Here is a 142,450-nt window from a genome sequence, read left to right as displayed (position 1 = left end):
TAGGCATCTACAGTAAATAGCAATGTGGTTACTGTAAGTGCATATTTTATAAATATATATATATTGCACCCACATTTTCTTTTCCCCTTTAAGAATTTAGCCCTAAAATCCCAGGTTACCAGGCAGGATTTTTATTTCTAGGGCCTTATATAAATGACTTTCATATACTGCTTGGAATATATGTATCTCACAACGATTAAACTATCATTCACTTTATTACACATTGTCTTTAATTTAGTCACACCATGTTCTGCAAGACAATCGTTATGGAAATTGCTTATGAAGAATGGTCCACTAGGCAAATGAAATGACTGTTTCCTGGTGAAAATTATGCTGTCTGCACTGAATTGCTAGGGGTTTTTACAATCACTCATTGCAGAACTCCATAAAGAACCTTCCATCGCTCCTCCTCCTGGCTTTCACTGGTGTAAATCCAATCTAAAACCTGGTAAACGAAGAAGAATCTTCATGAAAGAATTTAACATTTGCTCCTTGGGAAAGTGTAAAGAGTGACCATCAAATAGGACTTTGCAGAGAAAATATTTACCTGCAACAGCATTGATGTCTCAGTAACAGTGAAGAGCATTCTCCAATGAATAGTCAATGTTTGGCTTAAACTCAAGTGGCCCAACAGCTAATTCAAGTTGGCAGGTTTTGTTGACCCGCAGACCTAATTATTTACACTCTCCAGGTATTGTGACCTTTAAGGAGTACATTTCAGATTGAAGTAAACGGATATATGCCAATTTACACCAGCTGTGGAACTAGTCCTTAGTTTTACACCCTGTTCTTAAACATTCTGACTCAAAACCAAAGTACAAGGATTCATGGAATTTAAGTAATTTCTGGATGTGCTTCTGGATCCATTTCCAAGATAGCTTGGCCCCTTCCCTAGCCTTCTTTTCCATGATTATGAGCTTCAGAAGATGTCTTCAACATAATAGTTTATGCCTTCAGAAAGGCAGTCATTGCTGTTTCAGTAATTCCTATCTACATAAAACATTGTTTGTCGAGGCCTAGTCCTCTCCTGGTTAATACCAGTGAAAACCAGGAGGAATGTCACTCACCTGGCTACAAAAAAATTGAGAATCTTTGCTAAAGACCTCACCTAAGGAAGGAAGAGGAGAGAGTAAGGAATATAGCAGCACAGAGCAAGTAAACTGTAAAGCCAGAAATAGCACTTATGTTTTCCAACATTCTCTTAGTACCCTGTCCACTGGACTACACAGGAGTAATTAGGAGGCTGAATTAAGCTGTAAACTAAATCCATGGGAACTCAGCATAAGAAGAGCTAGCCAGAATGTCAGGAACAAAACTTTGTTGTTGGAATTTGAAGGGCTCTTTTGCCAAGTTCACAGAGCTCTTCTGGAGTCCTTTGAGTGTAGAGCACTTAACTGTGAAGCTGGCTCCAACCTCTAGATCCTAACAGACAATTCATTTTTATCCCTTGAGCAATAGTACACCTACAGTGAAAAACTCTGGAGAAATACATGGGTATTAGTGCAAAGAACTGCAGCTGTCCAACACATACCAACTGCAAGTATTAGAGAGTACTGCATTGGTGAACTTGTTGCAGAAAGTCATCAAATTCTGGTTATGAGAATTTGATCCATTTTCTTACAAGTAATCACAGTAGGGCAGATGAGAGCATTCCATATCTACTTATTTTAAAAAATGGAACCAAATTTCTAGAGTCCCACTCTTAATTTTGCCTATGTATTGGTATGATAAGCATATCTAGATACACCTGAGGACGTCAGTTTGAACTATGCAGTTTTAGCCCATAGAAGAGGGCAGACCACAGAGTGATCTACAGTCAGTGGAAAGATTTCAGGGGTTCTTGATTCAGTGTGTGACATGGGTGTTTTGAAAAAAGCAATGGCTAGCACTAACTGCAACTGTCGTATTATTTTTCCGTAGAAAAATACCAGTTTATCAAAACAGATTTTGAATTTTAATTCAACTTTCTGTATTTGGGAAGAAATTTTGGATCAAAATCAGAGAAAGAGGAGGAGTGAAAGAAACTGTTCCTTCCACCCATTTCAAAATAGTCATTAAGGTGGTAGTTAGGACAGTTACTTGGAACGTGAGATAACTGGCTTCTAATCCCTCTGATTCAGAGATTTAAAGCTTATCCAGCAGCTTTACACTAATTATTACTCTGGAATTGTTACTTTTTTGTTTTCGTCTCTGATTTTTGTACATGAAAATTCAGAGGGCCTTATTTCTGCAAGAAATACTGGAGTGGGTGCTAATATTTAACAGTTCTTAGCAAGTACAGTTCTTATTTTCTAGCCTGGATTTCTCTCTGAAGCTTTCCACATAGCTGTCAAGAATAGTTTCTGCACTCTTCCATCCCATTGTCAGCTTTGAGTATGCATAGGGCCAGGGAACCCTAAGTGTATGTGCCAAGATTTCTTAGCAAACACAAAAGTAACTTAGTTACACTACACAGGAAAGACTAGAAAATATAAAAACATTCTTTTTATTTCAAAGTCATATTTTTATCTGTTGGCTTTAAACTTACAACCATGTGTATGAGGAATTGGGTGTGCCAATCCCCTTAACAATAATGGGAGCAGAGGGCTTAATTCTCCACATACCATGCTGAAAATGTGCCCCCTTAAGAATACTGCATGTGTAATTGATTTGGGCTATTTGTTTGAACTTGCCAAATGGATTTCTTGAATATTTGTAGCTAGTTTTGAAAGCACTCCCATCCTCAACCAGACACACACATTATTAAAGGATTTGATTTGACATTTAACAATTTTGTATATTAATATTCCCCTCTTTTTCCTAAATCGACATAATCCTCCTAAATCCTAGCATCAACAGTCATTACACCAAAAGAACAAGATGTTGCTGGTGTCGCTGCGTTCCAATATTGAATTTTGTATGAGCTTGGCTGATTTGGACAGATTTATATTCTGCTATTTCCTGAACTGTGAGCAGCACCTTGCAGGTTCAGCTCTTTGAAAACAGTCACATAAACAATCTCACTTCATTACTTTGAAGGAAATAGATTCAGTGGCATCTGCTAGAGTGGTGATATTCTGTGACACAGAAAGATATCTTTTGCTCTCAATCCTGGTTAAATAAGACTCAACCCTGGGTACCAAGAGACTGGTACGTGATAGAGATCTGATCTCAGATATAGTAAGGATTGACATCATTTTGCGCTACTCTGGATTTCAGCTGTTTCAGGTGAGAATGACAGCAAGAAGCTTAGTTTCAACTGATGTAATGATTGATAGTTCTTCCCATAGCCAGTGTGAGTTGCAAACCAGAGTTCAATGTTTTTTCCCCAGCTTTTCCTAGGACTTTTTTTATGATAGGTCTTCATTCTGTCTCACAACACTAAGTGCTTTTCATGTCATCTCATTCTATGATCACAAGCCATACACTATGTTTTGCCATCCTGCCTGAGTATTGCATCACTCAACAGATAATTCCATTTCAAGGAACTGAGCTACTCAGAAAATTTACCCTGCATCTTCAGATCTGGATGTGATGGAGTAAAGAGGATTCACTCATCAAGTGACTTCCTTATTCCAGTAGGTAGAGTGAAGAATGAATGTTGGCTCTAATTTTAGAGTCGCTAGCCAAAACGGCAAGGTCAGCATAGCAGGAAGATGTTGTAATTTGCTGCTGGTGTAAACCAGCAGTAAGTTTCTACCCCAAAGGACCAAGAGGAAGTAATGAAAGAATAGTGACTCAGAGTTGTGTCTCAGAGTCACGGATGCCCTCGGGATTATCTTCAAGACAGCAAGATTAACACTCAACCCCTTGTTCAAGGCTGTGCCTAAAGGTACAATATATCCTACATGATGAAGATTGATCTACGCATTCAGAGTCATAGATGTATTGAGTAAGGTGAATGCTAATCCCAAAATCCAAATGTTGAATATAAGTAGTACAACTCAGTCAACCTTTAGCAGAGGAATCTTTTGAGAAATGAGAATACTGAAACTTTCTGTGGAAGATGCTTACTTTTTTTTTTTTTAAACTCGTCAGACACACTTATATTTATTTATGAGTGAATGAAGAACTATGTTTAGCACCATCCATTTATCAGCAGTGTTTTGTTCCAGTGTATCTAGCCTTACGTTGACATTGTAGTGTTTTCCAGGCCTGATTGCATCTCTCCAGGCTGTATCTACAGCAAATGGCAAAGAACAGCTGGCATTCTAGAGGAAGGCCTGTCTTCCCATCCCCTCCCTTGGTCATACTGCTCCTAACTGAATACACCACACTGAGCACCTCAGGGAGCTCCTTCTGACCCCTTTTGCATTTAGGTGTTCAGACTTGAGACATCTGGGACCTTCTAAAGTTTGTTCATCATATAAACCAGCAGTAACTACCAGTATGCATATACCTCTTCTTTTTTTTTCTTTTTTTTTTTAATACTCCATACCACTCTTCACATTTCTGTTATGATTCATGGAAAGATCTTGGGTCTATGATTCACATATTTTAAAAATCACCAGTGTTATGACCTTTATTTCCTAATGTTCTGACAGAAGTTGTGGTCTCGGTTGTGTTTTGTAGTTTCTTCCTATTAAAATGTCTTTAGAGAAGTTGTGGTTGAGGTTATTATGTAAAAAAGGACTCTCACAGTTAAGATGACTAAGAGTGTAGCTTGTTTACTGGACTCAGCAGGGCCGAGAAGGGCTGCATTAGCAGCCCAGGCGTTAGCTTTTCTAAGGCTACTTAGGACGAGCGATCCAAATCTCAGTAGCATCTCCTTACCCTTTTCTGCTTCCAAACCAAATGAATTAAATATCAGAGAGAAATGGGGTGAGAGCTTAAAGTCTTCTCTAACCAACCAAGAACATGTTATACTTTTAAAAAAAGAGAGAGATTTTCTAATCAAAATACTGTGTTCTTGCTGATAGTTTTGGGAACTAGCTGTTAGTGTTGGAGCCTTGCGGAACCCTAAAAGAGTGAAAGTGGCAATCTGGCCATTAAACTTTATCCCTGTGGTAACACAGCTGAACTTGCCTGTGGTATAGGGGGTGAAATGGTGCAGCTGGCAGTGCTCACCTCCATCCTTCTCCACCTTCATGGCACAGTTACCTAATCCATTTTCTGCCCTCAGCAGCTACAGCTCAGCATACAAGTCACATTAGCAACTTCAGGAGTAAGCCAGATAATGGCTGCAGTGTTGTGCTTATGTAGGTCCCTGCCCCTACTTCTATCAGCTGCCACTGGCTCAGTCGCTGCTAGGGGGAAAAAGGATTTCCCCTGAAAGCTAGTTCTCCTGAGGCCAAAACATTTTTGTGACATTGCTGGTATGTGAAAGAGTGATACACAGCAAATAGTATTTGTACATTACTGAAGAGACCATTTGGGGGTTCCTGTACTATAAATGCTGAAGAGACAGTACTTCTTGGGAGGTGACAGTGATACTGTCATATTCCATTCCACCCTCTCCAGGTTAAGATGCAGTATTGCAGCCTTGAAGGAAATTATTTCCCCTCTACAACTATAAACTTTTCATCTGGGCTTGTATGTGTGACTTACAAAAAGCTTGAATTAGGCAGGAAAAGAGAGAACTCAGAACGGACGGACCCCATAGAAGAAAAGAATCTCTCTCTTGTATTTATTTGAGCTGAGTTTAATTACTCTGTTAACAGCCTGTCTTTGGCAGCAGCACTAAAGACCTGTCCCAGCTCCTGGGGAGAACAGGAACTCACCCCCCCAAGCCCACCTAATCTCATGCATTTGCTGTGCAGGCCTGCAGCACTGCGTCCAGCCTGGACCTGGCTCCTGGAGCAGGAGCTGTGCACAGACAGCGGGGTCCAGCCCTCACACATCTGCCTCCTTTCTGCCTGCAGGACCGCTCCAGCTGCCCCACCACCCAATGCAACACACAGCCTCACCAAAGGAAGGACAGACTCCTTGCATGAACTGCTGTAAGAGAGGCTGCCAGGGTCAGGCCCACCGTGTGAAAAGGGAGTGAGTAGAGCAGCATTATTGATGGTTTTGGTTTTGATCGATGTGGTTATTTTAAGATTTTCATGTCCCTAAAAAGAGTACATAGCCCTTTATTATATGTCAACAGTCTGCAGCTTAGCTCTGTTAGCTCCACTGAGTTCTGTGCACTTTCCATAAATATGAATCATATAGTGCACTTAAAAAAAAAAAAGGAGGGCTGATTTATGCTTATTTATTCTGTACAACTACAAACATCTGTGCAGAAAATAAATATGGACACTGCAGGAAAAAACACTTCACCCTTTTTCCTTGCCCCCCCCCCCTTTTAAACCTTACAAAGGCAGGCCATGTGGTCAACATCTGGAATGTATGTGGGAATTATTCAAATGAGCCTTAGCGGTAGTTGCCCTGTGCCAGGCTCCTGAAGTGGCAAGGAGTGACAGCCCACCACGACTGTGTACATGCTATGCTCTTGCGTACCACATCCACATTCCAGTCGTCTTCTTGTTGCTGGGTTTGCCACTGGTGGCCTACAGGCCCGGTGGAATGTAACTCCACCTATTTCATATCAAGTATATTTTGCATGTCTATGGTGACATCTGTTCCAGGATCTCAGTGCTTGACAGTACCCCATCCTTGGGAGGGAGGGAATGGATATTGTTGCTGGTTTTAGTTTGGGAGGATAATGTTGAGCCACCTGAGCAAAATGCCATTTGCAAGGCAAAGGGAGAACAATCACATCCACTCTTATAAACTCCAGAGCCCCCTGTAGAGCCTGGGGCAAAACACCCAGTTCCTGGCAGAGTTGAAACCCTTGCTGGAGCTCTCACTGTGTTACTTCCAGTAAAGCAAATCAATGCTGTTTGAAAATTGAATTTGGTGGATCAGCACCAGGAAAGAACATGGCCACTACAGAGACCCAAGTCCAGATCATTCCTGCAGGTCTCCGGGCAGTGCCTGAGAGGCCCTGGCACCGAAGATGAATTGCCATCAAATAAAGTCTGCAGCCTTTATGCTTGGGCTGGTGGCTTCTTCTCAGACTCTGCTCACCTCAAGTGCACATCACAGGCTCCAGTTTGCCTTCCACCCGTGCAGCCAAGTTTGTTACACCCCACCATGCTCTAGCTGTCTTTACTGAACTTGAATAAAGGCGGTAGAAAAATGTTTCTTGGGTAAAACATATTTATTTGCTGCTTTCCAGCCTTTTAGCTGAAGTCCTTCATCAAGAGACTTCATCTTATGCAGGCAGGGGCTGCATTTAGTATCAGATGGGTTTGGGTTTGGGGTTTTTTCCCATGACTATCAGCTAAGAGTCTGTGTCCATACTTATGGCAGACTTTGGCAAAATCTTTCTCTCCGTCTTCTTTGCTACTACGAGAAGAGTCGCAGCCAACGCATTGGAAATAAACAGACTTTCTCTCCTGACCTGATGAACCTTGTTCCTTTTCTTCCCAAGTAGCCAGGCATCTTCTAATTAGAAGCTGGATGGTGAATGCCTTACTCACATCAGCGGCTCATTACATCAGTCATCCCACTTACGTTCGCACTAGGCTAATACTCTCCCTTTAACTTCAACGGGAATAAGCGCGTTGTGAGTAACTCACCGTCCTGAGCTAAAGCTTGGCAAGCCAGCCCTAAATACGGAGCAGTTTGTGCTGTGAGATAAATAGTGACCGAAGGGACTGCGGTTTCATCAGCTGAGCTTACTGGGTTGGCGAGAGATGCTTTAAGACCCATCCCCGCCGCTTTCAGCCTTCCAGGCAGCGGAGGCAGCGGCGCGCAGCCACATCCACAGCTGGGGGGGGGGGGGGTAAACCCCCAAAAAACCCCAAACCAACCCAAAACCCACCCCTCGCAGAGTGAGGTTTTTCAGCAGCTCTCTTGGCTCCTCTCCTCGGAGCAGTTTGAAACTTTTTGACAGCTTAGCAGCTCAGCGGCGCGATTTTCGCACAGCCCGAGCGGGAGGCGGGTGAGCGGCCGGCGGCGGCGGCAGCGGGTCGGGCCGGGCACCGCGGCTGCCCGAGCCGAGCCGAGCCGAGCCGAAGGCGTTCGTCACCGCCCGGCGCCCCGCCGGGCCGGGGCGGGGCGGGGCGGGGCGGGGCCGGGGCGGGGCGGGGCGTGTCCCCGCCGCCGTCGCCCGCGCCGGCGGTGCCCTCTAGCGGCGGCGGGTCCGCGCGGGCCGCCCGGTCGAGGACGGGGCTCGGCCTCGAGCAACAGGCACACAAAAAAAAAGGAGCCAAAGCTTTCCGTGGTGCAAAGCGGCGTTACGCCGTTGGCTTTATTGCTAATTGACTCCAGCTGAGGATCTGGCCCTGCTTGTTCAAACAAATTAAAAACGATGCAAATCAGCCACAAGTACTTGATGATTTCACTGTGCTAAGGGGAATACAACTATTTGGCACCGGGTGTGCTGTCAATGGGAGGATTGCTAAGTATTTTGCAAGCGCAGCACTTTCGAAGTGCAAAATGGCTCACTTATGTTAGGGCTGATCAAAAATATTTTGTCAAAACTGTTTTCCAGTGGAAAATCGAATTTCCAAAAAAAGCCCCATTTTTTCACAATGGAGATCTGCTTTTGCAGAAGAAATATATTTCCCTCGAGAGCAATTCAGCCAAAATTTTAAACTTCTGTTTGCAGGCTCTTAGTTTCTGTTGAAATTATTCATATTTTGGTTTTTTAAATAAAAAGTTTTCATTTCTGCAGCAGAGAAGTCATTTTCCATACAGGTCTATGAATTAACTCTCATAAAACCCCAGCCAGCAACACAAGCATAGTTTTCTTTTTATGGATGAGAAGCTGAGAAGCAAAGAGGTTAAGTGATTTGGCTCCGATCCCTACAGGCACCATTAAAAGCTCCTGGCTCCCAGTTCTGTGCTCAGAATGTTAGATCGCATGACATATCTTTGTGAGGCAGTTAAATACTTTCAGGCTCCCTTGGATTTCAACAGGAGAATCAGTCAGTCTACCAAGAACAAAAAGAATGATAGAGGAGTCCTGCCTCAACTCACACAGTGAGTCCTCAGCAGAATTAGAGCTAGGACTTTTGACTCTTAGTTCTTTGCGTTACACATCACTCAACATGGCTCGCTATGCAGAAAGCTCGCACTTTCTTCTGGCCCATCTGGGCAAATCTCATGTCTTAAGACGGAGTAGCGGTGGCTGTTCCATGGACAGTGGTATTTGCCCTTGATTTGAAATGTAGTTGATACCCAGAACTGAAAATTGGAACCGTTGAGTCTTACCAAGTGGTTAATAGTACAATATTATAGTCAGCCGCAAAATGGTGACGGTCAGCCACAGGGAAGAAATCAGAAGACTAAGCAGGCTGACGAGGTGACTGAGGGTGTCAGTCATTTCTTGCTTAGAGCCCATGAGCTGAAGCTCCTAATCTGTATTTCCAGTTTTGGTAATGTCTGAAAATGGTTAAATCATAACATTTCCTTACACCTCAGTTTTCATATATGCTGATAAAGTGCTTCCAAACCTTGTGAGAGAGCAAGGTCTTACTGAAAGGGATGGTATTTAGCTGGGCAGAAACTTAGGTCGACCACTTTTTTGTGTATTCTCCCAAATCACAAGAGGCGAGATTACCTCCCACCTGCGCTCTAAACTTGCACATGTAACTCCAGAGGCTGACATCTAAAGACAGGTTCCCGCTGTAGTTAGGCATCATAATCTGAAATGACCTGGGGTTTAGTGATTTTCATTAACATATGTCTCTTCTCAGATGTTTTGAAAACTGAATCACTTTGTATACTGACTGAGTATCTCACTGTGAGCAGCCAAGATGGAAAATGTTACTTAGAATCTTTTGTACACTGGAAAACACATTTGTTCCTGGGTGGTACAGATCGTTTCACTCAAGCAGCTGTGTGTGTTCATATTTTTACATGGAGGCTTTTTTGTCTTCATTCACAATTTCTTTCTTTTAGGACTCGTTATCTCTTCCCTTGACATTTTTCTTTTTTGCTGGACCAGGATCTTGATGAACCAGGTTGAGGAACTAGACTATATTGTATTACAGTTGAATTACCGGGTTATAATACTACTGTATCTTCTCCTTTTGCCAATCAAGTAATTTGTAAACTGTCTAAAGTACAGTGATTTTTCTAGAAATAGCTGGTGTAGTGATCTCACTAATAAATTCAACTTGCATGATTATCACGTTCAGGAGAATTCACGGTTTGGCAGGAGCTGTGCAGGAAGCACTGCATCCAGTTCAGAGGCTGCTGACCAGAGCATAGTTTTTATCACAGAAGCCAGTATAAAGAAACCATTTTTTTTCTCCTTTTCCACTTCAACAAAAGACTGCTTTAAAAATAGAGTTCAAAAAATGTTAGTGATTCATTTTTAATTCAGAATAAATGGTTTAAGGAGTCCTTACATCCTAAATATCAGTACTTTTTTTATGAGCAACTTGCGGGTTTTTTTGCTGTTCCTTAGCTGGTTGTGGAGTTGATAAATATCCCCAAATATTCTAAATTTTAGGGGAAAAACAGAAAACATACTTTTTCCCCCACACAAAATGTCTAATCCTATTTTTCTTTGAGCTCTAACTTCTGGTTTTCCCCCAGCAAAAAATGACAAATGTTCTTTGTGTCAGGGCCTTACAGGCACTAACAGGCCTTAATTGCCCCAACCAGCCTCACCTGGGCCCTCGCCACACTCCCCTGCCCCTGGGTCCAGGAGCTCTATTTAAGCTCAGCTCTGAGCTCCATGCCCTTCTCTGATCTGTGCTGTTGAAGTGCCTGTCTGCAGCTTCATTGTGGCTCTGTCTGGCTGTGGCTCCTGGTGATCTGGCCTGGCCTTGCCTTGCAGGACTGTTTTCCCTGCTTGGTCTTGGATTTGCCTTATTGCCATGGACTTGCCTGGCAATCACAGGACAACGTCTGAGCCTGGTTACCCTCACCAGAGCTGCTCCTGACTTGACTTCTCAGCTTGACCACCTTACCAGGGACTCCCTTGATGTGGACACTTGGCTGAAGCTGGCTGCCAGCCCAGGGCCTGCCCTGCTCACCTTGCTCAGGTACTGTGGGACAGGGCAGTGGCTGGTAAGATCACAGCCCTGCCAGCCTTGTTATCACATCCAGCCCTACATCCCTCAGGGAGCAGCGAGCCCAGTTATTTCAAACACGTGGAAGCTAGACAAGTGTTCATCTGGCTGCTTTACTGTACGCTTCCTTTTCCTTGATAGTGAGGAGAGAGAAAGAGTAGGCTACTGATGCTAGTCTTGTTCTTTTCCCCCACTGTCTGAAATATAGGCATTATGAATGCTCAAAATTGAGTCTATATAAATAGGAGATTTAATGAAACACAGAGGGAAATTACTTATGCAGTAGCCTGATAGGAAAGATGGAAATGGAAACTCACTTCTTGAACCAGTGATCCCCTACCCACTGAACCAAGTTTAAAACTTTTTTAATGCATATTCACCTCATTTGAAAAGGGAACTGTTAGTGATCCAAACAGGTTTTGTGCCATTCCTCTACTCTGTTAATGGGTAGCTAGATAAATTGGCTGCTTCTACTTCCTGGTATTCCTACTGTTTTGAATCACAGACTTCATGTTGGTGCCACCTACTTTGTCCCTTGTGTGAGAGGCTTGTGTGATTTATTGCACTGAAATTACTTTTGTTATCAAGTCAATTCAAATTTGGTAATTTCCAGTTAGAATTTATCTACTTTCCAACTCAGCAGGCAGGTGAACATCTTGGTCTGGATACACCTGTAGATGAACTTGGGACTGGTATCTAACCATCCACTTAGTGATGTTTAGGCAGTGCAATATGTATCATATACGTTGTGCAATAATTCCTGGAAAAGTCCATGTTGTTGCTTTCATTAAGTCTTAAAAATTAACATCCTCAGCTAAGAAACATAGGTTTTCTGCCTCAAACTAAGGAAATACAGGCACTTGGAGTCACAGCAGTATGAAGTGATGAGTTGGTAGCTGCTAGGGGAAAGTAATATGTTGTGTAGTGGGGTCCACCACTGAAATACTCTGCAAACATCAGCCCTCATAATCCCTCTTTCAAAGACACACAGAGGCAGAATTAGTTTAAAATAGACTATGCTGTGACTAGTCCGAAAGCCTGTATTAAGTCACTGCCAGATGCAATATGAACCCAGGCTTTATCAGTCTTGTTACTGTGCACCCAGTTCCCCCTCTCTGGTATGGTGGCTTTGTCCTGTGCTTCTTGTCTTGGCCAGGTGCTGCCAGCTTTAGCTGGTAACCTTCATACTGGGAGGGGCTGGGAAAAAGGCCAGATATTGGTGAGACCTAAATTGTGAACTGGTGACCTAGATTGTTTCCATTCTTTGACATATGATTTCTTCAGCCTCTGAAGAAATGAGCCTTGCCATCTCACACCAGCCCAAGAAGAAGGAAAACAGTATTCAGTGTGTTTGAAGGAGAGGACAATGAGGAGCACTGCCCCAAAACCTTGTTTCAAAAGTTTTGCAGGGGTTGGAGCTCTAGAGTCAAGAAAAAGCAATTCATCTAGATTTTCAATTGCCTTTTTTTAGCATGCTTTATCATAATTTATTATTGCTGAGGTCTAAAAAGGAGTTGTCTAAGTGGCCAGAACTCATTCTGGTGAAAACTGCTAAAATTCCCTGTAACTTGAGTAGTGTCACATTGATCGGCATGGTCTTTCTGGAATTCGGTGGACCTCCACTTGCATCAAAAGTAATTTTGGTCCAAGATGCACTCTGATTTGTGTTTAAGGTGCCTGCCAATATGGTGATGAGCAGCTTTACAAATAACTCTGTATTGTTATCTTTATGTCTTAGTAGTATTGTTATTTTTATGGTACTGTAACGTTGATTATGGCTGTTTTATGGTGTAATTTGATTAGCGTGTTACCCTAATGTCACATAGAAAAGGGGAGGGCATTCCTGTCATACTTCTGAACACTACCCCTTCTGTTTTCATCTGAGGAACCCAAAGCCCTTTGGCGATCATTAATTGTCCCACACCATATAAGTAAACTCAAGCACAGAGAATTTAAATGATTCCCCCAAGCCCACACAACAAGTCAGTGGCAAAGCTGAGAATTAGACCTCAAGAGTCCTGACTCCCTGATGTCTGTGTTAACCACTAGAAAACATTCCCATCACAGTAACAGCAGGTATAATAGAAATGAAGATTGCTACTTTGGAGGTTTTTTTAGTTCAGTTGTAATGAGAACACTCAATGTTTTATAAACCCTTTAGGTTTCCTGTTTAGAACTTGATCAAACCATAAACTGCTTGTTTAAATACCTCCAAAAACAAAATGTACTAGAAAGCTGAGGACTAAGGAGACAATATCCAACAGCAAACTTATGTTTATTGCTCATTTGCTTTCCTCGCTGGGATGATGCCGTGTACTTAGATTAAATATGCAGAGCCAAATTTATCCCCAGGGTGTAATTTTTTTGGACTCTGAATGACACCAGGGTGAATTTGGCACATTTACACTCAAAATTAATATGGGTTTTACAAATATTTGGAATGGTGTCAAAATGTTGTGGGTTAAATTCTGTTCTCAGTTCCACCAGTGCTAACCCAGGTTAACACCGTTCTGATCTCACACTGGATTTACAGCAATGTAATTCCACTGGCCCAGCGTTCAGCTGGTGTGAATTAGTTTATCTGCAGTGGAATGCAGGCAGCTCAGCTGCTTTACACCAGCTAAGAATCTGACCCATATTTAAATAGAATTACTCCTAAAATACACAATAGCAAATGCAATGTGAATTAGGTCCACTGTGCCCCTAATTTGCACTGGGGAAACACAGCTGAAGCTGGTTCTGCAGCTATGCTGTGCAACAACACAAACTAGTGTCACAAACCTGAACCTGACCCCCATTCGGTCTTCTGATGCTTTATAAGTTTTAAAATAACACTGCAGTGTTACACATGCTGTGTGTGCGTAAATCATCCCAAACTGCTGCAAATCATCGTCTGTTCTCTTGTTTCAAAGCAGAGATTGGGAAGTGCTTGGTGATATTTGGGCTCAGTTCAGATATTCCAAAGCTTGGATGGATGGATTGTTTTGATTCTTTCTTTGAACTCCTTTCCCACCCCTGCTAAAAGAAACAGACAGATCCACTCAGCTAAGCGACAGACAAGTTGGAGACAATGCGCCACTGCCCTCCCCGGTACCACCCCCCACATGCCAAATTTGCAGACATCTGCTAGCTGGAGCACAACTCTGCGGTAGTAAAGAAGTGCTGGTATTCATGTGATGTACTGCCTTTAGCATTCACAAATGACTGAAATTAACCTCTGTTCTATGGGCCTTAACTTGGTTTACGACTGGGGGTCTTTTGTTTTATACTACTATACAGAGGTGCCTTTGCCATGCTAAAGATTTAACTAAATTATAATGAATGATCCTCACCAGCACTGTGCCCCTAATTAGAACAAGTCGCACAGACATATTGTCTCCTTGATTTCCTCTGTTACATTTCTCTCACTCTCTTTCTCTGCCTGAGACACATGGGTCCCATTAAACATTTTAGCATTTAATGTGGTTCCCTTAAATGACTTCTCAAGTTTTCAAGTTCCATTTAGAATTGTATGTTACTCTCCTGACTGTGGTTTTGATTTTGTTACATTTCATGCATTTAGTCAAAGCAATTGCTCTTCTCCCCCCTCTAGTGGGGAGTAGCTTGGGTCTGTGGAAGCTTGAGTGTGAAAATATAGTGTAGCATCTACCTATACGTTTTGTAGACATTCACACAAATCTCTCTCTATATAAAATAAGGAGATGGGAAAATAGCTTCTAATGATTGGTGTTCGCAAGCATGGTTGTTGTGTGATGTTTTTTCAGTGCAGTGCAGTACACTTGATAATGAAAACAAAGCATATGTTAGCTTATTACATTTCTGTCAAGATCTCTTTGTAAGTGTTTCTGTAATACACAGAGCTTCTTATTAATCTTTAGATATTTCCAACCTAAATAGAAATGATTGACAAAAAGCTTTTATAACATGCGGTTATATGTACGATGTATATTATCCCCATTCTGTATCCCTGTTATACAGATGGAGTGCTGAAGGACAGAGATTTTGTTGTTGATCGCATTGTCTGTAATGCACTTCCTCAGTAACCGCTACAATGAGAATATCAAATTGTTCTTTCCAAGAGTATCAAGTCAAGTTCAAGGTCCGGACCCTAATCCTCCAGGTATTTTGTGGCCTGGGCCCAAGGTGTCTCATAAAGCTTGTCTGTGCTTGTCTTAAAGCTTGTGTATACTACTGTAGTTATCTCGTTTCAGATCTATGCCTGGATAATTATTCTGGAATAAGAATGCCCTATTTCCCCCACTCTTTCCCCATCTAGCTTATGCTCCTCTGGAAATGGTATATACCTATTTAAAGGAAAAGGGCATCCTTATTCCAGAATAAGCATGTCTTTCCAAATAGTGTCATAACAGTAAAGAATATTATAATAATAACTTAGCAATATAATTATAAAAGGTAAGTTTTATTTAAGAGAAAAGGCCTTTCCATAGTCATAAAGGAAATCTGTTACAAAAGTCAGCAGTAAGCTGGGATTTCCTGGCTCCTAGTTACGTAAGTGGCATCATATTGAGGACCCGTATCTTTAAAGCTGCTGACTTTCACAGTACCAGACTGACACTGGTTGCTGTTAGGATTGCGAATCCAGAAGCTTATTTCTTCCTGTTAAAGGCATTAATACCCTGGTTCTGATACCACTGTCACAGTATTTTAATGGTGGATTTTGACATGCTGTAACAAAAAAATAAGACATAATTTCAATGACAAGGTCTTGCTGCTTAGATCCTTCAGATGTGAAATCAGCTAAGATTTAATTATGGCGACTTACCAACATTACTTGTTCTTTAGATAATTCTTAAAAGTTTCCGTGATGTATTGGCTTCCAGGTTTAAGCCACAAGAAGCTTGAAATTTATCTCTGGAGCTGAGATTTAGGTTTCATTAAGAGTTAAGCCTTCGTCTGGAGTGCTGATGTGTTCTGCAATGGGTAACTCGGCTTGTTAGTAACATTAGCAGATTTGTGAGTCCTCAAACGCGTCCATGGATAATTGTGTTTCAACCTTGTGTTCTTTGTTATAATCCGCTGTCTGATAATGGGTGACAGGGTAGATAAGAGAAGGAAATGTGCCAGTAAGATTTCATTCAGTCTTGTACATTCTACCCACAGCTGCTGTTTCCTCTAAGGTGATGGCTGACTTGGCATCTTTTGCTTTAAAACAGAGAAAGCCACGATTGATGGCAGGCTGTTAAATGCGTTTCTTACCAGTCACTCATGGAGACTTTAAGATTACTGTAAAGAGATATCACAGGTCTAGGAGCTGCTTTCTGGAATCATTCTTCTTGCAGTAGTGCAAATGGACAGCTTTTGTTTCTATCACAGCAATGATCACTGTTTAAATTAAATAGAGCTCTTTGAAATTTTTTTGACAGAGCAGTTTTCTGTTGATAAATGCAGTTTTACTAAAATTGAAATGTTTCTCCAGGGAGGGTATCAATTTTGGCAAAATTTTCCATGGGAAAGTTAAAAAGTACCTTGGCTTTGTTGAGAGGAATGTTGTGAAGTTAAAGTATTTTGTTTTGTCTTCATAACTTTAATGTTTATTTTTATACAAAGGTTGCAAAGATAGATATTTAATAACATACAGTTGCATGAGTATATGTCATTGTTTCTACACGATCGTAATAAAATGTTTAGCTAATTCTAAATCTTGGAAAGTCTTAGAAATCTTGATTTGTGGGTGAGAATCTGACATTTCAATTTAGAATGAAAACAAAATTTAAATATTGACACTTCCTATTAGAAATTCTGGTTTCTGACTAGTTCCTGTATTAAATACAGACATTATTAATTTCTCTTGTTGATCTTTTAGTTCTTCATAGCTCTGCAGACTTCTGAAAAAACTTCTATTGCATGAGAGCTGTTCCCTGGAAAAGATTATTTTAATAATATATTTGCCTTTCTAAACTGTAGTGTAGCATTTCTTCACCTTTCACAGAAAGGTAGCCCTGTTTTCTATTGGACAATTCTCACAATACTAATCTTTTCACATATTTACTACCTTACTATGAGTGCTTCTACTGTCTTTGCAGTATATTATAATCACAACACTGCTGTTGGGGTAGAGGTACATTTTATTTTATGAATTAAAAAAAAGGTGGCAGAGAAACTAAGATAAAGACCCATGCTGCTTTGGCTCCAAGTGACTTGCTCTATAATAGTCCTCCTGTATGATCTTGGGTGAGGAATTAACAGTCTTAATTTCCCTGACCACTTTGTGGCAAGCTTCTAGCAGCAGCTATGTGCCTCTCATAGACAACAGGCCATGCTGAAAAATCCTGACTCATGTAATTGAAGGGGTTAAAAATCAAGGGAGCAAACCACCAACAAAATGCCATGCCTTTGATTTAATAAAGAGATAATCCTCTTTCTATTAGCTACGATAATAATGACTCACCAGTAGTAAATGAAGGAATATACACAGAATGACATCATGTGAACAGCACAGTGTCTGTGGGACTTAAAATGAAGAGGATTATTCCAATATATCAGTTCTGAGCCTAAAACTGGCAAGGATGGATCTGGAGTAAAATTTAACATGAGAAATGTTTATTGAAGCACTAACATGAGAAAGGAATTATATAACTGAAGTTATGAAAAAACAATAAGCTCCTATTTCAAAAGCTTTAATTTTGGTAGAATAATATACACCCAGATTGACATAAGGCTGTAATTCTATTGAGTCATTCCAATGACATCATAAACCACAAGAGGGGATGTGCTGTGGTTTATCGATGTCTGCAAACCACACCCCATCCCCCGGATGGAATTACAGCCTCCATCTTACACTGGAGACTGGAATCTTCATCTGGTTCTTAATGCAGAGGGAATTGCCCTGAAATCAGCAGAGTTAGTCTGGACTGACACTGGTGTAAGGAAGAGGAGTTAAAGCACTGATGGCTCACAGTTCTGAATTTCCAGGCCTTCTACTTCTTGATAGCCCATCAAAATGCTTTATCACAAGAGCTTCCAACTCCTCTATATGGATCAGAAATTATTTAAAACAAATTATGAACTGTAGCAAATTAGCATTTTGGTTGTAGGGTCTTAATCTGATTTTTGCAGACAAGGCACTTGCTTTAAGTTGATTTTGTGGGTCTGGATTGTCCCTGATCTCCATAAAGATCACCTTGCTCCCATGAAGTGGGAGCTGGGGAATGGCTGCAAGTAGCCACTTTGTCTAACTTTAGGACTAAAATGGTAGTTTTACTGTACCGTGAACAGAGACAGGTTCCTATAGAGAATGATTCAGAGCAAAAGTCAAGTAAAATGCAGATGAGATGTTCAAGATGTACAGTTGCATACTGGGAATGGGTGATACAACCAACTCTGGTTTCTCTGCAGCTCTGGTGGCCCCATCTGGAGGTACAGCTGTGTAGGATGCACACCTGAATATGGTCCCTCAAAATACTTTTGAAAAAAAATCTCGCAGCCCACCTATTACTCTGTCAGAAAGTGCAGATAGTATCACTTGTGTATTTTGTAGCTAAATGGGCTAGATACCAGTAAAGTTTTACTCATACTAGGCTTGGATTTAATGTTTTACTGTAACAAGTAAGGAAATGCAATTTGGATCTAACAGGCCAAAGCCTGCTTCTATTTACTATTCTTATATTTAGATACTAAATCCTGAATATCTATTTTTGGTAAACTGGATTCCAGTATCAAGCAGAAGAATAACTTGAAGGTCAATGAGATTCACAGTGGTGCCACTAAGGATGGATTCAGTGAGTCTTGCTTGTGCTGATGTCAACACCAGTGCTGGGGGGGGCGGGCAGAATCTGCCCTGCTCCATTACCCAGAGGGTGCTGACAGAGTATCTTTTATGAGGAGTTTGAAATATTCTGGAATCTGCTTCCTATCCTAGTCCAAAGGAGCTGAGATTTGGTGACTTTCCAGGCATGTTGCAAAAGACAGCCATCTGCCAGATATCTGGAGAAAGAGAATATGCCTCTCTTCATCTGCCCTCTCAAGGGGGTCAATGAAATGCTGGGGAGCTGATGTCTGGTTATTTTGTCTATGCTGAGACACCTGGGCAGACAACTTCATTAGCTGAAAGCTAGATAGAAAATATGCATATATTTTCTATAAACTTGCTTAGGGAAACTAGGCAATAGGGAATTCTACCTACAGTTTGGGGGTAGGAACAATTCCTTACACTTTGGAAAGAAGGAGTTGTTAAAGGGCTGTCACAGTTTCTGAAAGTCCTCAGCAGGTCTATATTTTCCCTGTGTTTCTCTTGTCCTCCCCACCCACCTCTCCTCATTGAATGACAAATGTAGAAATATTTTGTTATCATTCAGTGAGCCCATTTCTTGTTTTGGATGTTGGTCTTTGATAACGTAAGTTTTTAAATGTCTGATTAAATTTACCCCACTCTACTGCCGTAGATTGCGTTAGAAAGGCAAGTACTAGATGAAGCCACATCGGTAAAAAGGTGGATAAATAAATGAACTGGGAAGAAGACATTTTGACACAGAGCTCCAAAACTTCTAAGTAGGGTCATTTTTCTAATTATAGGATGGCGAGGCCGAAGACTCCAAGTGCCCAGGCAAAGGATGAAAAAAAGTATCCAACTGAATAAATAAATCTCTCAAAGAAAAAGATAGTTGTCTGCCAAGAAACTTAATATGAAATGTTAAGAGTGCAGTTCTGAAAAAGATTTAATTGGAGATATACTCCTAAGAATATGTAAATAGTCTTTCAGTTTCTTAACTAAAAGGAGAAACAGATGCCAGCTCTAAGATCTGAGATCAAATATGAAAAGTACTGAGGCCTCTAAATGTCACTTTAAACATATATAATTAGATTCTTATCTTGCTAAAAGGTTGGCCAGTACTTTTTCCAGTGGAAGGTATAAACTCTTTAGATATATTTCACAGCAAATGGTTCAATTGTCTACTTTAAATGCAGTAAAATTCAAACATCTAGATTTTAAAATGTAAGTTACAATTTTAGGTGGCCTTAAGACAAAACGGTGATATGTCAGTTTTGACTAGCCAGTGTTTTGGTGCTTGTTTGTTTGGACCTACTGATTAGGGATCCAGTATCTATTTAGTGTTTGGGTACCCCAATAGTAAAAATTTCAGTGATGGCATGTGGACTTGACTACACTGTCAGTTATAGTTAGATCAGTGAATTTGAGTAAAATAAGTAAATCCAATTTTATTCATTTAAGGCCCCACTAGTCAACAGAATCTTAGTCCTTACACATGAAGGACTAAACTTCTGTGGGGTTGGAGGTCAGTCGTTGAATTGCATGTATTTCTGCCCTCCCTGACTTTGGTAGGGACTATCAAGGAAAACACTGAATCACAGAGTAGAAATTAATGTTAACAGAAGGAATGGCTTAGTCACTGCCTGACATTGCAATTTTTCATTTACATGAGGACATTAGATAATTCAACAAAAATTAGTATATTCCACGATGCCTTCATGATCAGCCAACAGACTAAGACTTAGGAGTTTATTTTGTTTGTCTGGGGCAACAGCTCTGACTCCAGTTCTACTGAAAGCCAAGACATAAAATGATTGTGACATTTCTGATCCAGTAGGAATTTGTAAGTAGCAGAAAATTCAAGCAACTTTCACTCCACAAGTCACAGGTTCAGGTAGGAGGCTCAGTCTTGGGCTGATTTTGTTCAGTTTTGATTACTGCAATAAATCTGAAATTAAACTGAGCTTTCCAACACAGAGTTTCCAATGATGCCAGGCTAGATTTATGGTTCTGGGAACAAACCATACAGTTTTGCAGAGATTGTGGTGTTGCCATAGAATCATAGACCTAAAGAGTCTAGTCCAGTCCCTCTGCCTGCTCTGAAACAGAATGAACTCTACCTAAATCCTTTCTGTCAGATGCTTGTCCGGCCTGTTTTAGAGACAGTAATGGTGATTCTCCCTAGATGTTCATAGAAAAACACTTAGAAAATGAAAATAACATAGGCCAGCTCCTTTGTTGGTGCGCCCAGAGGTACCTCAATGGCAGTCAGTGTTACGTGGCTGTGGCCCATGCATGATGAAACCAGATCTTAGTAGCATTAAATGTTTCCATTTTGCTGTTCAAAAACATTTCAGTGTAACAGTTTGTACAAAATGATGGGGGAAAAATTGGTTGAAATGAGTCCATTTCCCTTATCGGGGGGGGGGGGGGGGGGGGATCTTGGTTTAAAGCTTAGAAAAATCAGTACTTTCTAGTTTTTCCAAAGAAATGTCCTACTGTTATGAAATTGTGGCAAAATGTAAAATTCCCCAAAAGCTGAAGTTTTCTAAGCATTCCCAGCAGAAGGTCAGTGCAGTGCTAGAAAGAGAATTTTGTACCGTTTCCCTCCTTACCCCTGTTCTGTTAGATATGCTTCTCACCCATGCCTCAAAGCTGCTCTAGAAAGACAAGGAAAGAAATGGCAAGTTGAATGTCATTGTAAAGCCAACAGGAAACCTTTCCATTGCCTTCTGTACACACTGGAGCATACCTGAACAGAAAATCAGAGAAGGATAAGGGGTGTCTAATTCTACTGGGTTCTTCTGTGAGGACTTCTGTTACCCCAAATACAAACTGCAGCCTTACCAGAAAGCACTCCTTCCACTTCACTGTCGTCTATACTAAACTTCTGTAAATCCACACCAACGTGCTGCTCCACTGCTGTACTGTCCTTTTTGGAATCGACAACAAGTGTTTAGCCTGGCCAGGAGAATATCTGTGAGGGATTTTTCTTTTTGTGGGGACAGTAGCACTGACCCTTTTGCGGGCTGCGAGGGGGCCAACGCAGATGGATTGGCACCTCTGCAAAAGCCGAAAGCATCACCTTTGCTGTCTGCCTCGGCGCTCGGATCTCCCACACGGTCCTGGAATGTGCCTCTTGTCTGCTACCCGGCTGGCTGGGGAAGTTTTGAAAAGGTTTAATTTAGCTCTCATTTGAGTTCCTTTGCGCTGCCAAAAAATCTGAACTTTGGTTCCAAGCAGAGCTTAGGAATCCTGGTTCCCAGGAGAAAAGAGGAGGGGAGGACAGGGGAGAAAAAGTTGGGCATTTTAAAGGAGAGAGAAAGAGATGATACCAGATAATATTTTTTTCCTTTTTAAAGGGGCAGTTGTTTTGTGTTATCTGCTTCATGCTGTAGCACGGGAGATGAGTGACCAGCTCCAAAATTTGGGGTAACAGCGACACTCCGTGGCCAGCTGTAACCACCCACACGGGGCTTTCCTGGGGCCCTGGTGGTTTCATAGTAGGTGACAATTCTCTGGCTTATACCTATTTGATGTGTATATAGATGTGTAGGGCCAGCCTGTGCTCTGAGGAGCACCAGCGTGGTCCTGTGTGTTGCTCACAACAGACTCTGCTTCATGGCATCCCCAAGGCAAGAAAGAGAGCTCCCGCTGTGCCTGAAGTTGGGGACGGAGATTTCCCAAGTTATTACAGAGTGCCAGAGTATCTCTGTTATGCTACAGTTTTGCACCTCAGAGCACAGGGGAAGTGGACAGCAGGCCAGCTAGCCTGGCTGCATGTGATGTGAGGGATCACGGAGCTGGCACAGGTGAGATGCCCAAGGCTCAGGTAGGCAGCGAGAGCCTGAGGAGGCGGCCAGGAGCATGAGTCTCATGCACTGTGCCACAACATCTGTGACCACGTTTATATATGTGCAGCTGTGAACAGTATCTGGCCTACAGAACTGTATAGGTGCAGAGCAGAATCAAATTTATTGCTTCATGGACAAACCAGGGACCACTGTCTTGCCTGGTGTAAATCACTGTCACTCAGCTGAAATCAATATAGTGTTGATAAGTCTTGTCATGTTATTTGAAGTCTAGCAATTTTTGGTGCGTTGCTTAGAGCCCCAAGTCCTGTCTCATGTGAATGCACAAGAATCTCAGCTTTCACTTTGAAAAATCCTTATACTTGCAGGAAAACGCTTGATAATGTGACCCAAGCACCCCATAAGGACTTAAATATCTGCAGGCAAATGGAAAAAAAAAAAAGGGCGGGTGGGGGGAAGCCAATATGAGTTTTCTACTACACTTTCAAACTTCCAAAATAGCATCATTATTCTGGAGATCCTGGTAGCTACTCTGCTAGTTGGATTGAAATTAAATTAAACAATTTTCAGTGTCTTAGGATTTGATCTAAATATCCCTAATACAATAGCATAGGTATGGAAATAAATAATTCTTGTAAGAGAAGGGCATGTATTAAAAGCTGCAGATGCCATTTTCTACTGATCTTCCCTTTTTAGACTGTTTTCCCCCTTTTCAGTGACATTAGTATATCCCTACCTATGTAAAACACAGCAGCTTTGATCTTCTCACTGGCTCAGAGAGACAGTCGATGTTTGTGAATTTATAGCTATTAATAGTTTTTGATGCCATCCCAATAATTAGATAAACAAGACACTTCATGTGTGCATGTAAGGAGCAATTGCACAAAGTAGCAGTCACAGGGGCTGCATTTCCAGGAAGATATTTCTTTCCTATCTGGTTATGGCATCTACGATAGGCAGTTTAACAACCAGCTGTCAGGGAGAAAACTCTGAGACTCCTCAGAAGATCAGCAATGGGACATTTCCAATGATCTTGTTGACCTCGGATGTCAAACATAATCGGGTTAACACACCAAGCAGTGAGCTGTGTAGAGCTGTCAGCTTATTCCAAAACTAACACCCAAAAGGCACAATTCTGCAGCCTGCTCACCAGTCAGTGGGACTCCTGATACAGGAGAGGGCTGCAGGAATGGCCCCTAGGAACTATAAACAGGAGGATTTCTCCAAAAAGAGTTCCATATGAAAATATTACTGGTCATTAGTTTACTAATAGCTTCAGGGTAAGTTATGATGGAAAGAGCAAAAATAAAAGCATTCCTGTCTAGAGAGAAGAGGTTTCACTGTGAAAGTTAGTCATGCACTGTGGCAAGGGACACCAATGGTCAAAGGCTGTCAAGTTTTCAAGCTGACTACAGTGTAGGATGTAAAGATGGCACTAGTGCTTACGCTGGAGATATCAAAAGATCTTAGGGAGTTGGGGACCTAAATGCCAGGCACATCTGAATGGTAGTTAAGTAGAAAATACAAAAATCCCAACTTGCCCTGTAGAGGTGTTGAATATCATAAAGTCCTCTACCACCATGAAATGTAGATTGCAAAGGTCCAATTCACAGATGACTATTGGAACTATAATTCAAACTTTTGTACTATAAATTTAAAATTTTGTATAGTATAGTTTATTCTTTAGCTGAGAATTGTATCCCCTGCTACTGACCATTTCCAGATGTGAGAAATTTTACCTGTTTTTGAAAGTGGTATAAGCTCAGACTAGGTAAAAGCCTGACATACACTGTGGGAAGGTGACCTGCCACAATAACCTGCTGCTGGATGAAAAAGAGAGCAGAGCAAGAATCTGGGAAGGGAGGGGAAGGGGGAGGGTGGAGTGGAATAACCAGCTAGGGAAACATGCTGGCCATTTCAGCTTAAAAGTGAACTACCCTCATAACTGAAAGATCTTTAGTCAATTCCGAAAGCAGAAAACCTCAGCCTGAATCTGTTCTTATTACAACAACATAAATAATAACTTTGGAGACTTGTAGTGAAATAAGGCTGAGGTAATTAAGAGGAGAATTGGACCCTCTTGATGGTTAATAAAGAGCCCCAAAGTTTCAAAGGAGCAGGCAACAATACTTTCTGTTTCCATGTCATTCTTCATTTGAACTTCTTGAATGCTTCACGAATAGTAATTAAGCTTCAGAATAACTATTTTACAGATTACCAGAATAAGGTGTAAGGAGATTAAACAAATTGTCTAGATTGACAGAGCGAGTGAAAGCAGAAGGAAAAGTGTGGATATGTCCTGCTTTCCTTTGCAATGCACTGATCAAAGTGCTGCCCAACAATGTGAAAATCCATTATTTATGGAAGCAGCATCCCATATGATTGGGAGAACAGTGCTATTTCTGTGTATACCCTATGCATAAAGCTAGTTATAAATTTAATCTTCCAGGATTATATTAAGATTGGCAAATAGTCCATAAGAGGTCTGAAATAGTTGTATTGGTAAACTAAGCTATTGCACATCACCAGCAGTTCTCAACAGCATACAATGCCTCCATATATATGTTTTATAAAGAGGAGACTAGGAAAAGAGTTTTCTAAGAAGGGGGGTTCAAAGGTATCACAGTTATAGTTCTATATAGCCCAGATGCTGCATAAATACCACTCACATTTCATGCTTCGTTAACTTCTTTTGTAGATTAAGCCATGTTTGCACAGAGTGCTTTAAACCTATCCACGCTGATCCCATTGTATTCGCAGCACGCCTTGCAACTGAGGACTGGTTGATCCCACTCCATTAGCAGTCCTGTGAGCCATAGGATATGAGCTGGCCACAGGGTATATGCCTGTGAGTATGGGCGAGGCACAGAGGTGTGACTTCTCTGATGCCTTACTTGTGATAGATCCATTTCTGCAAAGTCATTGTAAATCACCATCATTCTGATCTGGCTTGATTTCCCATTTCATTCACTCTGCCCTGAACATACTGACTTCAAGTGCTGTCACACCTGATTAAAGCTAGTTGGGTAGAAAAAGAATTGGGTTCAAGTGTAGCTAAACATCTTAAATTCATGCTGTGGGCCAGATCTTGAGCTGATGTATTTCAGCAAGGATGTTATTCTATATCTGCTGAAGACATAGCTTCTGGTTTTTGATTAGCCAGAAAATAGCTTCTAAAAAGCCTGGGAATATAATATGGTGGGAATTATTCACAGACTGTTTTTCCATTAGAACTGGCTGCCAGCCTGCTTACGAGGCTGTCTGACATCAGGTATATCTTTCTTAGGAAGTCTCCATTATCTGATACTGGTATTATTTTTGTGCCAATGACTGAATTAAACTATTCTGTTCTTATTTCAAAATGAAACCATTCTAATGTAAAAGCCATGGACGGATAATATCCTTTAATTCAACTGGCTGGAGATACTTCCTTTTGTTTTAACCAAATCAACATAAAAATTGAAACAAAATTTTGATTGTCAAGAAACTGTAGTCCAAAACAGCTCACAAGTTACATGACAGAGATCTGATCAGACAGCCGTCTGAGACAGTGGAAGTAAATACTGATCTCCCTCACACTGATCTAAACTTAGAGTTACATGATAAAAGTCATAGGAACCACTTCGATCAGCTCCAGGCTGAGATTGTAATCACCAGCTATCTAACAGCAGCATTTGGCTACAGTTGCAAATTAAATCTTACATCTCTGTAAGAAAGCACCCTGTCCAACTTCAGCAGTGACTTTAGGAGCAAGGAGTGTTTGGGGATTTTTTTTTTTTGTCACTGACTAGAGTTGAGGAGAGACTGATGAGGTGTTATGCTGAGACACCTCAAAGGAACTGATTTTTGGAAATCTCAAACTATCAGGCTGTTCTGAGGGCTGGCTCAAGTTAGGCAACCCAGAACAGGCATGCAAAATCACTAGTCCCTTTAAAAAACATCAGTCTTTGTCTGTCTAGCAGACATATTGGGAAATCAGGGTAATGTAGAAATATTAGCTGTGAAAAGCCTTGAAAGTTCTACAAATCTAAAAAAGGTACTTATTAGTGCTGTAAAAATCTGTATGTGTAGTGCAGGATTTCTTCTTCCACTGAGCAGTAGAACATGCTGTACTGTAGCTATCATCCCTGTGAAACTGCTAATGATGCTGTATTTATGAATAGTCATGAGAAAAAGCTAACTGTCTTTGCAGTTTTGGTACTCAGCCAGCCTGCCCACTTGCCCTTATTCTAATAGGACTGATGCTGACTGTGATGTGTTGCTTTTGAGGATGAATTAAGGCAGAGAAGGAAATATTTCTAATAATGACGCAAACTGAAAATGGCTTGGTTCAGTTTAGAACTGTGCTCTAGGTTGTTTGGGAACCGGCCCAAGTCGCTTTGAGCCACTCACACAGATCAGTTTACACACATTGCTCTCAGTGTTATCTCCTAACAGGACTAATTAACATCAGTGAGATAATTTATTAAATATTTTACTTCACTTTACAGTTAGAGACCATGTGAATAGCAGTTCTCCTGGAAACATGTTAAGAATGACTGCAACACGTTAATATGACCACATTGTACTTTCAGCTTGATTCTAGGAACATGAGAAAAGGTATTGGTAATCCACCACTGGAAACTGAATACAGTGTGATACAGTTATTCAGGAGTTGGATTTTTTTCATTTCTGTCTCTCTTACTTCCTCCCACTAGTCCTACCCATGACTCTCATCCTGAGATTCTGATGAGGACTGTAAAAATTTGTGTGTTGGCTTTGAGAGGCAAAATGATTCTACCCATCTATGATGATAGTAACATTTACTAAAAACTAATGAAATGGGTGGCATTATGATGTCAGGAGGATCAGAGCCAAAGGTGGTTTTCTGAACGGAGTCTCTGCATGAATCTCCCCAAACTGCCCAGCAGTCAAGGAGATTATATTCTCAACTGTTAAAGCTGTTTACACATACCAACCAGCACTGACTGCCTCTTTGTGGCAAGTTGTTTACATGAATTTATTTTGGGAAAATTCCATTAGACGGGACCAAGATTTCTTCATAAATCATTGAATTTAGCTTGTGTACTGATAAAATCTGGTTAGTCATTTATTCTTCTGAGCAGCGCTTAGTTATGAGTGTTCATTATTTGTAAGGAGCAACTAACATGGGTAATATAAAAATAATGGATTGCCTATGGCTGTTTTCAGTGGTGGGTATTTTACTCTGCTGGGAAAGATGTATTAGAAAATGACCCTCCTTACCAATTCATCTAATAAAACAAAGGACTCATTAACTGGAGTCACAGACCTAATGTATGCTCTGAATTTTGCTAATTTAGCCAGCAAAAATCTCCCAGTGAGGCACTGAAACCGCTTTGAAAACGGTCCTGCAGATCTGTTTGCTGTAGTCTGTATTGCTGTGTCCTCTGTAGCAGCAGGGATCTGGGTTGAGGTATTACTGTTGCTGCAATGCTCAGTTCTTTCTTAATCGAAGGAGAATCAATGCTGTTGGACTAGACTGCAGTGTCCTAATTTCATGCACTAGCAGAGAGTGAGTTTTCACAAAATACCATTTACCAAATCATGGGAGGGATACATAGAGTTTGAGAGGACACAAAATTCATTCCTTACTTTTGAACAGAAACTTACTCTTACTTTGAACTAGCATATGTGCTTGCTCTGCAATTTCAGGTGAACATACAAAATGTCTGAAAAAAATCTAATACTCTAAAAATTCTTTAATTTATAAAGCATCTTTCTGCTGATTTGTGACTTCTTTACTAGCATGTGCTGCAATGCATTCATAGAGCAATATATCATCACTATAAAAAGATGCATTTAAAAAAGGCCCAAAAAGCAAAGCTAGGATCTAGACATCAGTTTTAATACAAACTTCTGGCATTTTCAGACCTGGGATTTTGGTTGCTTCATTTCAGGCAAATGGACCAGGGTCAGATTCTTTGTCAGTACAACTGGAATAACTTTTTTTATAATTAACTGTCTGCATCAGTTTACACTAACATGGAATTTGACACCTTGCCATCAAATGGAAGGTAGCTTTTCATCCTCTAAATTCACACAGACATATTAATCCAACACTGAGGTTTGGCATAATCTCTAATTTTATATAGCACATTTCTTCTCCAAGTGCCTCACAAATATCACTCAAACGCAGCCATGTCTGGTAGGGAAGTTAGAAACATTCCACAATGCTCACCAAAGAAGGCAACTTAACGCCTCCTTTTATTAAAAATAACATTAATTCAGAGAACCACAGTTTCAATTGTGTTGGAAATATTCAGTCACTCAGACTAAACGGCATGAAGCTCAGTTAATGAGGTGTTTAGCTGCTCTTTCCAGAATCTGTACCTCTACTTCAGGCAGTCTCTGTGTCTCTTGGATGATTCTAATCTTTACCTTGAATTAATAATTTGCACATAAGAGGTCTTCTTCAGAACATTGCTTATTGTAATGTCCAGTTCCCATAAAGACAAACTGATTATGCCTTGTGCAAATAAGGCTGTACCCGCTGAATTTAAATGAGAGCAAACAGTTGGCAGTAAATGCTCAAGGGCAAGCAATATTTTGTTATGGAAGAAATATTTCTGATATTTGACATATTTGGTGATGTTTAATTTCTTGTTCCACAAGGTCGTATCTTCACCTTCACCAGGAAACCTAATATGCAAGTTATTGTGTCTGCTTGTATGTCTCAGTCCTAAAAGCAGGTCCTCTGGATAAGATCTCTCTCTGTGTGCAAATAACTCAGATAAAGATTCAGGCTGTCCTCTCAAGATAGGGGAAGAAACACAAAATCCTGCCTTCTAGACAACAGGAAAAGGCTAGGATGACACAGGTTGTTCATAAATTAGTCTATATTTTAATTCAGTCAAATAGAGAGGATTTAAAGGTTGGTAAAACAGACTGGCAGAACTGGAGTCTGGATGTTCGTTGCCTGTGCAGGCAAGGGAGAAATGCAGGAAGAACAACCGTAGTGCTCTCCTAAGTTTCTTCCTTACACATTATGCTGCAGGTGCTGATTTCAGGGCTGCTGTTCACCTCTGCAGAGGCAGTGGCAGCAGTGGCTATTAGTAAGTGGAAAGCAAGTTCCACATGTGCAGGTCCAGGTGGATGCATTCCCCTTGCTGGACTGCAAGCTGTCACACTGCAGCTGATGTTCAGAAGGACTTCCCTACATGAGCAACAGCTTTATTTTCCAGCTTGGGTTCCTGAAGGGCGCTCTCAGCAGCCTTTCTCTGAGAAATGTACAGAATCAGCCTACCTCTCAGCCAGCTCAGCCCTAAACTCTGCTTGTTTGGCCCAACCAACTTTAGGAGCTCACCAGCCACATCTAAGTATTCAAGCCTCCCTGGAAGAACAGATGTTGCTGAGGCCAAGAACTTGGGTGCGAATTGGACCCCAGAAGAGTACACTTCCCACTTTCACTTAGCACAACGTGGGAAGTTCTTGAGTAGCAACAAGTTTCAGGCCAAGCAGTTACTTAATATTTTTCTCTCCCTTTATTGATTGTTTGCTTTTAAAAAAAGATTGGCAAATCCAGTGATCATGAAAGCCCTGGATGCATCCAGATGTAGTGTGGGCAGGATTTGCGTGAGTGCCTCCACAGAGCTCTGCCAATGCACTTTTGTCCTGGCCAATTCCTTCTGTTCCAAACCTTGGCCTCTCCAATGCAGACACTACCAAGTCAGGAAGAACTGAGACATATTATTAGGTGGTTTTGAGCTGTGGATACTTGCCTACAGAAAATGCTATGCTTGCTTTCTTCCCTGACCAGACACAGCACTTATGCTAGGCTTCCAGAGGCAGAAGGTGGAGCAAAACTAAATGTGACTAATATGGAAAGGAAATGGTGAAGAAGGGCCATATTCACACCACTCACCAAAATACGCCCTGTGGTGAGGGCCCTGCCGTGGAAGTTCCAGGAGATGTTGTGCTTTCTAGAGCCTTAGCCAATGATGTGGCTCCAGTCTGTCTTGGGGATAGGATTCCCCTTGCTGGTTGAATGTGGAGACCTCTATCTTTATTTAGGTTGCTGTGCTATGCCTATCTCCATGGTGTCCAAACCCACCCCTGGCTAAGGGTAGAACCTGCAAGTCCTCCTGCTTCCAAAAAACAAGGAGGACCTTTGTGGCCTCCCTAGCACAGAGCTGGTAGGTCAAGGAGATCCTGACTGTTCTTCCCCCTGACAATTCACATGCACACATGCTGGGGCTTGCTATATCCAGGTGCTAGGCAAGATTCGAGAGGCGGCATATCTAGTAACCAGGGCACTGAACCAGAGATCCTGAGAACTCTGTTTTTGCCTGGCTCTGCCAGATTTTCTGTGTGACTTTGGGAAAACTACTTGGCATGTCTGTTTCTCTTCACCTTCTTTGCATTTTACATGATCCTTAGGGTAGGGCACTATCATATAATTGCATGTACTAGAGCAGGCTACAGTGTTATAAATGATGAGGCATTAAAGATTATGTTCTTCAAGCTGGAAAATCTTCCACTGAAATGAGTAATTGAAGAAACTGGGAGGGCTTTGATGTTTCACCCAATAGGTAGCAACTTTTAACTGAGGAAAATTACAAGATTAGGGAAAACTTTAGCTTCCTAAAGAACAACCAAAGTAAAGATAAGTAATTAGAGGAAAGCTATGTATCAGGCAAAATACAGAACTCACAGAAAACAGTTTCCCTTACGGCTAAAGGCATGGGCTATAAAATAGAATTTTTTTTTTCCCTTCACAAATCATTTAAACATAAGTAAGAAATCAGTAGCTCCCTCTTCAGAAGCACCCCAAGGAATAAAAATGCAGTGAATCATGGGTATTTTATTACTAGTCCGTGTGTCTATCTGATGGCAAGCATCAATGGCTTCCCTTACACACGGTGCCCAGGGGGATAGAAGAATGCAGGGAATAGCTTACTAGTTTCTGTGTCTGTCTAGTGGCAGAAATCCATGTTTTCTTATAGAAGACACCGTGGTAATGCGCGGGCAGCGTTTCAGTGTGTGTGCCTGGCTTTCTGGTGGCAAATCATAAAGTGGGATTGAAATGTTGCCACTCATGAAGTGCCTGCACTGCCAGCGGGGCACGATTCTTGGGCTCAGCCCCTTGCAGTGAAGGCAGAAACTTTGCACGCAGGTTTGTAAGGGTAGCCAAGGACAAGCATTAGGAGACAGTGAATGCTGGGGGGGAATATCCAGAGTTTAATAATAGAAACAGGTACTGATATAGGAGTTTATTCTGCCATGTGGAGGGGCAACACAGGTAGAAAGAATCTTCTCAGGTAGTGGTTGATGCTCTGGTTAGGATGGAAGTGCAATAAGGCATCAAATGCTTATGTTGGTATGTCTCACTGGTTTCAAAGCAAGCTGCTTCTATGTGAATCTTGGCAACAGTGCAAACCAGGAGGGTCCCAATACTTGACTCCCCCCTGTAGTCTGAGCTTCACAAACAAGAATAGGAGGGTTGCGGAGGGCCAAAGCCAGCCAGTCCTAGAGGAAGAAATTTTTTATCCATATTGCTGAATGATCTCTTTTATAGGGCTGATATCTAAAAGTGTTTTTATTTTGTCTGCGTACTCTTTAGAGAGGGACTGTCTACCAGGCCATGAGCATCCTCCAGTGATCTCTCCATGGAGCCCATAATGTCCGTCTGAGCTTTAATACTTCTTACAGAAGTCAGCAATGTTACCTTTACATTGGAGACCACAGGGAAGAGTAAAGATACATAGGGTAACTTTAAATAAGCTGGTGGGGACAGAGAGCAGTCTAGCTGAGCTCAGAACAGGATAATTTATCCTTCCACAAAGCTGGATAAATTGGCCTAATTAATTTGTACTAACTCTGCCTTTCTTCTGCTAGACTCATGTTACTATGTGAGCTAGGTAGTTTTTAAATGGCTCTCATGTCTCTGCTTTATATCGTAACATGACACACAGACATACGCCAAGTCTTGATTTAAAGACTGTAAGTAACAGGAATCTTGTTCATCCCTAGATAAGATACCACAGTGATTAACTGCCCTCATTGTTAAAATTGTACATGTTATTTATTAGTATAGAAACAGTCTCTAATGTTGACATTCTGATCTTAAAGGGAAAGGGTTTCTAAAGACCATGGCTGGTGCTCTTAAACCTCTTGGTTGCTTCTAAGGATTGCTTTTTTCTGATAATAACAGTGCTCCAAGATCTAGGCAAGAATAGCTGTTTGCTCCTTAGTTTGGTTCATGCTTCTGTTCCTTATAGCAAAAAGTATTTTAAGAAAAAAGCCATATAAAATTTTGTTCCTCTAGTGATTTATTTTATTTTCACGGTTTCTGGAGACATGATGTACTCCCATCCTCTCAGAGTGGTTATTAACGTTTGGCCTGGCTGTTTCTTGTGGAAAATCATAAAAATATTTGGTAAGCAAGAGAGAGATGCTAAGTGCTTTGGTGGTCTGATCAGGGAGGGTATTTAGAAAGACTGCGTGTTTTGTTTTGAATGAAATGACTAGCTGTATCCTTTATTGATGGCAGAGACACATCAAATTACAGCAGAGTTTTGTATTTTTCTTTTAAATCATTCTTTTCATTTAGAATGTTTGAATGTTTTGCGTGAAACTCCTAACTGGTATGTTTTCAGTTTAAACTACTCCTGGTGTTTTGGTGAAGGTAAATAAGCATCCTGACAAGGCAAGCCTTGGAGCAGGCCAGTAGCCAAGGCCAGCTGAAATTTAATAAGACAGTTAGAGGGTGAATAATTTCCAGTGCCACAGATCAGGAGACATGGATAGTGGGTCTGAGTCAAAGGAATGGAAATCGACCTCAGCAGGCTTTGGATCAGGTGAGCAAGAGAAGAACTGGCCAGCTGAGAGAGGACAGCTTCCCAGAGGAAACTTGTTAATGCTTCAGAAGTTATTGCTTGGGGGAGAGAAAGCTGTAATCAAACCTTATTAGCACCAGAAATATTCTTTTCCCAATGTCATAATAAACATTGAGCTTATAGGGAATTAGAGGTACCACTGCAGTGAACACATGCTTCCTTAATTCAGTTTTAACAAGAAAAACAAATTTTGCTAGATTTTTCAGTGCTTTTGATCTATGCTATTTTGAAAGAAAAACAGTTCAGAACTCTTTCATAAATATATTGCAATCAATAAATGTGAAACAGCAAACTTGAGCTATCACTGAAATTATACTAGTATAAGACAACTGAAGCTTAAAACATTCAGTTGCTCAATATCAGATTAACACCTACAAATTAAAAACAGGAATCATAACAGATTATGCGAAAAGATAAATAATTTCATTAAAATTGCAGATGAACTATACAAATCCTAATCAAGCATTGAAGAAAATGGCCAAAAATAACATTGCTATAAACACTGTGGGACATGGCTACTTTCATAGCATGTGGATAGTAATTTTATAAATAGTGCTAAATCACTTGTGGACCAGACATGGTATTGCTATTACCAGTTGTTGGTATTGGTGTCATTATTGCAGTGACCTAAAATAACATTATGCTGCTTCTTGAACACCCTGTAGAAGTCCTTGGACCTCAACACATCCTAATTTATTCTGCTGCTATGATTTCTGCAGAGTTATTGTCTACATTGTAATCAAGTGGCTAAAGAGCTTCATTCTTCCCTTGGACCTTTCATTGCAGGCTCACAGCTGATTCAGGGAAGCATTGGCCCACAATTTCATGGCACTTTCTGCAAAGTGGTGTGCAGGGAATTGCTTAGGGAAGCTGAAATTCCAAGTTGGATGATCAGACCTTCATGTATCTGCCAGTTCTAGCCCAGAAAGAATATGGATTAGGGAAAGGAGAAAACTTGCAACATGCAGTCAATATTTTGTCCATATTCTGTATCACTCAATATTCCATATCAACCCTTTTTCACTACAGCCCACACTTTCTATCTCTAACTAATGTATATGCATACACATATGTGTTTTGATTTGCCACTTCATTTAACTCCTCTGTGCTAAGAAAAATACTAATATTTATTTCAGAACACTGTAAAGCTTTTTTCTGCAATGTCTGCTTTCTGATTCCAGGAGAACACTATCATGTGAAAGAACCTATTCAAAATCCATTGCATTCCCGTCCTTTTAATTTATGCAGTCAGATTTATACTCTAACTTCACATATCAGTTCTTGTCGGCTCTTGAGTTCATTTGCTTTCATAGCAGACGGAGCTGCTAAAGTGGCTGCATACATACCAGCCTTCTTACACTGGAATGATATTGTCCCTAGGTGGGTTTCCTTATAATTGCCACAGATCCTCCCAGAAATTCTGGCAGAGCACGAAGGACATCACAAGTTCAGCAAATGTGAGACCATCAGATGATAAAAGCCTGTTTGTGCTGCTCTTAACTCAGTAGGAGTAATAGCTGATTCTTCACATGCCCAAAATGAAATTAAGGGGGCTACTCAAAGAGGTTGTGGTTACACGGTCACTTTAATCTGGCATAAATCTGGCTGCTGCTGAAAGGGTTGTTCCACTCCTCTCCCCCCCTCTCCCTCTGCACCTAGTCACTTTTTTCACGCACTCTTGTCTGGCACCAGTGTTTATATGGCTGTGCAATGAGTTGGACCACAGAACCGATCCAGCTGAATATCAACTCAATTAGTATGCTTCTCTTTTTTTTTTTAATTACTTTCTTAGGGTAGTACAGCCATATGAATGCTTGTGCTGGCGTAAGAGAGCACAGAAATGAGTGTCTGGGGGAAGAGGGAATGGAAGAACCACTTTTTCAGTAGCAACCCAAAGGGCCGTTGAATGAAGGCCTGATTAGACTAGCAGCATCCAACCCACACAAATGAAACTATCTAGGCTAGGCTGTGAACTTCTCACGTTCCTTGGTAACTCCTCTGATCCTTTCTCATAAGTGCCTTTCCATTTCTCAGTAGCCACTGAACACTTACGGTTTTCAGGCACTCTGTCCTGGGAATCCTCTGCCCATCTCTTCAGCAGTAAACACAGTTATCTGTGTTGCTTTCTTTTTCAGTTTGTAATTTCTACAATCCCCCAGCAGTCCTACTCCTAGCATGTCAAACTAATTCAAATTTCTTGTTTGTTCTCATTTTTTTTCCTTTTTACCACAATGTGCATGCCATCCTAAACTTTTCCAGAGACCAGTCAACCAAAGAAAAACAAGGTATTTTTCCAAATTATCTAAACAATGAGCATTTCAGTTCTGAGACGCAGCCCAAAGATCGTTTCCCAATTCAGTGAAATATTGTCCTAGTTCTGTTGGGCTTAGGGGCAACACGCAGTATACAGTTGAGTTATCCCAACAGCAAAGCAGCGCTTCAGTTGTGGCTCCTGGGTTTCCTCCTTTCCAAAAGAAGCAATCCGTGTTAGCATTGTGCTTGGCTCCGACTGTGTTCCCCTCCTTGCCGCCTGGCTGCCTTGGTGTGCGAGGGGTGCCAAACCAAAATTCCTTAGCTCCCCTTCCCAGCCCACCCGTTCCCCACCCGTCTGTGTGGGAATGGGGAGGGCCACTGCTGGGATCTGCCACACCAGCAGCCAAGGTAAGAGAAGAAAGGGAAAACTCCCACTCCCGAACTCTACCACAAGAGCAAAATTCTCATACCCACTACTCAGACTGGGCAGGTTCAAACCTATGGCAATAATAACTTTTGTAGCATCTGTGACTTCTTTAATGTGATGTAACAACCCCTTGTGCGGCACGTTTGCACAAGACTTGAGAGCAGAATGTGCTGACAAAGGGAAGTATCGAACCCAGTAACAGAACAAGAAAAATGCAGGATCGTCCTGGAAAGACACAAATCTTCCAGGTCAGTGTTTTGCATTTTTTCATGCTTGTTTCAGGTTTATCACAGAGTTGATGATAATTATTGCTGGTTAGATGCACCTTCTGAATCCAGTTGTCTGGTGCAAAACAGCTTAACAAACTCCACAGATTTCATCCCCTACCGTTGTTTTGATCATAACAGACGAGAGTCTGTGACGCTTGCTAGCAGTTAATATCTCTGTATTCCACAAAGCAGCCCATTCAGTAAGGATAGCAGAATTTGGGTGTAACTGTTACACAGATTTGTTATATTTTTTTCCCCTGCCACAGTGGAGGCCTATACACATTGATATCCATGAAGTCAGTGATCTGTCCAGGTTTATAACAAATGAGAGTCTGGCCATTCAACTTAAAATCCCCTGTTGGAGAGAAAAATTATCCTGAAGTGAGGGGATTTTTTTGAGATGGAAACTCCAAAATCAGCTTGCTAGGACTTGCCATGAGGAGTACTATCATTCTACTAAAATCTGGTCTGATGGGAAATACTTGCACTATTAGGATAACACTTAAGGTCACAGTAAGGCTTATAGCTTTACTATAACCATGGTCTGAGATAAATCATACACATAACTTAACAAAAGATTCTACGAAATAAACTGGAGGTTCCTGCAGAGAATTATCTTCATGGTTTTAATCAAAACATGCAAGAAAGACACTTAGCTGCTTTTTTTATTTTACAAAATTTTTGGAAAAAATGTGCTCTTTCTTGCTTTTTTTTATTTTTTGGTAGCTTGAAATGATTTCTTATTCTCTGAACTGCTCTGGTCTGTTATATTCCTTCCCTGCTCTTGGAGCTAATTTCTATTTCTTTGTCTCAAAAAATGATTGTATTTGTATCATCTCCAGACAGGTCACAGAAGGTACACTGAGTGCACACTGGATATGTTACACATCTGGTTTATATCCTCCTCCACTGAGCCACTTCATATCCCAGAATGCAGTATTTCTGTGTTGTTGCCATATATCAAAACACAAAGACGCACAGACAGTGGAGATAAGTGAACACAGCTACATGAGACACAATTAGAAATTCGGTTATTTAAAATAACTTTTCTTTTAAGCACAGTTCCTTATTTTTGAAGTAGAAGCAATATCGAACTGAAGAACAATGCAACACAACATAAACTTCTCCACTAGGCAGAAAAAGGCCAACAAACTCAGTATTCTGGGTTTCCTTTGCTACAGCCTTTTGGCATTTATATATAATCCTGTGAGACTCATTTTAGGGACAGAAAAAAGAAATTTCTATTTAGACAGAATTTGTGACAGTCTCTCATTTTTCATGATATGGACTAAACCAGAGATTGCTATACTAGCTGTTTTCTGTAGGTCACTTCTCAGGGGCCCATGGACTTCAGGGGCTTCAACAGAGGGGATAATGTATGTCCTGTAGGTGACCAAAGGACAAACACAATGAGAAGGCAGACCCTCGGTGCCTTCAGACGCATCCACTGCCTCTTCTCTGCCAATTCATCTGCTTTCCTCTTAAAGACAGGACGACTCTTTCTTGGTCAGCACAGGACAATAGCTCTGGAGGCAGCGTGGAAGGACTGTGCCAACAATAATCCCTGAGGCACCACCACTGTGGGCCAAGAGATCCTCAGAGCATGGGAGAAAGAAGTACTTTATGCTGCCTTGGGCTTCTCTGAGTCTGGCACAGTCTCACTGCAAAAGCATTTTTTCCCATAAGCAGGTTTGTTTTGGCCTGTTATCAGCAACAGAAACTTTCTTTGGGTTCATCTGTAAGTTTGAACTAATCTTTACTCAGATCTGCTTGGTATTTTAGACTAGCGCAGTGACAAAAGCCAGGCAGGGTTACCGCCATCACTTGATGCCATGGCCTGGCATGGTTCTGAGGCAAGCAGGTAATGCCAGTGGATTGCCTGACTGACTGACGGATGGATGGATGGGCTGCCTGACTGACAGCCAAGCAGACGGTTGTGCTAGGCAGCCCCAGAGCAAGCAGGTTCACGAGTGACTGGAGTGTGCAGTCCCCTGGCACTGCAGCCACCCTGTGAAATGGCAATGTCAGGAGGGAATCGGGCATCCCAAAGATCAGCTCTTGTAATTGAAATCTCTGCTTCTATAAGAACTTGGGTTTGAAAAATAAGGTCCTCTGTGTGTCAGACCTGGGCCCAGGAAAGGTGTGACAGCAATGGGAGCTGGCTCGGGCAGCGCAGGGGTGAAACGTGCTGGGAAGAGGGGCAGCACCGATTGCCCATTGTTTCCATCCTTCCATCCCCCCAAACGTACAGGCACACCTGCACCTACACACACCCAGTTTCACTCTGATTTGTCCCTGGATTGAATTAAGCTGAAGGATCACAGAGCAAAGCTGGGACGCTGTTTCCACACAGAGCGTAGACAGGGACTCTGCTCTCAGAAACCAGCTCAGTGTTTGTCCCTGCTGGCCTCACCTGATTCAATCAAAATGCAGCCAAAGGTCTTCTGTTTCCAGCCCTAGCTCCCTCCCATCACATCCCCCTCAGCTTTCTTCCCACATGGGCTCCTTCCAACTTTGCCCCATATTCTCCAAAATGCCAGAAAGTGTAATTCCTTTTTTTTCCCCTGGAATTGGCATTAAAGCTGGAAGCAAAGACATTTCTGTCTGGTCAGAGGGGGGGAATATCTGTTCCAAATGCTTTTGAAATAGGCACATCAAACTTTATGACACTCCTTTTAGAATAGTGGATTCTATTTTCCTTATATAAACTTTGGCGGACCAATTTTCCATGCCCGCATACATGCAGACTGCCTTATTCCTGGGTTTGGGGAGGCTGGGTCTCCGTTAACTGAGCAGTGCACACAGTTTCTTAATGTAAGCTTGCATTTCTGGAAGCATTACATCTTCGATTTTAGCTTAAGGTCCTATCAAAAGTGCGGGCTCTTAATAATACAGTTATAGAGCTTTTTAGTTAAAATGCAAACTCTTAGTGCTAATTTAAGCAAAATTAAGATACTTTATTTATGGGTTTGCTCAGACCATGTGGTTCATTATTCCACCCTAAAAATTTTAGGACAGTTGAGGTGATGTATTTATAGTTCCTAAGTACCCCAGCCTAATAACAATCAATTTGAGCAATGGCATGCATTGTTCATGTGATAGCAAAGGAGGTCAGAAGGCGAGGTTTGTAGGTAGTAAAATGTGGTCATGAGGCAAATGAAGTGAACAATGTCTGAATGCTAATGTTATGGTAAATGCTGATCTCCATGATTTTCAGTAACCACTACCATTGCCTGCAACATCTAATCAACCCTGTCACCACATGGGTGAACACAGCCATTGCAGTCCAAAGTTAGTAAGTTTGTCTACATAATATATAGCAACATTATATGGGGAGATGTTTGTACACTGCTCGCCATAACAGGACTTGAGTTTTAACAAGCAACATGAAGCACTTCTGTAACTGAATTCTAAAAATAAAAGGAAATGATCAAAAAATGCGTAAGCTAATAAATACCTAGCACCTTTTGTAGTCGTCCTCTGCTGATAATGCTCTGTAACCATCTCTTACAGGATAGAGATAGTAGAAAAGCAAAGCTGAAAATAAATGAGACACATGTGTGGGCTTAAACTGGAGCAACAGTTAAGGAAGAAGTGACCTTGCTGTCATTTCATATATTTTCTTGTCTTGTTTAATTTAAGGAGTCATGTTCTAAAAAAGCACGTTTTGGTATTTCTGTTGTCCCTGTGCTTCTCTCTCTGTGCCAGTGATTTACTGTGTGTAGCCCAAAGCTGTAAACCATTTCTCCCGCTGCTCAGACGAGTCATTCTGGGCACATGTGTGTCCTGCTGCTGGCAGCCTGGAGCCAGAGGTGCTGTTCACTTCAGACCTGCTCTTGAGAGAGTGTGGTTTCAACGGCGAAGCTGTTGATGCATGCAGAGCAGGATTAAAAGCTTGGGAATAAAGTAACTAGGTGGCTTGATCATTTGTCATCCCTGGTAAATAGGAAATAAATGAGGAACTGAAATGATGGAAGTAGCCTCCTCCTGCCCCTTGGCAGCCATGAATTTCAGACTGTGCAGGATGATTCCTTTTCAAAGCAGAACTGAAGATGTGTCACCAGTCTGAGTGTGTAAATAATGCTGCAGCCCTTAGTAAGCCCAGTCAGTATATCATCCATGCTAGAACCGTGCCTTCTCAGGGTGGATCCTAGCCAAAGTTAAAGCAATGCCCTTTGTTCAGTGCACTGTTTGAAATCTACTGTCAGACTATTTTGTTTGAGGGAAACCCCTCTTTCTTTCTTGGGTGGGATGAAACACTGTGAGTACCTTCAGGGTGAGTCACCTCTAGGTGCAGCTGGAATGATTAGTACACAGGATCGCCTGTAGCAGAGCTAAATGAGACAACCACAATATACACCCTTAGACACATTAGTAGTATTGGGTAAGACAGCTTTAACCTCCCTGGGCAGTTTAACCACAGCTGCAGAAGTTATTGAGTGGAGGAGGCTGTGCAGCTGATAAAAGCACCCTAAACTGCACGGAAGTATCCCCAGTTTGCTAAAGCTGGTGTGGAAGAGAGAACGGAGATAGTCCAATTCACACTTGCAGCTTGGGGTTGAGAAAAGGAAGATGTTTCTGACTCCAGAGGTCATATAACCTATTGCATCTATGAGTGATTCTTTAACAAGGTTGGACTGGAAGGCTGTAACTGATACAATTGCGCATAATGAGTTCTGTAGGCATGCACCAAAAAATAAATAAATTGGCTTACTATCAGCTGGAGGGATTTTGGTCTTTGACTCTATTTTTGTGATTGTTCACTTTGCTGAAAGTCATTGCATTGAAGTGTCTCTTAAGAAATGCTTTTAGCCCCAAAGCCATATTAATATTTAAAATGTTTTTCTCAAGCAGTGCAACAGCTGTGCAATGTGAAATAGAAGACATTTTTCTCTCTTCCCCTGAGCACCTCTAAAGCATCCAGTGGTAAACAGAGAAGTGAAAAAGAAAAGTTTTGTTTCTGCTATGGCTCTTATATAGAATACCAAATATTAACACTGGACACACACACCCCAAACCTCCTCCAGTGCTATAGATCTGATGTTAGCAAAACTCTATGTATCACTGAAATGCCCTCAAATATTGAGGACTTAAAAATAAATTACTCTGGGCAGAAAATGTTCTTGAAAGCCTTAATTTCTACAGCTGGAATGCTGAAATGCAATTCAGATCCATCCACTGCTGAAACATAAGCTTAATTTCTATAATTTATAGTACATTAACAGTAAATACATACATTTATAAAAATAAACATAGACACAAATCTACTACATTTATTTGTTTTGCTTTTGCTTTGATTGTGGTTTTCACAATTGGGAAATGAATAAATGTACGTGTATGGTTGGCAGGGCTGAATGAAAGCAAGCTATGGCCTACCATGGTGTCCCACGCTGCCTCTTGCCCTCAGACTTTAACCTGGCCCTCCTTAGAATTGCCAATAAATGTCAGAATTGGAAAGAACAAGGTACATCACATGTCTTGGAACTGCTCCCTCCCTGAAGACGCAGGCAGAATCTGCTGTACGCAATTCATATTTCAAGATTTTTTTTGTATCTATGGGGGCTAGAACTATGTTTTCTAAATGAAAGATGAGATTCTGGTTTCCTCATGTGACTCTAGGAGATGACCAGTAGCAGTTCGACCTTGATCCATCCCAGACAGTATTCTTAATATCGGCCTGTTGGCCTCTTCTGTGTTAGCAAGAAAATTACTATATTTAGGAGTTACCAAAATTGCATTTGGTAACAACAGAAAAAAGAAATGTTTGAGTACCATGTACCATAGAGACTTTACTCCTGTGGAAGGTTGGAATTCACTGGATGACTTCCATGGGCAAGATTTACTCATGTATTATAGAATGAGGCCCTGAATATTTATTTTTCAATTATAGTTTTAAATTATTTATTTTTCAGGCTCAAGGCTTCTCATTATTTTGAATCATGGTATTTGACTGTTGCGCAGTCTGAGAGTTTCCTTGACAGTAGCCTATCTGAAATGTGATTCATGCAATAATATAGTATAGCTGTAGTGTAAAATAATAACAGTAGATAATATAGAACAGCACAGTGAGAACAGTATAGAATAACCTAATATAGGCTAGAAACAAATCCAATCTACAGCTGCACAGTATTGCTGTGGACAATTCCTCATACATATAGTTGTTGGCCACAGGTTGAACAATTCCCTACAGGCCACAGGTCTAGCGGGTGTGTAAACAAAAGAGTATGTCTCCTGATACTCTTTGTTTGCTGTGCAGAAATCTGTCCTTACTTAACCCTAAATACCTGTCAGTTTCTTCCAGGAAGAACTTGCTTTGTGAACATAACATTTCAAAAGTTTGTTGTTTTTTTGTTGTTTTTTTTTTTAAGTCATTGCAGTTTCATTTTTAGAAAGGCGAGGAATCCAACACATCATACTCTGAGTAAGGCTCTTTGGTGGGTTGAGATGCTGCATGAATGATAAATATATTTGCAGACTCAGAGTAAATATTCAATGGCATGTAACTAAGGTATAAAGGAGTAAATTTTATACAAGTTGCCCACAGACGCCTTGTCGTTTCCCAGTAAACTAAAGAGTCTTCCATCGGACCTATAAATTTATCATACTAGTATTCTTCCATGACTACAGAAACAGCCTGACCCTGTTTTGATGGAGCATTCCATTCCCTACAGATAACAAGAGTCTGATGCTGTTCCTGTGCGTACCATGGCACCAATAAATTGAGCGTGAAACCCTTTTTGCAGCTCTTCCTGCGGCTGCTACTCAGGGTAGTCTTTGATCGGAGTCTTTGCCAGAAAAAAAATGCTCTGCTAATTGCTTATAGGCTTATAAGCCATGTTTTGATGACAGATGGAAATCTTTCTCCCATTATGAATCCCATGGTAAGTCACCAGTATTGCCCATTGTCCCCATTTGCTTCCTAGCACAAGCTGATCCAAAGTAGTGGAGTTGAAGGCCATACCATTTGCCTGGATTCATTTCAGACTCCAGATTTGTGTGTGTCTGAGGTAAAACTAATACCTTCTTTGCTTAAAATCCTGTGGTTTTACATACCTTACCCCTCTTCATGACACTCTGAATGTCAGATCTTGCCCATGATTGCAAAGGGTCTCCTGGGGGAATGGATCAGTGCTGTGCTCTGCAAGGAAGGGAGATTTCTTGCATGGTGCTGAGCTTATGAAATGATGCTCGAGAGGTGCAAAGAGCAGGTGGGAGCGAGCTGGGGCAAGGAGGGAGAGCTCTGTTCTTACACTAGACAGGGTTAGGCCAAATGACGTGCTGTGAAAGACCTGCCACATCCTAGGCAAGATTTGCTTGTACAGAAAAATGTTGCTATTGCTCTGTGATTGGAGGGTGAAGATTCTCCCTCCCAAATGTTCCACGGGCACCTGCCTAGCTCTCTGGTTAGCTATGGACAGAGGTGCTGCCAAGTGAAATTTAGAACTTCATAAGCGTTGAATGCTTTTCAACCCCAGGAGTAAAATGTTCCAAGTATCATCAACACAGGTGTCTGCGCATAAGAACAGCCATGCCAGCGCTACACAGTTGTTGTTTCTGCATAATTACTGAGGATCAGATTTTGAGAAAGCTCAGTTACAATTTTTATCATTTTTTAATTTTTTAATCAATGAAAAGAAATGGGCACTAGCAGAATGCCTATTTTGAGAATATACTTTAGGATTAAAGGAATAATGACCCAGAAAGAGCAGATAAATCCCATCTTTCTTCATTATTAATTTAAGAATGTTTTATTTACATTTGATCCATTCCTGTTACTGCTAAGGCTTGCTTTTATGTTTGGCTTTTTTTTTCTCTGCAGGTATGCAGCAAACCCTGTTTATTTAAATCACCCGTGACTCAGACCCCTGTGAGGTAGGTGAGCTCTACTATAGTCCTCTTATGGACATTGCTTGACCCATTGTCTCCCACCAGAGAGGGGCAAACCCATCATTCTGCAGGGCTTAGTTCAAGCTGTGCCTCTAACTGATCAGGAGAGGCTGTGACAACACTCAGAGCAGTCAAGCTTTGTCTGTTAGGCCTGGTTTTGGCCAAAAGTAAAACTGGCCCACCAAAATGTGAGCAATCTGCTGGTGGAACTGTCTAAATCTATGTACTAGACCTATGTATCTTAAATAACCAGGACAAGCTCTTATTCTGCAAATAATTATGTGTGTGAATAATTTTTCTCATCTGCTTGAATTTTATTACTGATGCTGGAACTAATCCTATACAGTGTATGGGAAGTATATAGAAGTAAGTCCTGACTGCATGAAGTGGAATACTGGGCTCTGTTGGTGTCTGGGCACTAGAAGTGCCATGGATCTGATAATCCAGGCATTTTGTGGACTGGATTCTGGTCTCAGTTTTATAGGCACTGAAGGCACATATTCAGAGTCACATCAAAAGAGTTCAAGAGCAAATCTCTAAGCCAAATATATTCTGAACATTTGGAGCATTTTGCTGAATTCATTTTTTGAAGCCACTCAATAGTTGCTCTTTATTCTGAAAAATTCAAAATGAAGCAATATTCTGCCCCACTTTGTCTTTGGTCTAAGATCTCCTATACTTAAGGTTGGCTCACTCAGTTCAATAAAGGTATGTGTATGATGCTCATGTTATATATACTCTGCAAAAGAGAGATGCCCAAATCCCCCAAATTTGGAAAAGAATAGTACTTCAACTGATCATCGCTTACTGAAATATCCCCCCCCAAAAAAGACAGGAAGTACCAAGATGAGCTTGAGATTTGGAATAATAGTAGTGCTTCAGACTTTTGGTTTTATGTTGAGCCTACACTGGGCTGGACATGCGTATTTGATAGAATAAGGATAGTTGTATTAGCTCAAAGTTCATTGAACCTTTTCTGCTTTTTACTGTTTTTCATTTTAGTACACATCTTTACACCCAGACCTGAAAAAGGATTAAAATGCCAGAAAGGAGACAGATCACTCAGCATTTCTAATCACATACCAGAAATATCAAGACACGCAGTTCTCACAAGATTTTCTACTCTTTGTAGACCATAAAAGGCTCAGATAACCTTCTAAAGTCCACTCTGATCTCTTTAGTCATTAAAAAATAAGTTTTTACTGAGAATCTAAGCGAGATTCCTACTGCAGTGATCACATTCAATCAATCCAATTTCACTCCACTGCTTCAGAAGTTATTTATGCATTCATTCATTAAGACAGACTAACACAAGTCTTCATTGAAAACAAGATTCTAATATTTAAAACAAGGCTGTAACTATTGCAAAAAAAGCCCCAAAGTACTGCAGGGAAACATTTCTATACACATTATTTCATTTCAGATTGTTATAGGCATTTGTTTCATCTCTGTCTTTCATGTTCACTTTTCAGAAATGCTCCAGGGAAGCAGTACTGTCATCGTGAATAGAAGAGTACACTCACCTGTTTGGCCTCCATGAGAAGCAGGCAAATGCTGTATCATTTAAACTACAAACATAAGTTTAATTTTGCATTTTCCATTACCTTCACCACTGTGAAAGTGAATTTCAAATAAAGCAAGTGATTGGCTTGCTTTCAGTGAAATTTCTGGAAATTCCAGTCTTAGTAAGTACTTCTAGTGCGTGTTCTCCTGAAAGGTAAGGCAGTCTGGTAGAAATAGCCAGGTAGTTGAACTGCCAAATTGTTAAGTGGCAATAGTATAACTACTTTGTATCCTATTTATCTGGCTATGATAAAATCTTTTAGTCTTGGCCTTGCTGAAGAAGTTGATGCTTTCAAAAATTCCAGCCTTTGTCTCTTTTCCCTAGCTGTTGTGTATTTAAATTAGAGTTGATATTATTTATCTACTCTTTATAGAGAGGTATTACATTTCAGATCCTGGACACAGTCTGCCTCTTCAGTACAAGTTTGTACAGCACCTAATACATAGTCACCCCAGCTACTAAAGATAATAAAGATAATAAGATAATGTCATGCCATGAAGAGTGATGCTTTTACCAATTAGTCTGCAGCTTACATTTTGGGGTTACTGAGGATAGATCTGATGAGACCTAGTCTGAGAGGGAAAAGCTTCTGTAAACACACAAAATCCTTTCTTAGGATCTGTGTTTGAATGGCAGACAGTAAAAAGTCACAAGCCACTACAATATGCTGTGTAGAAACTTTCAACCATTTCTTTCTACGGCATAATTAAGTGCACCCACATAACCAGGCAGGCACCACACTAACATCCACATTCACAGCAATCTTGGATCCAAAGGGGAAAAAATTCAGCCATTGGCTAAAGGTCTTTTCTTTTTTTACAGTTTAAAGGTGACTTTTATTTCAATCATCGGAGCCGAACATTTCAAGAAAAGGAGGAAAAAAAACAAGGAGGGAGAAGGAGTGATGCAGTATTTTGAGTAAAACGGCCATACAGGGCTGTGATGCCGTTTATACGCAGAAACAGTGTCATCTAGTGGGCAGTTTTTCAGATGAGAAAAGACAAACAGCAGACACTGAATATAAAACCAGAGATTAAAGCTAATGGTATGTTTATCTGTTTCATGGACGAAAGATTTTCCCAAGTCTGTTGTAATCCTTTTCTGTAAAAGCATTTGGAAATTAACTATTTTGCCAACTTTCCCATCTTCAGTCTACAACTTTCAGAACAGTTGTTCTTCCTATTTTCGTTATATTAAGCCCTCTCATGGCTTTCACATGCAAATTCTAATTACTTAATGTCATATAATCATAAATCTTCACCCAGTAGGGAAGCTAATGGTTTGCATGCATGTGTATAAGTCTAGCATTCTTCCCAAGATTTTAGACATGACCAAAACTAAACCTCCAACTAGTCCTTGAACACACTTGATCTAGTTCAACTTTAGATGATTTCAAGCACAGCATGGCTTTGAAGGAAAGATCTGTGTAAAGAGAATAAAAACACAGTAGAGCAGCCACACTGAAGGACTGAAAAAAACCTGAATTACACAATTTCTGTAGCTATAACCAAGTATAACGTTTATGCAGTGTTAACTTTTTATGCTAATTATGTATGAGGTTTTTCACTTCTAAGTCATAATAAATGCTTGAGTTAATTTATTTATACCTGACCCTAAGATGCTGTTCTTTTATTAGGCCACTGGATTACATGTAAAACACTGTATATATTTTATGGACATACAGAACTGTATAATAAGCAGGATGAGGGGTTGCTAGATCCACGGCAGTAGTCTGAAGTAGTCACACTCATGCCTCCCCTCTCTCTTTAGACTTCAGTGTTTGCCAATGCTGAGAAAACTTCTGAAAGTCTGCTGTGCTGTGATGGCCTCCCCTTCTTTGGCTGTCTCTCAGGTAGGCTGAAGGGTGTTTCTCTGTTTCCTTGAAGGGCTCACATTAATTTGTATGAATGGAGGACTTGGTTTCTTAAATCTGGCAGAAGAGCTGGATGTCTGAAAAAGAAATATCTTGACTATGTTCTTCATGATCACTACAGAGGCACTGATAGGCTTCAGTCTCGGGTTTTCTTCTTTACCCTCATAATTTTCTGTTCTCTCTCTTTTTGTTTACACTTTTTCTCCCTTTACTCTGCATGTTTCAAACTTCCCTATATGGTGTCTGCTGTTTTTCTTGTCTTGATGGACAAGGAGGTACTTCAATGGTCAGTTCTACCACAGAAGAGAAATGTAGATACTTTCAAGAGAGAGTTTACTTTTGTAAAGACACTTAAGTGCTGGAATTCTAGAAACACTGGTAATGGTTTTGATTTGAATCTGAGTGCAAATATGGGTTTGCTCTTTTGCCCATTGGCTAGGTGAATCTGCCTGACACAAATGTGGGCTAAACACTATTAACGCTATACCAAAATTTTTTCCGTTGTGAAGTGGGAGAGAACATGGAACAGGGACCTAGAAGTACTTCACCTTTCTATGTTTCTAGTTTTCTCCTTGTAAATTAGACTTAATAGTACTTAACTTTTCTTTGGAGATACCTAGATGAGATCCTTCAGCCCTAATGTGGAAAAGCAAACTTAAAAACAATAAACAATCTCTATTCCATATGTTTGCTTTAGGATTAGCTCAGTGTTACTAAGGTAGACCTAGAAGCTACTATTCATTACTAGTTATCTAACTCATGACTGAATATAACTAGGTGGGAGTTCTTTTATTTCAGAGAAGGACTTAAATGGACTTTTACTACGTGAAAGTTGGCATAATTGGGGTCAGCATGCATTTTTCACTGCACAAGAAAAAAACAGAGCCAGGATTTCACCTAATGACTTTAACTTCAATAGAGATATGCAAATTGAGATCTATGTATTGAGAGTATTATGAATGAAGTACACAATAGCAGCCTGATTATACTTTTTTACACTCCCAGATTTAATCTATGATTTCATCTTGACAGTAGGGGAAAGCAAGCCTTTGATGCTTTGAGATTTAAATTATTTCCTTGGAGTCATCTAGGAGAGCTCTCTTACTGGAAGGAAAGTATAGTAGTAGGACTGTTGATCTATTTCAGCCTATCAAATGCCCTGTTGCAGCAGTAATTACCTTACATATCTTTATAAAATTGTGTTTTATTTTGTTACCAGTCCTCAGGCTCTTAGTGTGACTGCAGTGAGGAACTCTGAAGGTTACTTTGGTCCATTCATAACTAATTCTACTGCCATTACAAATTGTAACAGTCATGTAAGAGCCATCAAGACATTTTTCATGTTGTTTTGCAGTATCATATATCTGCCATTTGACTGTACAAGATATTCTATACCAAGGAATAAGTTATAAAGGCACGCAGGCAGAAGAGGAACAGCTGGATATGTGTGCCTGGCCTGGGAGAATTGTAAGGGAAAGGGAAAAGTTGTGCAGAGATACTACAAAATTATTAGACTGCACCATAGTGCTTCCCAGCTGCTGATCCCAGAAAGTCCTCTGACATTTCCTTAGTACTTCACGATACTGAGCCTCACTTCTAGTGATTTTTGTCAGCATATAGTATGGGAGACTAAATAATAATATCATCTGAAAATGGATTTGAATCAAGCTTTTATTATGAAACAATACATGAAATACTCACCAGGCAATTAAACATAGATTAGTGTTGCATAAATGTTATGTCTTCGTACAACATTGTTATTTAACCTAGAAAACTGTAATTAAGCATTCCTCCAATATCCAGAAAGCTGGCCTTCTCTTCATGTTTATATTCTCCAATTTTCTATGGACCTCTCCCTCTTAAGTTCCTTTTGCTTCAGACAGTCTAAAGCTGTACCCTTAAAAAGCATACTCTAGGACTAACCAGTGATTTATTCTTGCCCATACCTCAGCAACTGAGGAAACCCTCGATTTGTTTATTCATGCATGCATGCATTCATTACTGGTAGAAAATATATGGTGGTCTATAACATATCTAGCCATTTATAGCTGAAAATTTTGCTATGTCACTAGGATTGCACTGTAATGCAAAGAGGCTCAGCTCTACCATGAGCCCATAGCCAATGCAGGAATAATCTTGTCCTCCTTAACACAATCATAGTATATATCCTCTTCAGTGCCCATGAAGAGAACTGCAGAAAAAAAAGAAAATATAAGTAAAAAACTGCTGACATTGGCCATACTAATAACATATTAAAGGCTTCAAATCATTTACGCACTTTTCTAACATTAATTCTTCACAATCGCCTGTGAGTAGCTATTGTGAAGAATTACAATGGCTAAGTGAGCCAGCTTTCAACTGTCTCAGCTGGAAGATTTTTTGAAAACTGCCAACTTACCTCCTAGGGCTAAGGATTGGGAATTTTATGTTTTTGTTTTTAAATAAGTTTCAGACCTTTGGCTTATTGTGGATTAACATAGCTCCACTGAAGTCTACCACAACATCCAGATTTTCAAAGGTATTTAGATATGTACAGGTACAAATAGATAGCAGAATTTTAAGCAGACAAACTTTCTGTCTTTTGAAACAGATCAGCCCTGACAGACACCATCTCTGTATTCTACTGCTTAAATGCTTTTGAAAGTATGGAACTAAATCTGCAGCTTTTATGTTAAAAAGTTAACAGTGAGTGATATAGTATCACTATTGTAGTGATGATTCAAACTTATCCCAGTTGACAAATTTCCTGTCTGTTTAAGGAATGTAAGCAGGAAGGCTTATCCTGTTATAAAAATACACAGAAGTAGGTATATCTTCTTTTTTTGGTATCACAAATGGCTATTGGGTAATTGGAAGAGTTTATTTTATAATTCTATACATTCCTTACCTCAATACATCACAGTTTTTTAATGTACTGATATGTTGATGCTGCATGCATAACACACAAGGAAAAAAAGGATGACCGTATCACAAACCTAATGTGCATGGAGTACTATTGGGATGTGTCATTTTGTCAGCGATTAGCTTGTGAGTAGTGCCTGGTTTTTGAGCTATGCTGTGAAGTATATTTTCCTATTAAACTCTATGATGCATCTGATAAACAGAGGCAATAAAGCAAATGATGCTGTCTATTACACTGATGTTGAAAATCATAAACAGAACTAATAACCCATGCAAGCTCTGTGAAAATGTTCTATGTTAATGTTTACCAGCATGTGCGCTAAATAGTGAATTCTATTTAAAAAATCAGCAGCTAGCAGATTATTATAGCTGAGAGACTGCAGAACAGGCTCAACTCCTAGCAGGTCAGACTGCATCTTAAATATTTCAAGGATGACAAATATGAGTTTAATCCTGCTGCAGTCCTACTGAGAGCTAAGTGAACAAGTGCAAGACTTAAACATATGAGTTGGAAAAGGCGCACAAGCAGACAGGAAAGAAACAGGAGCAATATGAAGCAACATTAATAACAATGTTGTGCAGTCACCAACTTATGTCCATATAGCAGAGAAATGCATAACCAAATATTTTATTAACACGAACAGAACTACAGTAACATAGCTGATGCCTAGGACACTTGTGTTCCCTGCCACTGCTCTGTTGCCAGGCGCCTTTCAGCACAAGGTACTTCCTCCAGCCATTCTCTCCTCTTATTGTTTGTAGCTCTACCTTTTGTTATGCAGAAAGAAATATGCACTGTAAAAGAAAAATATATACCGATTGCAGGGTAGGCAAAACCATTAGATTGGATGCACTAAATCCCTGTTGCAGTGTGGCAAGCAATGTGGATTCAACCAGTGTTCAAGGAATTGTTCTTCTGATCTCTGCTCCAAGCGCTGAAGGTAAAGCATATGCTCCTATTTGAAGGAAAGAAAAATTAATTTAATTATGTAATCACTCAAGTCTAATGTCAGGCCAATGAACCAGAAGAATTTTACAGCTTATATAAAAGCAATTAATTCACCCCTTAAAATTGTCAAATGTAGTGAAATGGTGTTGCTAGTCAGCTTGCCCCAACCTAGCAATATTTAACGAGTGACATCATCATCCAGGTCAGTAAAGGTGTTGAGCAAGAATTTTACAACAATATTCATAAATTAGGAATTCTGAATACACATTTCTTATTTGCATATCGACACAGAAGCCTCTGTTGGTCCTGAGCATACAGAAGGATTCTCACAGATAGGTCTGTTGTAGCCTCTTTTGAAAATTGATTCCTGCTGTTTAAAAAACATTAACCCCTTATAGGATCATGTGGCAGTACTCTGACGGGTTCTAGTAAGTAGCATGAGTCAGTGCTGATTGGTCTTTCTGTGATACATAAAATAATCTGAATTTCCCATACTAATTTATAGGAGTTTTGGTGTAAGCAACAAGTTCTCAAACTAAAGTGGGCTGTGTACCAAAAACTTGACCTCCCTCAGGAACAAAATTTACTTTTAAAAGTTACAGTCCCAGTGCATGTGGGCTCACAAGCTTTGTGAACACTAGATACATTTTTTCAAAATATACCCCCATCGCTTTGCACCGTAGGCATTGTAGGAATGGAAGCTGTAGCGTAAACCCTTTGCGCTGGCCAAGTATTTCTGCTGTCATCCAGTTCTCTGTTCTTTGTGCTGACCAGAGGGTTGGTACACTGGGTGCCAGCAGGAAGCATTAGTGTCCTGCCTTTTTCTGTGCTTTCTGTCCTCACAGCACAGGGAGACTTGGCTCAAATCCCTCTGTGAGATTGCATTAGGAACTTGCAGAGAACAGGGCTGTATGACTGAGAAGATGCCACATGATAAAGAGCAGGGTCTTGGTCAAAGTAAGATTAAAACGTGCTGGTAACATAAATGACATTTTTAAAATAATCAAAGATGGCAGATCTTGTTGTCTGTAACTTAACAGGCTTTTTGACTGAAACAGCACTGTGGAAGTCAAATAGTGTCACAAAGAATTGCAAATTAAATTCCCCAGCTCAGCGTGATCTGGCCTAGTACAAACAGCTTTTGCTTAAAATAGATGAACAAAGGTGGGTTCATCCCACCATTCATTTCATTCTGCTACAAAGAATCCATACAAAATCGTTTTTTCTCCTTGAGCCAGTGGTAGAACTGTGCACAGGGATACAGCAACCACGCACCTTCATTCACAAGGGAAAATCTCCATGTTCCACATGGCGGGGGGGGATAGTTTCTTTATCAGAAGATTATTTCCTTTTCTACTGAAAACCTTGACATTTAGTGAGAAAAACAAATAGTCTTATGTTTGGGTTTTCTTACAGAAAGCCAGTGTTGCTGTACAGAAAAAAAAAAAAAAGAAAGAAAAAGAAGGTTGGAATTTCTCAACAAGTGTTTGTTACTAATCCTAGTAGGATGGAAAGTGGCAAGGACAGAGCAGCAGAGGTCAGTAACCAAACACTTCTCTAGCCCTGGATCCCTCTATTCCCCACCTAAAATCATAGAATATCTTGAGTTGGAAGGGACCCACAAGGATCATCAAGTCCAACTCCCTGCTCCTCACAGGACTACCTAAAACTATACCATAGACTAAGAGTGTTGTATGTATGCATGTAACTTGTATGTATGCATGTAACTTCTTGCAATACAGGATTTAACTCAATCCAACTTCTTTACTGTTTTATTTATTTTGTATTTAATATATGTTATATTTACTATATAACATGTTATATAATCGTGGTGGTATATTAAGCGTAAGCATAGACAGGAGCTGTATTCCCGCTAATTTGCAAAAACTACAAGGCTCATTTAACAACAGCTTAGAAACCAACCCAATCCTGAATGTTGTGGGCAGCGGTGAAGCCCATGCCTTCTGTTTTTTCACGCTGTTGTACAGTCTTGTACAATCTTGTACAAGATTTTTAACAAGCATGGTGCAATATCCTTGCAACAGCTTTGATTTGTTGTGGCTGTCACTTGACAAAGTAGTGTGTACATCAGGAGTGGCATACAACCAGGTGGATTCTTTTTGGCAGGTGTACTATAACCATTGGAAAGGGAAAACCACTAGCTGTCTCCACAATCCTGGCACACACTGAGCTCAGTCCTGCAAGGTACGCAGCACTCTTCATGTCCTACGGAGTTCAGAAGTGTTCAGCACCTTGCTAAACTGAGCCCCTTGTATTCATCATACGTGCACAATCTATTGTGTGCTTTCTAGCTTCTGTGGGTTTTGCCTCTTCAGAACCATGTAATTTTAGCACAGTTTATTTACTTTGGAAAGAAAAAGGCAGTAATTTTAAAATACCTTAAGTACCTCTTGAGAAGTGCAGAATTATATGTTACATCTTGTCAAAGCAAGTAAAACAGAAGGGTCTTTAATTCTTTTATTTTTTCTTTAGTTGTAATATGGTTTAGAAATAAATAAATGTAAATATTGCATGCAAAAACAATGCTGTTGCATTAAGCTAGCAACTAAAAACTACAATATCATAACAAACCATCCTATCTGTAGCATTCATAAGTAAGTGAATGAAAGTAAGTGATTTTAGAAGCTAGTTCAGAACTACCTCAATCTCCACACTGACCACTGACACCTACATCTCCTTTCTGCCTTGAGTGCAGAATGTACTGTAAGCAGAAGACATTTCCTGTTATTTAGTTTTTCAGGAACAACCTGATGAAATCCACATTTCTATAAATGAAAAGCCACTTTCTTCTCAATAATTTAATCGGCATTTTTGAACCGTGATAAATAATTTCCACATTCTGCAAGCATACATTTCCTGAGAAATAGTCAGCACTTACAGAATGCTACTTAACAGTAATTGAAAGAATGTAAAGGGGTTTTTTAATATTCCATGGAAGAACTCAGCTGCTTAAAAGGGTCATATTCATAATGTATTGCTTGGAATTAAATCTACAGAAATTTAACACTAAGCACAAATGTTTTGGGAGTTTTGGTGGTGTTGGTCTTTTTTTTTTTTTTTTTTTTAGTTAATGTAATTTAAAAATAAATATAATAAATCACCCTCATTGGCTCATCAGGGAAACCAGCTTTTCTCGGTCTGTCTTCACGACGGGTTCTCAGAATCTGTTTGGCATCTTTTTCAGTCAAAATTGGTGAAGTGTCTAAAGACAGAAAAGCAGAAATTAGTTCTGAAATTACCAAAAAGTTAATATTTTATCTGTCTGTTGTAGAATGAAATGTCTCCAAACCCGATTTTTGTCTATATACAAAGTGTTCTTTCATTACAGCCCCTTCCCAGGGGATATTGCATTCCAGGAGATATGAGTGGAATTTTAAACCATTTTTAGACTTGTGCTTTCTATAGATCTACCAGTATGAAGCAAACCTTACATATTCATGTTACTCTCTAAAATGAGAAAATATAACAGCACTGTCTAACCACTGACATTAGTAACTCTTCCAACTCTTTGTGCTTTTCTGTGTTGCTTTATTGTTCAGGATTGTTTTTCAAAGTGATGAGCTAGACTTTTGTTGCAAAGAAGAGATTGCATTGAACATTTAACTTGCAGGACCTTGGTAAAGTAATACTAAAATAGTAAGCTTGTAAAATTAAACTCTTTGGTTTTAGAATAAATGACTACAGTATGGTAATGCAGAGAGTAAAGTATCTAATACAAGAGCACAATTGTTAAAAATAAGATCATGGGAAGACTGCAATGTAAAAATAGTTAAGTATAAAAAATGAAATATGAAAATACTAAAATACAAGGTTAAAATACTAGTACTACTATAATATGCTCTGCAGCTCTACATACATATGCAGGTTTGTTTTATATAAACTCCTACCTGTAAAAGTGGTCATCAGGACCAAAAAGAAGACAACCACAAGTAACTTCTTCATTTTGATTCTGCTTTCTCTCAGTCTGTTCCAAAATGAGTAACGCTGACTGAGGCATTAGCCTATTTGAAGTCGCTACGTCAGTCACAAATGTTTGTTTATGCTTTAACTAATTTGAGCGATAGTATGATTTTGAAAACATCTGGCCTGAAGTTTTGAATTAGGCTATTATCTGCTCACACATTCTCAGCATAACTCTGTTCCTGAGGGAAAGAAAATAGAAGACCTTTTTTCCACTTCAGGCTTCAGAGTTACACTGGATATTCTAAATTTGTGAAAATAAAACACATCACCTTACATTTAGCATAGCAACCCATGGTTTTGTGTGCCTAAGGTAAACTATTGTTCTTTAAAAGAAACAATTGCCCATTACTGAATGTTAATCTAAAGGCAGCCGCAAAGGGGCCCCTTTTTCAGAAATTGTCTCTAACTTGACTCCAGCTCAGAAGTACATATTAATGTGGTTTAACTCCAGCAAAGCCAAATTATCGCTGCTGAAAAACACAGCAGAGAGATTTTTATCAAATTAATAGAACCATACAAATGAAAACTCACATAACTCTTCTCGTTTCAGGTCAAGTTAGTGGAAAACAGGATTATAAATGTCCTTACTAGTAAACATAGTGTGAAGTAAGAATGTAGGTTAACGAATGTCATTGCAAACAGCTAGTTTCTGCCTTGAGAACTGTGACTGTCCGGACCTCTCCTGAGCAGCCCTGTACTGGACATACGGCACCAGCATCACGGATTGGTAGGAAAAGAAATAAGTGTCCCTTTGAATGTAGCATATGAAATAGGTAGTCAGAATTCATCACCGGCTCTCGCACGAGGGATGTGCGTAATTAGCACTCACACGAGGGACGTGCATAATTAGCACTTGCCCTCCGAGGGACAGGTGCGGCACATCCCCGTACCTCCCGCACCACAGGGATCCCCCCAGGCTTTGCCAGCCTGGCTCTGAGCAGCCCTTCTCATCTGTGCCTGTTTATTTCCTAAAGAAGTGGTGTTTATTCTGGCTGTGCCACCATGTCCGCACCCGTCAGCCAGTTTCAGTGAGACCTGGCAGAGCGCTGGGGGTCTCAAAAACGTTACGATACAGAAAGGTTCAAAAAATCAAACAGCAGGTGAGAGGAGGGGCTCTGCGAATGCCCCCTCGGACGGACACCTTCGGGGTCTCCTTAGCTTCAGGGAACACCAGCGAGGCATGTCTCCTTAGCTAGCCGGGCTGGCTTAGCACAACTGCTCGCACAGTTACTTATCAGTTTATAAAAATCTGACAGAATCATGGGCTAAAAGGGAGAGCGCTGTAGGTGTGAGGGCTGGACCAGAGTGAAGGCAGGTGATGGAAACGAAGCAGTTCAGGGGCTGGGCAGTTCTGGGGTTCTGATGTCCTGTTATGGGACTTTTCTCGGAAACCCAAGTACTGCCGAAACGTGGAATATCTGCATTTTTCAGCGTGTGTTTTAAGACACCAACAGCCTAAGATCCAAGAAGCGCTGTGTCTGTTGTGTGGATTTATGCAATTGTTCGAGATACTGTTTTGAAAGCGCAAACCACTGTGGTTTCTAACAGCAGCAACTATTTATTTTTAGAACCGGTACAGGGGAAACAGCATAACCTGTAAGGACAGAAGGAAATAAGTGGGGGGAAGCACTTATGGTTGGGGTAATACAGGAACAAATACTGGGGCAGCCGGGCAGCCTCCTCCACCGAGGCCCTTCGCCGCCCAGCGGCCGCGGCCCTCTGCCCCAGCGAGCCGCCGGGCCGCTCTGCCACACGCTGTCGCGGCTACCGGGAGTCGCGACAAACCGCTAACGAACGAACCCGCCCGCCCGCCTGCCCCGTTTCCGGGCGGCGCCCGTCGCCTGGCAACCGCCCTCCGCCGCTTCCGCTTCCGCCGCCCCAGCGCATCCCTGGCGCCCGCCGCTCGTCTCCTCCCGCCCTGGGCGCTGCCGGCCGCCCCTCGGCCCAGCGCAGGCGGCCGCGGGGAAGCCCCCGCCGCGGGGAGAGGGCGGACGGCGGCGGCGGCGGCCCCCAGCGCAGGGGAGGGGGGGGAGCGCGGCGGCCTGAGGGGAGGCGGTGTGAGGGGCCGGGGCCTCGGCGAGGTCCCGGTCCCGTCGTCGTCGTTCCCCGCTCCGCCCCCGCAGAGGGGCCTGAGTGGAAGCGGGGCGTTTGGGGGCAGCCGGAGCCGTGTGGGGGCTCCCTGCTGACCCCTGGGTGAGAGAAGGGCCGGGCCGGGAGGAGGTCGGGCGCCTGCCGGCCTTGCGCTAGGCCCGGGCAGGCAGCGGAGGAGCCCCTCGCACCTGGCCAGCACTGAAATCCTTCTGTCGGTTGGTAGGTCAGATGTGGGGCGAATAGGTGCTTAGGCCTAAGAAGGGATTAAAAGATGTTTGGCGAAGCTGCGCGTTGGCACCTTGAACGAGGGGGCCGTTCCCGGGCTCGCCCTGCTGTCTGCCCGGCTGGTGTGAGGGGTTAGGCTGGCGAGGCCGAGCTGCTGAGGAATGGAAGGGACGGAGAGCAGAAGCGACGCTTCCTCCTCGGTGGTCGCAGACTGGAGTTTGGTGTTTTGGACTCTGTGCTCTGTGATGCTGCCGGTGCTGATCACCTTGTGGTGCAGCTTCCAGCGATCCCGGCGGCAGGTATTAATACGAGACATCTTTCGCAAGAGCAAGCATGACTGGCACTACACAGACCTCTTTGGCCAGCCCTCCTACTGCTGCGTGTGTGCCCAGCACATACTTCAGGGTGCTTTCTGCAACTGCTGTGGCCTGCGTGTCAGCGAAGGATGCCTCAAGAAGGCAGACCAGCTTTTTCTCTGCAAGGAAATTATGATGAGGAGCGATGGTGGAGCCCACAGTTCTATGCCACACCACTGGATCAGAGGCAACGTCCCGCTCTGCAGCTGCTGTATGATATGCAAACAACAGTGCGGCACGCAGCCCAAGCTCTGCGACTACAGGTATTGCAAGGGAATTTGACTTTGTATGAGAAAGTATGATACCATATCAGCATTGTCTTTGCCGCAGGGTTATTGGAACACGTTACCCTGAAGGGCATCCTGCAGTAGTCAGATATGAAATTCTGTTAAAAAAACAGCTTCAAAGAACCTAAAATTAAAATGGATGCTTGTGGGTAATTTGAGTCGTAGATTAAGAGCATGTCATTGCATCTCATCTCCACTTGTTCTCTTAATTGCATTACTCCAGCATGATGTGCTGGCTACTGTATAATTACATATAAAAGGCTCTCTGTGTCCAGGAGAGTTTATATTTCAGGGGATGACCTTAAGAAGGTTCTAATGCACTTGTCATTTGTACAGTGGATATCCTGAGCAATTTGGGTGGCACAGCTCACAACTTAGAGCACCAAAATGCGTATGCGTCTCTGCAAAATTGGCATCTGCTCAGTGTAACTAGAACAAACAACCGTCCTATTGCTGTTTTAAGTTCATTTTCAAGGATACTCAAAAAAAGCTAATGGGAAGTTTTAAAAGCTACTGTAATATAGTCTGTTGTTAAAAGTTTGTGGTAAGAATGTTAAAAAATGTTAAGGAACCATTGAATGGGCTTGCACTGTCATCAGTAAGGCTGCTTACAAAGCTGTCAGCATGACATATAGTGCCATGTTGTGCCCAAGTATAGTGCTGCTGTTCCAGGTCCTGGGTACAGTATAAGTGTTACCTCAGCCTTCTCAAAGGATGTCATCTTTCCAGCATGTTTTTTGCCAGCTTTTGCTTTGCTTCTGTGTGATACTGTCAAATTGCTTGGTAAGTAGCAGAATTACAGTGTAAATGAGCATAGTATCAGAAACAAAACCTTGAAAGACAGTGTTGTGTAGGAGAGGAGGGAAGGAGAGGGGTTTGGAGGCAAAGGGGGAAGGAAGGAAGAAGAGGAAAAGAAGAAAGTCACACAAGTATCATTGCTACTCTAGTTGTGTGCTGGATTAGTCAGAAGGACTCCAAAAATAGCTTTCACAGCTGCTTAAACCAAGGCTTTGGATGTAGCAAACAAGGATTAACATTCTGCAGAGGCTGGCAGCGGATATTGCAGTATTTCCTCTTGTTCTAGTCTGTTTTCCAGGACAGCTTTTAGAACAGGTCAAAAGGCTGAGCAGTTTTGCATAACAATATCCCATCAGCCTTGTACAGTATTGTGTAACCTTTTAGGTTTTAGACTTAAAGAGGTATTATCAATCTTAAGAAATTTATTAATTAATATTACTAGTAACACTTTGTTGAATTGAACTCTAGTGTTTTAGCTGTGCTCTTTAAGGATGGATAGGAGTTCAGTTTCTCAGTGCAACTGTTAATATTGCAGACAATGTAAGAAGATATTTATAGCACCTGCTTTTGGAATTAAAAAGAACAGAATTAATTTAAAACCATTGGCTTGGGTTTTTTTCCACAGAATTCAAATGCTTTTCTAGACCTGGAAGCACATGACCAAGTTATGTAATTTTATGTAGCCAGTACATAGTCATGTAAACTTCCAATGCATGCTTTTCTCTGTAATGTGCTTAAAACATTACTTGTAATGGTGCATGTAAACACAAGTACTTTTCAGAAAGCTAGTCTAGCTAAAATAAATGAGCAAAATCGATGTGCCTGTTGTTTGAGGATTTTTTTCATGTTTTTTTGATCTTTTTTCCAGATGCGTGTGGTGTCAGTACACTGTACATGATGAATGCATGATGGATTGTTTAAAGACTGAGGAGTGTACATTTGGAGAATTCAGAGACTTAATTATTCCACCATACTATTTGTCTACAATCAACCAGATTCGTAAAGACAAAAGAACCAGTTATGAAAAGGTAATTGTCTACTGTTTCTTAGTTTTGTAATATATTAAAAAAAACCAAAAACAACAAAAAAAACTCCAAACCAAAACTGAACAAAAACCCCACACAGTAAAACTTGAACTCAGTATGTTGTCAGGTTAATAACGATCAGGTGAATGTTTCCATATATTTGAAGTACTTGCAGTGTTAATTTGGAGGTGTTTTTCATTTTTATTAACATGGTAGTTGAAGCATGAGCAGACGTTTGGATTTTGTTATTCCAAAACAACACTGAGATCTGGGTATCTTACTTCCTTGAATGTTTTGTGATTTTTCTATGGCTGTATTCATAACATTGTAGTATTTGTTGTCCTAGGCACCATAGAACAGAAATCTTTGACCTTGGTGCATCAGAAGTATTTGTTTCTGGTTTGACTACTTCAGTCTAATTGGTAGCTTCCTCATTTCAGCACTTACAGGGGACGAGTTTTGGAGCAAGGTTTTAAACATTTTCAGACATGCTGTATTTGTGTGACTGACTGACTTTTACCTTTTTGCAGGTGGTACCTTACTGCAGAAAACACTGGATGCCAGTAATCATACTGGCTAATACTCGTAGTGGAAACAACATGGGTGAAACTTTACTAGGAGAATTTAAAATTCTGCTGAACCCCGTTCAGGTATTTACAGTGAAAAGCCACTATAATAAAATAAAAGTTTAAATTAGAATAAACATCACTTTGCTTACACAATGGCAGTAGGATCTTCTGGAAGATCAGTAAAGGAAACAAATTCATGCCATTTGTTTTTTTTAGAAAGAACTCTTATATAGAGAGACCAAAAGCGCAGAGGCTCCTCCCACCCCCAAGTTTGTTATGGTTCTAAAACTGGTCCAGTTTTTATTTATAGTAATACATGCAGTAATTCGCTTAATGATAAGTATCTGGCTCTTGAAACAGTGTACAAGTTTTAGAAAAATATTTAGATCTTCTTAATTGAAACCTGTATTTGTCTAAATCCTCACTTTACTTGTGAAAATGTCAGTTGTTTACAGTTGCTCCTTTGTGTTGTCGCTTTCCCCTTAAAATCCACTGCGATGGCACAGGATGTTGACATAAGGCAGTTAGTTGTTCCTTGGATTTCCTGGCTGCAGCATAATACTCTTCCTTTGAAGTTCAAAACCCGGCCTTAGAATACAGCCTAACAGGAATCAGTATGTGTTTGTTTTAAACGCATCCCAATAAGCCTTTAAAGACTAAACCTCTTTGTATGCTGACTATTTAAAAATAACTTTTACCTGAAGTCTTTCATCTTGACAGAATTCATCGTAATGCCTCTAGATACAGACTTTTCTTAGGACTCTGTCTGCTCGGTTTATCAATGACAATTATTCCTAGCTAAGCAGCTGGAGCTCTATTGTGAATTTGGGAAACCAAATCCTGCTCATAAAAGTCAGGACAGCTCATTTGCTAATGTAATATTGTAAATGGAGAATCTTTGTTTTGCATTAGAATGAACTTCTTGAAGTTGTTTATCTGTGAGGCAAATCTGAGTCATGTTCTGTGAAGTTATGGAACTCTATTTTCCTTTCTTCTAGGTTTTTGATCTAAGCAAAATTGCACCTGTTAAAGCACTCCAACTTTGTACCTTGCTGCCTTGCAACTCCGTCAGGGTTCTTGTCTGTGGTGGGGATGGCACAGTAGGCTGGGTCCTGGATGCAATTGATGAAATGAAGATAAAGGTATTGGGTTTTAAATTAAAAGATGTCTTACAGTGAAATGAGTTTTGGAGCTGCTAAAGTGCTACACCAATTCTCCTACCTGCATTTATTGTTTTCATCTTCCTGAATAAGCCTACGGAGAAATATTTGCAGAATTGCTTGTTCATATGGCGGGAATGCATCTTGTTATGAGTCCCTGTAGTTCAGGAAAAATACGAAAGCTTTAGATTTTTAAATTATATTTAAAGTTGTTCTTTCTGTAAAACAAGCTGCAGAATATTTTATGCATCGTTCTTTCCTCTTTGAACAGATTTATTTTGTCATAAATGGCATGGCTGATAATGGCTAATGTGCTCTGACTGGTTATTTCTCCCAGCGTGCTCAATCTTTTATAATAACCTCATAATTTTGCTGGCTATACTGGTTTTATTGCCAGTGCATGAATAAGTGCAGTAATTTGTTTCTGCTCCTTATCATATATTCTAAAGAATCTATCAGTCTGCAGCCTCGCCTATTAACAGCAAGTAGTGAAGGAAAAATTAAGCTGTATGTTTACTGTTGATTTGAAATGGACAATATTCCAATTTACAGGGTACTACTAAGAACTCCTGAGAAAATTAAGAATGAAAAATAATTACTAGGGCTTTAGTGCTTTACCTAATAAACTTTTTCTCTAGTGATAGAAGGAGGAAAGTTACTTTCTTATATCAATGTCCTTTTTTTTTTTTTTTTTTTTCTCCTGTGGCTTTCTTGTTAATACAAGAAATGTCGTAGTTGAAGGCCATTTTTACAACTTCATGCATAGTCAAAGTGAGCTTCTTTGAAAATTTTTATGTACTGATAAAGTAGAAATGCAGCAAAGTGTAACTATAAAGGTTAATGAATATGAGTATATGGTTACTTGGTCTTGGACACTTGATATATCGTCCCTCAGAGCCAATATGGTTGAGGAAATCTGGGTTCTTTGCTTCCAAGTATTCAAATTGAGTCATTGGAATTACATAAATACTGTTGAGATTATCAGCAAAACCTTTTTATTATCAGTAGTAGGTTATTTGCTCCCTTCATTTATCTTGACTCTCAAATACAGGTTACCTGGCTGATAACCCTTCTTGAAAAAATAGTAACCATAATGCCACTTTTTGCAAGTACTTTTCACAGCTGAATTTCAAAGGCCATAGTACATCTGAAATAACTGTTCACCCTTCTGTGGTAAAGAGAGCAAAGACCTTTGCTCAGGTGGCTATTTTGAATGTCTGCTTCTGTCACTTACTCTGTGATCTGCAGAGGTGATTATTGTCTGCTCCATCTATTGATAACATTTGGATCTGTGTGTGTATGTGGCACCACTGAAACTTAGATACTGACTTTCCTTCTTTGAGTATGTGAATGTCTGTCTGTGGTTGAATACTCTAGTGTTATATACATCTGTTGTTTTAGACCTAACCTCATTTCAGTCTTGTAAGAGCATTTTGGTGTCTTGTTATGGTTCACAGCCTTGTGTGTTACGTCACTCTTAATGTTCATATCATTTCCCAGAAGTATGTGCAGTAATGATGTTAGTAACTTACCATGGCTGCAGCAAGTCAGCAGCATATAATCAGGAAATCAGATGGGAAGTTCAGGCTTCCATTTCTAGATCCAAAGCATCATTCTTTTGAAGGCGTACTCTGTTCAGTATTAATGATGCATTGTTCCATACTGTGTTTGTATTCTCTTTTCTTCGCACAATGGTTTAACATTTCCTTCCTTTGCATTATCCCTACGATAAGTACTTAAATGTGCCATCTGCTATACTAACGCTGCCAGCTCTATTGCTCTGCACTATATAACAAGCTGCTTTGAAGATGAATGCTATTTATCTAACCTGAACATTTGGGGGTATAAGGGAGAACACGAGTGCTGAAGAAGGAACTAATATGCAGTGGTTTTGTATCCTAGGGGCAAGAACGTTATATTCCACAAGTTGCAATTTTACCTCTGGGAACAGGTAATGACCTGTCTAATACACTGGGCTGGGGTGCAGGCTATGCTGGAGAAGTCCCTGTAGAACAAATCTTACGAAATGTCATGGAGGCAGATGGAATCAAACTAGACAGGTAAGTAACAGTGAAAAGATAAATTCTATAGAAACAAATACTACTATAGCTCTAGTGATAGCCATTTGCAGCAGTATATGTAAAGAAATACAAGTATTGCTGGAGGGAACTGCAAAATGACTGAGGTCCAAAATTAGTCTTTATTTAGTTGTTCTACAAGGCTTAACTCTTTCATAATTTAACTAAGTTTGAATCTTTTTACTTGATCCCAGTATAGATATGAGATTCTTGACTACAGCTTTGATACTAAGTGAGAACAGGCTGTCATGAGTCTAAGTAATGGCTGTTGTTTTTCAGATGGAAGGTTCAAGTAACAAACAAAGGATACTACAACTTAAGAAAACCAAAGGTATGGTTTGCAAGTATAAATACGGATTCTATGGAATACTTGTATGTTTATACTTATTTTTCTGGTTACCTATTGCCCATTAAACACTGTGACTTTTAAATCCTAATAATGGTATTTAATAAGACCATAACTAGAAGTTCTGTCTTACAGGTATTCACCATGAACAACTACTTTTCTATAGGACCTGATGCTCTCATGGCTTTAAATTTTCATGCTCATCGTGAGAAGACTCCCTCTCTGTTTTCCAGCAGAATTATTAATAAGGTGTGTTTGGTAAAGTGACATTTTCTCCTTGTAGTTGTTGACTTGACTTAAGGCTCTTTTTTGCTTTACATTACTTTACTCCCCTACTTCCTTTCATGCCATTTTAGGAGTTTGAACTCATTTTTCTTGGGGAGGGGATTCCATGGGTAAAACATGTTTCCAGCCCACTCATAGGTGTTCTGCCTTGCCTCTGCTTGCTTGCTTACAGAATATGGTGTTTGTTCAGTTTTTTGCTTAGAATGTTTCATTTACTTTGAAACTTAATGGGTTAAGGACCTTGCCTATTTCCTTTTAAAGTGGAAAGCAAGTTTCTTATGGAAGTTATAGCCTATCTCATGAAGAAAGCTTAGTTGAAGGATGTGCAAATATGTTAAGTATGAATTTTAGTTAAGGTTTGCAGAACGATAACTATACATCAGTATTTCAAATAGTCTTCATATGTATTGTCTTTTTCTAACAGTGTTTTCTGTTCTCCTTGTTTTGGTTTTTATAGGCTGTTTATTTTTTTTATGGAACCAAAGACTGCTTAGTACAAGAATGTAAAGATCTTAATAAAAAGGTTGAGGTAAGTTTTTTTTAACTTGCTTATTCTCTGGACAGTCAGTGGAATGTGAAAACTTACCTTGTGAAAGAAAAAGGGAAAAGCTTTGCAGCTTATATCTATGTGATATTTGTATAAGGATGACTCTGGACTTGGACTATTTTTGATTTAACTTTTGCTATCTGCAGCTTACTTCATGGAATTCATGTCTTTGAGCTTACTGAAAATTCCTCAATTTTTTTCTGGCCTTGACTCAGTTCTATGAGTTCAAGTACTGATATTCAGATAAAATTTGCCTTAGCACCGGAGACTTACATAAGTGAGAGTTCCTTTTTCTTTTCTCTATTAATAGAAACTTATTACACCTTAGGATATCTTGTGATATCAGAAGTCATTTTTTAAAAGTATGAAAAGAAAACATGTTCTATTTGTACAGGGCTAGTTTTTCTTCAAGTGGAATCCTATTAAATGCATAAAGAGAATAACTAGCTTATATTGAAATACTGAATTTGATCCACAGTAATTAACTTTTGTTTGTCTTTTAAAGCTAGAGTTGGATGGTGAGAGAATAGAGTTGCCCAATTTGGAAGGCATCATTGTCCTGAATATTGGATATTGGGGAGGTGGCTGTAGGCTCTGGGAAGGAATGGGTGATGAACCTTACCCCTTGGCGAGGTACACAGTGCATCTTTTTCTTTTTTTTTTTTTTCTTTTTCCTTTAACAGTTCTTGTAGTGTAAGCAATTCCCTCCAGTAGTCTGTGCTTGTGTAACCAGACTTGTCTGAAAGTCAGAAGGTTACCTAGTGACAGTAGGCTATCTCAGATTTTTTATCTTCCTCATGTTAGAGACTTGGACTAAGTGCACCCCACACATTAAGTTTTGGGGTTTGGGTTTTTTTAAGATGTTCTCAAAATGTCTGGCATGATTACGCAATAGCATTGAAGAGGCTATTAAAAATAAAGGTAGCCTTCAAAAAGTGGAAGATATGTCCATTTCAGAATATAAAAGAACACATCTTAATAGAGCTTAAAATAAAAAGTAAAAACAATGCAAGCCAAAAAATTTACTCCTGTGCTTGAGTAAGTTGGCTGGAGCAATACTAAAGAGAATAGATGGGTACATTAGTTATTACTTCTCGTGATTTCCTTCTGAAGAAGCCTTATATATAAATATACTTAATAGTTCTGTTACAAGGCTTATGATCCTGGATTTCTAAAAAATGTTTGGGCAAGGTCCTTTACCAAAATCTAAAAAATTAAGCCATTAAAAGATTTTCCCATAGATTAATAACTGAGGGAAAAGACAGAAGATTGTACAAATCTAAAAGAGAAATCCACTGTGGGCCTTAAGTATGCACGATGATCCGTGGAAATTATGGATATATACGTAATTTCCAGAAGCTAGCTAGGGTGTACCAGCTGGTGTATTGCTCCATACTTGCGTTTTTTGTATGGCTTCCTTTGCCATTCAGTGTGACTTGTTGTCCAGCTCAAATAGATGGTTTAAACATATTTGTAGAATAACTTTTGTCTTCTTTATAGGAACAGCCATAAAAGGACTGTGTAATATTTGGACAGGTATTCTAGACCTCATAAGCATCACTAAAAAGAGTCTCTTTTCTTAATTCATAGACATGACGATGGACTTCTGGAAGTTGTTGGTGTTCATGGTTCTTTCCACTGTGCCCAGATTCAGGTGAAACTAGCAAATCCTGTTCGCCTAGGGCAGGCACATACAGTGAGGGTAAGTGGTGTTTATGAACCTGTTTCCATAAATGTTTTTTTAATACACAGTATAGAATCTCAAGCACTCAACTGTCTGATCTGAAGTTGCAGTTTGCAGTTAAGCTAGATGTTTCTCTTGCTTAGTAAAAATTAATTATGTCATAATTCAGAGTCTTCTGTTGCTGTGGGTGGTGGCCTACAAGTGCAACTAATTATATACTAAATTTCTCCCTGGCCAGGCTGAAAATGTGCAGCATCAGTATATTGTAGTTGTAAAAGGTATCTTCAGAGCTACTTTGAACTGCTATGATTGTGTGTTCTTCTATTTAATACTAGCTGATCTTGAAGAGTTCAAAGATGCCGATGCAGGTGGATGGAGAGCCATGGGCTCAGGGGCCCTGCACTGTTACCATAACTCATAAGACACATGCACTGATGTTGTATCACTCGGGTGAACAGACAGATGACGACGCTTCCAGCGTGTCTGAGCAAGACCACATGAGAGAACAGACGGATGAAGATGTATAGATTTTGCGGAATTCAACCTAATACAGTGATGAACTTCAGCTCATTAAGAACATTGAGAATGCCTAATCTAGATTAAGGTTTATGCCGTAAGGTTCATATTTGTGAATGAACTAGAGCTGAGGAAAAAGCCATGCTTTTACATTCATGAAAACTTTCACAGCTGAATTACCACAACTGTTTTGCCTTTTAGATTGGTGGTGATGCCCAGCCTTTCTAGTTTGAGGAGTTAGTTACTCTAATGGCAGGAAGGAGACAGATACGGCAGCCCTTCCTTGCTGCGGAATCAGATCTTCTGCACAGACACAATGCAAAATATTTTATACCTTTGGAAAGGGAAACAGCTGGGAGTTTGGCCAGCTTCCACCTGCCCTCTTCCCCAGAACAGTTCCAGAACAGAAAACCAGACCGAGTAGGATGTGGGCTGATTTTCTGACAACAGCCTGCTCCTGGCTGCCATCTCTTCTTGGGAGCAAGACAAATACTCTTCTGTGCACCTGCTTGTGCAGTGCCTATCTGATATGCTTGACTGGGAGAGCAGAGGATCTGGGAGCTCTTGGGAAGGTGGTTAGCAAGAAAGATGCTTTTGGACCAAAGGTTTCTGGAAATATTCTGTTAGCAAATTACCTTTTTCAGTGGCTATGTAAGCCATAGAAAGAGTACTCCTGTGGTCCCGAGTACTCAAGATACAACTTCAAAATAATTGTACTATGACTTGCACTGAGGTACTGTGACTGACTCTGCTTCAGTTCAGTGAGAGACTAATTCTGGTTTTTGAGCATAGCAACATCATAGTTCTTGAGGAGGCTTTGTGCGGGAAAATTTGGACAAAGGAGCTGTCTTTTTTTAGCTATTTAGAGGAGGGGTTTAATGAAATAATGATGATGGACAAATGTGTTTGGTATTTTTTTAAAGACTTGTTAAAGGTCTTGCTTCGTAATTACCTGAAAATGATCAATGGTAAGTCAGTCTGTTAACTGTTTCAACTTCTAAGTGTGGAGGTTGAGAGCTAGGTTTGCAGGGGTTAGCAAGTTCTGGCGTTCATGTGTGTAATTTGATTGTGAAAAAAAGCGTGGAAGCATTTGTTTTCTGACTGGCTCTTAGGGTGTCAAAGATACCTTGTTGGACCTGAAACTTCGTTTCCCTGATGAATATAGGGTGAGAAAAAGATTGGTGGCCTATACTGATAGTAAAGGTTAAGAACACATACAACAGTACGTGGAAACAGTCAGTTTGGCATATCTGAAGCTTCTCAGGTTAAAAGCTTCTCAGGTGAAAACATCTTCATGATTAACAGAAGTAAAAATGTGCTCCTTTTTTCTTTTGTTGTAGGTATTTTAAGCCTGGAGCAGGTGAGAGCTATGAGTTGAGGTTTAAAATTTGTCACTAAGTAATTCAGTTAAGTTCAGTTGAGTTATTGAAAGTGATCTTCCAAGTAGGAAGATAATTTATGCTGAATGTATACTGTATAAGCTAAGATCATAAGAGAAGTTGAGAGCTTTGGTCTGAACTTTGAATGTTGCTGCTTTTGTCAGAACTGTCCCAATTTTTTTTTTTTTCTTTTTTTTCTTTATGCTAACCGAAAGCGATACCACTGGGTAAAGTAGGATGTGTTTCTGGGTTTTGTAAAATGACACTGTTTTTCAACAATCTATAAAAAGATGTTTGCATTAATGGTGAATGGACTATTTATATTTTAAAATAATTTATTGAAACCTTGGCAAAGTCAGTATTTTTAAAACCTTCAATTGTAATCCTCTTTAGAGAGCATTTTTAACTTGATGGAATTCATTGTAGAAAGTGTATGTACTAGATCTTAAATACTACTGACTATCAGTGAATTTATAGATGTCTGAAAATGTGATTAGAGTGTAATGAACTGTAAAGCTGAAGCCATTTGTAAATTCCATGTTCATTAGCCTTATACACTTCATCTTAATTATTTTATTGTATGTAAATATAGAGAACAAATAGTTAAATCTATGTAAAAAGTGTTTAAAATACCCCAAAGTATAGTATGTTAGACAAATCCACTACCTTTTTTTTTTTTTTTCAGTTATGAGGTTCGATTTGTATTGGCTTCAAAAATCCTACTAGTTATTAATTTTTTAAAAAAAAACTTGTAACCATCAGCATCCTAAAAATAGTTAAGTTCTCTGCTATGGTTTTTACCTAACTATTGTTTACAAACAAATGACAAGTCTCTGGAAAAGCAGGGTATGTGCTATGAAAGGCAGCGTTTTCTCAAGAGAAATGACACTGCTGGCTACTTAATCTAAACTATTCATAACACAGTTTGAAGAGTTACCTGAAGTTGATCACATGATTATTCAAATTCTTTTATAGCCTAAGAACCTTTAACTGTTCAAAAACTTCACTTTTTGAACTCCTGACATCTAGAAAAAAAAAAAAAATAATGCCAGGACTTTGAAAGTCTCCCTCTTTTACAGTAGGTGAGCTGGCTTCTCCACTTGTGCTTTGCCTGAGTGGGTACCAGTGATGTTGCACTATGTTTGTGCAGGCAAGGTCCTCCCACTTACTGTGGCTTGCTAGGAGTCCAGTCCTAAATGCATGAAATCCTCTTTGGGAAATGTGAATCCATCATTCCTTTTGGAGAAACAAAGCAGAATTGGAAGTGAAAGTAGCATCTAAATGGGTGCTTGTTTGGGAAAACCCCTGGTAAATGGTCTTGTTTCTGTTGGACAGATCATCCCCTTCTTGCATGTGGAAGTGAAGAAGTTTGTGTTTCACAAATTGACTGTTAGTCATTGCAGCAAATGATAGGTAGCAAACGTAGCTGTTGTTAAGCATGGGGAAGCCTCTTGTAAAATTGTATTTATGGTATGGAGAATATTCTGTAAGGTTGAAGTGTCTAGTTCCCAGACAGACATGGGGTCATCCTTCTATTGTAACTATATGTAGCTGTCATGCATGAGGAAAAAAGTTCTTTTTAAACATACAGTGTTAGCACTAGAATCTGTTGGGAAGTCTTTGTGTTTCCAACACGCTGTCCTTTTGATTTCAATGAATCCTCCTTTCCAGTATGTTGCAAATTGGGTTAAAGCCTGTTTTGAGTTATTTTTATCGAACTGTTTTAAGTGTTAGTTCGACTGCAGACAGTAAATGTCAGCAATGGGCACCCAGATTCTAATGCTAGCATAAATGAACTTTTCTAATTTTTAATATATCTGTAGCTGCTTAATGTTGTCATGTCTGCGTTGTGACTGTAAAACTGTTACATGCTGCTTTAATGTTGTAGGTGCATAAAGCACCAGTACAAAAAGCTACTCTGTAGCATTTCTGAAAGCAGAGTGGAAACCTGAAAATACTGCAGTACATTCTCTATCCAGAAGAGGGTACTCTGCAGCTGGATCTCATGTCCTGCACTGAAGAATTTTCCCTTACCCTGTTAACGATTAACATTGGAAAAATTGTGAAAGTGATGTTTCAAAAAGATAAATAATCAATAGTTTCTTCTGGCAGTCTTCATACAGCATACCTTTGTGTAAAACGTACAGGGTGAATAATCAATTCACAAAGTTTATTTTTAAGTTTTATTGCTGTATACACTAACTTAACTGACTTTTGGTCAGATCCCGATACCTTTCTTTACTGTAGGTTCTCACTCCTGTGACATGCAGTACAAAAAATTTAAAGTTGTATGGAGAGCCTTTCTGTGAGTCAGCTTCCTGCCTTGCTCAGACCTCACTTGTTTACACGCACAGGATGTGTGTGCCTATTTTCATGTGCATAGAACTTCTTGTCATAGGCTTTGTTTTACTTTGTGTTTTCACTTGAGCAATTCATAGCAGGGTTAAACTGTTTCAAATGCCACATGCGTTTTGGATCTTGCTTCGTATCTGGACTTTTTTAAAAGGCATCTGAAGCCCAAACTTGCATTCTTCATCTTCAGAAATAGCTGAGGTGAATGGTATTCACTTATGTATTTTTTTTTCTAAGTATGTCTATTATTCCTGGTGTTTAAAGCACGTTAGGGTGGTGTTTAGAGCATACTTTTAACAGCACTTTGGAATTACTGCAGTTATTAAAGAACATAGTCTTATGTTTTCTTTCTACTGCAATGGTGATATTCCTGTTTCAAATTAATTTGGAATTATGTTCAAATTTGAACATTTTTCTCAGCTAGCACTGTTATGAATTGCATTTCATGTTCGTGATGTAAAGACTGTATTGCATAATGTATGCATTTGATACTCTTTTTTTATATGTTCACTTTCAATGTTGCCCCTTCATAGGGCTTTTTTTCCAGGTCTTGCTTTTCTTAGGCACTAAGTAACTTGAAACAACATTTACTTTGGTTAGATGCTTTAAGTTCATGCTCTCAGAAAACAGACTTGTTTCTTCTGGTTGCAAAAGAAAATGCTACCATGTTTGAATATACTTGGCGAAAATCATCTTGTTGAGGCAATGCTTATAGCAAGAGTAAGTTAATAGTTTCTTCTGTATAACTTCAGCTGATTCAGGTTGAGAAATTTGTTCCCCTGTACATTTTGTCTTGCTAGTGTTTACACCTACTCAGTAAGTACTTCTTTTCCTCAGTCATTTAATTATGCATTTTATGCTGAGTCACTTTCAGCTAAAAATGTCATTTGGGACAGTATCAAAAGCTCTCCTGAAATCAGGATAGTGAGCTTTTCTTCTATCCACTTTACCTTCATGCCAGCTAGCTTGTCAGAAAAGGAAATTAGAATGGCTTTGCACAGCTTATTATTAGCACAGTAACCCACCTGTTTAGCTTTCTCAGTCACCATCAGTACACCTGGAAGATATTAGAAAGGCCTCCAAAGGTTCCCAGTCCCCCAGACCTATTTTGAAAGTACAATTTTTGCTCTTTGCTGCTGGGGAGGAACCTCCCCATTCTCCACAGGTTTTGAGAACTGATGGTTAAAGGTTCTGGTTTTCAGTTTGGCCAATTCCTTCTGGCTCTGCATTATGTTGCACTGAAGCTCACGGCTTTCATAGTGTATGTTATTGTATCTCACTGGTTAAAAAAAACCTTAAAGCACTGTACCTTAGCTGTGAACAGCATAATGGTATCAATGTTATAATAGTTATTCTTTGTTACTTGGCAACAAATGTTTTTTGGTAGAGCACCACTGTAACCTAGTTAGTTAATCTATGGGTAAGAGTAGGACACTTAGGAATCTTTGCACGTGTTTTAACTGAAAATCCTTTTTTGTTCTGTATTTCATACTGACTACTAGCAGTTTTCTTCCTTTTGGAAGAGAAAAAAGATTTGACCCTTCAGTTAGGAGTAAACTAGGATATCTTCAGATTTAAAAATACTAGTACATAACTGATCCTGTTGAATGTGAACCACTTCTTTAAAAATGCTCTGACTTTTTTTCTGAGAATGATAGCTGCTTCTTGAACACAGGAATGAGACAACAGAGACCACTTGTTCATTTAGCAAGTAAGTACATTGAGATAATTTACACATTCTCTATTTCAAATTCATTTAGGCCACAGTTCTAAAAGCATGGCATGATCAAAATTTCTCTGTCTCACTAAGAGTGCTGAATATCCAGTTCAGGTTTTGGGCATCTCAGGGAGAGACTTCTAGCTGGAGTAAAGCCACATGCCTTGACTAAACCTAGTGATGTTATGCGGACTTACATTAGCTGAGGATCTGGCCCTTAACTGTTCAAAAGTATGAATGTATTCAAAATTTTACTTTGTTTCCCATTAATACTGCCCTGTTTACTGTGCTGTATACCCTTATTGCTGTATGTAATTCATTTTTTGCATTGTTTCGTTTGCAACTTGTTTGTAGATTTCAGCATAAAAATAATTTTAAGAGTAAGTGGGAACTTACACTGTGAGTTTACTGCATTCTGTATCTTCAGAGTTTACATCCCTCAAAAGCCATTTTGTCCACTACCAACTGTTGTAATCCTTAGAGTACCTCCAGCCATTTTCTCTTTCTAGGATTTTTATAGATGGATTTTTATTTTTGTAGCTTGTAACTTCAATATGTATAGGAGTTATTTCTATTTAGTAATTGGTGACCAGAATACTGTAAAAATGTTACCTTTAAGAGGTGTAACTTTAAGTTAGTAATAACTACTTGCAAGAAAATACCAGCATGTTAACAGTTTAAAAAAAAAAAAAAAATTATTCTTTAGCTTGGAAATACTGTGATGCTGTGACTTGGGATTTGTATTGAATGTGTTTATGCATTTATTCTGAAGTTGCACTAAATAGGGAAAAAATGAGCTTAAAATGCAAGTAATACATCAAAAAGTAGAATTTATAACATCTTAGGTTTTTTTCAACCAAGAAAGGTGACATTTGGGATTCAGTATTTTTTTGGTTTTCCCACAGAACAGTGAGGAAGGAGTGATCAGTGTACTCTCGATGGAACAGTTGTTTCCTTATGGCGAAGTTTGAGATATATATTATTTAGTGCCCAAATATAAGCAAAAGCTGTCTGCACCGTTCCCACCTCTCTTCTCAGAAAACAAAAACTCAGAGCAAACCTGATTGCTCACAGCTGTAAAGTATATGAGATCTTACTTGCAAAGAAATAACGAGCCAACATAATATTGAATGTCCAATTTAAATGTTTAAAGTCAAAATTTGCTAATTTTTTGTTTACATCAAGTGATGCTTTCAAATCCCAAATTGGTTTTCCTTTGTTTTTTGAAAGGCGGCAGGCTGAAATGAGGGGATAAGGAGGTATTACCGTAAAATTCTTAGTCATAAAAGCTGGGAAGTGTGTTCTTTATTTGCTGCGTAGGCACAGGAAGTGTGATTGTGGAACATCTCATAAAAGTCTCTGCACCCTCATTGGCTTCATCCAATATTTCTGAAGCGGGTGATAATACCTTAGCCCCCCTGTAATTGTGATGTTTGCTCAAATCATTACATGTGGGTGATGTGTATTATTTGAGTACTTGGGCCAGGTTCTGTCTGTAAGAAGCTGCAACTTGAGTGAAGTCACAGAACTCCGCCCAGTTCTGTGGCAGTACTCCACATTAACGTAAGTGAAACTGGAGAAAACTTTTGTCTTCAGTGAGTTGTGTCATGGCCTGTCTCTTGTGACTTAAGCTCCCAGAAGGCTCCTTTGAGAAACATCTGCTCCATATTCTTCATAGAAGTTTGTAAATACAGACTTTTTTCACAGCACTGACTTGGTTACTGAATTTCCTAATGCATCTTTTTGTTGTCTTGTTATTTGTACTGTATTTCTCTGTAGATTAAAGTGTGTGAATTAAAGTATTTAAACTCAGTTTTTCCTGCTCCTCACTATGCATAAAAGCAAATGTGAGTTTTCAACTCTGTAACAACCTAGTGATGATGATAACTGCCTGGCTTTTAGAAGGCTGCAGTATGATAAGCTTGGTCATTTTGAGAACAGAGTTGTATTTTGTCGAACGCCGAAGCCATGCTTCTGCCTGAGATCCCTGCTGCAAAATCCAAGCGTTTCAAACCTCAGATACGTGGAAAAAATTCTAGACAACATGGTAATGTCATTCAGAGCTAAAACTAATTCTGTTTGGTAACTTACAAAGATGTCTCAGCAGCTGCTTGCCCACTTCTGGTTCATCCTTCTCCTCAAGGTATTCACCCCTGGGGAAAAGCTGAGTTTGTATGGCTTTGTGAGAGATATGTTCAAAATGGTTTAAAAACCCCAGGCTTCAATAGTAAGATGAAATGTCTAAATCATTCCTTCTCACCAATGTCAGTGATTTGGCATCTTAAAAACAGTTTGTGATGCACACTCTTTGTTTAGTCTAAGGGGGAAATAAGCCTACATCTTATCTGTAAAGAGCAATTTCTGAGTAAGAGTTTTAATGGGAGATGTTTTGGTGTTGTGTGGTGTTAATATAAACTGGAGGCAGGAGGGCTGCTGAGCACAAGTCAGCACAATACACGCAGGGCTTTCCACAGGCAGGGGAAGTGCTGCTGCTGGAAGGTGTTCAGAGATCAAGTGGCTCAATGCTTTCTCCTGATGGCAGCAGATGGGTTAGTTTGGGCTTTTGGAAGTGAATAAATCTTCCTATGTGGCCACTTAATCATCGTGTCAGCTCCCTCCCCAAGTCCTCTCCTCTGTTCCCCAATCTCATTTGCACAAAAGAGAGAATGGGCTCTGGCCTCTTAGCTCCTATATTATGCCACAATCAAACCTTTTAAAGACTATTTCTGTGTTGTTTTCCATTCAAGATGGGGTCAGAGCATAGGTATTCAGCAGGTTTTTTCTTAGATGTAAGACAATAGTTTCACAGAGCTTTGAGGATCACTGGCACTAATGTTAATACAAGATCTAGGTTTAATGCGTTTTTAAATGTTTTTAGAACTGTTGGAGTGAACCGTGCAGAGCACCAACTTGAGCCAGACTTTAGGCTAAAGTTGTGCAAGAAGTCACACCGCAGGTACGTGTGGGGAAGAACAGGGGATCTTAGAATAGTGTAAGACTGAAATTCTGTCTTTTGATAATAAAACTGTAAAATATTTGGTGAATGAAAAGTAAAGCGGTTGTGTGGGAGTCCAAATAAGATTCAGGGAGTCCAGTGTTAGGCACTTGAGGGCTCAAGCTCTGATTTCAGGGTATCTCCTCTAGCAAACACATTTTCCTCTTAAGGAAAAGCCCTAATGGCAGAAATGTGGCGGGCAAACTGCTTCTCTTCCCTTGTGCATCTGTAGGCAATGTGAGAACACGCTGCTAACCACAAGGTAACAGATGGCCGGAGAGTCCTGGTGACCGTGGGCGCTGTCGCAGCGCGGGGGAACAATGCCCTGCGGATCTTCGCATGTGCCACCCAGCAGCGCCGAGGGCCATTGTCCCCGGCCCGCTGCAAAATCCCAATTCCACGCTTAAGAGCTGCAGAAAAGAGCCCAGCTCTCTCAGACCTGCAAAAGAGCAGCTCCCCATGTCGTTCATTGAAAATATGGAAAGGGCAATGCATATAGAAATCTAATTATTGGCAGGCACAGCCCGGCTTTTAGCATGATAATTGCAGGCCCTTGCGCTTTCTTGTGCGCGGACCCCTGAAAGGTACTGGTGAAAGCAGAAGTTAGAACTACTGAATTTCCATCAATCATTCCATGTTTGCTTTGATTAGGCTGACACGATTTTTGTTGGCTCCTGAACTGCGATGAGAAACCGTTATTCATCACGCTTAAATCTTTTAAAGACCGAGGGGGGCTGCCGGGGCCGTGCGATGTAGGCAGCGGTAAGAAAACAGAAACGCGGGGACGGTGGTACCGTCGTGTCCCCCCCACACAACTCTTTTTGGGGGACCTGCAGCCGCTCGCTGAGAGACCCGGGGTGGTGAAGGGGAGGAGGAGGAGGAGGAGGGGGACGCGGCCTGTCCCCGGCATCCCCCTCCCTTCCCTCCCTCCCTCCCGCCCTTATAGCCCGGCCCGCGGCCCAGCGCGGCCTCTCTGCGCCGGGCGGGCCCGGCATGGCCGCGGAGCGGGGCTCGCCCAGCCTCCTGGCCCTCCTGCTGCTGCTGGCGGGCGGCGGGCAGCGGCCGGGAGCCGCCGATTACTGCAGCTGGAGGGGCAGGTAGGCGGGTAACGGGACGGGGGGGCCCGTTAAGCGGGGCCGGCGGCCGCCTGAGGCGGGGGGTGGTGGTCTCGCCCGTTGGGTGCGGGAAGGGAAGGGCCGGGTCCGGCTGAGGAGGGCGGCTGCTGCGCCTCGGCTGGCGGTTTGTCGTCGTGAGTTTTGACAGGAAAATAGGCAGCAGGGCTTTCTGAAGACCTACGTCCCTTTCCTCTGAGTTTTGTTGTCTCCGTCTTTTAACCTAATTCCGCTGTTACGGACTTGGTTTTCCGAAAGCAGTGGAATTGCACCAGCTTGAGGAAGAGCTCAGGAGCAGGGCCGGCACAGCCGGCTTTGACTGCAAACGTTTTCTTCGTGAATTCTTATGGGAAACGTTAAAAGTAATTTTAGAAATTCAGCCTTTTAAACCAAATTTTTCAGATGTAACATGAGTACTCTCGGGGCAGCTCCTGCTGCGAGTCAGCAGCTCTCACCCCTACCCACCTGCAGGCGGGATTTTCCAGAGCACTGCCCAGTCCTATCGCACAGAATGTTTTTGCTGCTATTTTAGCAGAGAGAAGTTTCCCTCTGTCATTTTTTCCTGGATGCTGCAGGCATCCAAGCACAGGTTTGCAGGTAGGCGAAAGGGACCGAGGCTCCTTTCCCTGCTCCCTGGTGCAGCACCAGGTGTGAGCGATCCTCCTCCTGTCCGTGGTGGGAGGTGAGGGAGAGAAGGCAGCCCAGCTGGAAAAAATTAGCTTAAGAGTCATTAGGATAGAGTCGGAGGCGGCAGCAGGACTTGTATCTCTGGGCAGCCAGCGTGGCAGTGACTGCTGGACTGTCCTGCCTGTGCCGTGGGTATCGTTAGTGACGGACTGATGGTATTGTCTTGGCAGCGGTTTGAGCTGGGAGCCCCGTTCCCGTGCGGTGGAGCAGGTCCATCTGCGCTGCACCGAGGGCTCCCTGGAATGGATGTACCCAGCGCGAGCCCTGCGTGTCGTTCTGGAGCCCAACCTCTCCAGTGCCCGGCGCACCACTGTCTGCATCAAGCCTGCCAGTGACTTCCAGGGTGCCAGCATCTACGTGGAACGTGCTGGGCAGCTGCACCTGGTGGTAAGCGAGGCAGAAGGGACTCGACCCCACCACGTCTCTTGCTTCAGTGCCCGCACGCCACAACGAGTGGCCCTCTTCCTGCAGGCCAGCCCGCAGAGGGACATCAGCCGCCGGACGGCCAGCTTCCAGTATGAGCTGCTGACCAACCAGGGTGCTGCTGGCCCCGAATTCAAAAAGATGGCAGTGGTTGAAGGTAAGAGCAGGGCCAGCCTCGGGGCTCCAATATGGGGGAGATCCAAGGTGGCATCCGATACCCGTTGACCTTGCCAGTGCGTCCCTAGTGACAGAAGCTGTTTTGGCTGAGGGGTTTGTCGTTGCAAGGGAGGTCTTTCTGCCAGCTTGCTGACTTTTCAGTGGGTGCGGTATGTTTTCAGATTTCCACTGTGAGGGGCATCCTGTAGGCACAGGAGGGAACACTGCAATGTAAAGAGAAACTCTGTCTCTCTGTTAGCAGCCAGCTTGGTCCTGGACGTATGCACTGTGATCATGGGTGTCCCCAGCCCCTGGCGGTACCATAACTGAGAATGCCTGAGTGGGTTATAGGAGCCTAAACCCATGTTCAGAAGGTATTTAAATTCATCAGGAACCCAAGGTCTCAAGATAGTTGCTGGAAATTAAAATGATCTTTTGAAAACAGGTTTAGCTGTCTAAATTGCTTGAAACTTCATTTACCTTTCTTTCCTATTCTTACACCAACATAATCCTGTACCTAATAGTGCTTATCCACACACATACACACACATTTATGTATCCAAGGAGCACTGAGGCTGAAGAGGGCTCTTATCCATCCCAGTTCTGAAAAATCAGGACCCACCTACTGTTGCTGTTACATCCTTGCTGCCCCAATAAAGAATACCCTGGGCCAACCTCCTGTTAAAAAGGGGAGTATTCAAGCCATGTTGCAATGGCAAGAAGCTGCCTGTAAAATGGAGAGGTTAAATAAGAAGAGCAGCTGTAGTACTTTTGGGTTGTCCTCTCCTCTTTGTTAACCCGCTCAATGTGCTGCTTTGCTGTTTGCTGGAGCTTCATGGCATTAACTCAGGGAACGTGCTTATTTTAGGAAGTGCTTAATAGGATCACTGGCTTGACTGCCCAGTACTCAAGACAGGAGCTTTTGGTAACAAACGGGGTATATACCAAGCGTGTGGATAACAAATTACTTTTATGGGGGAGCAGAGCCTAAGGGATTTGGTGAACCCTACGACCTGGTGTTAGACTCATGAAGGCTTCAGATGTGATGTGGGGTGTTTTCTTTTATCACTAATATATTGAATGACTTATGCTGCTCCCCCACACTTGGAATAAAATTCAACCACATCCACACTGGATTACTGATCTTTCAGTCGGCAATACTGGAGTATTGCCTGGCTCTGGAGCTGCAAATTGTCTGAAGTCATTGTAACTCCCAGCACACATGTAGATGCTTGTCTTTATTCTTGTATTTCATAATCCACAAGTAATATAGGAGGACCTTTCCCTCTTTCTGTCAAAACAGAACCAAATTTGAAAAGGTTGAAAAATGATAGAGGGGAGGTACGTGCCAGGTGCTGTGTTTTCTGATGTATTTTTTGCATGCTTCATCAGTTGTTCAAGGGATTATGTGCTATCAGGCCCTGTTGTCGCTCAATGACTCTTACAAATCCTCTGTGTTTATTTCTTTCCTTCAGTTTTATTTGCATAACAAGAATTTTTGTTTGCATCTGATCATAATGCTCTTTAAGCTACTAGTTCTGCCCCATTTCCTCTCATAATTAACCAGTCCTTTAGCAATGAGATATAGTATAGTATTATAAGTAACTAAGTGGGTTTTTTTTCTAGCTATGTGCCGTCCTTGTGACAACATGGAACTTCTTATGGCCATTTGCAGCAGTGATTTTGGTAAGCTGACTAAAGGGAAGTCATTCTGCCTTTAATTATGTATTGATTGTTTGAATTTATTTGCTGCTTTTCTTAAAATAATGTCATGACTGTACTCTCCGATCCAAGAAAGAAACTAGCTGTGTGAGACAGAATTTGAATGGGGGGGGAAATGAAACCTAGAAGGGAGAAGCTTTCTTATAAGGTCCTTATTTCCTGCAGGCAGAAAGGTTACGATATAAAACCAAACTGAAAGTAATTCTCACAAGTGTGCTGCTCACTCTCACATGTATCAGTCACATGCATCTAGATACACATACACACAGGTTATACGTGCTTTGTATACTCCTTTTTATTACCTTCATCCGTTGTTGGGTTTGGTTTTTTCCCCATTGATGAATATGCCCTCTCTCTTCCCTCACGATTTGCATGCTTCCTAGTTCTTTTTCTACAGAGGTAGTGAGTTGTTTTAACTTAGCTAAGGATTTCAGGTGATTTAAACTTCCTTCAGTGCCATACTCATTAGGTTTCATGCTTTATGAGACAACAGAGCAGTTAATATTCCATAAGATGAGAAATACTGATAGGATGGTACATTAAAAGCTTTTTCCATTTTCTCTACTTAATAATGCAATATAATTTTTTTCTTTTTCTTTCTATCACGATTTGTTCATTTTATTCCCATAGATTTACGCATGAAAGTTTGTACCTCTTTGATTGTGTCCAATAGATCAAGCAGTAGAGCTGCCTCTCCACATAGCAACAATTACATTGCTGTAAATGTACCTATGTAAAGAAATAAAACTGTGAGCGATATTTACCCCTATTCAACTTTTAAAAAAACCCACCAAATTATTGCTTTCCTACTAGGGGTTGCCATGCTTCAAGGCTACTGATAAAATCAAATGCTAATACAAAAACAGAGTGTAGAGCATGCTTCCCTTAGAGTGCTCCTTAGCTGGTAATTTTTCTTCTTCTTCTAAATTAATTGACGCAATCCAGCGCATTGTTTCTATTTGATGAAGTTATCAGTTCCCATGCGAGGTGCTGTCCCTCTGCACTGCCTGAAAGACCAGAGACTGACAGATGTGGAGGCCCAGGCACACAATGGGGGGCACTTACACTTACAGCAGCAACAGAGCAGAAGAAATAGCCCTTTGAACTGACTCTATTTATGGCCTGACTTCCTTGCCCTAAGCTCACAAATCGCTATCATCAACTTTTTTGATTAGAGAAAATAGCTGCTAATGAAAGTGTAAATGGCACTGGGAGTGAATAGGGGCTTTATAGTTATTCTTAAGATGGAGGTCTTCAGTCACTAGGCCCCGAGCAGTGCAGGAGCAACTTGGAGCACCAGGAACAAGTGCATTATAGCTTGTCAATAGACTTGACTGCATCTGATTAAAAATGATCACACAAAGAGGGAGACAGAGAACAGAGACATCTGTTGCACAAAATTCTGGATTCCCTTGGAAATTGAATGAAATGAGAAAGTTCTCAGAGACTTCAGAAATAAGCTTTTTCTGCCTCTTGGGTTGTTGAGTTCTCCGTACCTGAATGAACGAGTTTTGTGGCAGAAGCATGGTTATGTTCCCGTTGCATTGGTAACCTCTCATTTGCTCAAGAGTTCTTGGCTCGAATGGTGGCATGTTTCTTTCTGAGCCTTCTCTGGGTATGGGATGGAAATTCGTTTAGTTAATAGACAAATAATTGATTGCTGTGAAAAATGAGGGCGATGAGAAATGAGAAAGATGGCTTCAGGACAAGCAAACACCTGTCAGATGGGATGTTTCATTCTCTGTACAGTTGATGCAAAGGATGCTTTCAGTCAGAAAGACTATGGCTTATTATGCTTTCATTCCCAGAAAACAGCTAGGATCACTTTGGGAAAAGGAGGTACAAGTGTGCTGTGTGATTTTTTAAATAAGGCTTCAGATAAAGCCACTCTAAAAGTTCTGCACGTTGTTCATCAGCTCCCAAAGTGTCTTTTGATGGACAGATGAATGCCATTTTCTGAGGGAGAAAAATCCCAAACCTTTAAATGAAAAGCATTTAACAAGCTCTTATTTTTTCCAATCAAATCATATTCTAATTCTTCTTGGATCAACCTCTGTTACTGCTGTCAAAGGAAAACTTCAGAGTCCCATGGAGACAGGAAGGATGTAGTCTGTGACAGTCATCATTTTGGAATATAGACTGAAAAAACTTGAGTCTCTGAGCTGACCTTTTTTCATGTGCTTTTTTTATCCTTTACTGCTTCTTTGCATTATCAAGCAAGTTACATGCTTTCTCCTCAGATGTAGCTGATTTGCGTAGTCATAAAGCATGCTTCCAAACACATAGCACTGTTTGTGTAGGGATCCTCTGTGTAAAGGATGCAGTGTAAGCTCAGAAATGTGTCCACCTGTAGGTGGTAGGCATACAAACTGCACAACAAACCTGTTTCTCCAATTATTTCATTCAGTGAACTCCTAGTACCTGAACTACTTACCTGCTGCTTCATAACCAACTCCTATCTTCTTCACATCTAGTGGTGAAAGGATCTATCCGAAATGTTTCCCACGATTCAGAGAACCACATGTCACAGGTTGATGTCAGCGTCCAGAAAGTCTACAGGCAGAAAAACAGAATTTTCCAGCAGGACGAAGCAAGTGGTGAATGGCGAGGCCCTATACGAACCCTGCTGCAATGCAAGGTGAAGAAGGGAGGTGGAGATTTCCTTTTCACTGGAAATGAACATTTTGGCGAAGCTTGGTTGGGCTGTGCTCCTCGGTTTAAAGATTTCATGTTCATTTACCGGGCTGCCAGAGAAAGAGGAGCCAACCCATGTGAGTTTCAGCTCAACTGACAGGAGTGACACTGGAGTTGAGAGTTGAAAAACTTCAGCGCAGTTTTTGGATACTGAATCTGAAGTAGGGTTAAAACCAAGGACTAAAGCTAACAATTTCACCAAAACTGGAGCCTGGAGAATTTCCTGAAGATAATGGCTCTGTGAGCCCTGAAAACTGACTTTTAATCCACATTTGCATTAGCTGCATTAATTTCTCCTTCTTCACATCTTCTTTGCCTCACAAAATAACTCTGAATTTTGAAAGGGTTGTCTTTTTTGTGGTTAGAAAGCAGCTTGTGGTCAGTATTACAAAATTCTCTCTAATGTCTTTTGCTCCATGTACCTACTATGTGCTTCTTGTCTAGATTTTTTTCTCTCTTCCCCTATCTCTATTTGATTTCCCTTCCAAATGGCTCCTTTGGTTTTTGGTTGGTTGGTTTTCGGGTTTTTTAAATTAATGCTAACTATAGTCTTAGCCATAGTTACTAAACTTTCAGGCAATTGACAGGTTTGCCAGGTTTTTTGCCTTCTGTATGTTAGCAGAAAGATTAACTAACCCTCTGGGGCAAAATCACAGCTGATACAATTCTGCAGCACTCTGTTGATTTCTGCACAGTTGACAGCCTCTGATTTTGTGCCCGTGCAAACAGGCCAATGAGGGATATACTGCACTTTAGCTAATATGAACACTAACACTGTATCACTACCAGATGAGAAAAGGTGTTTGGGAAATGCATTGAAATGATCAGAAGTTCTAGTTGTAGCATTGTCTGTGTGAGAGTGTAATATTTGGTATTTGTAGTACTGGGCCCACATCTAGCTTTAGTTATTGTTTAGTACACAACAGGAAAGACCTGAGCGAACTGGCCCTTGTAAAGTATTGGAGAATGTACAGGGATATCTGAATACTTGGATTTTGAGAGCTGGAGATCAATGCTATATTTGAGATTTTAAATCGAATACTCTCCTTTGGTTGTTATTTGCACTGTAAATATGAGGTAAAATATGTTCTGTTAGTATAGATCAGAGGTACTGCATTTCTTCTTATTTTGTATATTTGTATATGCCAGACTTGTGGGGGGTTTTGCCTTTTAAAGGGGCCTTAGCCATTTCTTGTAGCATTAATGTAATAATATTTGCTTTCAGAGCATCATCCGTTTGAAATAGTGTGTTCTTTTTAGACCAAATAAGTAGTTTAGTGAATGAGTGGTTGAAAAACTAAGATAACCTAGTGTGAAGTGAAAAAACATGCTTAAAACCCCATGTGATCTGGTGATGTAATTCACAGCCCTGTGGACTTGTCAGCCTTGCAATGAGCAACCTGAAATCATTGCAATCGGTGAGAGTAATGAAGAGCTTGTTAGAGATTGTGGGTGTTGGAAATATTAATTCTATTTGACCATAATCTCCCTATATTGCATAGAGTTGAGATAACTACCTTTCTTTTGACACAGTAGAATAAAAGCTAAAGGGGAGTTATCTTTCTTGCACTGGCTGTGTTAGTTTATGTATAGTAGGAGCCAACAGTTGCATTTACGTGCTCATTTTAGTCTTCTTGGACAACAAGAGGTTGAACAGAGGGAGACAAAACATATTATGCAAGCAGCTTGTAATGCCCAGTGCTTCAATATGTATGTCATTGAATGTATCCCGAGTTCACGCGCGCTGCTTTATTTGCCCCCTGCCCCTTGCAAAAGAACAGGTAGAGACCAATTGTATTGAGGGCATGAAGCATTCAAACCAGCAAAAATGAAGCCAATTTATAAAGACAGAAAGGTGGACTGAGAGGTGAAGAACAGCAATGAGGAGTTTAAGCTACAGCTGACCATAATTCCTGCTTAATGGTTAGAGTCAGCATCTTCCATAAAGCAGTAATCTTACATGGAAGATCTGTTCTGTTGCTTGTTCTCTCCATAGATGATAAAGCCTTTCAAAAGAGTCCTTGACATCCTGAAAGAGACGTAATCAGTATGGTTCCAGAGATCTATTACAGGAAGTTCTGCATCCCAGGAGTTTGTCATTCTGTGCTCAAGAATCATATAGAAGAGAAAGCATCTTTTATGGCACTAAACAAGATCTTCATTCAATTGTTTCTCAAAAATTCTGTGGATTTTCTTCCTTTCAGGATGGATAAATAGGGCCAGGCAGCCTTACCAAATCACAGTGATTCATGTATTCAGGGAAAAGGTACCTAAAACCAAAGTAAGGATGCCAAAATTATCTTCATGTTCATCTTCATGGGGTTTTTTTAGTCTTTGGGGATCAGTTTCTCCAACTCTGCATACAGGAAATTGGGTCAGAAGGGGTTAAATACTATCACTGTTCCACATATGGAGAGTTGAGGCAATGAGAGACAATTCTTGGTGGAATTCGGATGCCAGCTTTAAGATTTGAGTTAGACCTGGTATGGGGAAGGGGGGGACCGAAGTTATAGTCAAAACACATTTGTGAACAACTGCAAGCAAACAAGTGATCATCTTTCTCTACTGTGGTTGAATTTAACCCAATGAATTACCTCTACTGAGGAAAGCTTAAGCCTTTCAGCCTCTTCCAGGAAGGAAGTGAAGCCTTTTCCATAATCCTTCTGATCTGTAACATTTCATAAAGCAGCAGGGGTCTTTATGCACTTAATCATTTGTTCTTTGCTGGACTTGTGCCTGATGTGTAGATAGAGAATCAAAACAGGGACAGGATGTTTCCCGCCGTTTGTTGAAAGACAAAAGAGCTGCAAGAATCTCTAATGAGTCTTTGAATGACTGGACCAACACCATGAGGTAAAGGTTTGTGAATAAACACTGTGGGCTAAGTCTTCTTGACTGATTTGAATGAGGTTTTGCCTGCTTACACCAGAGTGGATTTGGCCCTTTTTTAATGCAGCTGGTCTTTTCCTCATGACTACCTTGCCTTTCTGTGCAGTTTCAAATGCACTGAATTTTCAACACACCATTCCATAGGAAATTAATTACATGAATACAGGCTTATTCCCTTTGTTAGAGGTTTGACTCATTCGCTCACTTTCTCCAATTCTATTATTATTTTTAAGGTAAATGTTTCAGTATTTTTCACTGAAATGTAAGCTCAACTTTTGTCTCAAACAAAAGGATAAGAACCCTCTTTGTATGACAAAGTAGAACGATAGGTCTTCCGTCACAGTATAAAAAGGCAAAGTGGTGGCTTTCAGAGATCTTGAGAGTTCTAGCGGGAAGGCACAGGAGCTGCACACCGAAGTCTTGAACTCAGGGGTTTATGCTGAGTTTTGCTGCTGACTCAAGTATTTAATACCTTCTGCTGTCAGTGAGAGAGCCCGTGTTTTAACACCTCCTAGGAGCTCATTCTGCACTGAGATTTGAATGCTTAACTTCAACATGGGAGGAGGAGTAAATTTTTCTCTTTTTCTGTCCTTGACCAAGAGTCTATCTTTTCTCCCTTCTTAATGGTCTTGATCTCATTCTGTTGAAATCTAGCAAGGCTTCCAAAATAGTCATGGAGAGTCAGAGTTAAAAGTATTTCTAGTATTTCTAAATGCTTTTCTTCATTTCAAAGTGATGAGTTTTGGTTTCAGTACGCTGCTGTAATAGTTTAGAGATATGTAATTCATGCTCCTGTAATCAGTACAGTCATACTTAACATATTTATAATTTTGTTTCAGGATATAATTCTATCTCCAGGGAAATAATATCTCACTAGTTAAAGGAATACTTTCACTGCCAATCATAGGCAAGTACCTGAAATGAATCAGGGGCCAACAGGGAATATGGGGGCTCCAGGTCTGCTGTCAGACCAATCATTACAGCGTGCCACAGAGCAACAGCCCTCTTCACTATGAACTTGAGAAGTTACAACAAAATTGTAATGTCCTTACCTATTACAGAGCCAAGATCAAGGATAGCCAAACTGCTTGAGTATCAGTTTCATGCAAAATGAATGCTTAACCTGAATCCTAGATTTACTTTTGCAAGAACAATATTCCTGACTCCAGAAGAAAACCTGTTACACTTAATTGAAAAGTGTTGCTGATAATCTGATCTAAAACTTTGTATTCAACTTCATATAAATGCAACCCTACATGAATTACCTTGTTGCAGTCAGGAGAATAAAAGCAGGATTTGCAGGATCAGGCTTCTAGGGCACAAAATTCCCTTACAGACAAAGGTGGAAACTCTCTCTGAATTAGGGGAAAAACCTAACCCTAAAGCAAAAAAACCACCCCTTTCTTCCTCCACCAAGTACTAATTGATTTTTAAAATGGAACGTAGGTGCTGTAAGAAGTACAAATTCTTTTCTTACATTGAAAAACATTAAGGAGTTTAATACAAACACAGACAAAATACAGCTAACTTGCCTCCTTAACGTTCTGTTGAACTAATTCAGGATCAAGAATTGCTCATGATGGTATTTTCACCTAAATTATCTGCCTCTTTTCAATTAGCTTTTATTATTTTAATGGTGGCTCCTCCCAGCCTCCCTTAGTGCTTTGGCCAGACTCACATAATTGCCTATATTTTATGTAAATTGAATTGTTACACCGTAAAATGATATACATATGTGTCTACCACACAAAGTCCAATAAATGGTGTGAATAAACCCATTATTTTCAATGTAACGGCATCCGATAGCAGCCTGGGAAACACAGGGCTGACAGATGTGAGCCCATGACAAGGCCTGGAAAAAAACTGAATGAGGAGCACTCTGACAGACTGCAATTAATTGACTTTTGAAATAACTCCTTTTTTTCCACAGTTCTACTTGGCTGAGCAAGATTCACAAATTGCTGTCTTGAACTTTTTAATGGAACAAAATAGCTGCCAATGAAAGTTTAAATGACATGAACTTTGAATAGGAGTCATACAATGACCACACCGTGACATGTTTTTAACTGACATATTATTGGAGAAGTAGCAGCCACTCAATTGGGAAGGAATTAGGAAGGGGGGAAGAGATGGGAGGGAGTTAGAGAACTGGGTATAGAAACATGGTCTGTTAAACACTAGCCAAATACAGTTTTATTTTTGGAAGAGAAACAAGTATTAGGAAACATCTGATAAACGTTTTTATGTATGTTCCCAGAGAATATGATTCGGAGTCCAAGTGTATTGTTCCTTTTGCTGTGAAAAAGTGATCACAAAGCTAAATCAAGGGGAAATTACATTAGCAAGTAAGAAAACAGACCTTGTATGAGTAATGACTTCTCTGGGGTTTCAGTACCTGCTCAAGACCCAGGCTGCAGTCACAGTCAAGTTTATGCAGGCTCAAAATATCTATTTGTCTTTCTTTGGCAGACCTAACTGACTTCTTAATCCCAGGGACATCATGGCACCAGTAGTTAGTGAAGATGAGGATATTTTTTTTCTAATTTATGTACTACCTGCCACTGCTGATCAAGCAATACCAGTCTGACTCTCTGGGAGCTCTTTGGAGGTTTTATTCCCCAAAACCTTCATCAGCCTAACAACTCATCTGTAGAACTTCAAGTGGAAAAGTCTATTTGTAACTTGTTTTATGGGTGCCTTTGTTTTGGCTAATTTTTAAAAGTCTGTTGAGACACAAGAGCAGCTCCCTGTGGAGCTGCTTTCCACTGGCCATATAGCGAGGCAGCAGCTTGCAAACCACATGCCCTTGAGTTTGATTTCACCGAGTAACATTAGGAATCATCACTGTCCTGGTTTCAGCCGGGATGGAGTTAACTGTCTTCCTAGTAGCTGGTACAGTGCTATGTTTTGAGTTCAGTATGTGAAGAATGTTGATAACACTGATGTTTTCAGTTGTTGCTCAGTAGTGTTTAGACTATGGTGGGGGATTTTTCAGCTTCTCATGCCCAGCCAGTGCACCTGACCCAAACTGGCCAACGGTGTATTCCATACCATGGGACGTCCCATCTAGTTTAGGAACTGGGAAGGGGGGGAGGCAGTGATTTGGCCGCTCGGGGACTGGCTGGGTGTCGGTCGGCGGGTGGTGAGCAATTGCCCTGTGCATCATTTGTACATTTCAATCCTTTTATTACTTACTGTTGCCATTTTATTAGTGTTATCATTATCATTATTAGTTTCTTCTTTTCTGTTCTATTAAACCGTTCTTATCTCAACCCAGGAGTTTTACTTCTTTTCCTGATTTTCTCCCCCATCCCACTGGATGGGGGGGGCAGTGAGTGAGCGGCTGCGTGGTGCTTAGTTGCTGGCTGGGGTTAAACCACGACAATCACCTATTGCTGCTTCCAGATATAACTTAAGCTGGCAGATGCTGGACATCACCTAAGGCTTTTTTAAGCAGTCCCATTGCACATACTGACTCCTTAGTCATTCATCTTCCCCCAGCTGATGACCATGTTTTTGCTTACCTGAAAAGGTCTCCAGTTTCATTTACTGGATAGGATGTTCCCCTCATCCTCGGCTAGGATGCAGCATTACTGGTAAAGGGTGCATAGCTCAGGTGAAAGAGACAGTTTAGGATGGCATTTGACAGTCCAGAGGATACCACAGCCTATGCAGCTCTCCTTCTTTTCTATCTTCCCCAGTTCTTGTATAACTCAGTGAGTTATGCAGTAAAAGACTTGTTATTTGTACGCTATAGCATCTTTTTTTCTGCTTTCCTTACTGCTTGCTTCAACTTTGAGCACAGAACAAAACATTTAGAGTTAGGGTTTACCATGAATATTTATTGAATTCAAAATACCACAATTAATTCACCTTACAGCTGAAAAGATCAACGATAGTCAAGTTCTAAAACAGTTACAGGCACAGTCATAAAACAGATGGCATAAAATCTATGTCTATTGCCCTGACAAGGATGTCTAGCTGACACATCTATATGAAATAACATATAGTATACATATTGAAGTACATGGCTGATATATCAGTACAATCAACAGGTTTATAATTACATAAGCATTTCTTTTTCTAATTACAGTATTTATTCATGTGTTTAACTGAAGAAAGGCTTAAATTTAAACTGATTAATGTATTTTCAGTAGGCACTTGTACATTAATATGCAAATCATTCTACACCCTCATGACTTTAACAACACCAGAATTAGTCTTTTTTCTAGACTGGATAAGTTGGGTTCTTTATAGTATTAAAAAGAGAAGTGTAGTTAAACCACATGCTTGTATCTACATTTTGTTTAAAACCAGTACAGCTCTGATAGTTACTGGCTGAGTAAAAACACTTCAGTTGTGCTGAAGAGGCTTTTGAACCATCTTTTATCACACTGTAACTAGTATCACCCCAATGTTTCAATATATCCAAGATATCTGAAGCTAACTAAAGTAAGTTTTCACAAGTGGAGCAATTTAGTTACACATTTCTCACTTCATTCCAAATCAACAGAAACTCATTCTATCATTTCTAGTCATGCACAGCACAAAAGAAAACAACCAAAAAAGAGAATCAGGAATACTTGTTTCACTGCCTGTGGTAATCCAGAACACCTAATGTGTTATATACTGTTGGTCATACACCAATGTCACATTTAAAGAATCCAGCCTTGTCCTACATGGTGCAGTAAGAGCTGTTCTTTACTTTGCTTGAGTATCACTCCAGACGATGGCTAAAGAAGCCCATAGACTTGGAGGTTAATATTAACACCCTTTTAAAGTCAAGAAGTAAGCAATAGAAAACATGGACTTTCTCCACTGCACAAACCACCAGAGCACTTTGTTCCCCCATGAACAAGGGGACAGAGTACCCCTTCAGCACCCTGCTGAGTGGATCTGCAGCCCTGTGGCACAGCCAAGCAGCTAAAGGGACAGGATTTCTCAGAGGAAATTGCTCTTGTCCCTCACTGCTGAAAAACTGGAAGAGCAGAAAAAAAGCTTTGCATTCATTGATGGCTCCTAGCAGGACACAGCCCCCTTCTGCACCTTTTGAATTGTTCTGCTTAGTTTGGTAGTTTTAGTGCTGACTGTGCTTTGGAAAGGTGGCACCCTTGAGATAGTACAACTACTCCAAAGACAGCCATGGCACTTTTAGGTCCACCATTCATTCCATATGCTATTCTGGCCAAAGAAATGGAAGCATCTTATCAGACATATGCTATCATTGACAAAGTACTAAGAGTTTACAAACCAAGTAAAAATAGAGACACCAAGCCTGAATTCCTACAAGTCTTTCTCTAAAGCACTTTGGCTAACATGAAATGTAGTCACAGAGGTTCTTTTGAGCCTTCTAGCAATTCCCTTCCAAGCTGCCAGCCGTAGCTTTGTGTTTTATTTCACCAGCTCCCATAAGGGGAAGTTTTACAAATCCAAGTCTAGGAATTCTCTTGTGTAAGCTTCCCTGTTCTTCATGGGCTACCACAAGAAGCAAGAGCTAGCGTAGCAAGTCCAGAGGCATCAACAAGATACAGGCCCAATAACTATGAGATCCAAATACCTTGATTGCCTACTGTTTGTTTTAAAGTTGTAAGAAATGCAGAAGTACAGATTCCTCTGTGCATGGCGAGGACTTCTGAAAACATACCACAACCAAAGCAAAGAAGACCAAGAGAATTAAAAATCCATCCCAGTGGGAATGGTTGTATATTCTCCTTTGAGCTAATTCCCTGCATATTTCAAAAGACTCACCTGTCTGCCCACAGCCTTCACGCAGAGAAACAGCATTTTCTAGGTACTGTGCACAGTGTCTTGAGACTCCTCAAATCAGAGTCCCAATAACGTGTAGGAAATCCAGTTTCTACCACCTGAACAACTAAAGATACACCAGCAGAGAATATCCTGCCTCACAAAGAGGAAAAGCTTTATGACAGGAGACCCTGCTTTAAGTGAACAGCACATTTATGCTCCCTATGCAAGCCAAAAATGCACTCCCTGAACAACTCAGCACATAAAAAAACCACTGAAGAGCCTTCAGTGTGATGTGAAGTATGTTCGGGGTCAGAACATGAGACAGAATGCTTCATCTCACAAACTATATTATTACAGGGTGCACACTACTGCTCTGCAGGATGTCTTCCTGAAGACTCTCTGGTGTATTGCCAATGTAGTTTATTTCCTGGTGATTCTGGCACCATTTCTTATCCATCAACGCTAAAAGTCTCTGCATTTCCATTCTGATGAGATTTGTCGTATTGGGTTTTATAACTTAGCGTCATAAGACCTGAACTTACGGATTTTAATAGTTCATTTTGTACCATCTCATGGAGTCATACACTGAGAACACATGTATTGCAAATCCTGACTGGATAATGGTCCATGTATAGAGAAAAAGGCAACACTGAGACCTACCTCAAAGCCTGGAACCTGAATTTGTCACAGAATTCTTCCTGTTTCACTCTCAAAGTGGTTACTGCTACCTGTGAAACACATTTAGACCTGAAAATTAATTCTGGGCATCCTTTACAGCAAACTACAGAAGCCACAGCAGCTACTGAAGACATTTAACAATGGTTCATATCATAACTTTGCTTTTAGAAGGACAATTAAGGGCTCTGCAAAACTTTTCATTGTAGTTTTTACCATCATCAGTGTTTTACTAAATCACTATCTCAAGGCTTTAGCAATTCAGACCAAAGAATCAGCAGATTTCCCAAACAGCTTAAAAGAGTTAATAATTTTCATCTCAATCTTCAAGACTTCTTAGACTAAGACATACAAAGAGTTGCCACAGGACTGATTATCTGCATGCAAGTACTTAAGTGAACTAAGTTAAGATACAAGACCTTACTGTTTCATTTGGCAGAGAGAGAGAACAGTGCCACTAGAAAATAACCAGAAGGCAGGGTATAAGGCTTCAGTAAACTGGGCTTTGAATTTATAGATCAAGTTATGCTTCTCCCCAACAGCCATGAAAATCACAAACCCTCCCTCGCAGTGGAGCAGCACACCAATCTTGGTAGCCTTCACATTGGGTAAGCACTTTTCAACATCATTATGCCAAGACGATATTTTGGAATTAAACCACTCAATACACCAAGAACTGCTGTTCCTCCCCAGGCGGCTCTCTGGCCCCTGCCGGTCCATGCTGCCGTAGCAGATGCCAATGCCACAGAAGTTGTTCTGCTGCAGTTCCACTTCCCAGTAGTGGATGCCTCTTTTGAAGCACTGGAACCCCAGCACTTGGAAACAATCGATGAAGCGTTGAGGGTGGTGATTATAATTCTGGGGGATGTCCGAGACAGACATCCTGGTGTATCTCTCAGACAGAATCACTTTATTATGTGCTGTGTTGTAATCCAGCGTGATGTTAGCAGCATCTGCAATGACATGAATCGTTTGAAGGTCCTGAAGAGCAAAGCACTTTTATTTATACTGTCCTGCCTAGGCACTTGTTCCTACATGTGTTTATCTCCCTGCTCTGCTCTCCTCCACAGCACAGACAGTTCTTAGGGCCACAGTAATAGCTGCTGAGTTCAACTGCAGCTCTGTGTTACACAGCAGGCAAATGGAGGACAAGTTTCCTTCCTTCCTGCATCCCTATGGGATTCCTTCCCCACCCAAATATATGCTGGCAGAAGAAGGGGATTGCTTATCTGGCAACAAAAAGTATACCAGATTGTATACCATCTGGTATAGCATCTTAAGCAAGCCATCATGGGCTCGCATAAAAGCCTGCATTTCATTTCAAATTAAAATCCAGTGCGTTACATCATATTTCTAGGCTACCCTAATGCAGTCATTTTGGGGGAAACCAAAGTCATTACTGAGAAAACCCCATTTACCTTTGTAAAGATAGATGAACACCAAAGATAAATTTGATTCATCTGACAAAAGAACCACTTGGAAACCTCCTGCCTCCTTTTCCTCCAAAAGTTTCCTTCATTTGTAACAACCAGCTGATAACCTACTAAGCTAACTAAAACCGCTCAAAAGTATTTTTGTCAAATAACTACAGAGGGCACATAAGACCAGTGCAGTAAGTGCAGAAAGTTCATCTTTAAGTAATGTAACATTGGGTGTCTTACACTGCAAAAGCTCCTCTCTGGATTTCTTCAGAAAGCTGTCAATAAGCTCTTTAGTTGAAACGACAGCTGCAGCATTTAGTGTTCCTGTGGTTGGTGCTGTGTCAACAGAAGAAAAGAGAGTTTGGCCAGTTGGGAAGAAACCCTGCATGCTTAACACACCATCACAGACACATTCAGGTTGGAGTGGACCTCTAGAGGTTATCTGGTCTAGCCTCCTGCTCCACACGCAGGGCTAACTTCAATATTAGCTCAGGTTGCTCACTGTCTTGTCAAGTTTTGAAAATCCCCTGTTGTCTCTAGGCAACCTCTTTCCGTGCTTGATCACTCTCACAGTGACTAGTAAGAGCCTTCTCAGAGCAAGAGGTGAACTTTTGCTTAATGCACCAACACTAGTGACCATATACTTATAATTATAAGAGCAGTCAATGAAAGTTAGAATAAGTATGCTGAAAGTTTGGACTCACCAACTTTAACAGGTTTCTTTTTCTCCTCTGGAGGGGGAAAAAAAAAAAAAAGTGAACTGTGAGTTCTACTGAGACTGCAAAGCCACTGATACACTATGCCAGCTGTAACACCATCATCATGGCTCTTCTGAAGCTGCAGCAGTAGTTTAAGCTGACAGTCCAGCATGTTGAAGCCATATACAAACACACCCATATTGGAAAGCTATACATGAAGCACAACCTACTATTTGCTTCCTAATTCACAGGGTCATAAGCCTGGAAGGAGCTTCATCTCTACTCCAGGATGCAGCATATTAGGGCAAGTGGTAATAAGCCTGTTCCCATGAGGCACGTAGACTATTCCTTTTCTTTTTACAACTGAACTTCTAGTGCAGCAACAGGAGCTACAAGTCCATTCAGCTCCAGCATCCCCAACAGACCCCACTGAGTGCTCCACACCCAGGACTTGTGAATGGAAAGGACCATGTGTCAAGAGCCCAGTGGAAATAACAATATTAGTTTCTTAACACTTGGATTTATTTCAAAAAGAGAATATGGAAGATCTTCCAAACAGGCTGGAGTGCCACATTAATACTGGCATTTGGACAAAACAACTCTGAAAGGCCCCCATATAACGTGCCATAATGACTGTCTCTGTCACCTCAGCCTTAGACTGTAGGCAAGGTGTGGCTAGCAAAATGTCTGAGTAAGGCTGCTGTTAATCACCACTTACTGGTATCTGCCTCCACCTGCAAAGTTGCTTGAGCCTGGTGAAAGGTTTTCTCTTTGTGGGTATGCTCTTGGCAGGGTGGGTGAGACAAAAAACAGAACATGAACAGCTGATAAGCAGGACTGAATACATACAAATCCATCAAATAAGCCAACAGATGTTTAGTACAAATGAAACAAACACCTGCAAGACCCAGAGTGGGGAGAAGCTCTGCTTTGCTTTACAGCCTGCGCTGACACCACTACAGGCGCACACTGAGGCTAACACACCATTCTATATGTGCAGTTTGCTGCTTTACAGCTCACAAGGCATCCATCACTCAATAGCCCCAAACACCCTCCCTTTCCCATGCCAAAGTGCTCACTACAGATAATCACTGCATCACTGCTAGAGCAAACTGCTCTTGGGTAACTGCTTGAATTCTTATTTAATGGTAAAAGCATAGTTAGGAGGGGATGATGTTCTTTAGTACTTACGTGGTCCCGGAGGCTTTTTTCCAACAAAGGTTCTGTTTGAAGAAGCCACAGGAGGGGTCTTAGTTTTCCCAGGTGTTTGTTTTGCTGCAACAGCGATATTTTACATAATGGTTTGTATTGCCAGGAACAGTAATGCTTTAGCAAGGACATTTTTCAATCTTATTTTTCAGTTATGTGAATAGAACTTAAGTGATACTCGACAGAGATGGAAACTGCATAGAAGATAGCCATGCTGCAGTCCAAAAGATACTTTTGCTTGACACAGTAAGTAGAGCTTTGTTCTACAACACTTACATGATCAGCACCTTTACAGTTGGGTAACCATAGTCCTATCACTCTAAAGCGTTTTACTTCTCCCCTCAAATCCACATCCTAACTGCATCCAACCCTGCTACATAATAAAAACATGAATTACTGTAAGGAATAAAGGCTGAGCTGTGCCAGAAGGGCATAGTATGACGATACTCATCAGCTTATCCAAGAACAGATAAAAGTGAAGAGACACTGGCACGTTTTTTCTCGTAGTTTAGCCCAGACTAGCATTTTTGTGTGGAAATGGAGGAACGCAGAAGTTGGAAGACATAATTTATATTATACAACTGTATTTGCTGCACTAATTTTTTTTAAAGATATTTGGATTGGAGGGGGAAGATCCCTCATTTGAGCTCAAAGCCAAGGTAGAAAATGCCAGTTCTCCAGTGATACAGTACCTTCCACTCTTTTCTCCCTACACTGAATTGCTGAAAGTTTCACAACGTCTTTAAGGTTAACGGCAGACTGGTAAGTGGAATGTAGCAAGTTTTGGTCCATTTCAATTAAAGGAACAAAAGCGTCTTTTGTTGGTGTTTGTTGCAGTGCTGCTGCTCTCTGAAATGACAAATGGAAGATCTCATGCAGACCACCTTGTGTAGCAGACATAGAAAAATACAACCATGTTACTTTAAATGGGGTGGGGTTTGTGCATTCATCTCAAATTCAGAGGAGCAAAGGCTACAGTCCGACACGACCCATGGCAAAAATCAGCAGCAACCCACACGCATTAATTCTCAACTGTTATCTGAAGCAGCGAGAAAGATCTGCTAGACGGCATCACAGCACAGAGCCGCAACACCTCACGGAGATGAGTCCTCTCACCCACTGGCCCCCCTGCTTGCGGCAGAGGTAGCGGCTGAATTGGGGGGAGTTACCAGACACCACTTCATTTCAGCACTCTTTCACTGATACTTGTGTACTTATCAGTACATCCTTTTATAGCAGGTTCTTGCACACAACTGCATTACCATTGGACTGACAGTGTCTGGAGAGCAGGACTACCACAGCAGGTTTTTCTGATTCTGCATTCTAGAAACATGAAGAATTGGATTCGCATTTAAAGGACATATTACCTTCAAAAACAGAATGTCATCGCCTTCAGTCAGTGCCATCTCAATCTGATCTCTGAGAGACTTGATTTCCTTCTTCTTACTTCCCAGAACACCGTAAATATAATCAAACTTATTGCTAACTCTTTTTTCTTCATCTGCAATTGCTTTCAAGGCTTGAGTTTCTCTTTCTTCAATTAAAACTTTAATTTCTAAAAACTCATTTTTGATCAAATCTTTCTTTTCGGAAGCTGTCTCCTGGAGCAGACAAGAACAGACAGACACTGGTTTCAAAAGAACAGTTTGTGGGCAAAGTACTGCTTACTACTACTACTATGAGAAAGCCTTTGAGGAACACGTAGGCTTCACTTACTTGAAACAGGCAATAGAAAAGCTATGTATTTCTATGCAGTTTGGAAAGAAAACTCGTTTACTCCCAAGGAATCAGGACAATTCTTGGTCTCCAGACCCCTGCTGCGGGGGCTGCTGGGCAGAGGCCAGGCCAGCCGTGCCATCTCGCAGTTACCAGCACTGGGATGGGGCTGTGCCGCCGTGAGCTCGGACACCGCACACCCACTCACATGGCTGTAGCTGTTTCTGCCTCCGAGATGTGGCATCTCTGGTTAATACAAAGTTATTCCTGGTCCTCCAAGAGATGTTCCAGAGGAGCACAGAAGTGCTACACTGGCAGCTTTTCAGTTTCTTGGTCTCTACCACTCAGTTCAGAAAGGATTGCACAAGGGAGACGTACCTGATCCAGCCATCAGCACAAACAGCAACCCCGGCCATCAGCTAAGAGCAAGGATTAGTTGTGGGAATTTATGGGGAAGAGCCATCCCAAATTTCTGCACTGGTGCAGCCGTTACAGCTCACTAATCCTCTAGCTTGGGCTGCATGGACACCTGCCTTCTGGTGCAATAGGAAAGGATGGGTTTGAGCCCCGTTACAAGCCAGGTCTGTCTGCACGTGTGTGTATAAAGCCCTTACACCATGGCTGGTTTACTCCCACCTCCCACGGAGCTGCCTGGCTCTGCCAAAATGCCTCTTTTCTGTTCCTTCCCAATAACATTTTCTCCTGCCAATGCAATCTCAATACTACAGCTGTTGTCGCAGGAGTACAAGCATCAACAACACGCAGTGGCCAGCGTATGCCAAGCAACCTGACCGCATTTTGAACAGTTACCCACTTACAGCAGCTTGGCTTTGATTTGTTTTCACAGTGTTCATCGCCTGAGTAGCTCTTTCACTCTGATTATGCAGCTCCACAAGTCTCTTCTTCAGCGCCAACTTCGATAGAAGAGATCAGAAAGTATTTCAGAGAAGCATTTGCCGTATCTGCTCTCAGTCAGGTCATGCTTACCAGAGTAAGAACCGTATTTACAGAAAGTTTTAAATAACCATTGTAAGCATTTAGTACTATTGGTTTAAAACCTACTGGTCCTTAAACCTTATAGGATGTAAAAGTAATCTCCTGCACATGTGTGGCTTGTGGAGCTGGCACCCTCCCAGCAGCTCCACCTCTCCCAACAGCAAGATGTACGCTGTTGACTCACTCTCTTGGTAACAACCGAGTGCTTTCATCAGCACAGCAGTCCCAGTGCTAAGAATAGACTTTACGTTAGCTCTCAGGTTGGACTTTGGGCATTAGGTTAATGCTAGTGATCACCCCTCTCATTTTAATTGAGACTTTTATTGCTCAGATGTGAATTACGTATTCCTTTAGTTCACGATGCTGCTAAGCTAAATCAGGGCGGACTTCTGAGGGTAAGCAGTATACACACTCATGGAACAGATGGAAGTTTGGCCATCTGAACTTTTCAAGTATGCTTTACTCTCCTACCCTCTGCTTTTCAGCTGCGCTCTAAGATACGAAGGCCATGTTTCCTTCCTTTCCACCCTGTGGAGAACCTCCTCCTGGCTTTTATCTATGTGCTAGAGGTCTCCCTAGGCTACTTTTAGAATTCTTTGTTTCTTAAGAACACCCAGAGAGCAACGTCTGTCTACAGTCCCTCGGTTGGCCTGCGGTAAGGCCACGCAGCGGACCCCGTACAGTGAGCAGCAGAGGAGGCTCGGGGTTGCAGGTGACACCCACCGAGGTGGGGGCCTCGCTGGTCAGCCCAGCCCAAGCCAGGAGCTGGCAATCTCCTGACTCCACGAGAGTGCCTTCCCGAACCCTTGGAGCACCGTCTCGCAGAGGGGAGGAAAACGCAAGGAATGACTCCGGAGACGTTCGTTGGAGGGCGGATAAGGGTTCGCCGAGGCCAGGCAGGAAACTCACGGCGCAAGTCTGGCTCCGGCCTCCCCTCCCGGCGCTCCACAGCCCGCGACCCCAGCACCCAGCGACCCACCAGGCCCCGGGAAAGGGGAGTGAAGGGGAGCTCCGGGGTGCCCCCCACCCCCTCACCTGGGCGTTGGCTTTGGCCACCTGCAGCGGGCTGGTGGGACACAGCTTGTGCCCGAGGAGGCAGAGGGAGCAGATGCAGGTGCCGTGCCGGTCGCAGAAGAACTCGAAGAGCTTGTTGTGCTGCGGGCACTTGCGCTGCTTCAGGTCGCGCAGGGGCGGGCAGAGCTGGTGGTCGCGGAAGGCAGGGCTGTCCCGGTGCGGCCGCAGGTGCTCGGAGCAGAAGGAGGCGGTGCAGGTCAGGCAGGTCTGCACGGCCGGCGCCTGCAGGCAGCTGTCGCAGCAGATTTGGGGTGCCTGCGCCCCGCGCCCCGCCGCTTCATCCTCCTCCTCCTCTTCCCCCGCCGCCCCGAGCCCGGCGCGGCCCCCGAGCTGCTCCACCACCCGGCAGAGCACCGTGTTCTTCTGCAGCTTCGGGCGACCCGCGAAGGTGGCCCGGCACTGCGGGCAGCTGAAGTCGGCCGACAGCCCGGCCCAGCAGAGCTCCAGGCAGGAGGAGCAGAAGTTGTGCCCGCAGGGAACCGTCACGGGGCTGCTGAAGAGGCAGAGGCAGATGGAGCAGGTCAGTTCCTCCTCCAGGGCCACCAAGCCCGGCTCCGACGGCGACGAGGCCAGCCCCGCCATTCCCCCCCCCGCCGGCTGCCGCTGCCCCGAAGCTCCAGAAACGAAACTGGGGCCGCCGCTTTCCGGGAATCTACGCGCCCCGTCCCCGCCCCCGCGGGAGGGGCGGCAGCTCCGCAAACCCCACCGCCCCCGGGGCCGACCCGGCCTCGCTCCCGCCTCTGCCCGCCGGGACCGCGACCGGGACCGCGACCGCGACCGCGACCGCGACCGGGACGCTGCGGGCCCGGCCGCCTTCCCCCGGGGAGGCGGGGTGAGCTCAGCCGGCTGCTTCCCTCCGCGCTGCCGTTAACCCGGCTGGGGGAGATCCCATCAGCTGCTGTGGATCCCGGGGTCTGTAAAGCGTGCGGGTCACAGCGCTGTGAATGCGGAAATCGTCTCAACAGATGGCGCTTCCTCAAATTGTCTTCTTTTTTCCTCGGTCTAACTGTTGAATAATTGCTGTTTCTAGCAGAAACGGTGGATGCTGAATAGCAGCGTGCGCAACTGTTCCTCTTAAACTAACTTGACTCCAGATTCTTCCAGTGGCCTCTCGCTTCCTCCTCCTCTGCCCTCTCTGCTGGTGTCTGTCCCAGGGACTTCCTCGGTGCCCTCCGTACTTCTGCCCTGGCACTGGCAGCATGAGTGAAACAGAGCAGCCTGGCACAAAACTGTGACACCCCCCCCCCCCCCCAAGAATTTAAACAGAGCCTGGTGGTCTGCAGCAGCAGCAGCTGTCTGCTCTCAACTGCCTTTCCAGTGGCCAAAGGACACGTAGTGTGCACAACTGCTGATGGTCTTTTTAACATCGTTTAAAAAGTATTGGCAGGCAGTTGTGGGGTTTCTGTGTCGCCATTAGTCCTCAGAGACTTCCAAAAACGTCCAGGAATCATATAAAGCACTCGAAAGAGACAATAGTGGTTTGTCTGTTATAATAAGTGCTTTGAAAGAAATTCCTAGCCAGTTCTTTTGGAAGACTAAATTAAATCCAAATGCTCATTGTAAATCTACATTATACAGATAATGTTGACTTCTACCTGCATCAATAATCTGCTCCAGTCTCATAATACTCCTTCAGGACTAACTACAGAGGGGTCGTGTCACACAGGCTCTGATTCTCTGCTTAGTAAAATGGTGCAGAAAGGATAACAGGAGGCGTTCAGAGCTGCCATGGCTTTGACGAGTGGAGCGAAAGTTCAGGGATCAAGTATGTAATCTGCTTGAGGGTGGAAGAGTTTCTAGGAGATGGGCATGGCTCCGCTTATTTACAGCGTTGTTGGGATACGCAGATCAGGACTTCATAACCGCTGTCAGGGGGGATGCGAACACCTGAGGGTACCTGAGAGGTGGTGGTTGACAGTAACTGCAAAGGAACGATCTTACAGAGCTGTGCTCTGTGTGTCGTGGTTTAACCCCAGCCAGCAACTAAGCACCACGCGGCCGCTCACTCATTCCCCCCCCCACCCAGTGGGATGGGAGAGAAAATCGGGAAAAGAAGTAAAACTCCTGGGTTGAGATAAGAACAGTTTAATAGAACAGAAAAGAAGAAACTAATGATAACACTAATAAAATGACAGCAGTAATAATAAAAGGATTGGAATACACAAATGATCCGCGGTGCAATTGCTCACCACCCATCAATCGACACCCAGTGAGTCCCCAAGTGGCCACCCCTCACCCCAGTTTATATACTGGGCATGACATCACATGGTATGGAATACCCCCTTGGCCAGTTTGGGTCAGCTGTCCTGGCTGTGTCCCCTCCCAACTGCTTGTGTCCCTCCAGCCTTCTTGCTGGCTGGGCACGAGAAGCTGAAAAATCCTTGACTTTAGACTAAACATTACTTAGCAACAACTGAAAACACCAGAGTGTTATCAACATTCTTTTCATACCTAGCTCAAAAACATGGCACTGTACCAGCTACTAGGAAGACAATTAACTCTATCCCGGCTGAAACCAGGACAGTGTGTTACCCGAGATGGGAACAAAGAGCAGCCGTTAATGTTTGTTTCTTATTTTTCTATAGGTGAACGAAGCACTTTTTCCTGGGCTTATATGAACTAATCACCATCATCTTTCAAAGGTTCAGCAGCTTCACTGCATTTTCTGCAGCACTCATCTGTTGTCTACTGATGCAGACAAAGGTACGCAAATAGAAAGGGGAAATATATACCCTCACAATTGTAGCTTTTGCTTCTGGAGCAGAACACAGGATGTTCAGAGTTCAGATGAGCAATTTAAGGTCTCCATTGTCAAAGAGGGCTTGAAATTCTGTTGTCTAAAAAATAATGTTTAACATTAAAAATTACTAAAGAATTTTACCATTTAAATAGCTCCTTAAGTTACTACCCTCTTTGCTTCCTTGCAATTACTTTAGAACTCCTTCATGTGATTCCGAACTAAATCTAACCCTTTGCCCAGATATCACAGATTCAAAGCGCCACTTGGAGTCTGAGCAGGAAGTTAGAAGCACAGCAGAATAAATTGTTCCTCATGTAGGTGTGGCCAAGCAAACATCAAGATGGGTGTTCCGATACTCTTTGACTTTTTTGCATTTAATATTCAAAGTGGTTTAAGTAGGTATGATTTTCCCCTCAAAATTATAAATAACCCCAAATTCCTAAAGAGCTGACACTGACTCCATGTATTTTTGCAAGGTCTGTAGCCACAGCAACAAACTTTCAGGTCTTTAGTATCTGTTCAGCAGCTTCTGGCTGCCAGCCTCTCACTGCAGGTGCTCGTGTCTGTAGGCTATAGCGTTGTTGTGCATGTGTTTGACTGTAGCTTGCTAGCTCAAACATATCCTCGCATTTTGAGTCATGAGACTACAATTTGCCAAAAAACTTCAACAGAATTTTTAAACAAACCCATAATACTAAATTGCATATACGAGGGTGGCAAGGAGCCCCCATGACTGACAGCTGGGGCTGCCTCAGCAAAGGGGCTCGCAAGAGACCCCAAGACTCTAGGGACAGAAAGCAAGCACTAAGGGTTTGTTCAGAGCATCACCAGCTCCCTCCGGGATTCACGTGGACATTCTGTCCTGTTCCGTGTTTCTTGCTCATTTAGTGCCCCAGCCCTGCCCCGGCTCCCCAGGTATGAGGAACCTGGCGCGTGGCTCTGTCAAGAGAAGGCGTGTGGGTGTGACAGGGAGGGCAGGCAGCTCTGTCAGACTGCAGTTCCTTGATTTAAATTGTGCATCAAGACAGCAGTAGTTTCACCCAAACTTGGTAACAATGTATAAATAAAACTCAAGATTTTATCTACAAAACATCCTCTCTCTGGGGTGTAGTTGTTTTCAACCATCATTGGTTCACCACAGCCAGAGGGACTCTGTATCTATTTAATTTGTAGCCAATATGCACTGTAGGCAATGGAACAAGAGGTGAATCCTGCTCTAAAATGCTGTGAAATACTTGCATTTAGCTTTTGCAATTTCATAATTCAAAATTTATTTCCTTTAGAAAAAAAAATCTTTCTATTGATTGCAACTGTCTCAGCATGACTGTGCTAGAGAGCCTGGAATTTTCTTTTTGTCCAGTTTGCAAGAATATCCACACATGACTAACTGTCCATTTCTCTAAAAACCAAATTCTAACATAAAATAATGGCAACTAAAGAGAACCGCAATACACAAGTTAGTCTTACTCCTATTAAAATGATTCATTCACAAAGACATTTTAATAGAGATAATGCAAAGGTGTGCAATATTTTAATGTAATCATGCACTAATCAGAGTACATGTTAGCTAAACCATGATGTACAGTTTTCTAGGGCTTTTTTTCACATCTTCTGTTTAAGAGTCAACTACCCAGGACAGACAGGGATTATCTTACAATGTAAGATTTGCCAAGATCCAAGTACTACATGGGTATGAGGTGCTACCTCAGTGCTAATCATTAGCAGAGATGTCAGTGAAGTGCATTGCCACCACCTGATGACCCATTCTGCTATTGGGGAAGAAAGAACAGCAGCACAGAAATTTCAGCTCTTAAAGGGCAAAAGGGTTTGCTTTAAAACAAACAAACAGGTTTTCAGAGCGTATGCAGATTAACACACTGGGACACAATTTTGCCAGGGATTCATGTTCTATTCCACTGGTTCTAGGCAAAGTTGACAGTTACCACTACTATTTATCTGCCCCTCAAAATTACAGGAGCTTGAAATCCACAAGCTTTTCTTGGCATGTTCAGGTGAACGCTGTAAATAATTGCAAGGTCATGGTATTTGTATCATGCTCTGCAGCTGTAGAGGAAGAGATGTGCACATCAATAATATTTATATTTCATTTTTAAATGTTTTTAATTATCCTTACAGCAAGCTACCTCTGTATGGCAGTTATACGGCTCTGGCCAAACCCAGACATTTAAATGGAGTTACTGACAGTACAAGGTTTTATTTTACCTTTTTGATCAAACCGTTCCAGTTCTGCAGCTTGCAGCAGTAGGATATAAAAATTGTTATTAAGCTTCTATTAAGAAAAAAAAAACCCAACAGATCTATATTAAAGACTGACATAAAAACATATCCTAAGAAAAAAGTGTTTTTCTTTTGGCATTGTTTCTTTTTAAAACCATTTATTAAAAATATCCACCAGTGCATCTGCTGCCCTCAGAACTAGAAGGCAGCATTTCACAAAACAAGTCCGTACAATTATTTACATTTGTTCACATCTTAGATTGTTCCATTTTCAATGCTGGATCCATTAACTGAAGGCTCAACAATCAGTCTTGGCTCTATCAGTGCATCCCAACTTTCAGTTATCTGAAAACAAAATACAGACAATACTTAGCATGTACAAGCTACACAGGCAGATGCAATTTCTCCTACATTATGCTTTGTCTAGACTTGAACAGCAGCACTACTGAACAAAGATCACAGATCCTTCCTCTGATTCATCAATCTTCTTGATGAACCTCAACCTGCCTGACATCCTAGGTAAGGAAAGACACAGGTAAGAAAAACAGTGCATGAAATGAACAAACTTGTAAGAACAGATACTCTACCTAGACATTATAGTGCTTATTCTATTAGCCAAAGCAAAAAGTTACAGTTTGATGACTGTTTTTGAACCTAGCTAATTAAATAACACACAAGAAGTCATTCTTATCTTGTAATCATGCACATTCTTGCTAGAAAGGAACAATTATTTTTGCTTCCATTTATTTTAATCAGATGCATTATTATAAAGGGAATCTCACCGAGATGAACGGAGTCATAAAGCAGGGCATGCATCAGCTATGCAAAACTTTTAACAGGCTTCAAAACAGGACACCCACATACCTTTGTATCCTGAGGAACAGCATACTCTATCAGTTCTGCTCCATCTGCAGACTGGTAAACCAGATCGAATTTCCCTGGCTCCTTAGCAACTTAAAAAACAAACAACTCCATTAACTATAAACAAAAAAGTTTACATGTTTACCATACCTAGAAAGCTAATCAAAACCAGGTGTTTTGTTGGTTGGTTTTGCAGTTTTCTGAGTTGGGTGTTTGAGTTTATAATTGTAACAAAAAAATCTGAAGTAGACCTGAATACAACACACCAAAATTAAGGTGATTTTCATGCATATTGTCATATTGGATAAAGTTAATCAATAATATGCTGTCTAAATTTGAGAAAAATGCTCATATGATGATGATTCATTAATCCTGGCTTAAATGGCAACTGCAGTTTTAGTTTCAGAAACATTCATAGTTCTAGGTCTCTGAAGTGTACCTTGTCACTGCAGGGACTCAGTTCCACACCCACTGCAGACAGTGGCTTCACTGACGTCGCAAAAAGCGGCATTATGATCTAAAATTTTCTCTGTAATTCCACATAATGGAACTATTTCCTTTCAGGAAAGGAAACCACAGTAGAGAGGAGTTACTGACTGTTCATACTGACAGGACAAATTTCATTTTGTAAATACCCGTGAGCATCTTCAATACAACTAGGAAGTGTTAAAACTCCATTTAAATAGACTTTTTGGCAAGGGAGTGAGGAGAGGAGGGGAGGGGTGTGTTGAGAAAGAACCCAAGGAAACCAGAAATACTCCTGAACCATGCAGTGTGCCTTGGACTAGCTGTTTTCCAAGTGACACACGTGACAATAAGCATTTAGTGTCCCAGGGTACGTACGTTGTCCTGCTGATGATGAAAGGATCTCAAGCTCGATCTGTTTTTTATCAGCATTCCAACTGATTATTTTCCCCTCCTTCATAAAGGAACAAGAAAAGAATCAGATAAGATATACTTCAGCACTGGATAAGTATACTGTATTTACAATCACTGTGGTACTTGATCACAGTTAGAGGAAGTATATGTCTGACAAATTTTTCTATCTCTATGTATAAAATCTGCAAAGTATTAAAGCTCAGCAATCTGCAGTTACTGGCATCAATAAACCAAAGATATTCATTGTCACCGTCCTTGTAATTTAAATCAGTACTTATCCAGAAACCAAGTTATCTGAAGTAGCTACAAAATTTTATTTGCACGTTTCAAGAACTTGCCTTGACTTCAAACAGCAGTAGACTTGAATGCAGCTAAATTTTTCTACTTGAAAGTCTGCATTTTTTGTCATCTCTAAAATATTAATGATCATTAATAATGCTTGCAGGTTTTTTTAAATAACTGCTACACCTTTCAAATTTTCAATTAGTTTTGGGTTCTAGAATTTTCATTTTTACTCCTGCATCAGGAATAGCCTGTGGAGTCAACTGGACGAGAAGAAAAATACTGCACAACCTCAAAATATTTAAGCCTTACCTCATCTACAATAGTTTTGTGAGTGAATTAAGGGAGGAAAGAAAAACAGTACCTTATAGTCTGAAACTTCAGGAGTGTAATTTTCAGTTAATTCCAAGCGCTGTTGGAAGAAATACAAATAACAAATTACAACTTTTCCTGACCCCTGATGATGTCACCTATACCCAGACATGGTTTCTTCAGCAAGCGGAGAGTGCAAGAACCAAGTCTCCCACTCCTGGATCATGATGCCAATCACAGTCCCAGGTAGCCTTCCAGGACTCGCTGCTCCAAAGGACTTCTGTTCAGGTCAGGCTGTGAGAGGCAATTAGGGAAATGGATCCATGGCTCCTCAACTGCAGTGATTTAACTTTCATTTACTTTATTTTGCAGTGAAGTGTAATTATTTGTATGGTAAGATTTGCAATAATATTGTAGAAATGCTGTAGAGAGAAATAACAATGTAAGAGATTTTTTTTTCTTTTTATAGCATCTAATTTTAATGCTGACTTGCCTTGCATGTTGGAAAGAGAGGGGTAACATGCTTCTTTCTGGCATTCTTATTTAAATGTAAATCTTGAAAATATGCCCACAGTAGAGAGAAAGACTTTGTGAAGGTGCAACCAGAAAATTCTATTATTTGTGAACTAACTCGTGCAGTAGCTAAGAGTCTCATTGTACAAACGTACATGGAAATTCATACTGAAATAACACTGGAGACATTTCTTTTGTGTTATACAAATATAGGAGGTTGTCCTGGTTTCATCTGGGATAAAGTTAATTTGTCTTCCTAGTAGCTGGTACAGCGCTATGTTTGGTGTGAGAAGAATGTTGATAACACACTGATGTTTTCGGTTGTTGCTAAGTAATGTTTAGTCTAAAGTCAAGGATTTTTCAGCTTCTCGTGCCCAGCCAGCAAGAAGGCTGGAGGGGCACAAGCAGTTGGGAGGGGACACAGCCAGGACAGCTGACCCAAACTGGCCAAAGGGCTATTCCATACCATGCGATGTCATGTCTAGTATATAAAATGAGGGGAGTGGGGCTGGGAGGGATCACTGCTCAGGAACTAACTGGCCATTGGTCAGTGGGCTGTAAACAATTGCATTGTGCATCACTTGTATATTCCAATCCTTTTATTATTATTATTATTGTTATTATCATTATTAGTTTCTTCTTTTCTGTTCTATTAAACTGTTCTTATCTCAACCCAGGAGTTTTACTTTTTTTTTTTTCCTGATTCTCTCCCCTATCCAGCTGAGGCGGGTAGTGAGCAAGCAGCTGCGTGGTGCTTAGTTGCTGGCTGGGGTTAAACCATGACAGGTCTAAAGAAATGCATTGAACTTACGCACACGCTCCAAACCTTTATAAAAATCAAAGTCAGACTTCACAACAAAAGAATTTTTTAGAGCCAACACTAGAAACCAGAAGTTTCTGTTGTATGGGAAACTATTAGGTTAGAAAGACAGCAAGAAAGGAGTGAACGCTTTCAGAGATGCCTACAAACATTAGACACAAGACGTGTGCTGAACCATTTGCTTAAGTTTAAAACAAAATTTTTCAAAAAGAATAAGTAGGATGAAGACTACTTCCTAACTCTTATACTTCTAGGATAACAGTCCCAGAACAATGTAAAATAAGTTCTGCAGTGTAAGCTTTTCATTGTCAGGACTACGCTATCTGTAGCATGTCTTGCAAAACTTAGTGGCCCGAGTGAAACAATTTTAGCCCACTAACATTCAGTATTTCACAAGTTCTTTACCTTAAAGGCAATTCTTTCTCCGACTTGTGGTGGAGCAGCTAGAAGAGGTAACACACTATAGTCTCTCTTGGGGACCTCCACAGGATTCTGTGAAACAAACAGTAAACCTATTGATTTAATTACTGTATTAATAAAAACAGAAGACAATGTGTATGCTGTACAGAGTGTAAGAAGTTCTGAGAAGAGTAAGGTATGTATCCAAGCACTTTGTTTTGAGATATATAATAAAATCACTTAAATATTGTTTCATAAACACTTCCTCAGGCTGTTAAACAGAAATATGGTAAGTATCAGATTTACTAAGTTAAGATCTACACCTTTATCCTACTAATCTATTTCCGCTTTTACGAATTACTCTCATCCTATATGTTTTTTGTATAGTTAAAGCTGCAGGAGAAAGGCGACCTATGACTGCGTAAGTCACTCACCTGGACAAGAACAGAAGCGTTTGTCGCAGCTTCATTTAACTGCTTCTGTTTCTGGCCTTCACTGCTGTAGTTATAGAAGAAGCCAGGGTTTGCTCCTCTCCCACGGCCTTGGCCCCTCATCATCCCACGAAACCCACGGCCCCTAGGTCCTCTCCAGAAGTTATCCTCTCCTGTTCCACGCCCCCTTCCACGACCTGGGCTGGCAAGTGGTCCTTGAATACTGGTTGGTAACTGTTTAGTACAGTTTCTTACTATGGAATTACTCAGTTCAGCACTTGCTGTGGGTTTTTTAATAACAAGTGTTTCTGAATCTGAACTATCAGACTCTGAAGAGGAGGTCTTTGCTTTGGGAGCCTTGGTGGTACTGGTTTTCACAGCTGCCGCACTGTTAGGCAGTAACTTTTCCTTTGCAGTACTGTCTTGTGCTGTTGCCACTTTCTCATCCTCCGTACTCGAGTCAGAATCTGAACTAGAGGACTGGGATTTTTTAGCATTTTTACTAATTGCAGTCTTAATGGAATTTTCAGCATTAGACTTTACAGTCACTTTACTAGAAACAACAGTTTTCACATCAGAGTTTGCAGCAGCTTGGGATTTGTCTTTGGGAAACGTTGCCACTACAGGTTTATGGGAAGATTTATTCTGCTTTACATTTAATTCACTGCTGTCACTGTCAGATGACGTGCTGGAGGAATCTGAAGATCCCACCCTCTTTTTTCTGGACTGTGTTGTGATTTTTTTGGTGTTATTCTTAAAAGAATTTAGAGAAATGCTCTCGTTTGCCTGTTCTAAAGCCATCTTTGCTGCAGGGGCCTTTGTCTGCTTTTCATCCTTCTTTTTTGCCGCCGCATGCTTCTCCCTCTGCATTTTTTTAAGCTTTTTAGACTGGTCAGTAGAGCTCTCTTCCTTACCTTCTGTGAGTCTATTTCTTCCACTAACTTCTTCCTTTCTTTTTCTTTTCTTGTACCTTTTTTGACAGTCACGAATATTTACAGAGGTCTCTTCCCTACAAGAGGAATACTCAGGATTATGTCTATTCTTTTTCTTTTCCCTTTTATGCCTGTCTTCTTCATTTCTAGAGAATTCTTCCTCCTCCTGCTTTTGTCGGTGCCTTTTTTTGTCTTCTTTTGGTGTACAAGAGAAGCCATCATCTACCTCTTCATAATCATCTGCGACTACCTCTTCCAATTTCACTCTGTCAAACAAACCAAACAAAAACCACTGCTGAGCATAATTAACACCTTTCTTCGTTAGCAGCTCGGGTGAGGTTGTCTTTTGGGAGCGGGGATGCTCCACCGGTTGAGAAGGAACCTGAGGAAATTGAAATACACCTGAAAGCAGTCTCCAGAGCACGGGTTGCTATCCTAAACCAAGGCTCCCAGCCTGAGCCCTCACCCGAGGGCTCGGGTGCTGCAAGATCTTTTTGAAAAGGCCCCTCAGGCAGTGCGGGTGCTCAGGGCAGGTGGCGGGAGCACCAGGGATGGAGGCAGCCCTCTCCTTCCGTACCTGAGGAGACTCCCAACCCCTTTCAGACACCCTGCGGTTTCTCAGGCACCGCGGGTTTGGGGAACGGTGCCCGCTTTCCCCCCCCCCTCCCTCCCCCAGAGAGCCGTTGGGCTACCGGCAGCCGCGGGAAAGGCCCGAGGGCTCTCCGGTTCCCCGGGGAAGGCACCGCCAGGCCCCGTCCCTGTCCCGCGGCTGGCGGGGACGCCTTTCAAGCCTGCTAGGGGACACCCCCACCCCGGTGCCGCCCAGCCCGAGGGCCCCGAGGAGCCCCTCTCCCGCCGAGGGCTGAGCCTCAGGTCCCGGGCAGCCCCCGCCGTACCGGAGCGAGTCGTTGTCCCGCACGAGGCGGGCGCTCTCGGTGGGGGGCAGCAGTGCCCCCTCCAGGAAGAGGCTGAGGCGGGCCCGCCGGCTGAAGCCGAACCTGTGGCGGATGAGGCTGACGAGGTCGGTGACGAGGCGCACCTGGCTGGGCTCCAGCAGCAGCCAGCACAAGGCGCAGCCCGGGCTGCCCGGCGGCGGGTAATCGAAGAGCAACCGCAGCCGCACCGGCCCGCCGCCGCCGGCGGCCGCCGCCATTTTGAGGGAGAAGGAAGGAGGCGGCGACAGCGGGCGACGGCGCCCCGCGCGGGACAGAAGGGGCGGGCGGCGCGCGAGCCTCGGCCCCGCCCCCTGGGGGCGAGGGCGAGGGCGGGCCCCGGCGGGTGAGCTGAGCACGTGACAGCGCGGGCGCTGCGAGCTGTTGGCGGGATGGGGCCGCTACGCGCCGCGATCGGGCTGTCGGTGCTGCTGCTGGCGGCAGGTACGGGGCTGAGGGACGGCACGGCGTGGCGTGGCGTGGTGTGGGGGGTTCTGCCCTGCCCTGCGCCTCGGCCATGCCCCGGGCAGTGCCGGAGCGACGGCCTCCGGGCACGTCCCGTCCCGTCCCGTCCCGCGTAGGGCCCGGGCTGAGCCGCGGGAGGTTTCCCAGCCTCGCCGCGGCCGTCACCGCCGCCCCGGGGTCGGTAGCCGGGCGGGACGCGGCGAAGGGGGTGGTCAAAGCGACGGCGCGGTGGGAGCCCCGGTGGGAGCAGGTCGAGCCCGGGGCGGGCCTGTGCGCTGTCGCCGGGGGCTGTCGCGACCTTGGGAGTCGTCTCGTGCCACCCCGGCTGGGGTCTGCGCTCCCCGGAGCCCTGGGGAAGCCTTTTGGAGCAGGAACGTGGAAATTCAGGTCCTAGTTGATTCACCTGGGTAAACTGGGTGGGAGAGGCTCCCCACAAGCCAGGGCAGCACTCCTCATCGCTGTTTTACCCTGAGCTGTCATCTGTCCTTCGTGGAAAAGACCCCCCAGACCCTCTTCCATTCCTTGGCAGCTGCGAAGGACGATGGAGAAGCCACGTAAGCCAGCGTGCCTGTAAGCGTGAGATGGTTGCGGTGCCGTCTGATACTGGCTGACAGGAGCACAGGCCCCCGGCCGCAGTGTTTTATCTGCGAAACCCCTCGGGTCGGGGGCTGCAAGGAGCCAAACAGCCGTATTGGGGGTGTCACCGCTGTTGCAGTGAGGGCTGATCAAGAAAACATGGTGTTGCCCACAGTGATAACCTGTTCAGCACTGCGTCCTGTGCGTCAGCAAAGACTGGGCACTGTGGGCTCAGAAAGCCTTATTGCTGCTTGTCCAGTGGACTGCTGCCTTCTGGCACGGTCAAGAAGATTGGGGGATGTAGTTGCAAAGGTCTGTTTCTGGGAAAGTGCCTGTATCCTCGATGGAGAACAGACTGACTGCTTAAGTTGACAAGACTCTACTGACTTAATTGAGTTTAGGATTAGATCTTGGGTTCATTTAGAAGTGACCCCTTTGTCTATCCTGTATTTACTGTCCTTGGGGGACTGTAAAATGATTTAATTTTCCCAGAGACTAAGATAAAAGTGTTGGATCCCTGAAGGAGCCCTGGTGCTCCTGAAGCTGGTGCGAATTATTCCATCGTGTCTAGTGGGGCTGTGCTTTCAGCCCAGGCCTTGAAAAGACTTTAAATGTTTCCCTGATAGTAAAAATTATCCTAGCTATTGGGCTGTTATTTTGGCAACAGCTGTAACGTCAGGCCCTGATAAGTAAGCATGTAATTACAGGCTTAGCTTCATTCATTGATGATAACTCAGCTATGTGTGTGGGCGTAAGTATAGGCAGGTTTCTTATAGTAATTTTTTTTTTTTTAATGGAAGCACTTCTAATTATCACACCCAAGACTGAAATGTAATGTTTTGGCATAAATCTGGTGGAAAGCCCAAAGCTGGGCCTTTTAACCTAGCTGATTTTTATTTTTATTTCCCCCCCGCAAGGTGTAGTTCTGAGGCAATCCCAAGAGCCCAAAGAGCTGTGGGGATATGTGCAAGTTCGAAATAAGGCCCACATGTTCTGGTGGCTCTACTATGCAAATAACCCAACCAAAGCCTTCACAGAATTACCTCTCATCTTGTGGCTTCAGGTAAGGTTTGGTGAAAGACACTTAAATGATAATTCTTTCCATCTGTGCCTGGTTCAGTCTGGTAGGTATCTTGCAGCTCTACAGAAATAGGATTCAAAATTGTCCAACTCTAAATGATTCACCTTGTGAATGAGGTATTCAGGTTAGGAAGAAATAATGAAAATATCATTCTGCAATTGTGGGGTGTCGTCAACTGCTCACCTGCCATCAAGTTAAATTGCAGAAATTGAGGTTGTTCTTATCTTTTATACAACAGTAGTGCTTTTTGTGCCAAACACTACAGGTACGTTGTAGCATCACAGCTCCTTTCCTAAAGATCTTATAGTCTAAAGAATGTTCAGAGAGAGAGAGTAGATAAAATAATCAGAGATATAGAAAGATTTCTAAATGGAAACGAGAGACTCTGATTGTTTAGAGATTGGTCCCATTCAATCACAGTTTGATGAAAGGCAGTGGTGTGTGCTCCACATTCACCTCCAGCAGTACATTTCAGAAGTTAATGTTGAATATAATCACTTGATGACTTGGTCTTTTTCTTTCTGGGTTATTTCTTCAGAGTGAAATGTACATGCTGATAAAACTAATGACTTGCAAACCTCTGTGGATAGCTAACTTTTGCATTCAGTATTAAGGGAATAAGGAGAAGGGTTTTCAAACTGCACTCACATAACATGCAACTCATTAGATGCTTTCATAAGTGGGTTATTGCTTCTCTGTTTAAATTCTTGCTTTCAGAAATGGCATGTGTACACATAATGAAAGACTATGAGGAAGAGAGCTCAATTTGCTTTGCAAATTAACATATAGTGCAAAAGCCATTTTTTTAACATTTACAATCTGTCATTCTACTTACTGGCTTGCTTTTATTTTTCTCCTGTCATATCTATACCGTGCTGCCTTCTAACTTATTTATCATTTGGTATTTCCCCACAGGGAGGTCCAGGAGCTTCAGGCTGTGGATTTGGGAACTTTGAAGAGATTGGTCCATTAGACAAAGAAATGAAACCAAGAAATACAACCTGGGTATAGTAGAGAGTTCAGCTTCTAGTTACTGATTGCAAATGTTTGTTGCTTGTGTAAGCAGATGATTGCTATGCAAAAATGCACAGAACAGTTTTCATTTGAAGTTCAATACAGCTATAATAATTCCTCTTAAAATAGTGTGGTTAATAAATTGGCTTATAGGAATAGCCTTGTTAAGAACTGAAGAATAGTCATGTTGGTTTGATTTGATGGAATATGTCTGGGCTTCTACGAATTTCTGAATTGCAGATGTCTGGGAACCTGAAAGCAGCAAAATTCTAGAAAGATGTTATTTCAGATCATAGCTTCATTGCATACAGTCATAGAGGTTTTTCTGGATGGCTGGCAATGTATAACCAATGGCTCGTAATTACAAATCCAGTATGGCCTTTAAGGGAAAACAAATTACAGCTGCTTATGAAGGTGGAAGTTTATTCAATGAAATGGATTTGTGCTCCAAGCTACCAATAGTCTTAACTACTCTGGAGTTCCCTAGACCGTATGGGTAATCTGCCGTTGGATCACTGGGATTTTTTGTGTGCCTTTTTTGTTGCAGACTGAGAAAACTTGAAAGACCTTATGTTGTACCTCTTTATTTGTGAGCCTTACTGCTTTGAGCCATGCTAGCTATCTGTGTGCTGATCTGCTGATTTCATTTGTCCACTTGTAACTATACAACTATAGCATTTGCTATAGCAATTTCACAAAAGCCCAGCAACCCAAAAGAAAAACCCTCTTATTGTATATTCTGACAGACAAGTCTCACCTGTACCATTCTCTCTTTTGGACTTGCACCTAATTTTTCTGAAAGTTCTTTCAGGGCCAGAGATTTCCTGGCACAATCATTTGTGCCATCAAAACTAAGATTTTCGCTAGTGCTGAACTAATGTTTCATACAAACCTTCTTTCTGCTCGTACAGTTGCAGGCAGCCAGTATCTTGTTCGTGGATAATCCAGTGGGCACTGGATTCAGTTATGTGGATGATTGTAGCTTGTTTGCCAAAAACCTTTCCGCAGTAGTTTCTGATATGATGGTTTTTCTTGGAGAATTCTTCACAGGTAGAACAGAATTCCAGGTAAGTGAATTGAGTTCTTGGTTAGAATCGTATCTTTCTTTGCTTTTAAACAGATCTCAAAAAGAATTAGTGAACAGAGTTCCAGATGGGTAGTGTTTCCTACTAGGTAGCACGCATTTGGTGGGAGTCAGTGCAGGTATAGCCACTGCCTCTTATTTCCCATAATTCAGAAGTTGTATCTTGAATTTGGTGCTAGTTAGATAAGCAATGGGGTGCATTATTGTCTATCGTGCCAACCGAGAAGCATATAGGATCACGGCTGTTTCTAATTCCAAAATACTGAAGTGCCTGCTTCAGAACTTTGCCCAGTAATTACACCAGGATGTTCTGGAAATCTTATCTGCAGCTTAGAATCAGGAAAATATCCAGTGTTTGATAGTGAGAGGTGAACAGCCAGTGCCTGGGTTCTGTGGGATGTGGGAGATGGTTGGAGGTATTTTCTGCCCTCTGCCCAATGGGTTCATTGTGTGGCTTCTGTCTCTCTCCAGACCATCCCATTCTACATATTTTCTGAATCTTATGGAGGTAAAATGGCAGCTGGCATTGCTTTAGAGCTGCATGAGGTAAGTAGTTAGAGGATGTAGTTTGCTTTTCACTTTAAAACGTGGTGTTCTACAAGTACTTATATCTCCTGGAATACACTGTCCCTGCTGCCTAATTCAGACTGCGACTTATTTTTTTTCACTTAAAGAAAACTGGTTCTAGAGTCATGAATATCTAACTAAAAGTTGATTTTTTTGTTGTTGTTGTTGTTGTTTGGTTTTGTTTTTCCTCTTATTCACCAAGGCTGTTCAAAAAGGGACCATAAAGTGCAATTTTATGGGGACTGCTCTTGGAGACTCATGGATTTCTCCTTTGGGTATGTTTAAAATCCTCAGACTGTGGGTGGTTTGTTGTTGTTGTTTTGTTTTGTTGGGTTTTTTATCATTCCATAAGTATCTAGGGTCAAAAATGCCATCCCTGCCTTAAGTGAATTAAATCTTTAATGGGTCTGGTAAATCAAAAAGAAATACTTTAACATTGCAAGCTGTGATTGAAAAATCTACCTTTACAATGTATTTAGATTATGAAAAGTTAGAGAGCATAGCCGGTGAGGAGCATACTTGCATATCAAGTGGGGTGGTGGTGAAATGTCCCTATGCACCTCTACAGCCTCTGAGGTGTTTTGGCAAGAGTACTGCACTTAAAATGTGTCCACCAAATGATTCACAAGATTGCAACTGAGGTTTTCTTTCTTTTCACAAGAAGGCCTTGTGCTGAGGAACTGATGTGCTCACAGACCTGGAAGAGATAGGGTGTGGTCTGGTGGAGGACAAAAACCAAATTAAAGGACTCTTGGTCCTTCAGTGAGATTTGCAAGGGCAGCCTTCACAGATTCTCTGCAGCATGGGACAATATCAAGCAAACTCCTATCTGTCTCCTATCAGCTGGTCCTTGAGACCTTATAAACAAACTTGTTATAAAACAGATTTGTTTTATAACTAGATTTTTTCCCCTGTAACCTGCAAACAGATCAGTTTAGATAATGTTCATTCACTTGTCAGATCGCTCCCCATGTTCTAGCAATGTGCTGCAGTGTTGGGGTGAGAACATTTTGGTAAGAACGTGTCTGTTGCTTTAAATAAATTTCACTGATTAATGTTTAAGGGGTTAATGACATTGCAGTGCTTTTATTGGTTCTCAGGATTTGTAAAGAACCTGCTCTGTGGTACATAGCCTTTGGGCTAAACAGAGCTGACAGTACCTTTTTACTGATTAATTCATCTCCGTATGTTTTTGTCACCATCATTCTTGCAACAATAAAGAAAAGTAAAGGAAATTGTACATCAAAAGCTCATGGGTTTGAAATCTCTTCTGTTTCTTTAGACTCTGTGCTGTCTTGGGGGCCCTACCTTTACAGCACTGTAAGTACCTTCTTAAAATCTTGGTCCTCACCTGATTACTTGTACTGCCATACAGTATAAGTGGATGTTGATTTTTAAGGTTAGCTTAGACAGAATAAAACTTCAAATGCATGGAGACTGTTACCAATAAATGAATGTGAAATTATAATTAAAGTTGTCCCCCTTTGTGTTTGTCTTCCAGTCTCTCCTTGATGATAATGGTCTAGCAGAGGTGACCGCTGTTGCCAAAGAAATAATGGATGCAATAAATAAAAATCAGTATGGGCTGGCCACTGAGCTCTGGGGCAAGGCTGAAGATGTCATTGAAGAGGTGAGATCTTCTTTGAACAGCATTATTAACTAACTGGTGCCTGGGGAGGCACACAATTTCAGGTTATCCTTTCTGTGAGCACTGGGTTGGTGTGAATTCTCCAATCCCCTGCCCAGTCATTTTTGCCAGTATTTGTTTTATCCTAGTGCTGATGTGAAAGAGCTGTTTGTTTGCTCTGTGTGATTGTAAGAGGCAGAGGGTAGAGTGACCCCCATGGCCTTGCAGTATTGCATCAAGGTTTCAACCTGGCACATCACTGAAACAGATGCTTAATTTTTAGCGTGCAGTTAGTCCCATTGATTTCTACAGAACCCAGTTTCAACTTAAATGAGCTATGTCTCCTTGAAAGCTTTGTTTTGAACATTGAAAACTGCATCCAGCAAGGCACAAATTTCAAGTTAAGCACAGATCTCTATTTAAACAACTACAATAGGTGGACAGGGTGGAAAGGAACCTCAAGTTATGTCCTGTTACTGTGGGTTACTGCATCTTTTTACTTAGCAAGTAACAGCTTAAAAGATAGGTAAAGTTTTGTTCTTGTTTTTCCTTTTGAAGGGTTGCTCCAAAATCTCATTCTTTCTTGTGTTTTTGTTTTAGTACAAGTAAGGCTCTGGCTTCCTCAAACAGAAAGACTAATCTGGAGCTGCTTCCTTTTCTTGCTCTTTTTGTTTTGTTTTGTAACTGACAGTGCCTTGCACATAGTTGGTTTCACTTCTTACTGTTTGCAAGGAACTTGTGGTTCCCATTTTGCTTTTCTCTTCAAATCTGCTTGTTTTCTCCTCCCAGCTGTGATATCACTGTCAGGGTGCAGGCACTTCAGTTCTTCTAGGGTTGCTGTTGTGAGCTGATTTCTGACCTATGCATTAGAACTTTAAAAATTCAAAAATTTAATAAAGCAGGGCTTCAAGAATCTTGAGTAACTTCTCTAATGGCAACACTGATCACACTTGTCCTGTGGATGCAGGTAGTCTGCTGTCTGTGTCAGAGCTGCCATTCTACAATTATTGGACGCATCCAGATGTCAGCAGTTCCAAAAGAGGGATGGCTGATATTGATCACCGTGTTCTTGAGGAAGCATTTTAGATTTTGAAGGGTTGTAGATTGGGAGGATGTTGAGGAAGGGGCAGCATCAGGCTAGACTAGATCTAGCAGAAGAAACCATCTGAAAGCCTCATCTGGCATTGCAGCTCTCTACAATGAGTAATGAGAATCTGCAGTCATTTGCAGGGTTTAAGGCTCCCTGTAGCTTCACATCCGTTTCAGAGAAGTAAATAGCATCTCTGGCACAACCCACGTGTGAACAACACAGACTTGAGAAATCTCTTCCCCACTTCTCAAAGCAAATGTAGAACCAAAGTTTTTCCATAAGTATCCTCCTGACATGTAGGTAAAGTGGCAGGTCACAGGGTCCTTTATTTAGGATTTAATTACCTCCTCTTTCAGAAGAGAGTCTTCCTCATATCTGAGAAATGTTTTTTGTTACAGTGTTACTGAAACTATCTTGTGTTTTCAGAACACAGACAATGTGAACTTTTATAACATCATGAATAAGGAGGTTCCAGAAATGAAATCAGGTGAACAAGAAAATCTCCATCTCGGTAAGTTGTATTTAAGTACTTGAGCTTCTGAGGCCCTATGTTTGCATTTGTGTACCTTCAACTCTGATAGTGGGAATAGCCTCAATTTAGCACATCCTTAAAATGTGGCCTTCAGATCCAAAGGATATTGATATTCTCCTGAGCAGAACTTGTTTGCTCTTGCATAAATAGGGATAAATAGGAATGTGGAACAACCCTTCTATAGATTACACCTCCACCTAAACATCCTGCACAAATTACACCAAGGAAGTAGTCAGTATAATTGCGACATAGTTTTATGACCTTTAAGTCACTTCCTCGTAATGTCTTTCATTTGTGTCTTCAAGCTAGGACACAAAAATGGCTCATCAATATAGTCTGATTAGACTGGTTTGCTCCATGATGTTTATGCATCAATGTGAAAAACTCATGCATAGAGTTTCTTTCAAGCTCTTTATCTCTTTCTATTGGCTTCAGCAGGGAAGGTGAATGGCACAGTTAACTCCCAAAAGTAAAGCACTGCAGCTCAAAAATAACTGGTCTGTTGAGGAGATGAAATTGTGTCTGTACTAAGTGGCTAAAGGAGAAGCTGGTCCCCTGAAAAAGTGCAGTGTTAGCCAAAAGTAGAAATGGATGGTTGGGTTCTTCCCGTATCATTCCCTGACCTAAATAAGTGTTGACTTCAGTGGTTTCTGTTAAAAGCAAGCAAATCTCTCTGTGGTGTTCCATTTTTCATTAGAAAAGAGTTTGTGGGCCATGACTGTTAACAGTGAAAATTGCTATCTATGACTGTCTTAAATGTGCCACTAATCAAAGTGTGTTCTCTTTTTTTTCAGTAGGACTTTACCAACGCCATGTCAGAAATATGCATAAGGAGAGCCTAGATGAATTGATGAATGGGCCCATCAGAAAGAAGCTAAAAATTATTCCTGACTGTGTGAAATGGGGAGGTACTTTCCTGTCTGCTAGTGCGCATCTAATAGTCCATTATTGCTGTTTACAGTACTGCAGTCTGCAGGAAGATACTTTACTGTAGTAAGCAGACACATTAAATTGTCATTATCCTTGGGCCTAAGAAGAGGACTTATTCTCAGAAATGAACATGTAATGGGGCAGGCCTGTGGGAGCAGATCTGGTTCTGGTTTTGATTCTGCTGCTTGTATCTATCTTTAGCCAAGCAGGTAAAAATACAGGGAGAGGAAGAAGATCCTCTGTATCTCAGCAGCTGGTTTCTGTCTTTCAAGCATTCTTGCTGAAATTCCTGTCAGTTTTTCTCTGCCAGAAATCTGGTATCATGTAAAGCTGCATGGTGTGGAGGGGAGGGTGTAAAACAGAACGGAAGGCTTAAAGGACTGATGCCAGTACCCCATGTATATAATAGGAGCCAGAAGCTACAATGCTGTCTGTGAGCTCCAGTGGGAGCATGGCTGCTTTCTGGTTCTCTTTTAGTTCCTCAGACTGATGAATCACTGGCTGCCGCTTTGGGCTAAGACTGGGTTTTATGCAGCTGTGAACTGCATTTTAGAACACTTAGCCAGTTGCTTTTGTCCCAGCTTGGGGATGACATTCTTCATCGGTTAAAATTTGTCTTCTTTCTGGTTCCAACCAGGTCAGTCCAGGGATGTCTTTGAGAACATGGTTGAGGACTTCATGAAACCTGTCATTGATATTGTTGATCAGCTTTTGGCAGCCAGCGTCAATGTTACAGTCTATAATGGGCAGTTGGATCTCATTGTTGACACCATGGGTAAGGGACTTCTTGACTGGGGTTGGGAACAGAACACGTGACGAGTAGAACATGAAGTTGCCAATAATACTGGTACCTGGATCTCTCCAGTCTTCTGTGCAAATCTCCTATGTAACTGACAACACTTAAATACTACAGTCATGGATGAGCAGCTCTTAGTATGTTTTGTTTATGTCCCTCTCAGAGGCAATTCCTTTACCTCCATTATACTGTTGGGAAATGGATCTGCAACATCAATAATTGCTTGTTTCAGTGAAGCGCGTAAGTAGGTAGCTACTAATTCACTTAATTCGACATATATAATGTTTGTACACTCATTCATAAATGAAGAATGAGGACAGATGAATAAATATATGGAGATTATCCTCTCTTCTCCTGTGCTTTGAAGATCCTGTTCTGTGGGACAAAGGTCATACCTTGCTACAGATTTGTGCACAGTACAGGTCAGCCTTCACTGAGTGGCCTGCAGCAGAGAGCATGGTGCCAGGTGAGATGGAACAAGGGTGTTGGTAATTAATCAGGGAGGGTGCAGTTGCGGAGTGATCACACCTGCTGCTCAGTAACACGTGTAGGCTCCTGCACCTCTTGGCCATTCAAGGGCTTTGTTTGTCCCTTGCTGCTTGCAAGATTCAGGCTTGATCAAGTGGCAGTTCGGGAGCCAGGCCAAGTGTTGCTGAAATGCCTCATGCTGCAAGACTGCAGTGCTCTCTTCCATTCACCTTTTCTTATTGATTTAAATAATCTGCACTCACAAACTGCACAAACATCTTCCTATGTTGTGAAAGGCTTTATCCTTTGTCTGTCTCTGCCCAGTTAGATGCCCTTCATGAATAACATAGCAATCAATAAATCAGGAAACAGAGTATATAGGCTGTCCAAACAGATTAGCAGTTAGTGGTGCTCCAGTTTTATCACATTTTGAGCTAAAATTGAGCTGCAGTTAACATGTAAATTCTTCCAGTAGTTCAGAGATAGGCTAAAGTTTTGTCCCCCTTGGTGTCCTGGAATTGGTCTTTTTGCTGTCTTGACCTCCACCTTCTCTAGCAGGCACCTGAAAACAGAAAACCTTTCCAGACTGTTCTTGATGAGTGACTGTAACAAACAGAGAAGCAGTGTCTCCTCTGATTTCCAAGAGGGGGACTTGGTGTGGCTGATCCTTCTCCATAGCAGGACACTAAAGGTGTTTGAGGAGTAAAGCAAAATATGTCAGAATTGCTAGGGCTGCAGAGCCTCTAAGAGGCACATGTTCACCTTGTGCAATCATAAGTCCATTTCACATACATCTTCACTGTTTGCTTTTTTTCTTCTCCCTCCATTGGTTTGTTTCAGCATCTCCTGAACATAGTCTTGGTTGTTTCCTAGGCATAGCAAAATTGTTTTTAGAATCTGAGCACACAGAGACTTTCCGCTAACTCTGCTGTATTGGTATCTAGTACAGAGGGCCTCTGGCTGAACTGGGACTCCCAACTTACTATGTCAGTATCAGTAATCAAGCATATCTCTGATCTCTAACAGGCCAGGAGGCATGGATCCGGAAACTGAAGTGGCCTAATTTGGACCAGTTCAGCAAGCAAAGGTGGAAGGCACTCTATGTGTCTCCAGAATCCACTGAGACAGCTGCTTTCCACAAGGCCTATGAGAACTTCGCTTTCTTCTGGATTCTTAAGGCTGGGCACATGGTAAATAACATACTTTTTGGGGTGGGATGCACCATTATCAGCAAGAAAACTGAAGATGCGTGTACGCTTGCTATCTGCTTCCTTATAGCAGCTGCTTACCATATGCTCTCATCTCTGTGCTAGGTACCGTCTGACCAAGGAGAGATGGCACTGAAAATGGTCAGGATGGTGACCCAACAGCAGCACTAGGGAAGGGGAGGCCAGCTGGTATGGCGTCCTGCTGAATGTCAGTGCTCTTGCAGAATGCGAGTCCAGAATAATGAGCCGCAGGAGGAACAATGGTTATTTGGACACATAGCCTCTGATTTTGCTGATAATGTGCGCAAGCATTTATGGAAAGGCATTTTTTTCCTTGAATGAATTGAATTTGTAAGCTGTGATTTGCTGCCTTAACACTGTTCATAGTGACTCTTCCAGAGGGAAGTCCACTGTCATAAACAACTAGCTCTGAGCCTTTGCCTTCGACTTGGAAGGATTTTGTGCTTTTGTAAAAAGCTGCCCTTCCCTGAATGCTCTCTTGTCTGTTCACACACCAAGACTAAAACTGATTTGAGTCCCGATAGATTTGCTGTTTGTTCGTCTCAGAGAGCTAACCTGTTTCACGAGGCCGTGAAATGTTCCTTCCTTTGTCCTCAGGCCTCTGCTTGAGTCACCTGGCTGGATTACAAGCTGAAGGCATGGAGATGCCAGGATAGAGGACCTGCCCTAGAGGAATTATGGTCCATCTCATCTTGCTGAGGTGCCTTACTTAGGATCTGAGATTCTTCAGGCTTCCTAAGCTATGGAGAGAGAACTGCTCCCCCCCCTGCCCCTGCCACCCCCAGAGGAGGATTTGATCTTTTTCATCTGACCATTTGTTTCTTGTTTTCATTCTCTTTAATGACCGTTACTCAAACTTTGCCTTTAGCCTTAACACCTAAAGCACATCCAGCAGGAATTCCTGCTTTCCTGTATGCTGAAGCAGGAGCCCTGTTAATACCCTCTTCTTGTACAGAAGAGAGTCCTAATGGACAGAATCCTCTTAAACCGTCTGAGCTTAGCCTGGAGAGTGGAAAGGAGAGCATTGTTTGAGCAATAATAGCATAACTCTGAAAGATAATAGCAGTGTTTAAGAGAAGGATATAAAAGCTAGAACCAATACCTTGATCCATATTTTTCTAGAGCTTTTTTAAGTCTTGCAGAGACCTATTATTTTGAAACAACATTTTTTTTTATATATATAGTACACAGTCAAGAGGAGATCTGGTCAGACATCATTTGACTTCTGCTATGGAGCACAAAGTGACAGTTGTTTATTGGTGTCTGATAGGAGGCACAACAGCTTGTTCCAGCTGTCAGAATCCTAAATAAATAGCAACCACTCAATTACTCCAGCAACTGAAACTGTCGTGAAATGTCTGATAGTGTTGGCTTAGCAAGGACTGAGGCATAATGCTATGTAAATATATATGCAATCACCCAGCAGCTGGAGTATTGGCACCTAATAATTGCTTTCCTTCTTCATGTTCTCTGCTTGAACTGTATTCTTAAGAACTTTAGCAATGCAAATCCAGATTTTTTTTTAAACATGTTTTTCAATAAATGCAATAGGTCTAATACATCTCTCTTCAGCATCACATTGATTTCACTGCTTGAAAAATCATGTCTTTTCTGTTTTGGCTTTTCAGTGTAAAACCCCTGCCAATGGGAGCAGATGCAGTCGCACTTGAGAGGGAAGGGTGCAGGTCTGCGCTCTCCCCCATGACTGCATTGCACGAGGAGGAGCACATGCACTGGGGACCACAGCCCCTCCCATCCTTTCCACAAAATGCACTCCTTCAGAGCATGAAGGGCAACCCAGAACGGCTAGGCAGAATCAAACCAGCAATTGTTTCTGTTCTCTCCTTTGTTGAACATCAGATGAACAAGAATAAGAGGAGAGTCCTAGAGGTGTGTAAACCCATATATCTGCATTCTTGGAGTATTGTAAAATAACTCGCCAAGCAAATAAGTATGTCTGAGCCTGGACAGTTTGATTTGGCTTGTAGTCCTGAATCCTGTTATATATAATAATTTGTGTTATGCCTAAACAACTAATACTATAGGGCTTGATAAAGGGAAAGAATTAAGATGGTGTCTCCAGAAAGCAGCATTTACTGCTGTTCTTGTGCTTCTTTATCAAATGGGACATTCATTCATACTGCCTAGAGCTTATGCTCAGTGATAGGCCTGAGACATCTGTTTCTTGTCCTGCTTTGTTTTAGCTTCTGCAGGTTTTTCTGTTGGCAAAGAGATGGCTTATGAGGAAAAAAGATGGTTTCAAGAAGACTGGTGGTAATGATTTGTTGGTTTTAGGGGCTATGCCAAATCTAAACATGTTAGAATAAAAATACTTGCCTGTGGAGACAGGCTCTTAAATAGCGTCCATTTAAATGCAAACAACAAAAAAGCAGCAATCCTTTAATATCAAGGAATATTCCTTCCTTTTATTTCACCAACGGCTCTGTAACTGGTGCATCACAGCTCTAGATCATCACAAAGGTAGGTCACCTGTCCAGCAGAAGCTGTAAGAAATTGGTTGCTTTGAAAGGAGTTCAAGTCCTGCTGTGTATCTGATTAGCAGTGTCGTACTTTGTCCATTTTGATTTCACACAGTAAGCTATTTCCAGATAAGGGCTGTCACTTGGCAAATCCATTAGAATGAATCATTCTAAATATTAATAAGATTTTTTACAGATGCTGGACCAGTCAAAAGAAAACAGCCTAATGTTTGTATTTCATCCTCTGCAGCTGGAGGCTTTGATTGCATAGGTAGCCTGAGAGCCACTGACTTATTTTGCTCACCATCAGTTGAGGACAATTTTCATAGAAACAAATCCAACTGTGTTAAAAATCAATAATTCAGCCCTGCCTCTTCAGCATGAACAGTTTTGGCTTTCTATAATTTTACCAGAAAAGGTAGAAGAAAGCCAGAGAAAGAAACCTAAATGTTATCCACTGTGATAAATAGGTGTCTCTGTCTTTATCCTTTTTATTTGCTGGATCTAGGACAATATAATGGGCAAGGGTCACTTGGTGCATCCACTGTGCCTTAAACCAGTGTATACCAGTGCCTCATGGTCACTGGTGCACAGAGGACGCAGGACAGATGTACCTTTGATCTGGCTTTTACAGCTGTTCCTATGCAGTACAGGTTGAGACTGTTGTGGACAGTTAACGCAGGAGGCAAGAGATCTGCCCTATTTCCCACCACAGAAGTATCTGTGTAGGCACAACATTTGTGTCTAACGTAACTAATCTGGCATGTAATATTTTTGCTGTAGGAAGAGTGAATCACATAAGCTATTTCTAAAGGGAAGTTGGCACATAATGCTCATCGATTTTATGTCTTTAAAGCTTGAGGCTTAACGGTGGGCATGTAGCTGTGTGTTGAGTTATCTTTTTTCAGAAGATGAATGTTTTGAAATGTTGCAACATCTGCTTATCTCAGGATTCAAAGCTGCAACAAAAGAAAACATCTGTGTACCAAGGCAAGATGGAGCACTTCAATGTCATGTTATGTCTGTTATCCTCTAAACATTCTGCTGTATGGCAGCACAATTTGTGTGTGTCACTTCTGAGCTCTGGGGTATGTTCATGTTTTTCCAGAAGGGATTCAGGAAAGGAGTAGTAATTTATCTGACCCACAGACAGTAATGAAGGAATAGTAAGAATTTGAGTAGAGTACAGTTCACCCTTGCAAGGTTTCTCTGAAAACTGTTTTTGGTATTTGCTATATAATAGATTTGGTAGTTGAAGAATAGCTTTATCTCTTGTGGAGGAACAAATGTACCATTCTGGTCACTGTTTGGGGGGGATTTTTTTTTTCTTCTTTTTTTCTAACTGGCTGGTGATTGAGGTAGTAGGGAATTATGTTGGATATATCTGCAGGAGTGGAGGTGTGTTAGTATGGATGGCCTAATGCAGTGGTTTTCAACTTATCTGTTTACAAACCCCTCACCTAAAATATTTCCAAGGAAAGCAAAGCACCCTTACAAATTTCATATATTGACCATTACTGTTCACTTGTATCTGATAAGTAATGTAATTCAATGGCTAGCATTAGCAGAGTATTTGCAGAATTGATGCACTAACTATACCAATGGTCTAAAACAGATGGGAATGTTGGCAGACCATATCCCATAGGGGACTTCAGAATTTCCAGCCTTAGTCTGAAATAGTCCTAAATGGTTAGTCTTCGGGACATATTCTAAAGAATACTTTGATGCCCTCCCCCCCCTCCCCCCAACCTACTGGAGGTTGAAAAACAAAGCACTAAAAGAGCATGGCATTGTGCTGATTTATCATAGCTAGCTGTTGGTGTTGGGTGCTCCCACAAACTGGAAAGCGAGAGATGGACTATGAAAGATTTCTCCTATTACAGGGACTTCTGGAGCAGCGAGCCAGACAATAACCCCTCCTTGCCTGCTGTTCCAGGGACTGGTCAAGCACTGCAAACAATCTACCTTGAGATTAGTGTATCAGGCCTCAGCTCAGAAAGGGGGCTTTCCACTTAAGTACTTTTGTGCTCCAGAGCTTTGGTTTTCTGTTTATTCTGTGGTTACAATACTGCAGGGAGGAGGTTGGGGTGTCTCAGAAGACTAAAAACATCCATATAATACCCAGTTCCAGTAAATGTCTCACTGTGGCTCTGCTGTTCAGTATTTCCATCTAATGTATTGCACAAGTCTAGATCCAAAGTACTCTTGTGGTAAGGCTGGGTTTTAGGATGTAGGACTCGCTCATCCAAAACATTCACTTGGATGTCATGTTGGCAAAATCAACTACAGATTCACAGGGGACTTGAACAAATAAGGCCAGAGTGACTGTATGACAGGGAGGCAAAAAATCATACTTTTGCTGAAGCTGATTCAAATCCAGGAGTTCATTTCTGTTCTCCCCTAATTTTTATCCTCAGTCACGATACCAAAATTTATAGGTAGATACTGTGATGAATAGGGCTTTATCAGTTTTGAAATGCTGTGAATCATCTAAGCATAAGAGACAGCTGGAATAATTCCATCTCCAAGCTGTAGTCAGTAGATTTGATAATGCCTACCACAATAATTTTTGAAGGCAATTATAAAGGCTGCTAGAACCAGCCTGGTTAAGCTGTCTTTCTAATTGCTTCTCTGTTACTAAAATGTCCTTTTCAGGACTGCTTCTTTACAAGCAAGCTGGTTGCAGTGTGTCTTTGAAATAGTCAGACTGTGCTCATCACCATTAGCCCCACAGCCAATTTGGTCCATTGGTAGTCACAGCAGTAATGATGCCACACCTACATTCTCTTGCATAAATATTTTTGTTCTGTCCTTTATCTCCCATTAGTCAGCCAACTTGGACTCATCTCACACAATCTGTTTTGGGACACAACAAGTAATCACTGTTTGGCTTTAGCATCAGTATGGTATATCATGTTCTATTTTATTATTCTGTCCTAGATCTCATTGCTAAATACAGCAAAATCTGGGAATTACATTCCTGTAGTCAGCTGTATTAAAACTGCAGATGGAACACATTTATTCAGGTGTTTTGTAGTCCATCTTGAATAGGACAAGGTAAGCACAATTTCAGAAACTATTTGAAGCAGTAAGGGATAACTTACTGAACAGTTCATATGCTGTGTTATGGGTGATTTAGCTTAAAGAAAATACACTGGCTGGTGCACCCTCAGTCTTTAACAGCTGCTAGATAATTTGCTAAATGTTTTGGGGTTTGTTTTTTTTTTTAATAAATTGAGGGAGGGACATGGGGAAAAAAAAAATGTCTTTCCCTTCAAGAGTCTGGAGCTTAGGTCTTGTTAATGTTGTTCGCTTGTTAGAGCCAGAGAGGAATGTTTGCATGTCTCTTGACAGTTCTTTTGGGAGTAGAAGCTGAAAATAACTTGACTGTAGCTACTACACTAGGTGTCCTTCTTACACGGTTGTCTTGGAGTCTTAAACATTTCATTGTACCCAGAATTTCCTGTGAAGGAGTGAAGATCTCCTCCTGAAGCACTAAGGGACAGAAATGACCTAGTGGCCTGGCAGCTGTCAGATGCTTTCTAGCACCATTAATGCTTTCACAAGGTTGCCAGATGCCATTGCACATTACAATCTGAGGCAAATGTATGCCTACCCAACTGCTTAGAGCTCATCAGAGAAAAGCTGACAGGTACTGTCCTTTCCTTAAGAGAAGGCAGCAAGGAGGCTTCTGGAATGTACCAAAAAGAGAGGTTTGGTCCCAGGGTATTTGGAGGACTGTGGCACTTCTTGGAACAGGAAGAAAGCCTGCTTTATCCCATACTATTCATTCACCTCTGTTTTGCATATTATTTTTCTTACCAACCACAGCATCCTCACCTTGCTGCCCTACGCAAGGCAGCCAGCGATGGATTCTTTTGGCTGGTGACAAGAGTGCAGTGAAATGGCTGGCCACTTGGTGGAGTAAGGAGACCTTCAAATACCCTGGGAACATCTTGGCGTTAGCAACTATGCTCATGGTGCCATCCCTGGAAATACCTGGTCAGCACTTGGAAACTGAGTTTCATCGTATGAATTCACAGTGGAAATGGTTTTATGTGAACCGGTACAGAGGATATTTAATTTTAGCAATAACTTCATGAGAACAGATATTTTGGTCTTTGTGAGCACAACCCCAGTTACAACAAGGCTTTATGGTTGCAAATAACAGCTAAATTAGCCTGCCTTAACCAGAACATACCAGTCGATATTGTGATTTGTACTTGGGCACGCTCTTTTTCAAATGGTATACTCCCTGCCAATCCTTAAAACTTTTTGATCAGTGTCTCTGAGGGTAATATCTGTGTTGTAAGAAGAAACGAATAAGGCATTGGTGTGTTTGCTGAGGTAGCTGCAGTTAGCTGTCTAGCTAGGCTCATCTAGCAGAGTTATGCACATACCTAATTCATAAACTGGTAAGAGTGCTGTTGAAATCGAGCAAGAGCATTCATGCTATGTAAAATTAAACCACTAAAACTTTTACAAGGTGAGGTCCTTTAGGAACTAGAAAATTTCAAAGGAAGATCCTTGCTTGTTGAAACATTTCCCTAAAATTTTGAAGTTGTTGTTGTTGAACTTTTTATAATAGAGAAAAGATTAGAGAAAATGGCAGTAGAAAAATCAAGTATCTTGCTTCTGTACCATACCTAATTAAGCTAGCCTGAGAAAACTCCATTACCTCTTAAGTAATATTTTCAAGTTTTCAGGCAGGGCAGGAGTATTAATAAGCTAGTTCTTGCTGCCTATTACCTGCTCTTTATGACACTTAAAGAGAATATCCAACTGTTATCTATGCAAGCACATCTGTTATGTTGCTAATCAGAGCTACAGTAGTCATTGGGAAACAGGATTTGATTCAAAACACAGTAAGACTATTAGAAGCCAAATATTCAATGAAGGTTACGTTGTGTATACTATAAAGAGAAATTGTGCTATGAAGCTGTTCTGAGAGGCTGGGTCTCGAGATGTTGCTACTATATGCTGGAACACAACCAGAATTGTAGATAAGGTCATCAGCCTTGGGGAAATGCACTCCTTAGATGCCATTTCTGACACCAGATTACAATTTGCTATGTAAGTGGAAGTGACATTGATGGAAAAGCAGCTGATTGTAAAGAAATCCTGCAAATGACAGCCATGGCCTGTGGTATTCAATGAAATGTTTCCTCTTGAACTATTTATTCTTAGCAGGCAAATATGGTAGCACCACCACTAGTCATATTTCAAGTTCAGAAAACTAGATTGGGAGCACATAAAATATTTATTCCACATAGTGTACGTCAAACAAAGAAGTTGCCAAACATCTCCAATTAAACAAGTATTTTGATATACTTGTAAGGAAAAACTAGCCCACTGGTAATAGCAGACATGTTCTACCTAGAACTAGAGAAGCAGAGATCAGCAAGGATTAATGCCAGCTACATCCACTGGCAATAAAAATTGACCTCCTCCTTGATTCAGCCTTAAAAACTGTACCTTGCCAGTGCAGTTGCCCAGTAAGTGTGTGGCACCTTTTCAGCTTAGTGTCCTGACTTTAGCACACTTGGGGCACCTCCCAGTTTTCAGATCCTGGATCTCTACTGACAGCATCTCACATCCCAATTCTTCTGTGTTCAGTCCTGTCAAATCATCTCCCAGCTGTCAGATCTTTACTCAAAATATTCAGCTGTCTACAGTGACAGCTTCTACAGCCTCTTCAGCTCTCCTATCAGCTCTCTGGCACTCAAGCTGTCTGTGGCAGTTCCCAGACTTCAGTACTAACTCCCCAAACTGTAGTGTCTATACCTGGAACATTTTTTCTCTTCCCCTTCCTCCTCCTCCTTACAAATTAATGCAAGAATGACACAGATGTTTATGCTGACAGTTTTGGTCTAAATCTATGTTGCCACTTACTTGCATGTTTAGACCAAGTTTCTTCTTCCTCCAGCAGAAGATAAAGGAGAGCCAGTGGAAATTAACTGGATTCTACAAGGCAAAGCGTGAGTCCTCTGAGGTGTGGGAATTCTTCCTCTGGTCATGGCAAACAGGAATAAGTATTCCTTCTTCCCCCTGCCTCCCCTTCCAATACTAGTGTGACTCCACTTCCCTGTCTGAGACTGTACAGCTGCCCACCTGCACACGGAGGTGAGGCAGATGGTGCAAGGAGGCACTCAGAGGCAATCTCACCAAATGAGGTGGGACAGTGACACAGATGTGCTCTGAAGCTTTGAAGAGGTTGAACTCCACTTCAGAGCAGTGAGACTAACAGTAGCTGATTCCACATAGGTGTGCTTTCCACAACTCTGAGGGGTACCAGCTCACAGATTTTTGAATACTTTGAATAGGTGCCCCTGAGGGGTGTGCTAAACTCAGTCCCCTGAAGATGAGTTCAAGGGTCCTGAGATAAAAGCTAAATGTCCCCACATCTTAAGAACCCTGCTCTAACTAGACAACTTCAGAGAAGTTTTCTGATCAAATATTTTGCTTCCCTTTTCTCTTTCAGCTCTCCTCACATCTCTTCATAAATTCTTTGCTTCCCAAAGGTCATATCTGATCTCTGCACTTTGATTTTTTTTTTTTTCCCAGTCTGGAAAGACCCTTTTTTTCATCAGTAAGGGAACAGGAGAACTCTTCTGTATTTATTGTAAAACTAAAGGAAGGTCAAGGTGGCAGAGGCTCTGGAACCAGCTCATTACCTCTCTGTCAGAGGGTGGATATGTAGCTGTATTGCTAAAGTGGTATGCACTGTCACTGTGTTGTTGACCAACAGCTGACTTACAGCCTACAGGGCTGTCAGTCAGCCTCTTCCTGAACCCTGAATTTGCACATAAAAGGGATGAGAGACTCCGTGCTCAAAGAAACAAAACTTCCTGAGGAGAACACTCCCATTGTTTCCTAGAAAAGAGATTAATTGAAATAGCCTGCTCTAATCATGGGATTTTCAGGGTTGCTAAGGACTGTATGGACCTCTCTTACTGCAAGAAGCAAATGAATGGATACTGTCTCAAATTAAAATCTGCTGCACTTTCATGGTCATCTTAGATGGACAGCTTTATCAATTGCCTACAGAACATCACTTAGTGATGGATGGTCACCTGTGCTCAGCAACCACAGAGCGAAAGAAGTGCTGTCAGAGGCAGTAAGTACCTGAGCCTGACTCAGCCAGTGTTCCTTCCTCCTCAAGATGTTGCCCTGTCACTTGTGGTCTGAGGCACAATGCAGGAACCAGAACCATTCCTGGTTTTCCCTTTGGCAGCTCATGGCTGTGGGCTGACAAAGCAGTCCAAAAAACTCTGAAAAAGAAAAGGGACAGAGCAGAGAGATCAAATTAAAACCCAGCCATGAAGCACAGCAGTTGCGGAAGGCTTTAATGAGGAATCCTGCAAAGGCAGGGACATCCCTTCATTATCAGCTGTCTCTCATTAAAGCGTGGGTGAACAGTGTCTGTCCTAAGCCAGACTCAGCCATGAGGAGCGCCTCTGCGTGACTCTGCCTGGTCAATGGAGTGCAATGGAGCACAGGAAGCTCTTCTTGTCCTCCTTTTCCTTAACTGCCCCTTAACTCTCTACACTCTGCTTTTCTCCCTCCTAGCCTGGGCCTCATCAGACCAGGATCAATGGCTTTTTCTCAGGAAAAACTGTAGTGTGACTGGTGTCTTGTTTGGGGTGGCGGGAAGGAGGGCTGAGGTGTGGAGCAGGGAAGGGACTGTGAATGAGTCTGTGACAGCCGGGAAAGGAACCCAGGGGATGCCAGGCCTGCTGTCCCCCAGCTGCTGGAGGGGAGCGTGCTCTCCTCCCCATCCTACCCCATTCCCTCCTCCCTGTGGCCATTTTCCTTCCCAGGGAAACTCCCAACCGCTGCCGCCCCCAGACTGTCCCCGTCTCCTCTCTCACACCTCTCCCCGCCACCACACTCTCCTCACGCCCCGCTTCCCGCCCGGCCCCGGCGGCGCCTCTCCCCTCACGGCGGCGCCCCCTAGCGGCGGCCCCGCCCCTGCCGAGCGCGGATTCCCACCGCCCCCTCCCTCTCCCTCGCCATCCTCCAGCTCTGCCCTATTGTTCTCCCTTCCCTCGCTCCCTCCCTCCGCCCGGGGCTCGCGTCCTCCCTCCGCTCTCCTCCATCCCTCCCTCCATCCCTCCCTCCTCCTTCTCGCTGTCCCTCCCGCCCCGCTCTCCGGAGCTGATGTCACGCACCCGCTGAAGGCGCGGGCGATCATGGCTGCTGCTGCTGCTGCTGCCGCCGCGGCCGTGCCGCCGGCCTCCAGCTAATGCCCGCGATGGAGCCGGCGAGCCTGCTGCGGTTCCTGCGGAAGCTCAAGGAGGTTTTCGACGTGTGCGACGAGGATGCGGACGGCTTCATCCGGGTGGAGCACTTCGTCGCCCTGGGGCTGCAGTTCGGCCAAGGGGATGAGGTGAGTGGGGCGACCCCCGGTCCCGCCCGGCCCGGCCCGGCCCGGCTCAGCCGGCTGGCCCGGCCCCCGGCAGCCGCGCAACTTTCACCTGCCGCTCCCGCTATGCGAGGAGCGGGCCACGGCTCTGCCTGGCCAGAGCCCGCCAGGACCACCCGGACCGCCCCCCCCCATCGCCCACCTTCCCTCATCGCGGCCCGGATTCACCCCGTCCCTTAGGGAGCCCCAGACTCCGCCCCTCAGGGCGGCCGAGACCCTCTCCTCTCAGGGCGGCTCGGACTCCTCCCGCCCCTCTGGGGGGTCCCAGAGCCCTCCCCATGGCGGCCTGGAGCCCCCTTCCCTCAGGGCTATGTATTCGCCTTGCCCCTTTCCCACAGAGTTCTCTCCAAAGACAGCCCAGATCCCTCCTTCCCTCAGGGGGTCCCGGAGCCTCCCCCTTCCCTCAGGGCGGCCCAGACCCCCCCCGGGCTGACCTGGCTCCCAGTCCCCCGGCGTGGAAGGACCGGTCCCTCTGCAGCCCTCCTTCCCCGGGCCGTCCCGGCGCCGGGAGTGCTCGGGGGTCACTGTGCCTTTCGGGGAGGTGTATTTATTCAGGTGACAGCAGGGCTTTTCTCCGTCCTGGCTGAGCTGCGTTCTTACCGGGGTCCCAGGCTTCGTGGGGTATTGGGAGCAGAGCCCCGGGCTGAGGGAGCCGCAGGCGGGCGCCGGCCGGAGCTGCCCGGCCTGCCCGCGGGCAGGGGACGCGCTGCGGTGTCTGAACAGGCAGGGAAGCACCAGCCCAGGTGGACCCTAAAACCTCCAGGTGATCGGTTGGGAAGGGAGGACTCCATCCAGCCCTTCAGTGACACAGCGTAAATCTGAAGTCGCGCCACTGGTCTCGCTGGAGCAGTTGCGTCAGTGGGACCACTGAAAATCCATTACATCAGTGTGCATGGGAGTGGGATTCGGGCCAGTGTCCATGAGGGTAATGACATGCGTTTGGTTTGAAACAGTTCCCTTAAGTGATTCAATCAAGGGCTGCAGCTCCAGTGAAATTAACCAGCAAGAAATGAGAACTCTCAGGATATTGCACTTAACTGTTCAATGCTTCACAATATGCCCCAGCAGTTTTGGGTGCTGGGGAGGGCGATTGGAGTTGGGACTAGGATGGGATTCAGAAAACAATAAAATCATAGTTTATAAAGGGATGCCAAAGAGGCAGCAAAACCAGAGTGAATTCACAGTAATTGTTGGAGCAAATTACTTATTTTTGGCTTACCGCTGGTAATGAAACACAGCTTGTGAATGAAATCAGAAGACCAGGAGACAGAAGGCTTATTGCTTGCAGATAGTCACAGGTCTGTTAAACATTTTCTTAATGAGAAGATGGAGTTTCTGGGTTTAACCAGCAAAATAAGGAGGAGAAATGAGTAATAGTAGAGCGCTTTATTGATTTCTGGTTTTATTTGTCTCTTGGTAAGTTGCATAATTTTATATAAACTAATAGAAGTATTTTTAAATCCCGCTGTATACGCTGCATCAGAATTGCTTTTTGCACTACTGCATTTATTTGGAGGCAGATCAGTGGCTTTCTCTTGCAGCATTGAGGAAGGCTGGTCAAATTCCACCGGCTGTTTTGCAGCAGGATGGCATTGATGATCATAACAATCCTTTTTGGTCTTAGAAATCTGTAAGTTTGTGAGAGGAGAGCAGGTCTGTAAAATACAAAAGAAGATTCAGGTGGTCATCTCATAAGCTTAGAGTGAATTGGAGTATATTAGTCTGAAAATATTTAAATGGAATGAAAGGAAGAGAAAACTGGAAATCTCAACAATGATGGCAGTAGAAAAGGACCACTTGTCAGTGGTAGTATCTAGGTTTCAGGATGGGCTGGCTTACTGGGCAGGCACAGGAGAGATTACCAGTCATGAGAAATGCATCCTTTGTATTTTGTTCAGTTGTAACCGGTAGTGTTTGATAAGATATTTGCAAAATTGGGACAGAGAAGTCTTATCTATATATCTATCAGCATGACAATATAACTTGTTCTGGTTTGCTTCCCTGTGTCTATTGTAGTCATTAGCTAGCAGTCCCTTGACTTCAAAGGAGCATGTGTCAGCTGAGTAGAAGGGATTTGTAAATCACCAAAAAAGGCTTGCTAGGGAAATACAGAATCAATTTTTCCAAGTGCAGATTTACTGTAGAACAACCACTGTAGGTGAGCTAGTCTGGTTTTAAGTCTTATTACAAATTAAATTTATGTGTAATGAATCACAGTTGATGTTTGGAGATGGTGAGAATCTATTCTCCCATATAGCACAGTGCTTTCAACCTTGCATCTGCAGGAAGTTAATAAGCTCTGTGTGGGAATGCATCTCATGAAATTAAACTGAGGAGATACTGCTAGAGAGCAGTTCCCTTTAACACATTAGAACATTACTGTCACTGAAAATTAATTATACTTTTGAACATGCTACACTTCTTGGGCCTGATCCACCTCAGCTGCCTTTGCATTCAGAAGAAGTCTTTCCATTGGTGTCAATGAAATTGATTTGCCCTCACGTGTAAGTTATTTGCTGTTTCTGATTACGTAATTCCTCTGCCCACAGGAAGGATCCTATTTTGTAGCATTGTGGCCTAAATAATTCTGACTCTTACCAACAGCAGCCATGGGTCCTGTTTATGAAATGAGAAAGCATCTGTCCTTTCAGTTGTGCCAACCTGATAAACGCAGCTTTCCACCTCTTCTCCACCTCCTCGGAGCTACTGCCATCCAAAGTTTGGAGTCTATAAATTCTTAATACTAACTTCAGTAGGGCTTGTGGCTTGGACTGTGTAGGGCATTTAGCATTTTCTGGTTTTTCTTTTTCTTTCCATTTCCTTTTTCTTTCTTCTTTGTGTGTGTGTGCACGCATGTAGTCAACATGCTGAAATTTATCATTCCTGAAAGATAACAACTCTCTGAGAACTGCCCCAAGGCAAAATGTTGCAGCAAGGCAGCAGCTTCCTGTTCAAGCAAAGCAGTCCTTACCTCCACAGTCAAAATTATAAACTTCAACATTTCTGATTACCTTTTTTGCTATTTTACTTTTAGTGGGCTTCTGAGGCTTCTGCTTCTAATATCTTGATGTTTTTCTTTTCTTCTTTGAGACCACACCATAACTACTGTACCTCATTCCATTCTGCCTTTCCCACGCACACTGAAATCTTCTTCTTGCCATGCAGTCATTAAGAGTCCACTGCAGCAGAATACCGATTGCCTCAGAGCAGCTGTGTAGGTTTGGCTGTGGAAGCACTTCTAGCAAGTTTGCTTGCAAACTTTTGCTTTGCCTTGTGCTGGTTTTGGCTGGGGTAGAGTTAATTTTCTTCATAGTAGCTAGTATGGGGCTATGTTTTGGATTTGTGCTGGAAACAGTGTTGATAATTCAGGTGTGTTTTAGTTATTGCTGAGCAGTGCTTACACAGAGCTAAGGCCTTTTCTGCCTCTCACCCCACCCCACCAGTGAGCAGGCTGGGGGGGCACAAGGAGTTGGGAGGGGACACAGCCAGGACAGCTGACCCCAAGGGATATTCCAGACCATATGACATAATGCTCAGCATATAGAGCTGGGGGAAGAAGAAGGAAGGGGGGGGATGTTCAGAGTTATGGCATTTTGTCTTCCCAAGTAACTGTTACACGTGATGGAGCCTTGCTTTCCTGGAGATGGCTGAACACCTGCCTGCCCAAGGGAAGTGGTGAATGAATTCCTTGTTTCGCTTTGCTTGTGTGCACGGCTTTTGCTTTACTTATTAAACTGTCTTTATCTCAACCCATGAGTTTTCTCACTTTTACCCCTCTGATTCTCTCCCCCATCCCACTGGGGGGGAGTGAGTGAGCAGCTGTATGGGGCTTAGTTGCTGGCTGGGGTTAAACCACGGCAACCCTACAAGGCATGTGGTTCAACTAGAGGAAGAAATGACTTGGCCATGTTAATTTGGCAGGGCCAGGAGCAGAGTCGTGTCTCTAAATTCCTGCTCTGGTGCCTGAATTAAGAGCAGACCAGGCTAGCTGCCGAGCACTGCTTGTCCATACAAATAGTTGTGGAACTTATGCTTTTAAGCAGTTTGGCATTTTGGCCTCTGTTCATCCCATCTGATTGTAGGCATTTAACTGAGTTGTCCAAGTTAATCTTTCTCCATGGTCATTGATGAGCAATTGAACACTCAGAGCGTGTAACAGGACCCAAGGATGAAATCCTTCAGAGGTGCTTCTTTATCTCCACTGACAACGGAAACTCCTAGCTGAGACTTTGGGTTCAGTGCTTAAAAATAGCAGGCTTGGGCCTTGCTTTCCTGTTGAATAGTCTGTTTGCCGTTTGTGGAGAAATCTGAAGAAAGACGTGAAACGCTGTTTCCAAAGCGACTTGACTGGATGGCATGTACTCACTAGCTGAAGAAACACTTCGCGTAACATTGAAAAATGCCAAGAGTCGCTCGCCATCTGGTTTCCTTTCGCTGGGAAGATAGTTGCACTAGCAGGCGAGTGTCTAGGAGCATTGTGAGTGACATGTTCAGCAAGCCCCAGTTCTGGCAGTGGATTGTGTGAATGTGTATTTCAGGATAGTGCCAGTTGATGTTTCATTATGCCAGATTCTATTTAAACTCTACATTCAGTTTTCAGCAACAAGTGAAACATGCTGAACATATTGACAACTTCTTTTTGAGATACGTAATCACCTTTTGGAGATATGCAAACCATACAGGTGCTTAGATGGTAGGATCAACAAACGCTCATCAACTTGAAGCAGTGTCACACCTGAGAGGGAACTTGAGCAGCTAATAAAATCTATAGGCCATTATCAATTATTCTTATGAGTGGACAGTAATTCACTTAAAGGTAATGGTTTACTAGTGGTGTAGAACAGAAGTAGCTGAAAACAAGTTCACATACTTTATGTGAACAAATGAAACTTCCTGGCCAAAATAAACTACTGAAATAAGGACATGTTTGTTGCTAATTTTAGTTGCTTCCATTTCACGAATATCCCCATTCTGGGCTGAAGTTAAAGGCATCAGCCTCAAGTGCTGCCCAGGTAGTAGATTGTGGCTGCTGGCTGAGTTTAATGACAGTCCTGATACTCCATTTTGACTTGTTCTCAGATGTCTCCCAGGGACATCTGATGGAGTCATGCTCTAAACACAGCCCTTCTATTGTAACCACTCTGTAACTAGCTTGCCCTGTAAAGAACAGGAGTGTAATTTCACTGCATGACAACATGGAGTCTTTCTGAATGGTCTGGGTGAATTTCAGGCTCCTAGCCATAGTGTTGCAGTTCAGAGTTGCACCCAGAAATTAATGGAATCGCTGCAAATTCACATCAGTGTGCATGATGACAGAGACTAGTTCATACCTTCTTAATAATGTGTAATATACTCTGGACTTACCTGCAGCCATGAGAAAAAGAGACTTTGGAACTGAGACATTGAAAGAAAAGTATTAGCATGTTACCAAGCAATACTGCCATTCTCTTAATGGAGGCAGAAAAGAGTTATGACTTCTTTCTTCCCTGCTTTTACTGGAAATAGTTACTGAAAGAGAAAATAAAATATCTGCCTAGATGTAACGAGGATGCAAGGAGCACTCCTATGTGATAGTGTTCTCTAGGTTAACAGCAAGGCTGACACACCTTTAAACTCCTCAAAACTGTATTTGCCAATGACCCAGATATTTCATATCATTTACAGTGACTTGGAAAAAATGCAGTTCTGAAACGGCACAGTGGAGTACTTAGTTTATGGATCAGTCAAGATACAGTTACTGTAGCCTTCCTAATTCAATACAAACCAGCAGTGAATATGTTTAAAATAGCCCTTTGATATATCCTGAAACTAAGCACGTATTTCTAAACAGCTGACATAAAGCAAGCTTAGTACTTGCTGTTAATCAAACACTTTCTGAAGCACTGTTATGAAGGGAGAAGCTGTAGGTTTGCTGTGCACTCATGAGTTTAATTTGTTATGTAATATGTTTGCATTTCAAAGGTGAGAGCTCTGAGGGGGTTATATGTATAGTTAAGAATTGATTGTTTCTGTGTTTTGCAATACAAGTCAGTGATCTGAAATAGTAAGTTATTAATGCTTAAAGGAAAGGCAAACAATTTTGATAGCAATTCTTGATATTTAAATGACTGTGGTTTATAACCATCTCACTGTTTGCATTTAGTACAGGTACAGTGATATTGTGTTGTCTTATCATTGAATGCAAAAGTAATGAAAAAAGTTAGCATATGGATCAAGCATAGAAGACAGTACTGCATCTTTTGTGTACAGTATGGAAGGTAGGATATGGTACTGGTGAAGCTAAAACATTCAGCTGCCTAGCAAGACCAGGTATTTTTTATGTAAATTTTTCTCCCTCTTCCCTCCTCTCCATGCCTGATTCAATCCATGCTGTTAAGATGTAAAATTGGTATTCTTTGTCTGTGACATGGCTGCATGTTCTCCAGAAATTTGCTCTTGCAAATCCTAGGGAGGATTTCAGATTTCTAGCACATACTGATTTTATTCCTCTAATACGATTAAGCTTTGAAAAGTGACTTATACAAAATTGCTGCAAGGGAGGGTAAGTCTTTGATGGGGAACAAGCCACTGCCATATAGTATTTGTGGGTGTGATCCCCAATACAGAATTTTTCTTAGTTTCTAAATTGCATTGTTACCTACAATTTAGCACAATTGACTCGTGCTTGGCAGCAGTGCTTTTACAGCAATGAAGTGGAAGAAAATCAATTGCCTTATAAAGTTTAGATAAGTAAATGTGATTGTTTTTATTCTCTGTGTAGTTGACAATATAATTTCCTATTAATTTTATCTGATTTTAATGCTAATATTCACAAACATTTTAAAATTCCTGATTTGATTTTTTTAATCAGACTGCTCAAGAGCTACAGATGAAGTTCTAACAGTTCTTAAAATATGCAGCATTTCGGGAGATACACGTGATCTCAGACCTAGATACTTGCATAGGGTGGTGAATAAATACCCATCCGTGCGCTGAACGTAGTTAAGTCAGTGCAGGGTGTGATTAAGCACGTGAATGATAAAGGAGAGAGTCAGACACGATCACTAGTACTATAACATATGGTTTTACAACAGCAGTGTGAATGTAAACAAAGCACTGTGTAATACATCTCAGTTCCTTTTTACTCAAGGTATCATTGAAGGGCCTCACTTGGAGAGAATGCAAGTGTTCTTATAGAACTATGAATGCTGTTTTCACATTTTGTGTGCAGTTTAAAACCAAAAATAGTAGGGCTCCTTCCTAAGCCTTGCGTCCGTTTCAGTTCTGTAGTATGTTCAGCCCCAGAGTGAGTGACAGGAGTGAACTGTGGGGTCAAAATGCTGCAAGGGAGACAGGTTCAGTGCACAGGGCATCTGGAAAAATTACAGTGTACTCTTCAGATTTTAAAGCTCCTTTGACAATTTAGTTTGGGTATAGTGTTGTGGTTTTAGGGGGCCAAGTGAAAAGCTTAGAAATGGTAGAGACTTTTCTGTGTTAGGTTTCCCGAAAGTAGAAGGAAAGGTACTGGAATTGTCTGTTCTGCAGTGGAGAGGCTGTTGGCCTGGTGGAATGAGAGGTGTCAACCAAACCAATTTCTTCCTCTAGAGTGGTGTCAGTTTTAAAATTACCTACATTTTGATTCTCAAATACATGTCTTCTCAAGTGTTCCATAACATCACATCGCACATACACCTGCATTGTCAAAGTTCTTTTTTTCCCCTCTTGGTTCAGGGCTGCTCTTTGGAGAACAGAGCCATTCCCTGCTGCCCCACTGCAGGCTCTGTCACACTGGCCTCCAACAGAGAAGCAGGGTCATGGTACAGCACTCCTGCAAGCAGCCCTTGGATAGGAAGCTTGCAAGGAGCCCTTTTCTATAAGGGATCTTCAGCCTGTGGCAGTGGTTTGTGATGTTCCAAACTGGGGCACATTTCTGGTACACCTGCTGCAAATTTGCTGATAAAGCGTGCTTCACATTTTTCCACATATGTGTGGGTCATTCTGGACATCCTCAATGCCTGGTTTATTGTGAAGATTTGCAGTGGGATGGTGAAGACATTCTGGTGTTGTTTCCACAACCTCTTGATGAACTGTCCCTCCTCCCCAGGGGTATCCAGATGGCTTTTGGAACATGGGATATTCTTTTCCAGTGACACTTCTGTTGTTATGATAAAAAACCCCAAACAAATGTGCGGATACAAACAGCTTTGTCCATATGTTTGCATGGTATTAATAGATTGGAGAAACTGTCCTAAAATATTGGTGATTTCACTGTTTTTGTAGCAAGAGACTATACAATCAGTTGAACATATTTTACCCAATTAAACCATATGATGTATATGTTAGGATACAGTAGCTAACAGCCGTTCAGAAAGTGAAATGCCACAGAGATGTCAACACATATGTAATTGTTGGCACTTACCCTTTTGTCCCTGTGCAATAGTATATTCTGTCACCATAAAGTAGTACAGAATCATACGGTAATGGTGCTAAGGCCATCTTTCTCAGCGTTGTTAGCCATTGGGAACAGTAGAAAGCTGTAGGACTTTCATTAGAAGAATTTTGTTGCAGGAGTATCTTGTGTGCCAGATTGGTGTGGTATTGTGTCAAAATACAATAGAGTCTGCTCAGAAGAGGTTTAAAGGCAGCTGTGGAAGGCTCCTAGGGATGCTCCTAGGGATGTGGGGAGCTAATGAAAGGAAGAGGGGTGTAGTAAGAGAAAGATTCTGCTGTTTGTTCTCACTGCGACTACAAGCAGCATCAGTGAGAGCAGGTTTGGCATTTTGACCCAAGAAATCCTGGTCCCATTACGTTCAGCAGTGTGACCATTGTGTGTTGTAAGGTAATAAGGATTGATTATAGGATTTGCAGCCTTGTAGTAAAGACTAGCTCTGTAGCTGTTTCTCTTGCTGGTTCTTTATTTGGTTTTGATGTTCATCACGCAACAGACCAAGCACTAGCTTGTGGCCAGTGGTACAGAACAGACCCCCTTTGCATCCAGCTTGGAGAAGATAGGAGCCTGTAGTCACCCGTCAAGGTGTTCCAGCTGCTTTCATTAGGTTTTAAGAACATTTTGCTCTTGAGGGCCTTGGTTCACTTGCTGGGTTGACTGGCCAACGTGGCAGCTGTTGTGTCCTGGATGCATCTGGGCGCGTAACGTGGCCATGAGCTAGCTGACAGCCTTGTCAAGCTGGGATGGCCTTATCTTGGCTGCTGGGCCAGCCTGTTTGAACTGTGAGGGTCATGAGAGCACGTGTTGGAATGGGAGCAAAGCTGTCGTGTATCGTATAAAACTGTATTTCATGGGAGTGTAATTTTTATACAGTCCTATTTCAGGCTTTATGCAGCTTCCATAACAATTGCCATATAACCATGTACTTTCTTCTGGATCCATGCATCACCAGGTCCAGTTGTGCCTGGGCAAAGAGAGCTAATTCAATAGACCGATTCTGTCCACTGGAGAGCTATGCACAGTGAGTGGCTGGACAGCCCTGCCTGAGCAGCAACTTTGAGATAGGACCCTAAACTTCAGAGACTGATAGAAGTGCTGTACAGAGGAGGGCACTGTTTTGAGGATTCAATTTGAGGCGTGTGCGTAATAACAATTGGATCCTGAAATTAACTGTTCTTCAGGTATGTGCAC

At 41.9% G+C, this 142,450-nt stretch overlaps 6 protein-coding genes across 7 annotated transcripts; 3 read left to right on the top strand and 3 right to left on the bottom strand.

Moving 5' to 3' along the window:
• Positions 1-49,373: 49,373 nt before the first annotated feature.
• On the bottom strand, positions 49,374-55,496 carry C13H17orf67 (chromosome 13 C17orf67 homolog). The gene is made up of 4 exons (XM_075043855.1): positions 55,423-55,496; positions 54,637-54,737; positions 51,382-51,521; positions 49,374-49,855 (listed from the first exon to the last, which is right to left on the bottom strand). The coding sequence occupies exons 1-3, from the start codon at positions 55,475-55,477 to the stop codon at positions 51,405-51,407; spliced, it is 273 nt and encodes a 90-aa protein (XP_074899956.1). The 5' UTR covers positions 55,478-55,496; the 3' UTR covers positions 49,374-49,855; positions 51,382-51,404.
• Positions 55,497-57,527: 2,031 nt separating this feature from the next.
• Positions 57,528-69,739, top strand: DGKE (diacylglycerol kinase epsilon). Its single transcript, XM_075044382.1, has 11 exons — positions 57,528-58,433; positions 60,124-60,283; positions 60,811-60,930; positions 61,848-61,991; positions 63,912-64,069; positions 64,367-64,418; positions 64,569-64,682; positions 65,176-65,247; positions 65,771-65,898; positions 66,856-66,967; positions 67,285-69,739. Exons 1-11 carry the CDS (start codon positions 57,976-57,978, stop codon positions 67,474-67,476), a joined length of 1,710 nt encoding a protein of 569 aa, XP_074900483.1. The 5' UTR covers positions 57,528-57,975; the 3' UTR covers positions 67,477-69,739.
• A 7,128-nt stretch (positions 69,740-76,867) lies between these two features.
• Positions 76,868-88,863, top strand: LOC142038707 (meteorin-like protein). Its single transcript, XM_075044381.1, has 4 exons — positions 76,868-77,005; positions 77,878-78,287; positions 79,913-79,972; positions 82,483-88,863. The coding sequence occupies exons 1-4, from the start codon at positions 76,902-76,904 to the stop codon at positions 82,797-82,799; spliced, it is 891 nt and encodes a 296-aa protein (XP_074900482.1). The 5' UTR covers positions 76,868-76,901; the 3' UTR covers positions 82,800-88,863.
• A 549-nt stretch (positions 88,864-89,412) lies between these two features.
• TRIM25 (tripartite motif containing 25) lies at positions 89,413-101,056 on the bottom strand. Its single transcript, XM_075044376.1, has 9 exons — positions 99,090-101,056; positions 97,877-97,972; positions 96,710-96,943; positions 96,035-96,191; positions 95,325-95,408; positions 94,852-94,917; positions 94,140-94,166; positions 93,676-93,771; positions 89,413-92,967 (listed from the first exon to the last, which is right to left on the bottom strand). The coding sequence occupies exons 1-9, from the start codon at positions 99,708-99,710 to the stop codon at positions 92,435-92,437; spliced, it is 1,914 nt and encodes a 637-aa protein (XP_074900477.1). The 5' UTR covers positions 99,711-101,056; the 3' UTR covers positions 89,413-92,434.
• A 2,284-nt stretch (positions 101,057-103,340) lies between these two features.
• On the bottom strand, positions 103,341-110,725 carry COIL (coilin). Its single transcript, XM_075044377.1, has 7 exons — positions 110,432-110,725; positions 108,607-109,801; positions 108,179-108,265; positions 106,493-106,540; positions 105,811-105,886; positions 104,971-105,059; positions 103,341-104,451 (listed from the first exon to the last, which is right to left on the bottom strand). The coding sequence occupies exons 1-7, from the start codon at positions 110,686-110,688 to the stop codon at positions 104,362-104,364; spliced, it is 1,842 nt and encodes a 613-aa protein (XP_074900478.1). The 5' UTR covers positions 110,689-110,725; the 3' UTR covers positions 103,341-104,361.
• A 64-nt stretch (positions 110,726-110,789) lies between these two features.
• SCPEP1 (serine carboxypeptidase 1) lies at positions 110,790-123,487 on the top strand. Of its 2 annotated transcripts, none has more exons than XM_075044379.1 (13): positions 110,790-110,911; positions 112,426-112,571; positions 113,505-113,594; positions 114,515-114,670; positions 115,159-115,233; positions 115,457-115,529; positions 116,537-116,574; positions 116,756-116,884; positions 118,398-118,482; positions 119,301-119,411; positions 120,071-120,208; positions 121,724-121,887; positions 122,011-123,487. In XM_075044379.1, exons 1-13 carry the CDS (start codon positions 110,860-110,862, stop codon positions 122,074-122,076), a joined length of 1,323 nt encoding a protein of 440 aa, XP_074900480.1. In that variant the 5' UTR covers positions 110,790-110,859; the 3' UTR covers positions 122,077-123,487. The 2 variants fall into 2 exon arrangements, with proteins under 2 accessions (XP_074900480.1, XP_074900479.1); XM_075044378.1 differs by having other exon boundaries at positions 119,298-119,411.
• Positions 123,488-142,450: the final 18,963 nt, after the last annotated feature.

This window comes from Buteo buteo, chromosome 13, assembly GCF_964188355.1.
Source record: "Buteo buteo chromosome 13, bButBut1.hap1.1, whole genome shotgun sequence".
Classification (NCBI taxonomy): domain Eukaryota; kingdom Metazoa; phylum Chordata; class Aves; order Accipitriformes; family Accipitridae; genus Buteo; species Buteo buteo.
Note: the sequence above shows the minus strand (reverse complement) of the source record. Positions and strands in the feature narration are given on the sequence as shown.

Excerpts from the sequence above, each read along its gene's own strand:
- C13H17orf67 (XM_075043855.1), bottom strand. The coding sequence starts at position 55,477 with ATGAAGAAGTTACTTGTGGTTGTCTTCTTTTTGGTCCTGATGACCACT. Across the intron at positions 54,738-55,422 it reads CCTGATGACCACTTTTACAG|ACACTTCACCAATTTTGACT; the intron begins GTAGGAGTTTAT and ends TTCTGTCTTTAG. Across the intron at positions 51,522-54,636 it reads TCCCTGATGAGCCAATGAGG|GAGCATATGCTTTACCTTCA; the intron begins GTGATTTATTAT and ends TCCTTCAAATAG.
- DGKE (XM_075044382.1), top strand. The coding sequence starts at position 57,976 with ATGGAAGGGACGGAGAGCAGAAGCGACGCTTCCTCCTCGGTGGTCGCA. Across the intron at positions 64,070-64,366 it reads GATGGAATCAAACTAGACAG|ATGGAAGGTTCAAGTAACAA; the intron begins GTAAGTAACAGT and ends GTTGTTTTTCAG. Across the intron at positions 64,683-65,175 it reads CCAGCAGAATTATTAATAAG|GCTGTTTATTTTTTTTATGG; the intron begins GTGTGTTTGGTA and ends TGGTTTTTATAG.
- LOC142038707 (XM_075044381.1), top strand. The coding sequence starts at position 76,902 with ATGGCCGCGGAGCGGGGCTCGCCCAGCCTCCTGGCCCTCCTGCTGCTG. Across the intron at positions 77,006-77,877 it reads TACTGCAGCTGGAGGGGCAG|CGGTTTGAGCTGGGAGCCCC; the intron begins GTAGGCGGGTAA and ends TTGTCTTGGCAG. Across the intron at positions 78,288-79,912 it reads AAAGATGGCAGTGGTTGAAG|CTATGTGCCGTCCTTGTGAC; the intron begins GTAAGAGCAGGG and ends TTTTTTTTCTAG.
- TRIM25 (XM_075044376.1), bottom strand. The coding sequence starts at position 99,710 with ATGGCGGGGCTGGCCTCGTCGCCGTCGGAGCCGGGCTTGGTGGCCCTG. Across the intron at positions 96,944-97,876 it reads CAAATCAAAGCCAAGCTGCT|GAGACAGCTTCCGAAAAGAA; the intron begins GTAAGTGGGTAA and ends TGTCTGCTCCAG. Across the intron at positions 95,409-96,034 it reads TAGGGAGAAAAGAGTGGAAG|CAAAACAAACACCTGGGAAA; the intron begins GTACTGTATCAC and ends TCGCTGTTGCAG.
- COIL (XM_075044377.1), bottom strand. The coding sequence starts at position 110,688 with ATGGCGGCGGCCGCCGGCGGCGGCGGGCCGGTGCGGCTGCGGTTGCTC. Across the intron at positions 109,802-110,431 it reads CGGGACAACGACTCGCTCCG|AGTGAAATTGGAAGAGGTAG; the intron begins GTACGGCGGGGG and ends TTTGTTTGACAG. Across the intron at positions 105,887-106,492 it reads CTGAAGTTTCAGACTATAAG|GAGGGGAAAATAATCAGTTG; the intron begins GTACTGTTTTTC and ends TCCTTTATGAAG.
- SCPEP1 (XM_075044378.1), top strand. The coding sequence starts at position 110,860 with ATGGGGCCGCTACGCGCCGCGATCGGGCTGTCGGTGCTGCTGCTGGCG. Across the intron at positions 114,671-115,158 it reads CAGGTAGAACAGAATTCCAG|ACCATCCCATTCTACATATT; the intron begins GTAAGTGAATTG and ends GTCTCTCTCCAG. Across the intron at positions 115,530-116,536 it reads CTCATGGATTTCTCCTTTGG|ACTCTGTGCTGTCTTGGGGG; the intron begins GTATGTTTAAAA and ends CTGTTTCTTTAG.